The sequence below is a fragment of the Nymphaea colorata genome, chromosome 2 (genome assembly GCF_008831285.2).
Source record: "Nymphaea colorata isolate Beijing-Zhang1983 chromosome 2, ASM883128v2, whole genome shotgun sequence".
NCBI lineage: Eukaryota > Viridiplantae > Streptophyta > Magnoliopsida > Nymphaeales > Nymphaeaceae > Nymphaea > Nymphaea colorata.
Window position 1 is genome coordinate 18,072,875 of NC_045139.1, and position 108,439 is coordinate 18,181,313.

At 37.3% G+C, this 108,439-nt stretch overlaps 7 protein-coding genes and 1 non-coding gene across 10 annotated transcripts; 5 read left to right on the forward strand and 3 right to left on the reverse strand.

Moving 5' to 3' along the window:
• The first annotated feature begins 19,695 nt into the window (after positions 1-19,695).
• Positions 19,696-23,507, forward strand: LOC116248745 (zinc finger protein GAI-ASSOCIATED FACTOR 1-like). Its single transcript, XM_031621706.2, has 3 exons — positions 19,696-20,330; positions 20,537-20,933; positions 21,959-23,507. Exons 1-3 carry the CDS (start codon positions 20,171-20,173, stop codon positions 23,139-23,141), a joined length of 1,740 nt encoding a protein of 579 aa, XP_031477566.1. The 5' UTR covers positions 19,696-20,170; the 3' UTR covers positions 23,142-23,507.
• A 6,358-nt stretch (positions 23,508-29,865) lies between these two features.
• LOC116248739 (protein ACCUMULATION AND REPLICATION OF CHLOROPLASTS 3, chloroplastic-like) lies at positions 29,866-47,870 on the forward strand. 2 transcript variants are annotated; one of them, XM_031621700.2, is made up of 16 exons: positions 29,866-30,322; positions 31,502-31,557; positions 32,040-32,125; positions 33,338-33,472; positions 34,729-34,777; positions 37,495-37,607; positions 37,709-37,780; positions 37,978-38,091; positions 40,355-40,536; positions 41,016-41,309; positions 41,412-41,497; positions 41,688-42,034; positions 43,313-43,417; positions 43,574-43,711; positions 44,684-44,850; positions 47,414-47,870. In XM_031621700.2, the coding sequence occupies exons 1-16, from the start codon at positions 29,982-29,984 to the stop codon at positions 47,478-47,480; spliced, it is 2,352 nt and encodes a 783-aa protein (XP_031477560.1). In that variant the 5' UTR covers positions 29,866-29,981; the 3' UTR covers positions 47,481-47,870. The 2 variants fall into 2 exon arrangements, with proteins under 2 accessions (XP_031477560.1, XP_031477561.1); XM_031621701.2 differs by having other exon boundaries at positions 32,061-32,125.
• A 2,559-nt stretch (positions 47,871-50,429) lies between these two features.
• LOC116248679 (uncharacterized) lies at positions 50,430-53,624 on the reverse strand. Of its 2 annotated transcripts, XR_004171041.2 has the most exons (4): positions 53,286-53,624; positions 51,937-52,263; positions 50,932-50,989; positions 50,430-50,837 (listed from the first exon to the last, which is right to left on the reverse strand). XR_004171041.2 is itself a non-coding variant. In XM_031621606.2 (2 exons), the coding sequence occupies exons 1-2, from the start codon at positions 53,520-53,522 to the stop codon at positions 51,937-51,939; spliced, it is 564 nt and encodes a 187-aa protein (XP_031477466.1). In that variant the 5' UTR covers positions 53,523-53,623; the 3' UTR covers positions 51,020-51,936. The 2 variants fall into 2 exon arrangements, 1 of the variants encoding a protein (XP_031477466.1); XM_031621606.2 differs by lacking the exons at positions 50,430-50,837; positions 50,932-50,989 and having other exon boundaries at positions 51,020-52,263; positions 53,286-53,623.
• A 9,840-nt stretch (positions 53,625-63,464) lies between these two features.
• Positions 63,465-74,645, reverse strand: LOC116246913 (NADH dehydrogenase [ubiquinone] 1 beta subcomplex subunit 7). The gene is made up of 2 exons (XM_031618829.2): positions 74,220-74,645; positions 63,465-63,810 (listed from the first exon to the last, which is right to left on the reverse strand). Exon 1 carries the CDS (start codon positions 74,545-74,547, stop codon positions 74,236-74,238), a length of 312 nt encoding a protein of 103 aa, XP_031474689.1. The 5' UTR covers positions 74,548-74,645; the 3' UTR covers positions 63,465-63,810; positions 74,220-74,235.
• Positions 63,842-68,045, forward strand: LOC126409849 (uncharacterized). Its single transcript, XM_050076436.1, has 2 exons — positions 63,842-67,238; positions 67,529-68,045. Exons 1-2 carry the CDS (start codon positions 66,062-66,064, stop codon positions 67,564-67,566), a joined length of 1,215 nt encoding a protein of 404 aa, XP_049932393.1. The 5' UTR covers positions 63,842-66,061; the 3' UTR covers positions 67,567-68,045.
• Positions 74,646-75,894: 1,249 nt separating the features above from the next.
• LOC116246765 (protein SET DOMAIN GROUP 40) lies at positions 75,895-89,106 on the forward strand. The gene is made up of 6 exons (XM_031618628.2): positions 75,895-76,114; positions 76,294-76,444; positions 87,153-87,284; positions 87,480-87,620; positions 87,725-87,937; positions 88,327-89,106. Exons 1-6 carry the CDS (start codon positions 75,978-75,980, stop codon positions 88,963-88,965), a joined length of 1,413 nt encoding a protein of 470 aa, XP_031474488.1. The 5' UTR covers positions 75,895-75,977; the 3' UTR covers positions 88,966-89,106.
• Positions 89,107-92,420: 3,314 nt separating this feature from the next.
• LOC116249424 (small nucleolar RNA Z103) lies at positions 92,421-92,515 on the reverse strand. Its single transcript, XR_004171189.1, has one exon. It is a non-coding gene; the product is annotated as a small nucleolar RNA Z103 (small nucleolar RNA).
• Positions 92,516-95,539: 3,024 nt separating this feature from the next.
• LOC116248903 (sucrose synthase 7-like) lies at positions 95,540-101,951 on the forward strand. Its single transcript, XM_031621931.2, has 17 exons — positions 95,540-95,714; positions 96,165-96,297; positions 96,386-96,540; positions 96,829-97,021; positions 97,115-97,233; positions 97,325-97,541; positions 97,642-97,737; positions 97,822-97,998; positions 98,086-98,202; positions 98,616-98,782; positions 98,879-99,103; positions 99,186-99,507; positions 99,626-99,870; positions 100,140-100,278; positions 100,676-100,755; positions 101,576-101,602; positions 101,697-101,951. The coding sequence occupies exons 1-17, from the start codon at positions 95,614-95,616 to the stop codon at positions 101,725-101,727; spliced, it is 2,544 nt and encodes an 847-aa protein (XP_031477791.1). The 5' UTR covers positions 95,540-95,613; the 3' UTR covers positions 101,728-101,951.
• The last annotated feature ends 6,488 nt before the right edge of the window (positions 101,952-108,439 follow it).

Here is a 108,439-nt window from a genome sequence, read left to right on the forward strand (position 1 = left end):
ACCACTTTAAGACGTAACAGCTTGATGAGAAAGAGTTTCACAGTGAGGAATTTGCTCTACTATGTATTCCAACAGGTTATCGAACATACAAATTACTTGAGATCAAAATATGGTTCATAATACAAACTTTGACGCTTTGCTACCAAGATGGGGAAAACCCACAATTTCCTCCATGAAAAAGTTATTGTTGTTTTCAAGAGTCTAATTAACTGGTTAAGCCAAAAAGGGGCATGGTTATTGAACACTTGATCAACCTCCTTATGATAACCTGAAGCTCCCCACAGTGAATGGAGCTCTCAGCAGCAACACAAACAAGTAGCTGCATGCGAGATTCTGATGCTTTCGTCTCGATCGGGTACATTCGGGTAGAATGCACGCATAGCAAATGAGAGCATATATACGGTTCTTTATGAAAGCCGAAATGACATGATTGAGCTTAAGCTTGTTTATCTTCGCAAAACTAAAACTAATCTTGGTTTTCTTTGATGTAATTCACAAATAAACGTTCTCAATCTCTAGTCTAATTCAGTTTTAGAACAAGTATCAGATAGCAAGAGTCAGTAATCCACATAGTTAGATCGTCCTCACTCATAATTAGTAGATCGATCATCATGACCAAATGCTAGCCAAGCATGATCTCCATTAACTTGGAGCGCTTGGTTTATGCAGATGTATAATAATTCCAAGGGTCTCAATTTTGAAACCAATTCAAACAATCTAGCTGCGAACAGATCTTATTAATAATTATATTCTCCAAGTTGCATCAAATCATTTTTTGAGTGGGTGTATGCTCTCTGCTAGCTCACCCTCACGAGTCTTGACTCTTAATTTAATCGTGTTGCTTCCTTTTTTATTCAAATGCAAGTGCAGAGTCCATTGCGGCACTCCTTTTAGATGCATGCATTATTTTTGAGCCTTTGAATAACCTACTTATATGTCACCATCTCACACTATTCTTAATTTTTTTTATAGTCACATTCATGTGACTCAAATCTAATTCTTTGCTGAATTCCGGAATGCTAGCTGTACGTGACGTATAAGCAACAAAATGATTGAAAAGATGTGAAAAGCAAGTGCCTTTCTTTTTCTTTTTCATAGCCGACTATGACAATTAACGAAAATCTATCAAATGGCTCGAAGTTGATGCCAAGGATATTAACCTAGCGCGTTAAAAAGCAGAAAATAATTATTTTTCAAAGTTAAAATCCTCCTTTACTTAAAGGCGAAAAATACCATCTTCGATCGAGTACATATGAGCCAGTCAAAAGTTCATTCTTCCACAAAGTTTCCTCCTCTTTGCCAATATATAGTTATATTAATTATAAATTTTATTTGACCAGACTTCGTAGCTGCATTTCACTACTTTAAATTTAATACAAGTAATATGAGACCCTAAAACTAGGGCATCCTTTATATTATTTGGTGGGTCCTCGGCAATCAGCAGTCGTCGTAACCCTAAAAGTTGCTCGAAGACGTAGTATTATCGGCATGGGCGGCAGGAAAATGAAGAAGAGATTAGGGCAGACGCAACGGATGAGTAAAATATTCGATCGGCCAAGATATTCAAACCGGTTAAAGAAGAAAAAGGAGAAAGAAGAGTCGAGCTAAACTGAATGTCTTCTTGCAGAATTTCATTTAACTTTCCGTGGACCATGTGTTTGATTTATCATGTTGATGATCGTGAGTAATGATCAGTTAGATCTAATGGCAAAGCCAGGAAGGATATTTTGGCTGATAGGCACTCAGGTCTATCATCTATGTGCGCGCGCGCCTTGTGTAATTTTTAAGTCATCACAATGCCTGCACCAGCTTGCATGCTTCCTTGCCACTGTTAGTTCCGCGGATTGCCCTAAGAAATGGGATGCATGCATGCGTTAGTGTGGTGCAAGCTGTTTGTTTCTGGTTTTAGAGTTCCCTTTTTCTGGTTAATCTGCAATCTCAAGCCGTTCTAGACCATGGGTAGATGAGGAAAGGGGGAGACTTTGGCTGTGAAAGAGATAGAGAGAGAGAGAGAGAGAGAGAGAGAAAAGGGGAGATGTTTGGTTGCTTTCCTTATCATATCCTCGATTCATTATTTTGTTAAAATTCTGAGACTTTGGCAGGGAACCCCAAAATTTCTTTTCGGAGATAGAACGGCTACGGGTTGGAATAAGTCTCGAGTGGAAAAAAAAGAGATGGCTTGTCCAAATGAGCTTGAGATGTGACCAAAAACAAAATCTTGGCTGCATTGACTTCATTAATTGGAATATACATTCCCTGACTTTGGCAACCGGAAAGACTACTTCAGTAGGAGCATAGAAACGTACCGACCTCAATTCGTTAATGGGTGCTTTTCTATGCAATCTTTGAAATAATGGGGCAAAAGATGAACGTTTTCAAACTATGGCCGACCTTTCCAATTGATATTGGGACATGGACAATGATATGAGCTTAAATTTTAAATTTGTAGGGAGTCTTTTGACATTGGAAACAACATATAAGTGTTTTATGAATGTATCTTAATTTTGAGATAGATTGATTGATAGTGCGCTGTTCAAATGTTTCATTAATCTTCCCCAATTTTAGGGAACACTCGCACCAATATTTCTAATAGCAAACAGCCCCTAAAGGATGGAGGACTAATAGTGCGTTATTTTGTTGATGATTTTTTTGTCCTTGCCCAAAAGGATGAGTATTCTAATAGTAATGAGATGATGAAGAATTTTTGCTTGATCTTGATCTTGCTCGTTGCACCTTTTTTCTTAGCGCAATTGCATTCTAGAAGTTTTATCTTTTGGCTTTTCTTTGAGAATTTTAGGCTTAATTAACGTTGTGATTTTCCTGATCGAGAAGGCAGGATTGTATTCTTATGATCACCCTTTGGACCATTGAATTTGTTTTTCCTTGTGAGATCTTATTTGTATAAATAGACTAATTCTAGAAGAGATGAGATTCCTCGGTTAATTTGGAGCACTGAAACCACATCCTTTCAGCTAAATTTTGAAACAGAAAAAATAAAGTGTTCGATTTTAGGGCGCAAATTGCCCAATTTTTTCCTATTTACGTTTAATCAGATCATCGAACAATCTATATCATCATAATCATTTCTGTCTTTGTACCGACTCTCAAAAAACCTCGCATCACATGCACATATGTATACATATAAAAAATTAGGAAGGCAATGGATCGTATTCAGATCTGATATCAAACGAAATCATCACAAAAAATTAAAGACTGATGAGGGAAAAAAATTAAACCCAGATTAAAGAATCGGATCATATTCAGATCTAAGAAATGGTGTCCGATCACGTTTAGATCTGACTTCATGAGTTTCAAATAGTTTACTTGTTGAATTTGGATTCGTTTTCTGTTTACAAATAAAATATTTTATATCCAATATCCATATATTTGGAATGTGCGGTCTTCACATTATCACAATGTGGTTTGGATTTGGTTGTATATTAAAAGTTGGATTTGGCTTTGGATGTGAAAACAAAAATTGGATTCAGATCTTGTGAATTTAAAACTCAGATTCGGATATGGTATCGACGAGTCTGTGAACATCCAATTATATAAGTTGGACACGTAACTTATGGTAAATGGTATGCATGTAGATATACATTGTCCTCCCTAATGAAAACGAATTCATGTGGTCGATTAGGCAATTAAACACCAATAATGTATACCTTTTAAATAGTGAGGTTTTCATGCTTCTGAACCCCCTAATTTTTCTTTGCTGCTGAGACATCTTAGATATAGTTTTTTTTTCTTCTTCTTTTTCGGGCAGTTCGAAGGTGAACATCAAATGAAACAGACCCATTATTATTATTATTATTATTATTATTATTATTATTATTATTATTATTATTATTACTATTACTATTACTATCACTATTACTATTACTATTAGAAGAAGCAAGACCCCATGGAATCACCCATTTAGCTAAAGCGATAATAGGCATACTCTTTTCCGTCTCAAGGGGCATAGTATTGCTGGTCGAAATGGGGTGTGTAGACGACCCATTTTTGTTTTGATTCCAGTGAGTGCTACTGCTACTCCTTTAAACTGCAAAGGTGGGGGTGATTCGTTAAGTTGAATGCAACCTACTACTACTCATCTATGGCATATGTCATGGTGCAACCCAAATCTTAAAGACAAAGGGAATGAGGAGGGCGTTAATGCTTCATTTTAAGGAAGTGGGGTTGTCAACCTCCTACTCAGCTGAAAGGACGCTCTTTTCAAGGAAAAAAATAATGAAGCTTAGTTTCTTTTTGCTTAAGCCAACATAATCGGGTGCACAACATTCCATCTCGAGTATGACACAAGTGAAGAAAATGGCATTCTTCTTTTAGATTTGACAGACTCACAAGACTGTGTATGTTTGTGTGTTGGGTACAAATGACATGGAGGTAGTATCTCATTCTCTGCATTCAGACGACATGGATGTAACAGATTGGTTTGCATAGACTTTAAAAAAGAACCAGTGAAAAGAAAGGTTTGTGCTATTTTAATGTATGTTCTTAGAACATAGTTTCAAGTTTTTGTTTCAATCATATGATTAAGTTCAATATTTAATTGATAAAGCTAAAAAAACATTTTTATTAGCAGTATATTTGTTAAAATTAAAGCATAATATTTTTAATTAATGTCTACTCAAAAGATGTTAATGTTCTTATTTTGATACACCCTCAAATTGGTCAGCTTAGTAGAAGGAAAATGATCACTATTGGGCACCCAAGCTTTGAAGGGTGTACTGTAACTGGTCAGATTGATGGGCTAATAAAAGTCCAGTTGTTGGTTTGATTTCTATCCGCACTTCTCTTCTGAGCTGCAAATGGTAGATGTGTAACATTCAGTTGATGGATGTATCATTCCCCGCCTAAGTCCCTTAGCATTTTGGATGCTAAGAGCAAGGGGAAAATGGGATGAGTTTCAGCCTCTTTGAAATATATGTCCCCTATGCACTATGAGGCGTGCAGTCAGCATCTCAGCCCCATTTGTAGCTTGGGCAAGTTAAATCAAGATGTACTTTTGTGGGGAGGGTGGTTCATTCTAACCTCTAAGAATTTTCTCATTGTTCCCTGTTCGTAGATTTCTAAAAAGAAAAAAGAGTTGCCCAATATGAAACTTAAAAAAAACAAAAAATTAATGAAAAGAACAAACTGGTGAAAGATCTCCTGATTGATTGCAATCACATTAACTTCAATTCGAAGATAAGAAACATTATGAAACAAAGTGTAGAATTTTTCTTTTTTCCTTTCTTTCTTTCCCCTTATAACTTTCTATGGAAGGCATTTTATAGTTAAAAAAGGCGGGCAACCGGAATGCGTGGATCTAGACGTAGAAGGTTCTTCAGTCTTCAGTGCTTCATTCCTTAAATATTTATAATACATCTCTTTCTTGATCTTTCAAGTTTAAATGAATTGTACAATCAGTCAAATCACGAGACTTGAACTCACTCGATTAAGCTCGAGCTTAACTAAAAACTCAAGCTTATAAATGAATCAAGTTCATGTTACATCGAATAAAGTCAAGTAAGCTTGTTTAATCTTTCTTGTTTTTTTTACCGATATTGTTCGCAAGAAAACATTGAAATTAAGAACCTTCACCATTCGGCGATCCTCATGTTTCCAGACCTCATACTCTATATAATTAATTTACTCCTACTGTTCGAAACTTGGAGTTGCTTGTTTGGCTGTTCTGTCTCAATGGGAGGTTCTATTTTTGGGACAAAGGTTCCCGTCTTCCTATCCTTCTCCCCGACCAGTCACATGGTGGCGCCATTTCATGGGCTCCACAGCAGCATGTGATCGGTGAGGAATATTTAGAAGATGAGAGGCAGGAGCTGAACCATACATGGGGATATTAATGCTGCTACCGTTTGAGGGTCCATGAGAAAAGTTCGAACCGACTGAACAGTTTGCAAGAGAAGTTTTCATGATATTAAAAATGGTTTACCCGATTGAACCTACCTACATTATTACGTGCATATGTACTCATGTTAGCAGCAGGTAGACAAGTTATTTGAAGGGACAAGATTCTTAAATACTGAAACTTAATGCTCATAGGAATCAAACTGCCAACAGGTTGACTCATACGACTGCTTGACCAGATATGCTAAGCCCTTTGAGATGCAGCTATGCGAAGGTGCAGCAGCTGCAGCTGCTTGCGATGAGCCACTGATTTTCCACCGAGTCATGCAGCCCCATTTATATGGGCTGTCGGTAGGCGGATCCAAGCTCTTACAACTGTACTTCGTTTCAGCTGAAAAATAAAATTGATCAATTTTCACAGAAATGAACCAATTGCAAGTGTCAACGTTACGAAATTTAAGTTTCAAACTTTTGACTTAGTTTTCTTACTTTTGACTAAAGTTCAAGATTTGCAAACCTACTAACCATGGACCATAATGAGCTGATCTCCTCAAGTGTTAGGGTCATATCAATGTCGGAGAATTGTGGAGCTTGATACCATTCTGATAATCATCTCTTGTTTGATACAGTTTTCGTTTCAAGCTCCTACGGCAACTACTCCTTGTGATGTAAAAAGAAGCGCATAATTGTAAGTTAAAGCATAGCGGAAGAATTACTCTCAAACACAAACGCATACCTTGTATCTTGAGAAGATATGAGGAAAATGTGGGAGTTTCTACTCTTAGTGGGTTAGTAAAATGAAATACTTATCCTACTCACCCAAAAAAGACCTAATTACTGCTATATAAATAACAAGAACGGATGTGCAGAGCCGCTTGAATGCAAGCGTGCGCACCATGGAGATTGAGAATGAAGAATGCAGACTGTAGAATGGGAGTTGAAAGTGGCACTTAAAGAAGAGAAAATGCCGGCCGGCAAGTGGGGTCGGATGAAGGAATTGCAGGAGGGAAGGTGTTAGGTGTCTAATTGGTACTTTGTCAGAGGCAAAAGATTGCACCGTATTGCATGGACGGTGCCTCACCTGCCATTTTCTGGACCCACCTCTCTGCTGCAGCAAGATCACGACAAATCCATTGATGGAAACGACTCGCAGATATTTTTTTCCCGTGATGAATATTGCTTGCTTGATGTATAATTACATGTATATGTATACATAACCAGTACTCGCATGCCTAAAGTCCACCTGCGTGTTATAGCCATGTTCAAATTTTGAATAGTAATATCATGATGGCATTGAAAAATGTTAAGCTTAGTAATAAGGATGCCATTATCCATTATGGAGAGAGATCAGGGTGCTCTTTGGTTTATGAACTAATTTCTTGTGGCAATTTATGTTTAAAACGATTGATTTGATGATATTGAAAAGTTTTGATCATGTGATTAAAGTTTGTGCACGTCATTCACTTTTAAATTTAATTTGTTCGGTTCATGAGAATCGAAACTCGCAGCGAATATACAAATATAATCCACTTTAACATGTGAAAGTAGTGCACATTGGACATTATTCAAGGGCCCGGGGGCGTTAAGTATTATGTTTTAAAGTCCGAATGATATCCATCAAGCTATAGTAATTAAATATACAAATATCTTAACCTTTGTGCCGTTTTGCCACTAGAATCGCTTGACAGTGGTGTATTTTGATGGATGTAAAATTTTATATAAATCTAATATCAACGCCATTGGATATCATGGTCAGTTTACTTGTATATAATGAGCAAAAATGTAAATAATATGTAAATAAGCAAATTAATGACGTCAAGGCACTAAGCAGCCACCAAACCTGTAAAGATTTGCGTAGGTCTGTATTTGGACATTTGTCTACACAAGCGTGTATATACGCCGGTCATAATATAAACTAATCATATTTGTATGAAATATTTACTTTCTTTTAGCATATTAAAGTGGAAGCTAACCTACAATTTTAATTTGTGTACTATTCCCTACCTCAAGGTTCATGAATAAAGTGCCTATGACGTGCACGCACGCGCGCACACACACACACATATAACGTTGATTGTAAGTTTCCCGAATGTTCAGATTTACCCTAGCTAGCTAGCTAGATAGGTGAATCTAGGCATTGGATTTTTATGCAAATGGATGGACTAAGTGAAACTCTACCTTTTTGGTTTTAATGATAAGGATTTTTTTTTATCACAAAGAGTTTTAGTTCGACTTGGTCTTTGCTTCCAAAAGTGTCACTGGTTATGAAAAGAACATGTCATCATACGGTCGATCATGATACAGACACTTTGTATCTCGGTCAAAGGTCGGCTAGCTGCCGATCCTTCCTTCTTTCAAATTTTCTTTTCCTTTTACCCATGACCTCCCACTGAACCAATATGTGACTCCAAAATTAGGGTTTCAAACACCTCAGATCCATGGATCCCCGGCATGAATATCACATCCAAAGTTGATCGAGTCAAAAACACATCTAATACAGCCAGAAACGATAAAATCTTCTTTAAGAGATCCGCAATTTGCAGCTCTACTAAAAAATAATGCTAGAAAAATACTCAATTCGGGTCCTAAGTTCGACCGAAGATACCTCAAAGAAATTGAAGCCCCTTTCCCTTTTTCTTTTGCCCCTAGGGTCTAGTGTGGCATCGGTCTTAAGTTGAGGACTTAAATTAAACTTGAAGGCCCTAAGGCTAACTCTTGAGCAATATTATAGCAAAACCTCGTGACTCCCATGTGCCTATTTTTTTTTTGTAGATTTTACCAGCTTCAAGTTGGTATTTTTTAGGTATTTTTTACATTATATACATGTATAGAAGGAATCAAATGTACTAGATGTTGAATGTAATCGGATTATGAAAAAATTAAAAACGTGTTGCTAAAAGCACCATAAACCATTATTAAATATTTCATGAACTGTTGTCATACTACAGACCATCGCAATGTTGTTGCTTGCGGCGGCTGTTTTTAGGGCACGCAAACACGCGCACACCTCTCTCTCTCTTCCTCTTGGAACTGTCAGAAGTAAGGAGAAAAGGATAAAAAAAAAAGGGACTAAAAATACCCATATAGCTATATTGTTGAGTAAGAAACATATCTGACAGTACCCGTGCTTTTGCTTAAAATGAGGTCTAGTACAATAAAATATAGAAATTCACTTAAAATTATCACGTAATGTAAGAAACAAATGCGACCAATGATCTTTCCACATATTCTATGAAAATGATAGAGGGGCATCGTTATTGACTTTACAGTTTTTACACGTCTTAGAATGTAGACGCAACTAGTCCAAAATTGCAGGCTGATCATCGCCTCGTGGACTAGATCCTTTCATTTTTAGACAATAGAATTTGACAGTTATCTACGCCAACATTATGTGGACAGGCAACTAGATCTATTGTACTAATTTATTCAAAGCAATAAATTATACTATCCAAGTCTATAAGATCCACTAGTTCGTTAATATATATTTTTTAGTATAGTACAAAGAATATTATGTGGGCAGTCGATCAGTATGTCAGATGGCTATTACGTTTAAACTCATGTGCTTATCTTAAATAAAGTTTCTAACTGCGAAAATGAGGAAATCTCCATGAGTTCTTTAAATCGTCATATTCAATTCACAAGACTAGAAACTTTCATCCAAAACTTAAGTAGACATAACAGTTATATGGGCCTAAATATTTTTTGTTAATTTTCCCTTTTCCCCCTCATGCTTGGAGGAGAGCACCAAAGTGTTGTAGATAAGAAGCCATGCATATTATATCCTATTCTAGTGGTACTCTTTCTAAGAAAAGGCCCCTGGTTCACTGCTTCTAGCATGCCCGTCAGCAAGTGTATATTATCACGGCAGATGCAACTTGTGACAGAAGATGCATGCTTGAGCATTGAACTGTGTTACATCCTTCAAATCGGAGGCTTTGAATACGAATGAACAAATTGTCTATTATTCGGTTGTTCCACCTAATTCGAGATTTTGAAACTAAATAAAGTATTCTCTTGGAGCATTAGTTTTTTTATAATAGATCTTCTGGTGTTGAAAGGATGGATGAAAATGAAGATTCTTGTCTACGAATGAACAAATTGCTGTTTAACTAAGCTATTACAAATGGATTGGTAACTTTTGTATTTGCGAACTAACCTGAAAAAGTTGAGAAAGTTGTTGCTAATTGAGGAACCCGTACCCCATTTCTCGATCTTGGTAGTACATAGTTATCCCCCGCCTGCATCTGCTCATGAATGGATAAGTTGTTAGGTCTGGATCCCGTGAAATATTTGTTCATCAATTAAAGTGATTCTTATATATATATATATATATATATATATATAATGAAATATGTAAAGTAGGTTAATCCAAGCCCCAAGGCAAGCCAAAATCTTGAAAGCATAAGGATATAACGTTGGGGGTTTTACATGGAATGATGTTTCCCCTAACTTCCCTTCCTTAGTTCGCTGGTCTGTAAACCGCTAGAAGTTTGTCAAGGGACGTACCTGGCAATATATCTTCTCTAAGGTGTATCCGTGTTTCTGCAAATCTCAAAAGCCGGAAAGTGCAGGAAACTTAACGGAAATGGGTCGATGAAACTGAGCACAAAAAGGAAAAGGTAAAGGAAGGGAACAAAAGACCATGAGATAAGATGAACATGGTCACACTGGTAAACCATTCTTATTATGGGACTGGTTTTTTCAGGTTTCCTCCCTTGTTTAGGATCTACCAATCAAGTGGTGATAAATTTGTAGAGTTTGTATGAGTGTGTGTGTGTGTGTATATATATATATTGATTGGTAGAAGCCAGACCAAGGTCAGAGACAAAAAAGCAGAACCTTTAAATATAATATTTAAAGTTTTTTTTTTTAAATCTAACCATACCAATATGATCTAATAGGTTGATGCACAATATATATTAAGTTGATCATTTTTTAAGTTTTGATAGTGTTTTGTAATAAGCAAAAATGAATGACTCTAATAACATCAACATTCAAAGCATGTTTTCTATCAAAATAGTTTTTATAATATATATTAGGATGTTTATATTTTACCTAAAATAATTTCTTTAACAAAAAAATTAAAACGTCTGGTTTTTATCCCTAATCTAAGTGTCTTCTGATTTTTACCAATATACATGTGTGTGTGTGTGTGTTCATTTGTTGATTCATTTATAAATAAAGGTTTTGACTATTTAGGTAAAGTATTATTCCTAATGAAATGTAACCAAGTGCCCCAAGAATACTAGGTATTAGCACATCTAGACAGTGGGTGCGATCGAGTTCTTTGTTAAATATTCAAAAAGACCGATCCACCATTGTTTTAAAGTTTTTGTGTCTCTCCCTTCTAAAATCCTCCTCTCAAAAAAAGCATAGCTGGTCGAACAAGTGGGCCCATGAAAACTAGAGCAACCATAAGTTCATCTAGTCTCAATGCAGCTTTAAACATTATGGCAGGAGGAAGGAGGGGGGCCTTTGGCCCCTTTTTCAGGCGGTGGAGTCCCTTCCGTCGCCGAAAAGAGGCCTTCCAAGTTTTATCACAAGAGGGCTTAGGGGTTGGACCCATGCCAGCACAGACAGACTTCATCGTGTCTGGTGGTCTTGTCTTTTCTAAGAAGATTCCCACAACAAAGGTAAAAAAATTTGGGAATACTTATATACATATAAAGAGGATGCCATGTTTTTTAACTTTTTCGAAAAAACTCCTTTTGAATTAAAGTTTCAATTTTCAACAGAAGACTTCATGAACTCTCAACACAAGCCCTAAGACCATAAGAAAAGAGTGCGTACGACGAAGGCACAAATTTGTTTAGACTATAACAACGATCCCAAAGGTTTGACGCAAAGAGTACAAATTTGTGGAGCACTACTTTTTTTCCCATCTGTGGAATTTCACCGAGCTCGTAACTTGTAATTTGGATTCAAAGCAATTAACCTTTGGTATATACGATTGGATGCGATCTAGCTCGGTCGCTTGGTCACCTTCTCCATCATCAAGAATGCATCATTCCTTCTCTTCCACCGTCCGGCTCATGAGTCTTACGTACACATTCATTGCAGTGGTGATAGTAAGGGCGACGCATTCTCTAGTACATGGACATTCCTTCATGGTTTCTTCCAACCAGCTACAATCCCGCTGACCACTTACAGCAGTACTGAAAAAAGGTACAGGTTTTTGCACCAACATCATTAAAGAACCATATCTTTGACAGCCTAAGACAAGGTTCAACAGGCTGCTGATTTTATATATATATATATATATATATATATATATATATATATATATATATATAGAGAGAGAGAGAGAGAGAGAGAGAGAGAGAGTATATGACCTAACATATCTAGTGGTCCTGCTTAGAAAAATTTTCTAGCTTGACTCATGCTCCAACATTTCCAATAACAAAAAAAAAATTGTATGAATAGTATCGTTTAGTCTTACAACGGAGGCTTGCCATCCATGTGATGGAGGTACATGAGCCATCATTCTATGAATGATTCAATGCGAAAAGGAAAATACGTTAAAGAGAAACACTTTAGGAATATCAGGAATACTTGATCAGACTCACTGCGCATTACTTTGCTGAGATACCCAATTAATTTGCTAATCAATATAACCTCCTCTCTCATGGGTAGCGCTATCCTGAACCATCTTAAATTTTCTTTGAATTCACTCCTTGATTTTCTGTGTGTAAAGTAACTAAGGTTTGGAAATGGGACGAACTGATCTCTTGGTTTTATTTATGTCTATCCTGTACAGAAGTCATATTTTTGTTCAATGATGAGAGATCTGCATGTTATATATGATAATATATAAGCTTTGATCAGCTAACTCAGCTTCTACCTGCTCGATGGTTAAATGCTATTAAACATACTTTTGATATAAATATATTACAGTACTCTGTGCGCTGATGTTATTTGCTTGCAAAATCAAATGAAGTTCACATCACATCTTTGACAGAACGCATTTATTGTGTGAGATTATTCTGTTACTCAAATTTATGATGCCCACCAATTTTAAGTCAAACCTGTATTATTTATTATAAACAATGAGTCAACTACAACTCCGCTCATTTATTTATTTCATATCTTATTGCCATCGTCAACCTCACCTTGGTCCATCACAAGAATGCTCGAATACCCTTCAGCTAATTCATTAATCTCCCATGTAGACTCTCACATGGTTGAGCCAAGTGTCTCAGTTGACTTGACCACAAAGAGTCATCTCAGTGGTTTCAGTCCGTGCAAATTTAATTTGAATTTCCCCTAAAGGGAACTCTTTATAACAGTTCTTGCGAAGTAGAATACACTGAACTCATATAAAATAATATATACTCTGTGTTTTTACATGGGGAAGTGTGAAGTTCATAAATGAGGATACAACCAAAGAACTAAAGTTGTTGCTTGGATCGATGTTCTAAATTGGGCAGCTACTAAGATGAAAATTGGTTTAAAAAGTGAAAAAAAAAAAAAAGAGATTTCCAAGTTGGTCCAATAGACAAGAAAAATGTGAAGGCAAGAGAAGACAAAAATGTTTTCTTGTTGGATGCCTTTGTTTCTATATGAATATAATTTAGGATGTTATTTGGTATCATATAGGGGATGTGATGAGTAGGTGATTGAAAAGAATCAGGAGCATCTTGGAAGGCTTCCCTTTTCTTTCTTTACCAAACATACCTACTGGGACAGGCAGGTTAACTAGCCTGATTATGGGTTTAATTACTTGTGCCTGGATATGGAACAGCAATGCATTAGAGATCTGATCTTAATTGGATTCGAGATGCTTGAAATTGACAAAATCTTCAAACCAGATCTGGACCACGTATGTGCAGCGAATAATCTCTACCAAGCAATGAAATGCAACCATGTGTCGCATGGTGATAGGTCCTACCGACCCCGGGGACGTGGAAACTTGATTTGAAATAGGAGAAGCTAGTATTAATCAACTTGAGTCGAGAAATAAGTCTTTTTTAACTTCATTCGCCGACCAGAAACAGCAGATTATTGTCTGAAGATTACGTTGACTAATTGTGATTTATTTTTGTTTGGTTACCGAAGGTTGGGATATGAAAAGTAAGGCCACAATGTGTGTCTGTTGATCGCATATGAATGTCCAACCTATGAGAGGAATAACTTAGAACAGCTACTTATGGTGAAGGCAAAAAATATAGTCCGCTATTATCCAAATGAAAGTTCCAAAATTTTATGTAGTGCGAGTGAAAAATAATAATATTTACTTTTCAAATCAGTATAAATATGCAAATATTTGACTAAAATTATTCCCCGATGAAAATATTACCGCATACGTTCTTTGCTAACGTCTTACAAGGAATCCAAAACATGCATCCACACCCTAAATAAGAAAACGTCCGCCCTAAATACAAGAAGGGCTAATTGGAACAACACAGCAATTCATGCCTTCATCTTGCTTGCTCTATATATATAAAAGGATGAGTTTGGTTATCTAGAGTTATCAAATTATTTAATTAATGATGTTCATTAGCAAATGAATGGTTGAAAGAAAAACAAGAAAAAAATATGTAAATTAATATTGGATAATAAAAATATCCAACACCTTTTTCTCCTTATTTTTCTCTTAACAGTCTATCATGTTGACTTAAACGGTACATAATAGATGATTGGACGACTCTAAAAAACTAGAGTCACAATTCAACATATATATATATATATATATATACATTTGGTGTATCGCCGATGACTCTCTTTAAGCTCCATTTTTATAAACTCTTCATGTGTCACCGATGACACCTATTAGCATGTCGTGAAGGGTTTATAGGATATTAAAATATAAAATATTAAAGGTTTTAAATATATGTGGATATTGAACTAGGTACCGGATGGGTATAAAGTTGGTGATCTGGTATGACCAAATAATTAAGTGGGCTAAACTTGGGTGACCAACAAGCACTTGGGACCAGCCTAAACCCGATTTTGTGGAGCCTTGAGCTGGCCCGGACTGATACCTCTTTTGTGTGTGTATGTGCATGTATACTGTCCTAAGGGGACATTTAGAATATTATCAGGTTGATAAAACCAAAAGAAAACGAAAAAAAACAAGGAGCAAAGCTGCACTCACATGTGACCAGTTATCTTTTACCAATGCTATTCAAAACGATCCTGTTCGTCATCTCGAGCCAGCTAGAGAACAAAGTATAAGCTGGCCCTTAACCATTACTTTTTTAAGCACCCCCACGGTCACTCGTATAAGAGCCTGACTTTCTTAATTTGTCGTAAACCCCAAGTATTCATTTTTAATTTCAATGTCGAAAGTAGTACATCACAGACTGCAACAAGCTGAATCCTTTCCAGAATCACATTGACGGGTGCAGCCATCATGTCGCGTATCATATCGCCGGCGAGATCTCTAACTAGTTCTTCCCAAGTAATATATTGGTCCGTTCATTCAAATATCTTTTCCTGGTCTTAGAACGGCCAATCGTTTTAAATGCTTCCATCTAATATGATGAAGGAGAAATGTTTAACTAATAAACAAGGTGCAATAGCAATATAATTGAATGATGTGAGGGAAGGGAAAAGAACAGGAAAGAGGAGACCGGAACCCGTGAAGGTGGTGGACCCCGGAGGACCACCACCGGCAGCAGCCGCAGCCGGTGCCACCAGCAACACCACCACGTCAACTTCAACCCCTCCCCCCCTTCTCACTCTCAGCCCATCCATCCTCCCCTCCGCAGCAGCGTGGGGACGACATGCGCCACAACAGAAAAACGCGTAGACTCTCTCCGGCCGGATTCACACCCCTCGCTCCACTCCAATCATTTGGGGCGCTTCCGTCATTTCCTCCCAGCCGGACTTCACGAGTTACCGTCCTAACGCGTCGTCGCCAAACGAAGGATGCGAAAGGAGCAAGGCCTCAATGACGAATTTGCCCTCCACCACCCCCGCCCACGTGACTCGTCCCTACTCGAAGCGGATCCAAACTCCCAAACCCATACTGCATGGTATAGTTAACGCGAACTTATCGGCCATTCAGAAAAAAAGAATTGTGTAGATGAAATTTGTGAGGAAACAAATGATATATTGCCGTTATAAAAACATTATGGAGGCGAAAACTTTTAAGATCCGAAAAGGATGGGGGTCCAAATCCAAGCTGGGGCAGCTGAAAGCGACAAAAGGTATTGCAACAGATTCGACCCATTTGCAACTGTCAATACTTCGCATTTTTATACAAATGAAAGTGCCATAGTTTGGAACGATAACCACATATTCTGCTTCTGCGAAGGCGATATTTTAATCCGCAGAATTTTAACCGATATCCTGTTTTGTCATGGCGTTGCCGATCCAACTGGGCAGCTCGGGGAACCACACAGAGGGAACAATATAATAATGGGGTCTCATGGGAATTTTTCTGAGAGAGGACAGGATTGTCATTTTCTGAATTATTCTTTCACGTGTGGGGCAGAGAGAGAGATGAGAATGTGTACAGATAATGGTGCATGTGACCATCCAACATTCAAATATGAACAATTGGGATTAATTATGGTGGATCTCTGTGTACTGCTGCTGCTGTTACTGCTGCTGCTGCTTCCTCCTCCTCATATCAACGGAGTTGTGAGTTGAGTTGAAAAGAGAGAGGGGGAGGAGGACAGGCGTGTCGTTGGTGGGGGACGCCTATCATTTCATCCGCGTATCTTGATGGCTAGAGGACAAATGCTGTTAGTTCAAGTACTGCAAATTTTTGTATGCTTTTCCATGCACCTGTGCATGTTCATGTTGTTGATGATGACGATAAATATTGGCCCCGACTGAGAGGATGCTAAATAGTAAAAGCAATGCCCACATTTTTACTCTACCTCCATGCATCAGAATAGTTTCTCTTCTCTCAGCCAATTACAGTTGTTCTGCTGTGAACATGAGAACGAGAGAGACAGAGAGTGTTTTTTTTTTTTGTTTATCTCAATTGATTCTTATTTTCTCGATAACACGAAAAGAATGAACAAACGGAACATATACATGTGGAGAAAGAGAGATAAAAATGTATATTGTCTTTGGAGCTTCTTCCACGCGCACAACCAGGGAGTATGGATCACTTGAACAGAAATGTTTATAAGATATAACATGATAGAGAATATGGGTCTGCATGATTCTGTGATGGACAACTATTTAAGAGGCACTGCATCTTATGTTCCTCGCACTCATGTCACATCAAAATTTAGGGAACACCATGCAATATTTTCCTTCTCCCTTAACACACACATATATATGTATAAGATTTGTAGATTTCTCCGATCGGATTTGTATAGAGAAATCCGCCGACCTCTCATGTCTGACCCCATTACGTTGGGTGGTGTGTTTAATCATATTTGCCTAATATATTATAGTAAATATGTTTTGTATCATAGCATTATCTTAGAATTTTAATAGTTTACATAATGATGTGATCGGACCTCCACTATTATGTGCCATCAATTAAGTGTATTCCAGCAAAGATCGACCATCCTTTGATCCCGGAAAAATGATCGAGACTTGCATCGCAGCACTACATCTGGCAAAAGGATTCCATGCTGTTGGACATGACATAGAAAGATACATAACTAAATTTAATGTGCATTTCTGGATTGGCAGTTCTAAGATGAATCAAGTAATACATGAGCAGCAGTCTGCTCAAGAAAGAACCCATATTCCGCTCTATGTCCGAGCCTGTCCTGGGACTAATTTGTCTTCCGGCCGTACGTATTCTGCAATTAAACTTTACTTTTTTATGTTCACTTCTTATCCCATACATATTTTCAGCATAAACATGTGTTACATATTTACATCAATAACATGTATTCTATGCACTTTAATAATGTGGTTAATTTGGTTTTAATGTTGCATGTGTTCTATATTCGATTGCCATTACAGGGTGCATTTTCTGAGAGTAAGCTGCCAATTGCTTTCACATGTATTCGGATATCCAATTAAATGTTTCTCGATTATAATTTCATTTATCGTTTTGGGTTCCCCTTTGGTTTTGGGTTGGTTCGGCTTGATATCTTAAGCTAGGCTTGATCCCAATGGAAATCGAATTCCGACAACAATTCATGAATTTGTGCATTAATTTCGAAAAAAACTGGCACCAACCTTAATGCATCATCTTCAGTTTCGGCTAGATCATCTACCTAGTCGGATCTCACGCCGGTTCCAACTCTGCAGATTCGATCCATTCTCACCCCAAATCCGAACATTGAATACCATGACTAATATTTAACAAAAAATGAAAGCATAAGCAAGAGTAAGTCTTGGCCAGGGTGTGCATAAAATGCTTCACAAAAGGGTTGATAAGAAAGACAACTAACATGCATAGCGCGTGCAGACTTATATGTGGACGACCTCAAGATTACAAAACTTGGGAGGAAAATTAAAGGAAAAACCTCACAAGTTTCCTTTAACTAGCCATTAGAATTACGTCAATGATGGCGACTATCGGCCCCGAAGATAAGTCGTTCCATTCCATGGCGGCCGCCTAGCGTCAATCGTAAATTCCAGAACCAGCAATCCCTTCTTGGTCGGCTATTAACATTATTGACCTTCAACAGACCAGTTGATATTGGAATATGAAATAAAGTAAGTTTTCTCTCTCTCAATCTCAACCTCTCTCTTTCCGTTGACACATCCCAACACTACCTGCTACCAACAAAGTTTATCTATGGTTGGAATTCATATCTAAAGTTTTCTTTTTGTAAAACTAATCATTGGGATGTAACGTTGGGAATGTACAAATCACATGAATTAAGAATTGGTTCTTTGTTTTTGCGTAAAGGTTTTACGTATTAGTTTTTCTGAGAGAGAGTTTGTCAAGTTTTGCGATTTATAATTACAGCAATATTATTCGAATGAAGCAATCCCCCCTCGTCCCGGCCCCTGAAATGCGTAAGAAACTGATGTCACCCTTCATCCTACCTTTTTGCGGACGCCCTCCCCCTCATGACGTCTCTACCTTTGGCTGCTTCACTCCACCTGCGTTACGTGGGGGTTGAACACTTCCATGACTCATCTCTCTCTCTCTCTCTCTCTCTCTCTCTCTCTCTCTCTTTCAGATTCAGAGTCTTTGCCTTTTAACAGTTCGTGACGTTAGGCTATTATTCTTCCGTCTCCAATTCAGTTCCATTTGTTTCATAAAGAGAGAGCCACACCCCATCTTCACTGCTTTAGTATTTACGCACAATAAGACAAGAGCTCGAATATGAGCTCTGGTTATATAACTGGTTCTTCTGTTCTCGAATTACATTATGCAGATGGATCCGTGTAGCCTTGCTGCTGTTGTTTATTTCCTTTCTTCTTTAGTATGATTAAATGCCTTCGGTGTCCATCTTTGGACTATATGTTTTCATTAATTAATTGAATGATCGTTTGGTTGCTTTCAGCGATCCATTCTTGCTTCACTTACGGAGAGCAGGATCATGTAAATTGCATTCTAGCTGGTATATATTTTGATTACTTATTAAATCTTCACTGAACTCACCATATAGATCACACATGTGAGGTTCATTTTGATGAAAACAACTTGGAATAGTAAGATCCAAGAGGAGGTACGAAGATAGGGATGATGATAGTGATGACAAAATCCAGCTTGGCAATGTTAATTCATGCAAAAACAAAGAAAAAGATTGCAGGTATTCTTCTTTTACGTTTAGGGTAAGATGGTCTCTCTTTCTCTCTCTCTCTCTCTCTCTCATATATATATATATATATATATATATATATACATAATATCGATACATATATAAGGTGGCCCCATTCCATGAAATTGATAACGACAGAGGAGGCTGCGTGAGGGGAGCCTGACGGGAGACATCTTTCAATTAATAGTTCTTTTGTATTTTTATTGTGTTTGGATAACTGAAGTAAAATCGAGGGAGCTGTAAAAAGAAATAGAGCTAGCAGACCGAGTTTGGTGAGGGACTGAAAGCGCTCTAAAGTTAAGGGAAGGCGAAGGAGCAGCAGCAGCAGCAATCAGAAGGGCAGATCTACCTCTACTGGATATGCTGTCCTCCGCTCCATGCATGGGAGAAGAAACTCGTTCACATGCCTTTCTCCTTTTCTTCTCTTCCATCCTTTCATCTCAGAGAAGCAAGGAGTTCCTGTCTTTCTGTGTTCAATGACATCAAAAGCTGAAATGGTGTAAGAAAAAGATACCCATCAATCAGTACTTGAATTTCTTTCAACTTTTTCCTCTTCCAGAAGAAAGTTCACCTCCTTTTTCACGATTTGAGAAGATTTCACGGTACTAATATAAGGTGGCAAGAGATTTCTCCTTATAATCTACTTGGCTTTGTTATCGACGAAGAAGCAAAAGAAGATGGCTGCTCTTCCTTCTACAAAGATATCGTTTGGAATCATAGAACCAGAAGAGGACTGTGGAGGCTCCTGTCAGGGCGACATCAAGCAACCAACATCAACCACAACTGCCTCCACAAGCAACCCGCAAAAGAAGAGAAGGAATCTCCCTGGAACACCAAGCAAGTATCTATATGAAGTCATTATTCACACACACACACTCACATGTCACAGCAGCGTTGTTATTGGTTTTAGTTTATTACTTTAATTATCAAGTTCTAATTTGCAGAAACAAAAGAAAGCATGGGGATTCTACGCCCCCAAAACTGAAGCAAGTTCTCGCCTTTCCCTTTTCTTCTTATTTATTACTGCTGCTGTTAATTGACAGATCCAGATGCAGAAGTGATTGCACTCTCACCCAAGACACTGATGGCCACAAACAGGTTCATCTGCGAGGTATGCAACAAAGGATTTCAGAGGGAACAGAACTTACAACTCCACAGGAGAGGCCACAACCTCCCATGGAAGCTGAAGCAGAAATCAAATAAGGAAGTCAAGAAGAAGGTTTACCTTTGTCCAGAGCCCACATGCGTCCACCATGATCCGTCAAGAGCCCTAGGTGATCTCACAGGCATCAAGAAACACTATTGCAGAAAGCATGGCGAGAAGAAGTGGAAGTGCGAGAAGTGCTCCAAAAAATATGCAGTTCAGTCTGATTGGAAGGCCCACTCGAAGATTTGCGGTACAAGGGAGTATAGATGCGATTGCGGAACCTTATTTTCAAGGTAAACCTAATATATAGGCTACCAATCAAATGTTGAACAACTATAATATCATTAGATTAGATGTGTGGCATTATTTGGTGGAATTATTTGTTGTGCTGGTTGAGATCTGCAGGAAATTTAGCTTGACTTTTCTTTTATGATTTTCTGCTTTCTCCAAATAGATTCTGATCTACATACAAGAAAACATCGAACAATATCAGATTTTCCTACTGGCAGGGATGGAAACCGACCAAGGGTGTAACTTCAAAATAATTTTTCCATTACCAAAAATTTTCTGTTTCCACGTGATTGTTTTTTCGTTCTGAATTGTATGCAGAGTTCATGGATTTTTTGGGACAAAAAAATTCTTTTTCCTCCCCATCCTTGGAGATGACGCCATTGACAGTCTTTTCGTGTTCACGTGTTGCCTAGTTCCATGAGCTGGTTGGCCCGGCCTGAACACGCTAGTGGTGCTGCAGGTGCCACTTTGATGAAAAACTTTTGGAGTTTGAACATTAAGCTCAAAAATATCTTCTGCTTCTCGTTCAGATTTGTACAGTCTATTTCGGTTGGCCTACGCGTTGTTTTCAAATGGGGGAAATGGGTCTTGTTTGGAATTGCTCTATGTAATAGATGAATTTCCCTTTCGGAGGAAAGCAATTAAAAAAAAAACATTATTGAAAAGCATTTTTTTACAGATTGGACGGGGAATTTTTTTTGTTCAGAGGGTCAGTTTTCTGTTCAATTAATGCCTCTTAGAAGGGAGTCTTGTTTTCTCCGTCTAACTGTCCTAGTTGTAGCATTGGCAGATTCGTAGGAGCGTTTCTTGTTTATAGGAGATCTTGGTTTTCCTTTTCTCCTCTTTTTGTGCTTTCTGAAAGGAAGCATTTATTGGTTTTAGGATTTTGTACTACAAACTGCTCGTGAAGGAGTTCCTGAGCACACACTTACAAAGAGGCAGTCCTTGAGCGAACAATAACTCCCTTGTACTCTAGGACAAAATCTTTAATTGTTTTTTCTTTTAACTTGTTCTTACTTTGCTGCAGGCGTGACAGCTTCATCACCCATAGAGCATTCTGCGATGCATTAGCCCAAGAAAGCGCTAGACTCCCCAGTGGGTTGCATCTATATAACACCCACAGGCCTCCTTCTGGTATGCTTAGGATGCAAGGAGGAGGAGGAGGAGGGCCACAATTTGATCATCTGATTACCCCATCAAATTCTTCCCTCAGATCACTGCCATCTTTTTTTCCTTCTGGCCTCGATCAGAATTTCTCAGAAGGTTCCCAAGCCCTTAGTGCTTATCCTGGGTTGACACAGATTCCTGCTCTTCCTAGCAATGATAACAGTAACAACAATCCTGCAGCCACTCTTTTCAACTTAGGCTTCTTATCAAATGGCAGCATCAGCAACAAAAATGATGGGAACAACAACACCCATCTTGGCCCTTCAGGCTTGTCCATCCATTCTCAGCTCAACAACAATATTTTGAGTGATCATATGAGTGAGAGCGTCTCTTCTCTCTATAGCTCCCACATGCATAATGAAGCGGTTCTGCCTCATATGTCTGCCACTGCTTTGCTCCACAAGGCTGCTCAAATTGGTGCAACTGCAACTGGTTTGAACAATGAAAGCATGTTGGGAGGAGGATTCGGCGGTTCTACTGCAAATACTACTGGCTTCTTTGGGCACGAGCAGAGACCTTCATCATCTTCTTCGTCTTTCCCAGCCAACAACCCTTCAAGCTTCCCAGTCACGAACCTCGACCATATGAGAACCAACCTTAATAGCAGCTGTCAAGAGAGCCATGTCCAGGACATTATGAACTCCCTAGATAGTGGTGGTTCTGCTCTTTATGGAGGGTCCAGAATTGCAGACGAACATAAGATACGGGGTGCTTTCGGTAGTAATCTGATCAGACCCCGAAGCCGCGAGAACAGCGGCGATCTGGGCGCCTTCGCTTTCAACAACAGCATGAATTTGGAAAGCGGGAACATGATGATGAACAATTTGGAAGCAATTGAGGACAAGCTCCACCCGACTGCGGCTTCAAATATGAGAATGGGAGGGTCTGACAGGCTAACCAGGGACTTCTTGGGGGTTGGAGGGATGAATAGAGGCTTTGTGGGAGGAGGGTTTTCTCAGAGAGACCACCATCATGAACAGAACGTGACTTTCGGAACAATGGATTTGGAAATGAAGGCTTACAATGAAGGGTACCTGCACTAAGGGACGTCCAATTATGAGCCTCTCAGGGCCAATAGAGAATATGATAAGGTATGTGATCAGATAGGATTTGAAGTTCATCGTTTTGGTAGTTGGTAGCTGGAACCAGATAGCAAACATGGTTTGCTTCATACTGGTAAGCTCAATCTTGCTTGGTATCGATAGATTTTGTCTATACCTATCTATATAGTAAGTGTTTGGCCAGTTAAAAAAACATTAACAGTGACATATTTTAACGATAGATCGATGTCAAAAGTGCCATTTCATGAACGAGATGCACTGGTTCTCTTTTATTTTGTCTTCTCTTATGCTGTTACTATTTCTTTATCCAGACCCGGAGTAAAAGAAAAATAAGTTTATTACTTTTCATTCTTGGATCTGCATGTGCATACAGCCCCTAGTCCGTTTACGCGTTCTGCCTGTGCAAAAAGCGCAACCCTTTTGCTATTGTGTCCATTTTATCATATTTGTCTTTGCGCGTGAACGTGTGAAAGTACGCGAAAGAGAGAGAGAGAGAGAGTATATTCCTAAATGTGCACGAACATTTTATAAACATTTAAAAAGGGTTGCGTAATTTCAACCACATTTTGGAGATGAATTAGCATAACTTTCATGATTGTTATCGTTAACGTGGACATTGATCTTATAGCAACAATTTTCAAGTTTTTATTGCAAAAAAGCTGATCCTTTTAGGTTTTAACGTATATGGACATCCATCCAAATGATTTTTCTCATTGAGAAAGGAAAAGGTGTGCAAATGCATATATCAACTTTGCCTAAACAACTCAATGAAATTCATATATATATATATATATATATATATATATATATATATATATATATATATATATATATATATATATATATATATATATATATATATATATATATATATATATATATATATATATGACAACGCGGTTTTCTATGAGATGAAAGTGAGATTGTCCTGTCGTCTTCTACGTAGAGGCGGCTTGTAGCTTTAGTTTGTGATTCCCTGGATAAATTGTCTCTTGTTGCTATATCATAAAAAGCCATAGGCTTCGTTTAATTTGTTGACATTACTTGGTCATGTAAAGTCCTCCATTTTGTGTCCTTTCATTTCACTGCAGGATTCTGCATGAGCATTCCTTCTATCACGTCATCAATTTCAATTTAGTCAACTATTTATTAACTAAATTATATTGCACCAAATCACTCTTGAAGTTTCTTGGAATGTTTTGTCTATCTAGCCCAGGAAATCTAGTGTACTTAGCCTAATTAGAGCCAAATTAAACTTGTAATTTTTCTACATATTATTATATTATATATTTTTTAATATATTTGTTGTGTCTTCCGCATCCATCGCCACTTTGTTACTCTTGATTTTCTGCTGTTTAGTGCACTCAACCGGTTTTGTTGTACATCGATCGATCGGTTTGTGATTAGGTTTCTTTGCAAAACCAACTTAATTGACTACTGTAATATATTTGATTGCAGGCACTTTAAGAATGACATGGTTTCTTAAAAATGTTGGACCTCCTTTTAGTTTGTTTGTGTTTCTGATGCATATGTGGTTTATATGAATGTACTGCATGTGTTTTTTATGAATGCAATGCGTGGTGCCATTGTCATCAAGGAAAATTAAACTTTAAATGCTTTTGGTCGTTAAAAACCTTAGAAAAACTCCGCATCATATATAGTATAAAAAATGAATGAAATATGGTTAAAAATTTATAAAATATGTACCATTCAAAAGTTAAAGTAGAATTTATAAGGATTATGGAACTCTAGATAAAAACTTCCTTTATCAGGTTGATGTTGTAATAACGAGCAAATTTTAAGCTCTCAAGCACTACATATGTTTTTAGGAAACTAATAACTCTGGAACTGCGGTTTGATTATTCACTAAACATGACTTTACATAAAAGAGCCCAGGGACAATGTGTCTTAGGATATAGAAGATTCGATTGGCGTTATTTCCTACTTGCCTAACGACTATAAATCTAATACTACCACTTAGATTTCAAAAGAATCAAAACGTAAATTTCCTCAATCGTCTTTGGTTGATTGGACGTAGGAAGTTTAATCGATGTAGAAAATTTTAGAAAATTGGAACGAAATCTCCTTCTCTCTCTCTCTCTCTCTCTCTCTCTCTCTCTCTCTCTCTCTCTCTCTCTCTCTCGCGTACGTATAATTTGTTCAAAAAGAACGTAAGCTGCCCTTTCGACTGGTATAATGCCAATATTTTCAAGGACATTAAGTCGTTAAATTCTCTCTCTCTCTCGTCATATATAAGTTGTATTTTATTGTAAATTTTACTTATCTCTTCATAGACGTAAAATCTGATCCCCCAAACAGACAATGAAACATTTGCCACATATATATAATTTTGATTTCTACAATGTAAAACAAAACCTCATTTGTCTTCACTAATCCACTCAGGCCACTTATTGCATGCATTCTAATAGCGGATAGGTCCAAACATGGCAGTCTGAATCTAGCTAATCACCAACATTTGCCTAATGAAACCCCAATTTACTATATCTCAGCATATGTCAGCTGCACATTGATGATCATGAGCTCGTGTCAAATCATTATCGAATTCTCGAAGCTATTTATTTTTAGGATGGTAGCATTAGTTTTAGCGTAGCCCTCTCCAATATTACTTTTGAAATACAGTTCACCCATCTGCTATTTTCAGAGAAGCTTGATAATGTACCGAATAGATCACATTAGATGCCTTATGTTTTCATGATTATGCAAATAAATAGATGGCAAGTTATAAAAGAAACCAAGTTTTTTATCATGACTGTGTGGATGGTGGTCGATTGGCTTCTCAATTACAAAATACTTTAGACATCTCATATGTTGTATTATTTACTTGAAAAAAGCATTTCCTTATTAAGATGTTGGTCATATACGTTATTACTGTGCATTTACTAAATGACATATTTGGTTTTGAATCATTTTGGTGAGAAAAATTGAAGATTCCATCCTTAAGTGTGGTATGATCCTCTCAACTTTTCTGGAATTGTAAGAAAGATTTAAACTGCGTTTTACTCTATGTAAGTTTGGTAAAGTTGTCCAGGTTTATGCTTTTAAGTTCACCCAATTTGATTTAGTCGAGGGCCTCATGCACACACAAACATGCACATATATATATGGGTTTTTGATCGTGGATCCACCATGGGCAAGCTCTAGAGGGAAGCCACATGGTAGTTACCCACACCAACCTCACAAAGTTAATTTAATAGTATATTGATATTTTTGATATATTTGATTGTTATACATATAAGTTCTCCCAAACAAATTAAACATATTGAAAGAGTGGCTCCACCAGAAAAAAATTCTGATTCCGCTAATGGCATCCTGCATTCAAACAAGCTTAAGAAAGAGTGGCAACTACCTCTTTTCCTAAGGTAGTGGGCATGCAAACATGCATAGTGCATGAAAAATGTAAACAAATACCCTAAAACTAAAAACGAGTGAGGTGAGAAAGAGAAGAGATTGAAATCGTGTTGTGCTTTCTTGCTTTTGTTTTCTCAAACCGCAAAGTGGATGGGTTAACATATGATATATCCATGTGTAAGTATCATTTCCTCTCTCTCTCTCTCTCTCTCTCTCTCTCTCTATATATATATATATATATATATATATATATAAGAGATTAAAATCCTCCAGCCATCCAGACCTCCATTCAATCACAGCCGCGCTAAGCCGCATGGTGTGATTAAACATACCATTTGATGCATTTAACAGTGTACTTGAGAAGCCAAAGATTTTTTTACGTCCATATATCTATATATATATATATATACACACACATACACAGACGCAGACACACACATATAGACCAAAAGAGAGATTTATGAGACTATAACCTTGCATGGAGGTCTAATGGCTGTTCCTCCTCAAATTTTTGTGTTTCCTTTGTCAAACCGTAAAAATTTATTCTTCACAACTTATTTTGTTAGACATGTATCGTGGATAGTGTTTTCTGTCTATTTACACGGTTTCCGGAACATGAAACCATCCGTTTCCGCATATAAAAACATGCATTGGAACCGAACAGGTAGTTTGATTGGAAGGGGAAACCGTGGAACGTCGCGTATGAAGGCTGTCTTCCTGCGCATATACATTTGGGCTTGGTGTGAATACGCTAATAAACCTACCAGCTCTGACACACTGTATTTTACTCAATGCTGGTGCTTGATTCAAGTTGAATATTCACCAAGGTTGAACACATCGAAGTGGCGCCAAGCCAAAGTTATCTCACATGCATGTTGAAAGCTGAACACAAACCATGCATCCATCCATCCACGAGTGGCAAGGTTGTCCAGAACATCTCTTAATTATGTCCACAATATAAATGCCATGCGTATCATAATCTGTAAACGTACACAACATATATAACATGCATAAAACTATACTTAATATATTTGACACTAGCACTTTTTGCAAACACAAGCATATATACTTGGCAGCATTGAAAATGTAAAACTGCCTCGTGGAACCAGTTTCCTTTTCTTCTTTTTGTAGATTAAACCTCATGGGATGCGACGCACGATAGAAAGAGATCGGTAGCTCTACGATTCCGACGGAGATGTGGCTTATTCTCATGTGATGCATCGCAACGTCTATACAACGACATTCCTTGCCAATGCTTTTATCGTCTTAAACTTTTAAATAAATCAGGGGCATATGAAGTTGTCAACTGTACACATCTAAGGAGATTGATACAATGAAGAGGGTGACAGCTGAAAAGTCGATCAGTTTTTATTTTGAATTTTTATGTATCAGCTCTTTATGCTATAAAAAAAGGTGACATTAATATGCTAATTGAAACATAACAGGATCTTAAAACACCGAAACCAGCCCTGAACCTTGAGGGGATATGAAAAAGACAAAGAGCAGTAAGAAGATTAGCATCTCGGCCACCCAGAATTGTAAACTGCATCATCTAAGGCATGCTGCAAATTACAAAGTTAAAAGTTTATCGTATACATGCTACCAATTACAAATAGATAATCCAAATTCAAGTTCCACGACTTTTTTCGTATTAATTTGGCTATTTAGGGATTTAAGAAGAGGAAAAGGCAAATGATATAATGCCAAATAATTTCTGTGTTAGGTACTCTAGCTTCTTTGCATGGTTTGAAACTTTAACGAGCCTAATGCCAATGTTTTACACAATGGCGGCGCATGCTGTGGCTCTTAATTAATTCTTTATTAACGTGAACAAAATCTTTTTGGATGATAAACAAAGACTAAGAAGATGAACGGATGAATCTATCAATTTTATAGAAAGAGAAGCTGACAACTCTAAGTGGTCGCCCAACAGCCAATTGCATGCCTTTTAAATCACCCACATTGCGCTGCTCCTTCCATCTCATTGAAGGTTAATGGTTTTGAGGGAAAGGGAGAAAGGAATAGAAAGTTGGTTACCTACATCTTCCTTCTTCTCCACTTACTCTTTCCTTCTTTCTTCTCATACATCTTCCTTCTTGCCTGGTCAAGTTCGGTGGAATAAAGAAGAACGAAGATGGAGTGATGGACATGAAATTTGAGAAGGGGAGAGTGAAAAGGAGCGTAAGCGGCTTCGATGAGAAACTATAAAAAGAAAGGATGGACATGGAGAACTTTTTCACAAAAGGCACCTGACTTTTGGCATATTAACACAAACACGTCCTGTTTTTCAAAGGCTTACAAAAATGAAACTGCAAAATGACTGGTTACAGCTTAGAAAGCCTTATAAATAAGAAGTAAGTTATGTGTTCTGAATTAAGAATGAACAAAATGCTCCCACTAAGTCGGGAAAAATGGTGGCCCCAAAAAAAAAAAAGTTCCAATAAAAATACCAAAATACCCCTCTCGTGAAATGAAATGGTGGTTAACCACCTAAACGCGAAAGAGGCCCAAAGGTCTATCTAATTTCAAACAGTAAGATGGGCCTACAACGAAAGGCAGGCCTATTTTGGTAAATTCATTATTTCAAACGAATAGTTAACAAAAACGTACCTAAATTTTGGGGTATTTTCATAAACACGCTGCATATTTACAAAAGATACATATTCGTGTACGATGAACAATTCGAAGTGAATTTTGGTAGGAACACACGTTTTCTTTCGAAGTGTACGTAAAGTAAAATCTGTAATAGAATGTGTTTAGTAAAAAGGCTCTCTTGGATCACGTAATTGACTGTAAAACTTCCAATGTGTTACGTTATATATATTAGATTATACCATTTTTTAGGCCTAACCAAATTTAGATTAACTAAAATCAAACATAGATTTAGAATTGGATGACAAACTTTATTCGTTTTGGATTCAAATTTTCGGATTCACGCTATTAGACCTGAAGTCTGCAATCAAGTGGAGTAAAACGGATTCAAATTGGTTTAGTTTTTTAAATCTGAACCCAATTTTTGTGTAAGTTTTTTAATTTAATTTGAAACCAATTTTAGTGGGAGCTGCTTGGGTCAGTAAAAAAAATATTTTGATCTTCTGTAAAAAACCCTTTCCAATTTCCATTTTTGTCATTGAGGGAGGTTCTTCTTTCTAATACTTCAGCCATCCAATTAATATGAGAGCTCATATTAAAAAAGAAAATAACTGACCCACATTTGAAATTTTGGCGAAAACTTTGCTCCAAAAATGAAATTAGCCTTTTACTTTTTCATTCCAGACTTGTCCTCGCTTTAAAAACGAACAGAAAGATTAATATCACCCGATAACGAAAGCGGGAAACGGCGGCTGTTCCCTCCCTTTCCGAGTCTTGGACCTCCCGCCCTCGTCTTTCCCACGAACGCCATCCGCCGGAGATGGTGACACTGACCACTCTGCTCTAACAGGCCGGATCCAAATGGAGCTCCTCCTCATCTGGAACGGCTGTCCTATTACCTCTATTTGTGGCCTTCCTCACCGAAAACTTGCTCTCGCCGGAGACTCCCTCTTCTCGAGACGAATTCGCCGGAAAGGTTCCACTCTTGGCTCTGCCTTTCCTTCGATTCCGACCCAACCAGTCAGCCGCTATAGGAGGAAAAGCATCTTCGCTAGCGAACAATCAGCAGCGAGCGTTGAGGGATTAGGGAAAGACGGAGATGCTGTCCTCGTCGAAGTTGTTGGGATCGGAAGCAGGAAGGACGCTCTTCTTGATTTCTGTTTGGAGTCTCCGTTCTTTGATTCGACTTCCGTGAGATTCTGGTGCGTCATTCATCCGATTTTTATTTTCTTTCTCGGGGTTTCGCCTCGCAGTTTCAGATGCAAATTGGGCTTGTTCAGTTCGGTTCTTGCTGCGACCCACGATTCATTTCATGAACTACATTTCTTCGTTGGTGCCCATTTCTTTTTATGTATCTTGGATTTGGGTTTGTTATTCTTTCGAGTCTGACTTTGTCTTCGATTTTCTCGCTTATGTCGTTGGAGATTCAAATTGGCATTGTCTGTGCAGTACTTCTTTTACATTGATAAGTTTAGTTGTAGATTTAGTTACATAAGAATCTTGCACTGTTTGTTCAAAATTTTGCCAATGTAGGTGGTAAAATTTTGAATTTCGAAAAAATCCAACGTCCTTTAGATTTTCTGGAATATTTTCTGTTTGTAGGATGATATTTATTGGCTTACTTGCGGGAGCTTTAGATGGATGAATGACGCAAACAGGAATATGTCCTATACCTCACTTTAGCAGGAGCTGCATTTGGTTTGTTATCCTGCGAACGTCGCATAAAGTCTGACGTGCCAGTGGGATATAGAATATATGATTACAGCGTAGGAAGGCGCTTATGGAACATGACGCTTGGAGAAGGGAAGCATGCTTGTGTTAATGGAAATTGTGCTCTGACTGCCACAAAATCGTTATATTGCCTCTTAAAGCTTTCCTCGCTGCACATTTCTTTCTGGATTCTGCGGCGCTCCTTATTTCCTTCCTATCTATTCCAGTTAGAATTTGGATGTTTTCTAAATGTGCCTGCTTCCTAGACCATGACTTTCTTTAAGCACTCGCTAAATTAATTTCTGTACCTGATTCTCTTTCTTCAACTATAAAATATCTTCTCCGATATCTTTGAAATGCTGAATTTTCTGCTGACATCTATAGTTTGTTATTTCGTTGTTGATAACAGGATAAACTTGATGAAGATTTTTGTAGTTCTTGACTTCTTGTACAACTATTATTGCAGAACCAACATTGCTTTCTGCATTAAAAAATTGAGATGATTTGTTATATGTTATACTACATTACATGCTAAGCAGTTGTAAGCACTCACATTGCCACTTTTTAAATTGACAATGTGCAGAACCTGGAAATGGTTTTAGGTCTTTCGTTAAAAGAAGAAAAACCTAAAATTCTTTCAAATGTGAAGCTCATACACTACTTTCTTGCAGGACCATGCATATGGAGTCAGGGAAGGTGGAGTTACATCAGAAAAGTATTGGAAAAGGTCTTTCACTTTTGCCTGCTAAAACTTTGGCTAAAGGATGTTATGCCATAGAGGATGAACAAACTTGAATTCTAAAAATGTATGAACTACTCTCAGAGAAATTATAAAATGACCATTGTACTGAAAAGAGGTTGGATTTGGTATACAGTATACTCAATCAAATCGAACTCCTTTCCGACTTCTTCATGTTGGCGAAGACTAGTAACATCCCAACAAGGCTATGGCCACTAACATGAAGAAAGATGCACCCAAATGGTTATATCCGATCTTTATACAATTATACTCTGTCTATTAATGAGAAATATTAATAGTAGAAATATCAGTAAGCATTTTTGTTTTCTTTCTTTTTGACAAACTCTGTCTACAGCTGCAGAGGACTTAAATTTTCTTCTTAGTGGTACTAATATAGGCATCAAGTCTTTCAGTTCCTTGTATTTGCTATGCACTATATACATGCTTGTCTAACACAATGCTACTGACAGTTTGTGATTTTTTTTCACTAGGTTTGGTGCAAGTCAGTGGTGAACATCTTCTATCAACCAGAATAAGCTCCAGAGCTCTCATTCTTGTTTGTACATTCCGTTCCTTTTCTTAATTGGGATGTGAACATTTTATTTTTGTTGTCATGCCTGGATCATTGCAAAGCAGCTATTGGCCTTCTAGTTTCTTGGTGTCTTATCTCTTACATCTATTCATGTCTACTTGCCAACTCAAATAGTGATTTATGCAGTTGAGAAAATTGATTACTCCTAAAGTCAGCTGGTGATTTGGAGTTCAATCGCTTCCATTTATTTTTGTTTTCCCTTTTCTATTTTAGGTCTATCTTGCATTGTTTAGGTGTCTTGAAACTAAGTAGGAAAGGAGGAATGAAAAGAGTGGTGTTGTATGGTCTGACGTTTATTTGTAACTAGAATCTCATGTATATAGAGCATATCATCATGAGCTGAGGTTACTCCTCCATTTACATGGGAACAGCTGCTAATAGATCTCTAGGGATTGGTTTGACTGTTCAGAACCAAGAAAATTTCAAAAAATGTGTACAACTAAATTTGTTCTCTCTATGTATGGGCTTCACTGCATGAACAAGCTTAGGGGAGGTTTTCCAGAAAGCAACCTCCATAATTACAGAGTTTGATTGAAAAAGTGCAATTTGGAAGAGAAGATCAGCCTTAAGCTTGCACGTAAAACTTGAAAATAAAGGTGGAAAGAAAAAGAACAAAGCTTCCAAATGATGTCAGAGAGTTTTGCGAAAATTGCAAATACTCTGACCTTATTCTAGTATTTTGCTAGATAAGAAACAACCTTTTTTTTAATGCAGATATACTAGTTCTACATCAAATCCATCTTAATTCTTGCTTCAAATAAATTGGACCCCTTGCAGCCAAATATGACATGCTTCTTTCTACTTGTTGAGATGCTTTCTATATGAACATCTTAATTGGAAAATGCATGAAAAGCTTAAATGAAGAGCTTTTGATTTCTGAAATTTCTTTTGAGTAATGAAGTTGATGAATTAATTACATATGCTTGCTGTATTATCTCATTTATGGCATATACAGCATGCCAACTTACTACAGTATTTTGAGAATACATACTATATATATATATATATATAGTAACCCTGGACCTTGGTGGTGGGGGAAAGGGAGCCTCGTCTTCTCATGCCATTGGAACTTTGTTGCTTGAACGAATTATGTAGAACTGCACACATGCCCATGCATATTACTGTCCTTTGATTCACAATGAATTCATTACCTTACTGTTTCTTATTGTTGTGTAGGTAGCTAGTTCTGGATATGGTTCAGATATTCATTCTATGATTTCACTTCTTAACTCAATAAAGTCACTTAATTTCATAGTGATGGGTATCATTTTGAAACCATTCAGCTTTGAAGGGAAAAGACGTCAGTCTGAGGTAGGATCACTACTGGTTTCATTGGCTTGACTATTTAATATTTCATTTTCCTGCTTTTGGACCTTCTCTGAAAGGCTTAAGTGTCATATGCCTTGTGCCTATTTGTGCTTCCTTGACAATGTCACACTGACACAGATTTCAGTGGGTGTGTGGGGCACTGTCTAAAAAATTGAGTTGTGCAGGTAATCTGTGTGTCGGTCCAGTGCATAATTCATCACATGGCCAATTTCTTCCAGCGCTCTATATTTTACATCTACTTACTCAGTAAGAGTAGTTCTGGACATACATGATATTTGAAAGTTATATCAATACCATCATTCACTATTGCCAATGGGAATAAGGTTAAAGTCAATCATGGGAGCATCAATATTGTAGCAAATTAAACTACATTAACAGTTAAACGATATGATACAATATTCTTCAACCTCAAATCAAGAAGAACTGCATTACTGAAAGTTTTTAATATAAAACCTAAAAAGCAAAACAAGATTTAAAGCTACAAAAAGAATCATCCCTCATCAGAAGGATTTTTAAACCATCAAGTAACTAAAAGGGAGAATACTTATGTTTAAAATGTTAAGAAATATATTTTAAGGAAAATCTCACATCAAATATCGTGATAACACCTTGATATATGATTTCTTTTATAATATTTTCAATTTCAATTATTATGACTTATGAGAAAGCTTCCATTGGACAAAATGCCCCAACATTCTAACATTTTCTGATAATATCATATTTATTTTCATCAATTTAAGTATGTACGGAAGTAACTGGTTACTTTCCATTATATTTATGAGCAGATGATCTAATTTAATGCAATCATCAGTGGGTTGCCACTCACACTAACTGAAAAAGCTGGAAATTGTGTACTAGAGGCTTCTAAACTTTAGCACTGCCTATTTTGCCGTTCTATATGCTCCACTGCAAATGGTGCTACTAAAATTTTGTTTAAAGATTTGTTAGGAGTCTTATCTTTCCATCTTTCTGTATTGCAATAGAAGCTTGTGATAACATCAAGAGCAAACATGATGCACGGTTAAGAACTTAAGATACACGTAAATACTTATTTTCATTGAAATTTATTTTACTTTCACAAACTGGATCTCATTCTTTGTTATGATATTTGTCAGTTTTCTTTCATCTAAAGAATCTATGTTTATGAAAAACTTCAATTAGACAGTGTTGTATTTATTAAATTTACGATGTCAATTTGTGGGCTTTTGCTTCTTGTTTTTAACTCCAATAAGCTGCAGGTAGAAGATTTGGTCGAAAAGCTTCGTGACCACACAAATCTTTGTGTTGGTAAGTGAATGCGAAAGATAGTTTCCTTTGGTTATAAAACTATTTAATGCTGTTTCTTTTATTCGAAAAATAGTAAATTTCTTTGGTGATAAAACTATTTCATGTTGTTTCTTTTATTTGAGAAACATTTGGTTCGTTTACTGTCAACTTCATGGATCGGCTTAGGTTTGGGTTGGATCTTGGCTACCATCTTCAACATAATCAGGTTTGGAGTTGGGTTCAAACTTGGATTTGATTTTCTGAAAGTGTTGTCACAAAAAACGTGCACAGGTATTATACGGTGAGAAATTTCTCGGGTATAATATGGCAAAGTTGTATAGCTCGGGAATAAAACGGAAAAATCTCGGCAAATTTTAAAAATATTTAAAACATTTAATAAATGCTGAAAATTATAAAAAAATAAAAAATAATAAAAATACGAAAAAACGCATATTATTTCTGGCATTTTTTTAAAAAAGACGCGTTTTTTTCATGTTTTATATGGCTGACCTTGGCATATTATACGCATTTTTTTTCCAATAGGACGCTTTTTCTGTAACAGCGTTTGAAACCATACCCAGTCCAAATAACTTAGTGTTCTGGCTTGAACATGTAAACAGGGATGGGCGTCTGTCAGGTTTCTAGGCTCAGGTTCAGAGTTTGGACAAAAACTGTGAACCATACTCAGATCCAATAACTAGTTAGTCTTATTTTTCTTTACCAGGCCTATATATGTTTAGCTAGTAGGTGGATATCTGGGATTCTGGTTAACCTGATTTATGAGCATCCCTAGCCTGGGTAAATATCTGCTGTCATGATGGCAAATTTGTCCCATGAATTGTGAGAAATGACGTTGACGCCTGTTCTGTCAAGGAAATGTTGCATACATTGATGCTAGTTAATTTTCTAGATCCCGTCTTTTGGTTCAATATACCTCCCTAGTTTGGTGGATCTCCTGATCTGCACATGTGCAACTTCAGTATTTCATGCTTGGGGATTCTTTTATCTTTAAAATGTTAGTATACGATATTGAAGGGTTTTGTAATTCATTCAATCCATTCTACAAGGCTTTAAGCATTTGATCGTTCTATTTTGCCTGGATAATATGCACTTTAATCACCAGTGAAACCTTTCATCTCAAAATTTTCTTATCGGCCAATGAGTCTGCCTGGCTGCTGTGAAGGTTTGTGCTATATTACCATTTGTTGCCATTGAAGTTTGGATTTTAGGTTGTCATTTCACTTTTAGAACGATATCAATGTTGTAGTAGGCATATCGTAACACATATTGGTTGCGCCGGCCTATATGCCGTATGATAACGTATCGTAACTATAGCATAGTGTATCATAAAATTAAATTTTTAATTGATAAAAAAATTTTAAAAATTGAAAAAAATAGGAAAAATATTTTTCCATATACAAAACCAATCACACATAAAGAACATTCATGATTCATTATTCATAAGTCATAATATATCAACAACACATTCAAAAATAAGAAATGAGAAATTATGAATAACGTAATAAGTATCCATAAAGTTTCAACTTTAAGCTTTGTGAAGAATGACTGCCAGCAACCCTTCCTCGTTGTTGACTTCAATTCCTGCAAGAGCCTCTGCATCAATGAGACCGTCGACACTGCAAGCTCCTGCGATAGCGTCAACGCTGCTGCTGGAAGCTTACAACATCTTGGGTCCACGCCTTGACCTCCAATAACCCCAATATCCCCATCTACCCCTTCTTTGAAGAGGACAAGCGGAACTTTGATGTCGATGGGTTGAATGTTCCTTCTGTATAGCAAAAGTAGACGAAGAGACCTTTGAGACCCAATATCCCTGTCTGCCCCTGACTGGGTGATAGCTCCTTCTGCACAGTGGAAGAAGACAGAGAGAGCAAAGTGCGGCGAATAGATGAAGAAGAGAGAGAGAGAGAGAGAGAGAGAGAAAGAGAGAGAGAGAGTAAAGTGCATGCAAGCCCTAACAAACAAAAAAAAAAATTAGAGTTTTAATCGCACCCCTCGTAGGTGGATTAAAATCCATGGAAAGGAATCCCAAATTTGCATAAAAATTTTGGGATTCCGTTCCTACGTTTGTTGGCATTAAGGAGTTCTTCTAAAACATGGATTGGGTTCCCACCTAAACAGTGGAATTCATGCATGACAAACATGCCCTTATATATGTTTGGAAAGCGAGAGGAAGAGACTATTATGAGAAGAAGCACTAAAGCCCCTTTTTTCATTTTGTTCCCGTAGCGTACGATATGGGTGATACAATTACGATACAGGGATGTATCTTGGGCATATCATATAGGTTTTTCAATCCTATATGATACAGCTCGTATCGTGCGATCAGATAATACTGAATGATATAATAAACCGTTGTATTACAGAAGCTTTCATATGCTTTCATTTTGACTCTAAACTGCATGCATTATAATTAAGATTCTAGGAGGCTTCTAAGTCAATCAACAGCCTTCTTTTCTTTCTCCGGTCTTACTATATCTGCTAGCCCATATTATGGATTGTGTTGCATTATCTAATTCAAGTGGCAATTCAACTAAATGGTCATGAAAGGATTTTGGTGGTTAATTTTAAAGATTATGATCTTTAGGCTCCGTTTCGTTGCTGGCACAAAATCCATGGTCAATGTGCCATTTGTGTGTCAAAAACACTCATTGTCACTATTATTTGATGATCTTTAAGAAAATAATAAATTGCTGACACTGAGCATGAACTAGCAGTGGTTGAAACTGATGCTCTACTTAAACGAGAAGCAGTTACACTTGCAGAGGCCATGGTCAGTGCAAATAATGCTATACTGATGGCTATCATGACTACTTCTATTATCTTTATGGTAAGCTCTTATTACTTAAAGGCCTTCTGGTTTCTCTTTTGATATCCTCCTTCAATTCTTTACATGAATCTCATTAATGAACATATTGGTCACCTTCTCAGGATAGTAAGCCAAAGTTTCTTCTTTCATCACAAGATAGTTTCAGAGAGCTCAAATATCCGGAACTCCTGGATGTGAGTTTCCTTTGCGCTTTCAAGTATGAATAACTTACTGTATATAGTTAGCTACGAATATCAACTAGGCTTTTATGGTTGCATTATGAATCCCAGAACAGGGATGGACTGCCTGTTCCTTTTCTAAACTGGCATTGATATTCTGAAAGGTTGTTATCTAACTATTTAAGACAAATAAACTTTTCTGAAATGGTCAGCTCTTGGAAGTCTATGGAGAAGCAAAAGTTGGTTATGGAGCTGGTTATGACATCAAAACAACAATTGAACGTGCCATCCTGGAATGTGATTTTCTTAAAGACGGAGTTATCCAGGTACAAGATTGTCATGATGAATAGGTATACTGTTTCAGTTATTTTACATAGTCACAACTCTTTTATGACTGGATCAGCAAGGGATGTCGAGGGCTAGTTGATTTTAGTATTTACAGTCTGATATTTTCTGATATTGTGCATGCTTTTATAAATCAGATGCCACTTCAATAATTCTTGCCAAACTTTAAGCTGTATAAGCTGGTATCTTCTTCCTGCACACAAAAGTCTCTGTTCTATGCAATAGGAATCAGGGTTGGACACATGTTAATCATGCTATTCTTGTAGCTACCCTAATATTTTGAGATTTCCTTTCTTGCAAGGAAAATTGAAAGCTTAGGCCTTGTCCTGGACACACTCAAACCACATTGACATAAAACTTTATTGAATATCAAATCAGAGTGTATACATCGAAAGAAGTTCAATAAGTTCTAGGCATGAAAAGATCAGTCTGAAACAATATTTAGTTTCATTAGGACCTGAATATTGGGTGCCACCAAATCCACTTAATGAGCCACTGTGCTCCTCACTAACAACCTTGTGGTACCCTATGTTGTTAAGGCCTCGCCTAGGAGTGGACTAAGTGTGAGTCCACACCCATTGCCTAAGTCCACCACTTAGCTGACGGGAACATGCCTAGTCCATGGGAAAGTGAAGTCACCTTCCGTTTCAATTAAGATTTCTTGATTCATGTACTTTATTTTGCATTGATTATTATGTTGATTATGCTGTTGTAGGTATACTGTTATATGTATATACTGTTAGTCACTTAGTTTGTTATATAGTATTGTGATACCTCATACCTGTTATATGTATACATTAGTATGGTTATGTTGCATACTTATTCTGTATAGTTATATGTATTGTTAATTTGTTATACCTGTTACAAACTTATATGTATATACTATTATGTTAAATTGTATTGTAGTGCAATTTGTTATCCCTGTTATATGTATTTTAATACGTGTTATATGTATATACTGTTAGCCTATTATTTAATATGTAGTATTGTGATACCTGTAACCTGTTATATGTACATAAGTATATTGTTTTACCACCATTATGCTTGGACCTAAGGTCCAAATGCATCAAAGTGAGTTGTGATTGCCCCGTCCATATAGGAGTTGATAACAGTCCCATGTCAAAGACCTTAGAAATCTTTTGACGTCTATATGCTTGTATTTCATACCATTGGTAGTCATCGATCATGGTCTTTTTGGGTTGTGAATCAAGCTGGTTCTGGGGCGGCATAGGATTCATTACACTGGCAAGTTGAGTCAGTTTTGGCCCGTCATAAGAATTCCTGTCATATTCATTGATTTATATAAATCATCATTTTGTTTTGATAATTGTGGAGATTTAATAGTTAATGAGTTAAGTATTTTGCTAAACTGCTTCTCACTCGATCCCTTTGCTGTTTGTTGTTTCTGAGATGGAGATTGAATTGCATTTGTTGCTTATTTTAAGACCCTGATGTTTTTGAATTTTGTAGTAAATAGATCACATGTTTTTGGAGTTATCGGCAATTCAATTTTAAGTTGCAACTAGATTGCCATTTTGCTGTACTTAGAAAATTTTATAATGTGATACCTCCTATTCCCAACTATGGTGTTATTTGGTCTTGGAGGCACATTCATTTATCATGAAGGTATATTTGATGTTTACAATGGAGCTTTTTCCCCAAAAGTTTTTGCTGCTGCCTTTTCTTGAGACCTTGAACTCATCATTTTGCAGGGCTTTTGGGTACCACCTAGACTTCATATTCTGGCCTTTGAGCTTGATCATTGTCACAAATGTTGTTGAGTTTTTATTAGCAAGTTTTTTCTTGGGTATTAAACGAAAAGCTTGTCTTTTGCTGGAAAAGTTTGGGAAAATAATGTAAAAAAAATATCAAATTTGAATTTTCCAAAATATTTATTAAAATACTAAAATAAGCATCAAAGAATTAATTTCTACCAAAAACTTTTTTTTTCTGAAAGATGGAAAAGAATAAAAACATGAAATGTTTTCACTTTGGCAATTTTTTCTAAATATCATGATATTTCCCTTTTCTTGTTTGCCTTTATTTTTCCTTTTCTTTTGCATTTTTTGGGAAAAACTGGTGATATTCATGACAGTGAGTTTGATATGGCACCCGGGAAGTACGACTGCAACTTATGCATCCTTGTCATCATAACTCTGGAACCGAAACTGTAATTGCTTAATCTGACTATTATTTTACATGCTAGTTCATATCCATACCAATCTAATGCAGCCTGTTCCACAGGAGCTGGATGGGATAATCATCTGCACTATTGCAAGTGCTGCACATTTGGGCAAAAATGATATGCATGCTTTTATGAAAATCTTCCGCCAGACATCCCGATGCTCAACAGAAATCCTATTTTCCTATATCCTTGAATCTAATCTGGATCCTGGACTTCTTCTAACAACTATTATCATTCCCAAGTAAGTCTTGTCTCATATTATGCAAATTCAACAAGGTGAATTTCCAGTCATCAGGGTTTATCTGGTTTGGCCCCAAGTAGGTCAGCGATTGAGGGTCATCATCATTAGCACCATCATCATTGTTATTCTTGTTCTTATTTTGAAGCTTAACATAATCTCCTGTGCATTTAAGGAGTATGTTGCCTTCAACAAAGTCAAAAATAAAAGCAAGTTCCCCATATGTCTCTAGACTCTCTACAGACTTCTCATATTGTATTTTATGATATTAGTGCCAAATCTTCATAAGAAAAACTTCTTGTGGGAATAATCATTGGTAATAAGTAAAGCTAATAAGTTTAATGATTGTGCCTGGTGTAATACTTGTATAACTTAATCAATGTTGCATTATGTTTTGAGAGCATTATCTTTTCTGGATTTTGCATTCCCTGTGAACTGGTTACAGCAAGTCCTTGACATTGGTGATACTGCCTTTTAACCAGTTCTGTGAAGCAGGAGCCGCCAAAAGAGAGTTTCTGGTCCAATTTGGCTCACCACATTCCCTTCCTCTTCCCTTTTCTTGGAAAAACAACTCCTCTGCAGCCTGGAGACTATCCATCAGCTCAGATAATTGAAAAAACAAGTCCTTCAGAAGAGGTCTCTGGTCCAGCAAATGGGATGACAGATTTGCAAAGATTGAAGTATGAGAGTTCTATGAATGTCTGTGGTGAATATAACATCTCCTACTGTGATGAACCTTCCATGGAAGAAAATTCTGATGAAATATTTCCTTTAAGGTTTTTTTATCTTTTTACATTTTCATGTATGTTATTTAATTTGTTCATGAAGCACACAAATTTGTTAAGAGTTCTGACCTTTGGAATGCACTATAATTGTAGTAAATCAGACGATCCAAAAGCTGAAAGTAGGATCAGTTATTCACAGTCTGATATCGATCATCATCACATTGATTGTCATCTAGAAGGTAATGATCTGGTCTATACTTGTAGTTATCTGACAATCTACAGAGTGATTTCTCTATGACCTTGTCATGCATCCTCAGGCATGAAATTATCAAATGACAAACAACAGGGAAATGGAACTTCAATAATTATTGAACTTTAGTTTCTATTGAAGAATTTGCTTTTAAGGGGACTAACCTAATTTTTTGGCAGGACAACCAGATGCTCAGGTATGGGACAAGAAATGTCAAACCACTCGTAAAGATGGTCCTTTTGTTGATCATGTGACCACCTACTCTCTTCCAGTTGGTGTAAAGCAGTTTAAAAAGTCTTTTGATGATACTCAGCTTTATCACCCTTCCATGGAGCATAAAACATCATACCCCATGGGAGAGGAACTTTTACAATCTCGTAGCAAGAGATCTTGGGATGCATTAGCTGATGCAGGGATTCAGGCTGTAGTGGAAGCTTACAACTCAGCGTCATCCCTTTTAAATAATAAATATGACAATGGTTCTGGGAAGCAAGGTTCTCTCTCTTTACGTGCATCTTATATGCTGGTATGTGCTTCAGTTCTGCAAAGGCGGGCTTTGTTTCATTAAATTTAAGGTTTAGTATTTTCTTTGGAAAAGAAAGTTCAGAATTATTATTTTCATGATGTGGATTATCATCTTCTGAGCTCCAACAGCTTGCATGTCTGTCTGGTCTGCTGATCTAGTTTTGCCTTTAAAATTTGTTTCTGTATGATATTTAAGATCTTGCGTTGCAGCTTTACCAGACTCATATTCTTGAGATAGTTTAGGATCACACCAAGCTCAAATCAAGCAGCAGTGGTTAAGCTTGGTGTTCAAATTATCTCACCCCTAAACCATGACTGATCTACTTGATATGCCATCCCATAAGTGAAATTTGCTTTTTGACCTCTTTTCTGTAAGTTTTATTTGCTTATCCTCAAGCCCAAAAGAAAACTTGAGCAGGCCATTCTGAGTTTTAGGTCTTAGTACTGCAGGATCAGGAGGTAACATGATAACACCTTACATGTGGCAAAAGCAGGTTGTCCGTCCTGGTACCTTTCCACTAGAAATTGTTTGAGATTCTTAGAAAGCTCAGTTTCTTGTTTATGAACTGAGCCATAATATGGAAAACTCTTGTTAACATGGACAGTTAAACTGAAACACAATAAAAAAACAATCTACTGAAGATACTAAAAAAGAGATGCCTAGACTTGCCTTATTTGATAAACGAAGACACCCTTGGCAAATGCTTTTGCTGTTTTTCATTTTTTTATAAATCCAAAAATTTCACATCCCAATATGAAATAAAGGTTTCTCGATTACCTCTCTTAGTTGTTGTTCTCTCTGGAAGACCAGCACCATAGGACTGGATCACTTTGATGTTATCACATATTAATATCTGCAGGAAGTGGACTGCCTTTCAGTTAAAACAGTCAAAGCAATTCCATCAAATACATAAACATAAGGCAGTTCATAAACATAAGGTAGTTCTTTCACAGTACCAATTATTGATTTTTTTTATCTGCAAGTTAGTATGTGAAACTGCAGTTAATAATTCAACATATGGTTCATGCAAAAAAAGGGTTTAAAAAGAATATTTGTATATGGAACATACTGGGGATTTACCCCATGTGTATACCAAGCTGCCCTTTTGTGCATCTACTGATGGAATCCAAGTATCGGTAATTTTATATATATATTTTGAAGTTTACACCGCAGAAGCACATTATTTGTTTCTCTTGGAACAGTCTATTGTAATAAGCATGATCCAAATTTTGAACACTGTAGATAGACTTTTAGAGGTTCTTTTCCTTTTCGGTCCAGGAAGCAGAAAGAGATTCAAAGAAAAAATGGTCTCCTACTATGGAGATGAAATATAGAGGAGGAATATACAAAGGACGCTGTAAAGGAGGTTTTCCTGAAGGAAAGGTACATTGATGCTGCAAAGTACACAACCAAAAGCAGGAGTTTTCTGAACTAATAGAAAACTGTGGACTCTTGTGTTACAATTCAGTTGTGCCTTTTTTGTAAATTTTACCCTAGTTCACTTTTATATTGCTTATGTTTTATGCATTTATGCCCCAGGGTCGATTAATGTATGCTGATGGTAGTTTTTATGATGGTTTGTGGCATCATGGTAAGAAATCAGGCTTGGGCTCATTTTACTATATAAATGGTGATGTATTTCAAGGCTCATGGAGGGATGATCTCATGCATGGTAAGGTATGTTAAGTTGAACTTACTATCTTACCAAGAATTTGGAATCTGTTTCATCTTTGGTACACACTACATATTTTATGAAGTCTGATAATTGGCATTGGTTGTATCTTGCATTAGCTGCACTTACATATCATCATTTTTGTTATTATTTCTATACGTTGCATGGACACCAACACAAAGTCTGGGTGTCATGGCTGGTCTTTAAAAATTAAACTCTTGGTCATGGTTATACAAATAATCGTCCAATTGGATGGCTCACATATTACCACTTCAAAAGCAACTTTTCAGATAGATGGATAACAACTGGCCGTTTTCTCTATAAAGTTACTTTTATGTGGCAGCTTTTAAGCCATCTGATGATTCTTACATCTGATGGTGTGTATGCATCTGTGCACATACATGTGTGTGTGTGTGTGTATGTATTTCAGAGAAAGAGAGAGAGAGAGAGAGAGAGGGAGAGTGAGTAGGTCTGTCCAGTCATGTATTTTCACAAATCCTTTTTAAAAAGCTAACCATGTAGCTATTTCTTTGATGCCTAAAACTATGGCATTCAACATCAAGACTTATTTTTGGACATATGAGTTTTATAAGCTAACAAAATTCTCACCATTAATAATTGAACTTTTATATAAAATCTTTGTTGTACTTACAAATATATTGAGAAAAGCACATGCACATAGTTGATTTTACAGGAGCGCACATGCACATAGTTGATTTTACAAGAGTGCAGATGCATACAGTTGATTTTACAAGAGCATGAATTGAACCAAACGTTTGATTGGAATTTCCAGTCAAATGTGGCGACTGGTGTGTGTGTGTGTGTATGTGTCTATATATATATATATATATATATATATATATATATAGAGAGAGAGAGAGAGAGAGTATTTGTGCTTTATTCAATTCATGATTCTTTCTTTGTCATAGCACTATTTTTTCTCGTTGTAAGGGAAGAGGGACTGTTTTATCGTACAGGGTTGGTTTTACTTTCATACTGGAGATAGATGGTTTGCAAACTTTTGGAAGGGCAAAGCAAATGGTGAAGGACGATTCTATTCAAAAGATGGAAGTATCTATTTTTGTAATTTTGAAGATGGCTGGAGGCATGGACAGAGCATTCACATCGATGTTGATGGAACAAGGTAAACAAAATGTTCAGGAGTAGTTATTTATGCAATTTTTAGATTCTCGATGCATGATTATGCTGGATTTTTGCTGTCTGTTTTTTTGCACATTGTTGACTTTCAGAGATAATTTTGTTGTTCAAGTGGGATCATGTTCTCATTGCCACTTTAATTCACACGAATTCTGATTAACAAAAAAAAAAACTAGAAAAAGAAAAAGTTGATGTGTTATTTCAACTATTGAGCCGCTGCTTTAATCCACATTCTTGTCTTTTTGTTGCATGGTCTCTATTCCAATCTATGGTTTTGGTAATTTTATTTCCTGTTTTTGTGGTGTTTATTGTCTCTTAGTGTTCTTGTGCACACAAGCCTAGCCCTTTTTTTGTGACAACCAAATGAAAAAGTCCAACTTTATATGAGAAAGGCGTCCAGCCAGGTTCTTTTCCACCCCCTTTCTCTCATTCTCTAGCCTACTGAGAAAAGTCTCTCACCTTCACTTTTTTCCTTTTTTCCTCTATGAAACTGTTCTCTTGAACCTCGGATTAGTGGATCCTAAGGGTGGTAACTCGAAAATTAGTCTAAAATAGGACTGGTTTTACTTATATATTATATATAAAATGGGATGGTGTCAATTGTCTGAATCACAGCCCTTAATGATAAAGATGCTTAAAGCCAATAAGAGGGAGGGGGGGTGGTGGGTGGGGGTCCTTCCCTTTTTTTTTTTCTTTTGAGGAAAAAGGTAGGGACATAATGCCGCGTTTTTTTGGTAAGTTTCTTGTTTGATTTTTCTATTATCATTTTCTCAAGAAAATTTTGGAATTTAGGAAATAAAAGAAGTGGATAATAGAAAATTGATGAATTTATGAGTTTATTACTCATTTTGTTACGACAATGTTGATAATCAGCATAAGAGTTTTTAGGATTGTAGAAGAAACAATGTATAAAGAATATGCACTTAAAATAAATAAGGGGAATTTTTCCCCATAAAAGGTAAGATTCTGATATTTCTGGACATTGTCATTCGGAGTTATTTTGGCAATAAAAATCAATGTTGTAAAAAGCGTATCGTAAGTCGTATCGGTCTAGCTTTAAAATATGCTGTATCATAAAATATCGTAACCTTATCGTTTTTTTTTTAATAAATCAGAAAAAATAGGGAAAAAATCGAAAAAATCATTAAAAAATCGATGAAAATCAAGAATAATATGTTTTTCATAAAAAACATGTTTTACATAATGACAAACTTATTATTGCTATAAAGTTACGGTTCATCATTCGTAAACATCAAAATTCATAACAATATCAATCTAGAAAGCACAACAAGTCAACAATTACATAACATATATCATAATTTCATAACCATAGATTCATAAGTCATAAGGTCCACAAGTCTATGCGATACCACATCAAAAAGCAAGTTTGAAATATTATATATTACATCACAAGATGATAATTAAATTGTGAAAATGTTCAATGTCAATACATATAAAATAAAAGCACTCTCGATTATCATTGATAATCTTCATCATATTCATTCTCATCTCCATCTCCATCTTCTTCTTCATTTTCATGATTTAAAAAAACCTCTTCCCTCTCAATGAGAATAAGCCACCCATGCACAAATCCATAGTTTAATCGATGATTTCATGGCGAAAATCAACGATTTCATGGTGGAAATCGATGATTTTCCTCCAAAGCGGCACAATCTTTAGGTTAAAAATGAAGAAGGGGCGGGTTTTTATGAAGAAAACTCGAAAAAGGGGGGTTCGGGCCCCCCTTTTTTGAAATCAGCCCGTATCGAATGTATCGTATTATACAAGTACGGTATACCCCTATTTACGATATGGAGGGTGTATCGTATCGTATTTTCCATACGATACGTATCGTACAATACGGCCCTGTATCGTACAATACGTACAACACTGATAAAAACATTTTCTTCAAAATATCACTGACATTGGTAACTATGGCACATACTATGTGGTTTCCTTTTTTCTCCTGTGGCATGGGATTGTGAAAGTGCATAACCGCGTGGTTTGGGATTGTGAAAGTGCATAACCGCGTGGTTCATTCTTTTATTACTACTGCTTCTACCTGTAAACCACCAACACATTGCGTGATACCTTTGATAATACAAGAGTTAATATATGTCAAATGGAAACAAAGAAATGTAGTGGAGCACTCACTTGTTGATTAAGGATTTTGTTTTAATTTTATTTGAAGGTTATATTCACTTTCTTTTTTCTTTTGCGCATATATGTCTTTGCAGTGCATAAAATGGTCGTCTCTCTCTCTCTCTCTCTCTCTCCACGTGTTAGTGAAGGATGTGGGTGACGGTGAACATGTACATATTGGAACGCTCCGGAAGGTTGCTTAAAAAATTTTGAAAAAAAGTTGGAATTGCTTATCTGAATTTATTGCCAATAAGAAAATGTAAATGGTTACCTAGCTCAGTAATTTTTGGTAATAACTAATGATGTTTGAGTATCTTCCTTCATAGCATGACTAATATTTGTCCCCTGTTAAATAATGATCCATTTCATATCTATCTACTAAGATAGCTTCCTTGATAATTTTGCAGGTGGATGGAGATCTGGGATGCAGGTGTCCTTGTGAGCAGGGAGCTGTTGGACTCGGCGACAAGTTAGAGTTCCCGATTCTCAAAAACGTCGAAGTTCATGTAAGACTCCACCATGTAGATGATTGCAATAGAGAAGTTTCGGTTGGCGCCGATCATAGGTGAATCACTGGAAGTACGTGGAGTTACACGTAGCAAACGTGTAACGTGACTAGCTTGATATAAGAGTTGCGGTTTCATTAATGACCGAGTAATCTCGAGTCAGGGCATTCACAGTTCGGCTATTAAAGGCATCTATATTTCTACATAGCCTGTAAAATTTTGCTGTAATCAGTCTGTATTATATGAAGGCGTTGGGTAACCTCTCTCGTTCGCACACATCGTTTTGGAGGCTTTCCTTATTAAAGCCATCTCTCTGTAACGACCGTCTAAGCATATTATCACTCACGATTGAGGTTTACAGAGAGCAGCAATCCGTTCTGTAATTATGTTTGCAAAACGTTCGGCTTTCCTTATCCGAAAGAGTTCCGCTCGTCTGATGGGGGTGATTGTTGAACGCCATCAACTTGATAGTCTTTTGAATTTTAAAACTGGAAATATCCAGCGCGCAGCCAACCTCAGTTTTTATCACACTCCATGATTCAAGCCTCCAGACAGCTCATTTTCATTCTTATGTGCGGATTTCATGGGCGTTCTGTGCTGATAGCGAGAGCAATTGTCGTTTGCGCCTGTTGCTTTTGTTTCTCCCGCTTCTTTCCTTATATCAAGCAAGTATATTCATTTTCCTTTTCCAAATGAATCCGAAGGGAATACTTGCACCTGAATTTTTTTAAGAGTAGTAAATCCCCCTTCGTGATGTCTCTCTAGCGAAGAAATAAAGTTCAAGGAGTGCTGCCGAAACGAGCCTGCGGACGGAGGCCTCCAGCCTTTATTAAATGAAGAATTGTACAAAAGAAGTACCTCTGTGCAAAGGAGAACAGGGGAAGCCCAAAAGGATAGGCCAGCAAGCCAGACCACTTGGAATCCAGCTCCCTCTGGGACACTGGACTAGTTAGCACCTGGAGTTAATAACCTCAGCCAATTTCAGAGAGTTAACATGTCATTGTCAGATTTATGAAGAGAAGCAATATACCCATCTACACAAACTTGCCAAATTTTCTCCCTAGTTATATTGAACAGTTTTCGTGACCCTTTGTGAACCCTTTCATTCCTTGTACACCATAATCTCCAGATGATGGTGCGGGAAGGAGATCCGCCAAAAGCAAATCATCCATACCACCTTGAAGCTATATGCATACCATTCCCTCGAAGCGAAAGCGGCAGGCCTGAACATCCTCCAATTGAGATGGAATTTGCAAAGGATATGGCTCCAAACTAATTTAGAGCAGTGGCAAGAGAAGAAGAGATGGCCCTGAGTTTCCTGTTCTCCACTACATAGAGCACAATTGTTCAGTGGTTTCAACGTACTGGGTGAACGAATTTTCACCTGCCCGTACGCCGTCGTTCACGGAAGTTAACAATGTGCTGACTCTACGACAGTCATGTCCCGATGCCTGCCCTACAGTACTATTCTCCGACCCTTCCGGTGGCGCTTTTATCTATGCATTCTCCATACAACGTTTTACGAAAAAGATACCTAAAGTGGAATCATGAAAATGTGCTCGCGTTCCGAAATTTTGACTGGCACTAGAAAAAGGCTTCCTTTGGCTTGGGCAAGTTTCGCGTGAATTAGCAGTTAACGTTGCTTGTTCTATTGCAGATCAAGTCTCCGAGAGGTATATCTTGTCGTCATCAACTGGCTGGATTGATCTGCGGTTATATGTCACTTCTTCCTCAGCCTTCTAAGAAAAATTGCTTGTCGGGGTAAACCTCTGAGAGGATGGACAGAAAAAGTTTCTGATGCAGCCTCCGATGGATTTCCGGCTCCGGCCATGCTCAGTCTACCCAACCTTAGGGGCCAGGATAGAACTACTGGCTCTCTGCAACCGGTAGCTAAAGCAAACCTAGATTCCTGAGTAGACCATGCATGAAGAAAAAGCAAACAGATTGACCATCTCGAACTTGGTTCAAAGGGAACATTTATGGATTTGGGATGAGATTTTTCGCTCCCTCTCATGCTTCTTCTGCATATAATTTCCCGATAATTTTACTGAAAGTAAAGAAAGGAGACAAAGCTTATGAGATAGTGTGAACTTTAACTTTTTCTCCTTTTCAATCCGTGACTTTAGAACAAGAAAAAGCGACGTCTTTTTTTCTGAAAGTTCGATCATGCTACGGGGCCAGGCAAGAGTTCTTTGGTCTTTGTGAATTTGGGTCTAATTTATATTTGCTTCTACTGAGGAAAAAGAAAACTACATATACAAATTAACAGATATAATGCCGAACCATTTGAGTACGACAAATGTTAACATACAACACCAGAAAACGTCATCTCTCCTGTGCGTTAAATTTATGTTCATAGTGTAATGTAAACAGTAACTAAAAGATACAGCAAATTTCGTAACGGAAAGAAAAAAAAAAGGCTCCTCAAGATTCACATTTTGAAGAGGGCTAGTTGAGTTCACCTTCCCGTTTCCCTATATATATATTTTTTGACAACTGTACATTTTTCAATGTCTTGAAAAGAAGCGAAACAACAGAGAAATTTCTGTTTTCTGATGTCTCATTTCGTTCCTGATTCTTGGCTGGATTTCCAAGCGAACTGTGTAGTGTGTAGACATTTTAAATACATCCAGCAGCAAACAATCGGGAGCAACTTTTATTTCAGGGAGGAAAAAGTGTGTGTGTGTGTGTGTGTATATATATATATACACACACACACACACACACTTTTTCCTCCCTGGAATAAAAGTAGCATTAAGTAATAAAATAGTGTACGTGAATTGGGAAAAATCCAGAACCATTCATCTGGACCAAGAAAATGAATAAGCTGCTTTTGCCGTGGAGTTAATGTGAAGTGCACTTGTGTTTTGTCCCTGGAGATGAATATGCTTCAGATGAAAATCCGGTTCACATCATTCAGTTGATAAGAGCTTGTCCATCAATATATCAAATAAACCAATATAATAACAACATCTTCTATGGAAGAAAATTAGGTGAGCAAGAAGAGCATAGACTAAGTTGCTACCTTATAGAGATGTACAAGGTCTGGATTCTGGTTGAGTATAACAATTACCACATCCATTGGGTGCAGAATGGATTTCTTGGCCAAGATGCTTACGTTTTGAGTTTCATGAAGATAGGTGGCCTGGATCTGTCAAATACGGCTACAAGCACGATCAGCCTACTTATTAGATTATTAGTTGGAGGTGATCTTCTCTAGAAATCATTGAAGGTGGATTTGGATTAGACGTCCAGTACCATCTGATCCATTGGCATCAGCAGTTGTTCCATATCCTAATAAATAATACTTTTCCAAGGCCTCTCCCTGAATGAATAGGAAGACAGGTTTTCAGTGCCAGTGGGTGTGCAGCAACTGAATCTTGCATCGAAATCTGTTAAGGACAGGCTAATTTCCTTACCTCCAAAGACAACAGCAGCTGGCGGTATGCACTGCTTGTTTGTGGGAAACGAAATCTGCTGGAAAATCCCATCATAATTTTATTAGTCCCTCTCATGCACCAGGAGAAAGATTGTACTGCAAACATGCTAAAGGAAGAAGAGTGGTGAACAAAGACAACATCAGGCAATAAGATGGTCGGGCCTGTCTGTTCCGGTACTGCGGATACATAGGATGCCTCTGTTTCTTGTTTTGAAGGCACTTTCTTGTGTGTTCTATGCTTCTCACCTTGGTGTCCTACATGAAGCATAATATTTTGTTCCTAAAACAGGTGCTCTCATCTAACAATCGAACAATCTCTAAGGGGATGTTTGACAATTAGAAAACTACCACAATGTGTTATGTGTCCCTCTTAGTATTTCAAAGATTGGTGCAGATTTTGTAAAACAATAGAACGTTCCATGGTATGAATTTGCCCAAGACAGATTCATACATATTCATAGTATTTCACGAATCTGCCCTAATCATATGACACTAAGTTAATGTTTCTGTTGTCATATATATATAATGAGCATCCCACAAAGTTTAAATGGACCAATAAATTTGCTTATCGCTATTCACTAGCATCGAAGTCTTAGAGATACCCAAAATTGATCTGTATATACCAAAGCTGTGGCACCCCAGATTTACTCAATCAAATGTGAACAAGATGTGCTTCCCTTGTGATCGACCTTCGAGGGCCGGTAAAATTTCTGCACCCGCTTGTCCATTTCAGCTCCCAACTTTGCAATCACCGCTCTTTAACTTATTTCGTCAGATTAACTTTCCAATGCACCAACAATATCGGAAACAATAATATTCGATGCTAAAAAAGTACTTCCTCCAGAGCACAACTCAGATAGAATCTATATCGTAAAGTTGTACGCATGGTAGAAAGATTAAGAAGCAATGTGAACTCCATCTACAATAAGGGCACATGGGTAACAAGGATTTCCTACAAATACGTAGAAACTGTTAATATACCAACCTATTCTTGTTCAACAGAGGAACCATACATCGCAATGCTGAGATCCAAATTTATACTGCTATTCTCCATACAAGGCACGAGGCTTTCCGCAAAGTTTACCCTCGAATAACATGAAACAGTTTCACTTGTCTCGCTGTTTGTGCAAGTGTGACCCTTCCACAGGCACCTTCTCTTCCCCGCAGTATTCAGAGATAAAGATAGCGTGCAATCCGTTTCTTCCCTTTTCCACTGTTGAGGTGAAGATGGAGAGCACACTTGCGCCTGCTCATCTTCCTCAAGCTTCCTTTTACTGGAAACCATATGATCTGGAGTTGTGCCTGTAGGATGCTGATTAATCATACACAGAGTATCAGCGAGATGGACAAATATAGCAAAATTTGGTTCTCCAAAAATTAAATTCTTAGACTTGCTGATAAAGTTCTCTATATATGTATAAACAACATTCTGCAATTATTGGCAGTTATGATGTTTCATAATATCAGTTTTCTTTTATTTTAAACAAGGATGCTATTTGTCACTGTTAAACGTCAGTGGAAAACTTTTCTATGGATTTATTTATGTTACCTACTTACAGGATACATTGCCTCTATCTTTATTGTTTATTTAATGATTTTCCATGAGCGCCTTGGGAGATTTATCATTATTTCCAAATCTGGGATTTGTAGGCAAGACTCGACTCCTAACAGAGATTATGCGGAGAGAGATGAACATGTACAGCCGGCGAGGCTGTTGAACTCTCTTGATTTTTCAGGTTTGAAGATATCAAGCCCAACCCCTTAGGCCTTAGCCAGGTGGAAGCAGTTTAATGTTGGCACTCAGGTCAATAGCTGATCATCATGTTTCCCCGCGCGTGCATCAACCCTAATGGATTCTCGTGAAAGGAAAGATATGCATAAGATCCATCAAGGGCCAAGCCACTACCTTCTTTGTTAATGTTTCTAGGATATTTCCATTAAATCTATTATTGCCGCATTGGTAAAGCAATGATAACCCATCTAATAAAGTTGAAGTGTTGTGAAACGAATGCAGTAATTCGCACATATTTCAAGCTTAAAATGAAAAGTCCGTATAGAGACAGATAATTAAATGCAGTGCTCAAGAAATGGTCTAAAAGTTGCAGAGCAGCAGAGATAGTCATTATAAAACTGATCAATGCCTCAAAGGTCTAATATACGATTAGACTGAACAGTGGCAACGACAACACACACAGACACCGCTACGGGAGTTTAAAAATACTAAACTCAACGTGTTTTGGAAATGCCCGTTAAAAAGAAACGGAGCACATAACTTCCACTAGTAGCAAAACACGAAATTATTCAAGAGAGAGAGAGACTGAGGGGAGGGGAGACCTGGATATCAGATGGGCAATCTGAAAATCCTACTGCAATGAATCCGACTGTGCCAGTATCTGCTGCTGCCTGCTGCCATCTGAAACCATTTATTCCCTGTTGATGCCTCAAGCCCTGAAGATAATCATCAAAAGGGTACGAGCAAGAAGAGACTGCATCTTTTCCTCCTCCTTTGCTATCATGCTGTGGTGGACAAACCGGACCTTCAACGTAGATATCTGGACGAGTCTCTGCCATATTCGTTGCCTGCCTGCTTTTTGCAGTGAGGGAAAAGAAAAACCATGCACCCCAGAAAGTTTCAGGCAGAAAGTCTAGAAAGGAAGGAAAGGTGAAAAGAGGAGGAGGGGAAAACTGAGGGAGGATGCTTTTAAGGCTTAGGAAAGTGAATGGAACCTTTTCCAAAACAGGAGAGGCTTATGATACATCAAAGATTGAGAATTCAACTCCACTGTGGTGGGTCTTGTCTCTCTGGTTGTCGATGAAAAGATAATATTGGCACCATCATTACTGGCACACCTTCGACTATCATCACCGCGGTCATGCCCCACATCATGACGTGGTGTCCTCGTATGCGATGGATGGGCAGCTATTTTTGAAAGAACTGAGCACGCACAAATGAAAAAAAAAAAAAAAAAGACCAAGTGAGAGAAAGAAAGTGAACTCACTTTTCTCAATATATATATATATATATATATATATAGATAGATAAAGAAAGAAAGAGAGAGAGGGAGAGAGAGAGGCATAAATTCAATTATCCATCAATCCTAAAGGAACATATGCATAGACATTTAAGCAACAATGAAAAGGAAAATGATATTTTAAATGCAAATTTATTGCAGGGGGTCTCAAGAGAGCTGAAATTTTCACACATGCATACCTTCTCCTTTCAAGACAGTCTTCTTGCTTCGGTACATCTGATTTGAAGTGGAGAAAGAAAAATCTTCCGTTTACTGTTTTGCAAAAGTAAAACAAGCATAAACAACCAAAGGATTGAACTGAGGAAAACCTGCAAGTGGCTCTTAACGTGGGAAATGGTAAGCCCTCTCACATCCATTAGCTGCAGCACAAGCTTTGGTGTGGCTTCTACATCACCACAACACACAAAAAAAAAAAGGAAGTTTTTAAACAATGAAATGCAGTCAGAGAAAAGTGATCTACAATCATATTCCTCTACCATTTCTGTCACAGGATCTAATCTCTTGTAAGAACAAACTCTACAGATTACTGGAGAAATGGAGTGCTCAGAGAGAGGGAGAGAGAAGCGCTTCTTACTATTTTGTCCTCCCAATCTTTCGATGGCATGAACAAAACAATGGTGGAGGTCTGGAGTCCATCTCAACCTGGGAACTTTCGATCTGATGTACTGCCTCACAGTCCCGTTCCTCCCGCATGCACCCATCTGCTCCTTTCTTGGTTGGCTTGATTCAAAGAACCCCAAGCACTATCAACGGTTTATCCTGAACACTCCGAGAGATCTCAACTCCCTCTGTTAAGTACACAAAGAAGCATATGGAATGCGGAAAGAAAGCTACATCCAAAGTCGACGTTCTTCTCTGCCGTCACCTACCACCTGAGGTCAACTTGTCAAGTGCATAAAAACCTCTGAATTTGCACTTCTTGAAGCCTTCAACCTTTTGCAGCACCTGTCCATCAGTCACACTTCACATGCTGTGGAACGTGCCAATTTCTTTTCTCTCTCTGTCACTCAACTCTCAGCAGCCATTGTAATCATCATAGTTATACAGGGAAGCATTAATACTTTTAGAGAATAATAATTACATGCAACAAAAATTGCTTGGTCAAGGACGCATAATTCCCGCTGCCTTTCAGGAGAGCGAGGGAAAGAGAATCAATGCCCTCCAAAAATGACAGAATTTACGATGGCGGTACTTTTACTTGTTGTGCACTCTTGAAAGAGAATCCTACTGGACTGTTGCATTTTCTAACCTCCCCTTCTTTTCTTCATTCAGGTTCCTCCACCTTCTTTTGAAGTTTCTCCCGCGTACCTTCATGTTTAGAATGGGATCCGTTGAGCTCCTTGTATGGAAGAATATCATCTATACCATGCATCTCGGGCTCTGGTGGCTAAACATCTCTCTCTGCCTCTCAGAGATCTCAATGGGAGAGAGTTTTCAAGACAAATAGCAACGGATGTTTGAGATGAGTTGATTTGTCACATGCAATATGAAACTCAAACACATGAAAAATCGCAGTTCATTCTCTCAGTTTGTCTTGGAACCTTATTATATATTGCCTCAAATTCTATATGTTGGTGTGCGAGATGGCATCATTACTCTCAAACGAAAGGTTCTCGTTTATGCAAATAGTGGAAAGGAACAATGGAAAAAGACTTGTCACCTTGGACATTGGACAACAAACAAAGCGTTATTGAAGGTAGTGGTAATCGCAAATTTTCACCAATCCCTTTCACAACAGTGTCTTACAAATATACATATATATAGATGTTGGGAGAGAGGAACAGAGAGATTGGTGGGCTGGTCAAATTTATGTTTTAACAGTTCTTTCGCTGATATTCACCTGTTTTTTGCAGTGATTCTAATAGGGAGGAGGAGGTCAGGGAGCCTAGTATCCATTTTGTCTGCTAGAGAAGCCAACAGCAGAAAGAAAGAGGAGGAGTCCTCAGCTTAGGCCTTTTCAGAAGAAGGCATTTATGGTTGACATGACAGAAAAACCTTTCTCTCTCCTCTGGTAAGTGGAGAAGAAAAAGGAATGGACCGAATGCCAGTGAATTGTCTGCTGCTAATCCCACGCCCGTACTACATAAACAGTATAGGTTAAATCAGAACCAGCAACATTCTCGGCCTGGGGAGACAGCCCCTCCTGTTTATTCCTTTTCTATTTCTTTAATTCCTTCGTGTCGCCATACAAATGATCAACGGTTGGGGAGACGTCCAAATCTGGCTGCCTGCATGCTTAATTAGTCTCATGCACAGCAGAAATCTTGTGCCGCTTTGGTGATCAGTGAGAAAGATCATCTGACGAGAACTTTCAAGAATCACTTGATTCCTTGAAATTCGTGCAACGTTGGAATTCTTGGATGCTCGAATTCATGACTCACTGTAGAGCGTCGTGTCTACAAACGAGAACGAGATGAGCAGCTCCTAGCCGGTGGAGAGATACTGAACAGTTTATGGTCTACTCTACCCACCTCTCCTATTTTCAACCCTATGGAGGCGCTCGTTTGAAAAAAGGAAAGTTACCAGTCTACACACGCTACCCTCGTCTCCTATTTTCATGTCTAATATTGAGGAAGGAACTAACTTGCTTGAATTTGGACGTCGTTTTGAATGTATAAATGCAATAGTCGATCTAAACAATCAACATTTGTTGGATTAATTCCATAAAGAAAGTCTTTATCGGATTTTTCAACCACATACTTGAATGTTCTTACTGCACTTGCGCCATTGGAATTGAATTAGTACCAAATATCGTTCCATAATCACATACCCACCGGCCGGTAAGTGGATTTTCCCATACATTTTGGTGCTTGTTCCCATCAAATTTGAAAAACTGGCTTTATATATTTGGGTAATACGACTAAAACACATTTTTTTTGTCAAGAAGGTGACTGGGGAGAATGTCAATGCATAAACATTAGGAATGCTTGTGAGATGCATGAAAAAAAGCTGGTTGAATGTAATAACCCAAAAGCTGGGTGGTTTTTGGTAATAACTTTTTGTCCTTTCCCGCAGTGGGTCCAGGTGCCTGTTCCAGTTGGTCGTACTAGCTTCAGCAGGCCGGTAGGCTCGGCCGAGCCCATGACTTTGACTGGGCCCTTCCCCGCGTACGTCTTGACTGACCAAGACCCATGAACGTTGACTGATCAGTTGACTAAACATGGAAGACTTAGCCCGGCAACTCAATCTGACTTTGAACTTGACTTTGTCTTTTGCCATATCAATTGTGGTTTGAGACTGATTAGCACTGTACTGTGCAAAAGATTTGTTCAATAGTTTTTGACCAATTCACAAACGATGTACCGTGCCGCTTTGGTTCACAAAGCAATTTTTATCATTGATAATTACTTATTTTCTTTGTTAAGATCAACATTAAGGTTATGTTTAGATGACACTAAACAATGTTTTTTGACAACCTAGTTTTTCAGCCCCTTCCCTTCTTAAAACATACTTTATATATTTGGGTGACAACATCCTATAAATTACGTGGAAGGGAAGGCAGGTTACCCACTTCCTTTTGAAAACAAATAATTTTGTCTAATCACAAGCCCAATTTTGTCACCCAAACACATCTTAAACATCATACTGAGCATTTACTAGTATCATCAAACATGCTCTAATTGTTTATAGTCATTTCCTTAATGTCGAGGCTTATGTATTCAGAATTTGAACAAGTAAAACGAGAAATGGATGGGTGGGTGTTATCTTGTAGATGCAAGACATTTGAGAAAAACTGCGTGCAGGAATTATGTTGAATTTCTGATATTTTCCATCATCTCTTTCCTCTTCCGTCTTTGAATTGGGCAGTCAAAATATGAGACTTCAGTTCGTACGAGTAACGAGATCCCCTAAACTATATGCATGCCTAAAAAACCCACTTGGTAAAACCTCAAAATCTAACTGGAATAACTTCGCGGGACCTCATTTTTCATTTTTTTTTATTTTTAACAGCAGCAGTTACTAACAAACCGACTGCTCTTCAGTAGGCAAGTAGCTCTTAGATTTCAAAGGAGTATTTCAACTACTTCGGTCCACCCCTGGACCAAGTCAAGAGATCAAGGAGTCCTTCCAACTTTTTTAAGTTGCTATCTATGCAAAGTAATGTTTAGTTCCTTGATAAGTGCTTGGAGGGGCATAGCATATTTGGTTGGCATGGCAACACATCTTAAATAAATGCTATTTTTTTGAACGGTAAGTAGTGGTATGTACTACATTCAAGTTGAAAGCATATGTCATAAGATCTTCGAAAGTACTGAAGTACCGCTCCCAACCAGCAATTCAATTTTGTTGCTAAGTAGTTTGAGTTTTCTGGCTATATTGTCTTGGCCAACTTTTCAGCCCAAAAAATGGGTTTGAAGAATCGCCAGAGAATTTAGAAACTATAAAATAAATAACCAACGAAGTGCACATTTAAAAGCTTCTCACAAAGAACACGAATGATTTGAAGGAAACGCTAATAAGGAAAGAATATTATTAGAAAATCATAAAAAGGAACTTTCAGAGGAAAAAAGGAAATTAAACATCAACTCCCAAAATCCTTGTGGTTAGATATCAAGAGAATCGGAGGGATCGTGCGGCTGCCGCCAATCAGCTTCAGTCCGGCTGTTAACGGCGATATGGCCGTTCTCTGCCGATCCCTATAAGGATTTGCATCGCCCCCTCCTCATCATGTCCCCCTAAAACCCCCCAAGATGAAAAAAACCAGTCAGTAGTCGTCCAGAGACGATGATCCTCTACGGCACGACGGGAAGCGAGAGCTTGAGATGGACGGATGGGAACGGTTCGTTCGGGAATATACGTGGGGGATGGGGAAAATGACAGGCAAATCAAGGGGATGATGAGAGGAGGAGTAGAAAAACTATAACGAGCAAAATTCCACCGCGGTCAAAGAAAGGGAATGATGGGAATAACTGCGAAGGCAAGGGAAAGGCAACAATGATGACGGCGAAGAAAAGGAAGATGGTCGTCATCATCATCGCCACCAGCAGAACTACAGCCACCGAGGACGCCGGTAGTTGGACGTTGCCGTCTGCCACATGCAAAAATATTTAATAAATATGAGAGAGAGAGAGAGAGAGAGAAAAAGAAAAGTTGAAGGAATTTTCAGCAAATCGATCGGCTTCGGGCAGTGGGCTGTAGGCGGCAGCAGGTCTGAATGAACAGGAGAGAGACAGAAGAGATGGCTTCCGGTTGCATTAATGAAGGACGTCCGTCGACAGCGTCTAGTCGTTGTATGGGTGACTGAGTTTCGAGGATCCGTCGCCGGTGCAATCACGTAGACTACGTGAAGGGGTTGCATTGACAGTAATCATAATCCATCTACAAACCCTTCTCCCTCTCTCTCTCTCGGTTGTGGCGTCCCCGTCTTGTTTTGTCAAGCCTGACAACATTCTCTAAATTCTGGAAATACAGATCTACATCCTGTAACAGTGCATGCGATTGCTTCGAGCCTTTTCCTTTGGACCTGCAGTTGCATGAAGAAGATCGCACTTTGTGCAGCTGACCTTCAGTTTACGTCATTGCCTTGCCCATATCACAAACTCGGCCACCACCCGTTTGGCCGTCAGCTTAAGCATATCTTTGTTAATGTGAACGGTACAATGAAGCTTGTAATCTATGCCCGATTAAGTTTTTGAACAATAAAAGCTTCTTGAATGAGTCTTCTTTTAAAAGTTCATTTTTATGTAACTGCGTCTTTGCGACTTTTCTAAGATCAAAATAAAAGTTCATCAAGGGAGCGTTAATTTGGATGACTGCTCAAAACCAAGTTTTGAAGGTTAAAACTTTATTTTATTACTTCCAAAATACCTTTAAGTTTTTGTCTTGTCATCCAAAGGTGCAAACTAGATTTTTTAAAAACTGAGTTTTTAAATAGGTTTCTACAAACTTTGGTTTTTACAAAACCAAGTTTTTCTTATGATGTCACTGAAACACCTCTTGAAAGTCACAATGCAGCCAGTGAAATTTTTACTTTTCATAAATCCATCAAATAAGCTGTGAACCTGAAATTTTGAAAACTGGTAGCTGGAAGTTTATTCAACATTACCTTTTATTGATTAGACTATATTTTCATCATTCTACCTAACAGTTTTTTTTAATTTCTTGTGAAGACAACTAAACATTTGATCTTATTTGACAGTTCCATGAAAACTGTGGTCTTCATTTTAAGAAGTTAAAAAATTTTGAAGATAATGGGCAGAGAGAGGAGGTCTGAAAAGGACAACATTTGTGCATATTCTTTATTGTTTTCCCAGAAACCAGAATAGTCTTTAACGATTTAATATTTGTTTATAAAATTATGAGGTTACAATTTGCCCTGCAACTTTTCTTGGGGAAAGAGTATTATCGTGATATCTATAAGCATTCATTAGGATTATGTTTTAATTGGGCAAACTTTAATTATTTGAAACTTGAAAGCAAAAATGAGGATCTTCTTTGTGCCTTGAACTTGGAAAACAAATAATGGATTTACTTTTTTGTGCTCTAGTGGGGGATGACCCCCACTATATTTTCTTCCCAAATAATTTATTCAGGCATGCCTCAAGCTTTGCTTTTTGTCATTTTCCAAAACCCAGACAAGTAATAAGATGCTCATTTGGCTCACTATGAATATCGGAAAAGGTACGTAATTATCGTATAAGACTTTAAACACATAAAAAATGAAAAAATAAGGGATATAATAAGTTGGATTTAAGAGCAACTGAGAGTAGTCTGTTGTTGTACATTAACTTGTAGCAAATTCATAGTTTTTTATTTTTTATTTTTTCTAAGATTACTTGGGGGAAATCACTTTATGTATAAACCCCTCAAGGGCATATACCCTTATACCTTCATATATATTCCTGCCAAAAAACACATGAAGCTCACATAAAATTAAAAGTTTCGAGAAAAAGAAAAGTGACCTAATTCAGGTTTTTAAGCAAATAATGGCTTCTATGAAGAAAGCACCCCCAGGTTCCATTAATACCAAATATGCAGTTTCCTACAACAACTGACAGGATGAAATGATGAGACATGATGTGCTTGATTCCCCCTAAAATAGAAGATATAATGCTCTGAGTACCACCTGCTGCAGAAAGCATATTGCTACGCCTTTTGAAAACTAACTCGAGGTTATGTCAAGTCCTCTTCATACCTTTGACGCTGAACTCAAAAATATTTTCATTTCTCGATAAAGATCATGTCATTCCAAGCATGTGAATATCTTCTTTTCTCTTTGAAAAATCTGTCTCTTTTGGATTTTCTCACACCACCCGGTTGGTCGTATCATTTGCCAAGAAGAGAGCTTGTTTTCCATGAGACAATTTTCCTACGAACCACTGTATCTTGTTTGCTGCATGCGGAGCACAGAGCTTCATCTCAGATTTGTCCTGGGGAGAAAAGTTTTTCTCGCTTCTCTTCGTGCCGAAATGTCTTTTTTCAAATATGGAATTGAGTCTTCCTGCTTTTGTTCTTTCTTTATGTGAGAAAAAGTGATGAGATTTTCAAGCGTGGTGGTTTCTGTTTGGGAAACTTTGAATGCATGGTTTGAGTGACCTGCTTTGCCACAATCTTGACCTTATTTCCATAGGAAAATGGGCAGAAAGAAACTGCCTTTTTGGACCCGTCTCCCTATTAAAACCCTTTCCTGCGAAAGCTTTGCTTGCTTGCTTTTGGCCTTCAAAATTTCCTAGCGGCGTACCTACAAATGAAATCTTCTCACTTAAATTTCTGAAGCTTATAAACGATTTTGGAAATTGGTGAGTCTTTATTTTCAGAAGAAGTTTGCGGACAAGTGATGATTCCGGACGTGTTTTTCCAGCATCGATTTCCAAGAAAAAAGAGGCTTCATGCAGCTTCATAGACACAGCTTATGTATTAGCCACCTATTGCTCATTAATCTGGCAGTGAGAAGGCCACCTCCATGTTACTGACGGTATTTTTGTTGAACAAATCCAAACAAAAACTTTAGTAAAACCCTTCTAGTGTGCACCCAACCACCTAAGTTGTCAGCCAATAGCTTTAGATTATGTTGAATGAGCAGGAAAAGTACTTCATTCTATCGCCAACAACAGAGCCGAAGCCTGCACAATTTCTTCATTAGTCCAAGGTATCAAGCTTGCTTTCAGTGCCTTGGGATGATATCCTCCTCTATGCTTTGAGTTATGGCCTACTCCATTTTAAACAAACATCCACAAATATATCTACAAATTAAACTAGCATTATCCATCAATTTCTTTATGCAGATCCAACCATCGTTTCCAATTAGGGCTTTATTTTGAGCAGTGCTGAAACGCTTGCGCCAAAACTTTCACAAGTTTGAGTAAAAGCTTTTTTCCTTCTATTAAACGAAAAGGATTATATTTTCTTCTAGACAAAAAATGAGCTGTTCACAAAAACATAGATTTCATCTCACATAACAATAATTTTAGTATCCAATGAACCTACCCCAATCTTTTGGACAGATTCATAAGACGTGTCTCTAATGCTAAACAACCCCTCAAGAGGTAACTGTTGAAAGGTCACAAAGGTTTTGTACAAGAAAGTGCCACCCATTTTTTGCTGCATGCAATCAAAACACAGCATTTTATTTTGAGTTCACTACAAAAGATTATGCCTTCGACGTTGTTACTCTATCGCATTTACAAACTTCACTTGCAGCTCGAGCACTTGAAGCAAGATGTTGAAACCGTCAAGGCACATATTTTTTTCTTTCTGTCACCAAGGGCACATCCTAATGACCTTGAGTGGGTAGTCAGGATGCTGCATCTCAGAATTGGATCCAAGACGGGGGGTTGTCTCAGACATCCTCTCGTGTCGCACAACTAGAGGTGCCGCAAAAAATCAGTATATTTTTAGGATAAATGAGACGAAGCATCTCGAGATGTTACGTCCTATTTACTTTTGAAATGAAGCCTCATTGTCCAGCCGTTCAAACACACTTCAAGTAAACTTTATCCAGGGAAAAAGACATAAAATATCTTTAATTCCATCATCGAAAGCCTCTTTTCTCTTCCATAATTGCAATTAAGTACAGACGCATAAAGAGCTTCATGAAGCATTGTAATGCAGCAGAGTGATATCATCCCATCCAAACTATTGAAAAAGAACAGATATTCCACTGGTAAATCTTGTCTAAAGAAAATGGTCTAAATAGCAATACTAGAAATCTGACATGTCACATGGCAAACACAGGCTCAGTTAAGTCATCAATTTCTTCAAGTTCACCATTAACGTAAAACCAAATATGTTTTGCATGCATAAAGCTATTATGTTTATTTTGATAACTTTTCGGTCCAAAAAAGTCGAAACGATTTCCCCCGTCCAAGCACATTTGTTCAATGTGATTTTACACAATTGGCTATGCAGGCACAGATATTTTCACCAGAGACCATTCAGGATCTTATCCATCTAGACTTTCTGCGCCCAAGTGGAAGCTAACCTAGCTCCACTAAAAAAATTCAGAGTGCAGTTTAGAAATTGTGTGCAATTACAACCGCACTGATTTGAACAATCACAGAAATTAACTATTGCAATTGGAAGTATCAATCACCTATAGGTGATAGCAGTGCCAGTCAAATTTATTAAGTGCAACATCAAAAAGAGGAAATTTGCATTACATGTTGCAAGGACCAATTTATGAAAATTCAGGTGGCTGTGAACTGCAGAAAGTAAGCAACTGAATCGAAAAGTGAAAAGCCAAGTAGCAGACTGTTTTCTACGACAAAAGGAGGGATTCAGCGATAATGAATTGGACAATTCTGTCATACATTCTAAAATGGACCTTTCAAGTCTTGAGGCAAGCAACAAAGAAGATGAAGGTAGACAATCTCAAACCTGACAGCCACCTGAAAAGGGGGAAAAGAAAAATGTCTCATTAGTAAAATACCAAAAAAAATTTCAATTGAATCAGTAGAAGGGAAAGAGCTCACGTATTAAGGAAGAACAAGCCTTTGCATTGAGATTTACGAATGAAGAAGAAAACAAAAGCCATAAGTGACAACAAGAATTTCTTACTGCAGATCTCATATGCTCTGTGGTTACTAACCAAATAGCAACCAACAATTTCACAGAATCTAATTGCAACTTAGTGCCTAAGAAATGCAAACCAAACACTAAAAGCACCACCTCCTGAATCCAAACCTGCATTCTAGCTTAGCAAATACAAAAACCCCTAGGAAAGATTAAATCTATAAACAAGGACATAAATCTATACTAAGTGACACTAATACAATGAATTAGTCCATAATTGGGTTGCAATCGTACTTTTAGCAGCCTCCAAAAGAAAGGGATAACGAAATGCCTGTTTTTCCTGAAAATTATAGAGAAGTTGCAAAGTCAATGACTATCCACGCTCTGACTCGTACATTGGTCAATTACACAAGAGGCCTCAAAGCATCACAAACTCACGAGAGCCTAACTTCAAGTGATAACCTAATTAAACAAGGAAAACTAATCCCACTAAGCCTCTAAGGTATATTAACTTTTGCCAAAAAAAAAAAAATCATGATCATGGCGCTCAGAGTTTGTTTCCAATTAAATAACGGGTACTGCAGAAGTAATTATTTGTACATATATACATGAAAGATTACCAAACCTTGAGAAGGTTGATGCTTTCTTAACCCCTGCATCTCAATCAACCCCTCATTTCCAAGTTTAACTAGTGCCGATCTACTATGTCCTCTGACACCTTACCAACTTTGACCCTTCATTAAATCATATTTTACTTTCATCCAAAAATCCAAACAGCATGATTTGCTTGTGGTACAAAAACATTTTGGCAGATTCATAAGTACATGCATACAACTAGATCAAAAGATAGGGTACTAAGCATCGGCTACCTAGAAATGTAAATCAGCTTCAGCACTAGAACTTGGTCCAAACTTAAGAATAAGCATGACGCTAACAAGGCAGGAGTAGATTGGGCCATTGATTACAGGCATGTGCTCGTTTCTCTATTTTTTTCTGGTGATTGCATTAAACCACTTTGAAGATCCTACAAACTGAGGTCAGGGTCAGGGTAAACACTGCCACCCTAGGCAATATTTCTCATTGGAGACTTCTAGCCTAGGTCCTCAAAAATAGTAATTTGCCTGAACCATATGTGTATCCACAAGTGGGAACATATTCCAAGAAGTTTGCACGTTCAGTTAAACCATTTGTCTCCCATTCACTCCCACTGATATGCCTGAAAGCAACTGCTTACAGCTGCAGAGGACAAATTCGTTTGGTCAATGATAATATAACAGAGCCTATCATGTATACCTGCATCCTTCTAGAAGACGCAATCAATAACCGAATATCCAACTTCTATGGTAACTTCTAAGTACTCAAAATAACATGTAACTGCCTTCATAAAAGAACCACTATTAATTTCCTGAGACTGATAACTTTACCTACGCAGTTAATAGAAATAACAGGCTGGTCTCCTGAATATTGTTAGGAAATAAGATATCTTGTTGATATCATAGCTAGATTAGGTTTTACATTTTTTACATTTTATTTTCATTTTTATGTATTTTATTATTTCTTTTATTTTTCTTTTTCTTTTCTTTTATTTTCCTTTTCTTTTTCTTTTCTTTTTCTTTTCTTTTATTTTTCCTTTTCTTTTTCTTTTTGTTTCCCCTTTGTTCTAGCCGTTGGGAGTTCCAACGGCTCCTTTATGAGCCGTTGGAACCTCCAACGGCTAGAACAGCCCTCTCTTCCTTCTCTCCTTCACTCTAATTGGTTATATATATTCTTGGGCTGCCTCTTGTACAAAGTATGCTGTTTTACACAGCCATTTGATATTCATTCAATAAGATTGATATATTTCAAGTGGCCTTAGTGCCTTTTCCTATCATATTCTTCTTTAGTGACTATTATAGTCACATTTATATGGTATCAGAGCCATTGGGCTGCATGTTGGAAAGCTTTTATAAGCTGTTTTTTGCTGTTTATGCTACTGGACTGTTGAAGAAAATTTTCAGACGAGGCCATTGTTGCTGATCAACATTTCTTGAAGACCTTATTATTGCTGCTCACCAACTGTTTGGTGAAATTTCTACGAGGACTTCCTCTTTGTTTCTCTTGGAGATTGTTACTTAAAATCTTGCTCTTATGGAGGACTCCAAAGTCTTGATCGAAGGAGGAAGTTATCATGCTCCGTACAAGCTTGATGGAACCAACTACACTCTATGGGCAAAATGCTTGGAGATGCATATCAAAGGGAAATATTTATGGGGTTTCATAAGAGGTACGTCTACCCCTCCTTCTCTCAAGTTGACCAAAATTGAAAATGGAGTTGAGAAAGACTTGAATGTAGAAGAGAGAAAAAATGCCATGGATGAATACTATAAAAAATTAGATGATTGGGAGGCCAAAAACTCTAGAATTAAAGAATGGATTTACGGAAGTATAGAACCTAGAATTGCCCAAAATCTCATGTATTATGAAAGAGCAAGTGAAGTTTGGGAATATCTCAAGGGAATGTTTACCCAAAAAGATATGGCCCGTAAATATCTCTTGATTCAAAAAGCCCAAAGTATCAAGCAATGTGAGAATAATGTTAGAGATTATTTTATGGAAATCTCTAGTGTATGGAATGAGTTAGATCAACTTACTCCCAAACTAGGATTGGATTGTAAATGTCATGAGATTAGAAGAGAAGAAATCGATGAGTTTAGGTTTTTTCAATTTCTTCAAGGTCTACGACCCGAATTTGAACAAATTAGGTCAGCCCTACTTTCTTTAGCCTCTCCTCCACCCATTCATGAACTTCTTACGAAGTTAAGCGGTGAAGAAACTAGAATGAAATTATCCAAAGAATTAGATAGTGTTCTTATTTCCAAACAAGAAGAAAAAGTTTTAGCCGCCTCTAAACCCGGGAACAACATCAAATCTTTTAGACCTCCTCACTTTAAAAATCAAAATAGAGGGGAATTTAAGGTTGTTTGCCACTTTTGTCATGAACCGAGTCACATTAGACCTAGTTGTCCAAAGTTGAATAACAATGAAGGACAACCACGAAACTATGGAGGAAATCTTTTCAAAGGAGGAGCTTCATATCCTCAAGGAGGGCAACACAACCGTGGAAGTGTAACTTCATATTCACAAGGTGGGCAATACAATAATAGACAATTTGACCAAAGGAGGGTTGCAAATGTTGCAAATGAAGGATGTGATCTCTCTTCAATCTCCACAACGTTGAATCACATCATGTCGGTGCTTCAACCTATGATCAAAGAGTCGAATCCCGGAGCACTAGCAACAACGGCATCTACCTCCAACACTCCCGGTATGTTTTCTTGGCTTTTAGATTCCGGTGCATCTTTTCATATGACACCAAATATATCATCTTTGACCAATTTTGAACAAGCAAGAAAAGAATCTAATGTAGTTACTGCCGATGGAACATCTTTGAATGTTAAAGGGATCGGGGATTTTGAAAAAGAATTTGGAAAACAAAAGTTCTTTGTTCCAAAAGTTAGTTATGTCCCTAGACTTAATCTTAACTTACTTTCTGTATCTCAAATTTCAGATCTTGGTTTTGACATCGTTTTCTCATCAAATAAATGTTTGGTGCAGGATCACCAAACCGGGAGATTGATTGGGGAAGGTTTTAGAAAAGGGGACCTTTACTACATGGACAATTTATGCATCCCCAAGGAAAAGTTTTGTCACTATGTGAAAAATGTAGACATTAATGTTTGGCATCAAAGATTAGGTCATCCAAACATTAGAAAATTGTCTATGATGAGTCCTACCAAGGACGTTTGTATTGAGAATTTCAAATGTAATGATTGTATACATGGAAAAATGAAATCCTTATCTTTTGGACAAAGAAGCTTCTTTTCCTCTTTTCCCTTTGAACTTGTTCATTCCGATGTGTGGGGGCCCTCTCCTATCATGTCAAAAGGAGGGCTATCATATTATGTGATATTTGTTGATGATTTCACTAGATATTGTTGGATATATTTCTTAAGATACAAATCGGAGGTTTTTGAGATGTTCAAAAATTTTCACAACTTAGTACAAACACAGTTTAATGCTAAATTAAAAATCCTAAGGACTGATTCTGGAGGCGAATACATTTCAAATGAGTTCAAAAGATATTTAGAAAACTATGGAATAGTCCATCAAAAATCTTGTCCAAGAACACCTCAACAAAATAGACTTTCTGAAAGAAAACATAGGCACATAATTGAAACAACTAGAACTCTTCTTATTGCCAAAAATGTGCCTAAAAACTTTTGGGCCGAAACAGCCCTAGCATCTGTATATCTCATCAATAGAATGCCTTCAAAAGCTTTAAATAATACAACCCCTTTTGAAAAATTATTCAAATATGAACCTGATTTGAAAAGGCTTCGTGTTTTTTGTTGCAAATGTTTTGTTCTTAATGACAAGGCTGATAAACTAAGTTCAAAGGTTATTGAGTGTGTTTTTATTGGTTATTCTGAAACACAAAAAGGCTACAAATGTTATGATCCAGTCAAAGACAAGATCATAGTTTCAAGAAATGTAAAGTTTTGTGAAGACGAAAATGGATTCAAAATTTGTGAAAAATCACAACACAACAATGATTATTCCTTTTTATTTAAGTATCTTTCTCAATGTGATGATGAAATGCATGATGTTGATGATAGTAACACTGATGATAACGATAACGGAGTAACCAAGGATATAATCACATATCATAGAAGAAACCGGCAACAAGATGTTGATGAAGGAGAACATCATGAGACTATTGATCTCCAACCAACTCCACAAAGTGAAGAAAACCTTAGAAGATCTATTAGAAATGTAAGACAACCCAATAGGTTTGTGTCATATGAAACTTTCACCCCAACTCATAGAGCTAGAATTAATGTCATTCACTCTCACTTTAAACCTTCTACTTTTAATGAAGCCTCTAAATATATTGAATGGAAGAATGCCATGATAGAAGAATTAGATGCCTTGAGAAAAGCCCAAACTTGGGAAATACAAGACCTACCTATAGAAAAAAAGACTATTAGATGCAAGTGGGTTTACAAGGTGAAGACTAGAAGTGACGGATCTTTAGAAAGATATAAAGTCAGGCTTGTTGCCAAAGGTTACACTCAAGAATATGGTATTAACTATGAGGAAACCTTTGCTCCTGTAGCTAGAATGACTACTGTTAGGACCCTTATTGCTTTAGCATCTATTAAAAACTGGAATATCTACCAAATGGACGTTAAAAATGCATTTTTAAATGAAGATCTTATGGAAGAAGTTTACATGGAAGTACCACCAGGGTTGTCAGTTCCTCAAGGAAAAGTTCTTAGACTTAATAAGGCTCTTTATGGCCTCAAACAAGCTCCTAAAGCTTGGTTTGACCGTTTCTATTCTGTTATTTCTGATTATGGATTTCATTCATGTTTAACTGACACTGCCTTGTTTGTTAAGAATACTAATGCAGGTATCATAATCCTCCTACTGTATGTTGATGACATAATCATTACAGGTAGTGATAAGGAAAGTATTAGAGAATGTAAAAAATTGTTACAAAGAACTTTTGAAATGAAAGATTTAGGTTTTCTAACGTATTTCTTGGGTATTGAGGTTGCATATTCTACTAGAGGATATTTTTTATCACAAACTAAGTTTGCTGCAGAGATCATTGCTAAATCAGGCATAACAGATGATAAGGTCATAGAAACTCCTGAAGCAGTAGGAAACAAAATGAAGATTGATGATGGAGTTCCACTTACAAATCCCACTCCTTACCGACAACTTGTGGGTTCCTTAATGTATCTTAGCATCACTCGGCCTGACATTGCTCATGCAGTTCATACTGTGAGTCAATTCCAACATGCTCCATCAACCGTTCATATGGGAGCTGTTCTTCGTATCATTAGATATATCAAGGGAACAATAAATAAGGGAGTATTTATGTCTTCCTCTTCCCCTTTAAACTTGATTGCTTATACTGATGCTGATTGGGGAGGAGATCCAAATGATAAACACTCAACTACTGGTTTTTGTGTTTTTTTAGGAGAATCACTCATCTCATGGAAGTGCAAGAAACAACAGAAAGTCTCTTTATCCTCTACTGAAGCTGAATATCGAGCCATGGCTTCTACAACTATGGAAATTGTGTGGCTTCGTCAAATGCTTTTTGATATGGGAACAAGAATAGAAGAACCTATTGATTTGTGCTGCGATAACAAGAGTTCTATCTACATTGCCAAGAATCAAACATTTCATGAACGAACAAAGCATATAGAGATGGATTGTCACTATGTTCGTGAAGAATTTTTGAACAAGACAATCAAACTTCCATATGTCTCCTCCGAGTTCCAGCTGGCTGATTTCTTCACGAAACCTCTATGTTCTCCCAGATTCAACTTTCTTTTAGATAAACTTTCGGTGTTAGCACCGTAAGTTTAAGGGGGGGTGTTAGGAAATAAGATATCTTGTTGATATCATAGCTAGATTAGGTTTTACATTTTTTACATTTTATTTTCATTTTTATGTATTTTATTATTTCTTTTATTTTTCTTTTTCTTTTCTTTTATTTTCCTTTTCTTTTTCTTTTCTTTTTCTTTTCTTTTATTTTTCCTTTTCTTTTTCTTTTTGTTTCCCCTTTGTTCTAGCCGTTGGGAGTTCCAACGGCTCCTTTATGAGCCGTTGGAACCTCCAACGGCTAGAACAGCCCTCTCTTCCTTCTCTCCTTCACTCTAATTGGTTATATATATTCTTGGGCTGCCTCTTGTACAAAGTATGCTGTTTTACACAGCCATTTGACATTCATTCAATAAGATTGATATATTTCAAGTGGCCTTAGTGCCTTTTCCTATCATATTCTTCTTTAGTGACTATTATAGTCACATTTATATAACAGGCTGGTCTCCTGAATATATCTACTTCTCTTGACCTAGGACACTCTGTTCAGCAGTAACAAACCATGATTTCCATGTTTTCTAATGGATAAATTCATTTCCGTAAATATATTTGAAAATAGCATCCAACACTTTCCCTTCCAGAATATATCATACCTTTCTTCATCAAACTTTATATTTCATAGGACACAAAAACCTCAAAGAGTTGTGGTTGCTAATTCCATTTCATATCCACATAAACTTTGTATAGTAACTAAAAGTAATGAAGTAAATCCCCCTTACATGGAACTATCGAACTGGTTAGGGTCCTCATACATGTTAATGTACAACAGCGTGAGATAAGTAACTGCAAACTCGGGTTTGTGCAGAACCAAGCATGACAGTTAGCTAATTTGCGGTTACAGAATGCATAAATGGTCAGTTAGCGTGATTAAGAAAACATATATTATGATCTAAATGTACCCACAGGATCCAGTTTGTTGACTAGCCATACATTTCTTAAGCAAGATAACACAAATGGGGGATATGGTTCTTAGAACTGTGCAAATGATATGAGCAATACAAGGCAATAGAAACTAAAAAGGAACAAAGCAAAAACAAAGGAAGAAGAACAAATTAAAAAAGTGGTAAAAAGGGATAGATAGAAGTTCCATATGTTTGCTGGCATAAAATCTGAAACTTTAAGCTAGGTATGCTAGATAAGGTGAGAAAAAAAGGGAAAAGCAAAGAAGAAAGAAAAAATAAGGAAAGAAGGGAAAGGAAAGATTCTGAAAAAGATATGTTTGCTGGCATAAAATCTGAAACTTTAGGCTAGGTGTGCTAGACAAGGTGAAAAAAAAGAAGGAAAAAGCAAAGAAGAAAGAAAAAATAAGGAAAATAGGGAAAGGAAAGATTCTGAAAAAGATAGTGTATCATCCTTGAATACCATTTTGACTTTGTTCTTATAATACAATAGAGTTATGAATGCGGAAGAGGAAGGACAAGGAGAATGGCGCTACTGTCTCGATTTCCGTTACCCATGTTCACATTGGTCCTTCTTCCAACTCAACCTCTGTCCCGACTTGTGTCTCCACAGCTTCCTTTTCTGTGCTTATCAATGGAGAACCGGGAGACCTCTTCTTTAGCACTTCGCTTGACTCCATCACATCATGTCACGCAATTCAAAGTTGTGAATTCCCTTCCTTCAAAGTTGTGGGGCAGAAGAGAGACTGCAGTTTTCTGAATAGGACTTCATCTCATTGGGAGCACCACCTTGTGACATTTATAATGGACGAGTCACTTATTCAGGATTTGCAGCCCTAGCGGCTAGCGCACAACCTAATTCTATTTACATGCCACAATTACTTGTGTTATATTTATATACTGGCAGTTTGCTTGAAAGTTCATGACTTTATCATGGATTTTCAAAAGTGAATGCAACCCCCAGAAAATATGAAGCTCTCAAAATATGGTTATTTTGAAAATATCGCAACTTCATCACTTAATGTAACATTAGCATAAACGTCCATATATCTCTCAAAGTATTTTTAATTTCTGCCTTAAAATTTATCAGCAATCTCAAAAAATTTCAGAGAGTTTTCTGTAATCAAAGATTTCCCATACAAAGGGCACCTAATCAGATAATCTTCAGTATGATGTGCAGCGCTGTACTCACCCAATGCTGAACTCTCATAATGTCTTTTTCTGGTAAACTTTTGATTTATATAGATTTTATCTTCAAAAGTTTTATATATATATAATTTCTGGACTTCTCTGACTGGGTTTGCATCATGTGGTCATGGTTGGACGGAGCTCCGGATGGCCGGAGGATTTCAGCTCCTTTTTCACACGCACACACACATATATTTGACATGTTCTGTTTACTAGATTATCTCATGACCATCCAACAAGACATTGTTTACCTCTATCTGTCTCAGTTTCATGAATTTCTGAGCAGTTTGGTGTCGCCATTTTGGGTATTGGGATTATGATGACGATGCCGACAACTGAGCATAGTTATTTATCAAATAAAACATTTTAAACACATATATCAGAAGTTTTCTACATGTGGTGCAAGCACGCAAGTGTGTATACCATCATATGACAATATGCTTTAGGATCAGCATGCCATTCGAACCCATCTCTGACATGAGCAGACTTACTGGGTTTTAACAAGTCTAGAACAACCTCCAATCGGTAAATATAGTTGTACCCGGAGATCTTAACTCTCTTTCCTTTTGTACAATTGTATCGACAGTTGAAAAAGGTTGTCTAGGAGGCATAGTTTGTCGAAGAACATAGTAGAACTTTACCCTCTTAAGCCTTCAGATGCTTTTTTTTTTTTCCACACTTGATTCCATTTCCTGTTTAAATTTCCATTGTTTGAACTTTGAAGGACTGACAACAGTCACAAGCTTATATATTCTGTTCCAAAAGGCCCTATTAATTAACAGCACCATACTCAAAAACACAAGTAGTACCCTCAAACCGTAAATTACATTCCCGTCTCTGATCGACAACTGACCATGTATCCTTCTAAAACTAAAAGTTCAAAACTTGCAAATACAGCTAATGGCTTCATACATCTTCAATCCTATTGATAGTAAAACCAAACCATAGGGTTGGTACAATAAGAGTGTATCATCCCACGGGTAGAAATAAATAACCTCGTAATAGTTTTATATAAAAGAAATTAGGAGTGTGTATGTCTATGTGCATTTGTACGTGTATGTGCATGTACATATAGGCCAGACTAGGTACCTGCGTTAGCTTTTGCACAGATCGCTATAAGAAACCAAGAGAAACAGATTTAATCCACTCTTCTTGCCTTTCATTAACCAGCAGTTTGTTAATGCACCTACTGACGTGGCCCAGGTGAAGAACTGAGTCACATCACATCAGTATTGCTATGCTCTCGATCCACAAAATGCAGAGTCATCCCACTATCAAAGATAATTTGTCTTCTAATGCAAGATGAAACTAAGCACCGAACTTGTGCTAAAACTAATCTTCATGCTGCTCTAATACATGTCCAATGTACAAATAAAATTTAAGGAGAAAATAAGAGCAGATTCTGTAAACAATGAGACTTGTTTATTTTCACATCCTATTGACGGTTCATCTGCTAACGACACGAAGAAAAACCTAATCAAACATGGAAACAGACCGAATAACTTTTCACAGAGACCAAAAATCATAGCCGAAGAGGATTTCAACCGTTTATGATTTCTCACATTTTCTATGTAATGTTTAAGTACAAAAACTAAAGAGACGCCTCACAAACAAGGCTTCCTAGGAATCAATACAATTAAGAATTAAAAGTTGGGGGATTGCAATCTTCAAGAGGAAGACTGAAAGAAAAATATAATCAATTGGGAATTGGACATGCAAAATTATCTCCAGAAGGAAAGGAAATAAAAACAAAACCCAACCTTGAAGCAGACCAATTCAAGCGTTGGCCGTTTTGGGGATCAAGGGGATGGGTTGCTTCTGCTGTTGCTGTTGCTCCTTGAGCCTCTTCTCCTCCTCTCGGATCTTCTGCATCTGCATGACCCTCTCCATGACGAGCTCATATTCGCACTTCTCGTAGCGATGGCGCTCGGACTCACACTTCCAGGGGAGGTAAAATTCCTTGACCCTGCACTTATTGAGGGGGATAAGGAGGTGGGCGCATTGATCCCTGTAAGGGATGGGCACCTTCGCGTCCATCATTTCCTGCTGCGTTGCGATCATCTTCTTCGACGACCCCTCCACCTCCATTACTCTTCACAGGAGCCCCTCTCTCTCTTTCTCTTTCTCCCTCTCTCTCTCGCGTAATCGGAAGGCCGAGGCCTGAAGTCGGGCCTGTGGCTTGATTTCGGTTCGGATTAAAACCAAGAGTCAACTTCGGTCGACCTCGGTCTGGCAGACCCATTCACTGGTTTATCATAAGGACAGTCCATGTTTAAGTGCTGCCTCTCTTGCACTTCTCCTAACTGAGTTTCTTCTGGAACTTTTCTCATTTTTCAAATTTATACGTATAAAAGTATAGATAAAATGACTACGACTTCGAGAGTACTTCACCGAGGTAGCATTTGGAAGACATCATAAGAAAGCAAAGCTTTGTAAAAATATGTTTTTGTTAAATTGATTGTTTAATCATTTTCTGAAAGTTGGCTTGTGTGTGTGGGTGATATTTCCAAAACGATGTCTTCTATGGAAAACATGAGACGGGGAGAATCAAGTTACACACTTCCAGTTTTGTCAAGATTGATTTTTTCATAAATACAGTTTTGACTGCAACCCAAGCAAACCTTAAAATGGTGTTTCGGAAACAAAATGGTGAAAACACCATTTGAAGATGTCATCCAAACACTGTTTAAGCTTTTCAACCCTAGTAGTTTTTCACTTTGGCGTTAAAAGACTTGATTTTGAGGTGATGCTAAGTATGAACGACTTACAAGGAACAGTTACGAGGCATGTGATTGTGTTTAATCTTGTAACATAATGATGGTTTTTCCTTATTATAAAGTTTCATTTTCTTGAAAGTTTTGCCAGAACGTCAGTCGCCACATCTAGAAATTTGTGGCAATCCGTTATGGTTGTATTGTTAAGGCATCATAGCTCACGCTTTGACTCAATTGGGGCTGTGAAAGTGCGCTTGTATTCGTTCGAAAGGCTCCAACTATCAGCATTTAGTTCGTTTCTTTTATGCAGAGTTGAGCAGAGGATGAATAAAAGTTGCTCATAATATCATGCTTGCAAGTTTTAAGCATGTAATGTAACATATATTATGGGTGTACCATACGTATAGGCTTTAAGTTCTTTATACATGTTATATATGTTTTGGAGGCATGCCCAATTACAGTAATTAAGCAGCCAAGCAAGTTGGTCGAAGATAATCGTAGTTTGCGTGCTTGGTCTTGAGTTTTGTCTTGTGAAGCGTGTCTACCAAGTACATGAAAGTTCGGCCATGGTTTTCACATTTGAGACTTTAATTTTTTTTAGCTCTACTTAATTTAATCGATTTTTTTTACATGTTTTTATCAGGATCTGACGACTTTAGACTTTGGATCTTTACTAGTCGATTACAAGAAAGAGTTTCATCCTTTGGGCAGATTTTGCCCATACCATTATCAACAGTATATTAGACCTTTCATTTCCCTCCTCCTGTCCGACCATCCCGGGCTCTCGATGTTCTTGGGCTTAAAATGGGAGATCAAGAACTCGCCGAGTTCTTGAGATGGGGAGCGATGGTTGGCATCTCCGACGCTCCTCCAGGCTTCCCTCCCTGTTCTTCATGCTTGGGACACACTCTTTGCATTTCCAATTTCCCTGACGCAGGCGGGTATGCTTTCTAAACTCGCTTTGTTCTTATATAGGCGCCCTTCTTCTATCCCAATTAACCCAAGGGTCAAATTTAAAAGTTTGTAAAGATTAGCAGACGCCGGTTTTTCAACATGGTTGTCTTCATGTTATCTGTTTCTTTGGGTAATTTCGGTTAATGTCATGTTGGTGTCTTTTTAGGAGAGGTCTTGCTGCTGCTCGTGAGTTGAGGAAGGGTGAAACAATTCTGAAAGTTCCACGGAGAGCCTTGATGTGCAGAGATAGTGTACTGGAGGGTGATAAATGCCTAGCAGCAAGTGTTGAACGATATCCTCATCTTTCTCCAACGCAGGTGGTGATTATTCTCACCTTCTTCTCGTTAAACTAATGTTCATCATTTCTGTTTCTTTTAATATGTTATTTGCTTGCTCAGTTCTTGATTCGTGTCTTGTATTCTGCTATATACCATAGATCTGCGTCGATCATATTGAATATGCTTGAGCAACTGAGTTTTGTAAATGGTTAACATGTTTCATCAACATCTGAGAGATGCAAAAGTTCGTCTGTGTCATGCAAGCAACAAAACTCACTTCACGGATACGAGCAATGCCTGTGACTACTCTATTGCCTGTTCCATTAATGGGAATGGAGTATCACACTCAATCTGGGTAGGGACTAGGGAGTAAGGGAGGATAATTTTGCGAGCTTTTACTGCATCGTGTGTGAGCAATCAATCTTAAATGTCGAGTTAATGCTGATTTCTTGGGTGCAGGACAATGGTCAGATCCTGATTCCCAAATATGGGGCAGGACATGATGAATCTCATAATGTTTTACTTTCACTGGCCGTTGATATCATTTCTTAAAAGGTTTCTTCTTACTTGCAGTAGATTATCATTTATGATTTTCATATGCTGGCTGAACTGAGTTATTGTTTCTACAATAATGTCAATTTTCAACAATCCTTGTAGGTGCTAAAGTTTAGCATTGTGGCTACATTTATATCGCTTACGTGGATGTTATTGAGTTTTTACATGCAAAGGATAATGGTTGGAGGACCTGAAATCTCTTGATAGTTAGAGACTGTCATCAATATCTTGGGAATTCTGAGACACCAATAGTGAGGATTCAAATTATTGTGCTGAAATGTGATAGAGCCCTTTATATTGCTTGCATAGTAAGCATCTGAGCTAGTAAAAAGCTCTAAGTTGCCTACTGGTGGTTTGAAAGCAGTAAGAAAAAATTGTCATTCAGGTTACTAGTAAGTTTTGAACTCACAGGAGGGCACTAAGCGATATAATTAATTTCATATCTCTTGGATGTAAATGATTTTTTCACTTATGTGATGGGCAATGATAATCTCATGAGGTGGTACTTGGCAGTTGTTGTTGCCTTTTTCATTAGAAAATTTGAGCTCGGTTATTGGTGCATATTATGTCATACGAGTACTACTAAAATCAATGTTGTAAAAAGCGTATCGTAAGCCGTATCAGTCTAGCTTTAAGATACGTTGTATCGTAAAATATCGTAATGTATCGTATCTGTATTGTATTTAAAAAAGAAAAAAGAAAAGAATATGAAAAAAATCAGTAAAAATCAAGAATAATATGTTCTTCATGAAAAACATGTTTTACAGAATGACAGACTTATTATTGCTATAAAGTTGCGGTTCATAATTCATAAACATCGGTTCATAATTCATAAACATCAAAATTCATAACAATATCAATCTAGAAAGCACAACAAGGACATAATATAACATAACGTATATCATAATTTCATAACCATAGATTTATAAGTCATAAGTTCCGTAAGTCTATGAGATAACACATCAAAAAACAAGTTTTAAATGTTATGTATTACATCACAAGATGATCATGGAATTGTGAAAATGTTCAATGTCGATACATATAAAATGAAAACACTCTCAACTCTCATTCATAATCTTCATCATCTTCATTCTCATCCTCATCTCCATCTTCTTCTTTATCTTCATCTTCATGAATTTAAAGATCCTCACCAACATATCCAGTAGACTCTCCTTCATCAGCAATTTTTGATGCTTCAGCTTCAGGGTTGAAGCATTGAAGATCATCATCATTAAATATTGTAGTTGCTTCTTCCTCAATTCATGGTCCTAGATCTTCAAAGTTTTCTAAGTTGATAGGATCAAACTAAGATGTGTGCTTTCTTGCTGATGTTTTTTGTAATTGTCTATGTTAAATAAGAGAAAACTTGTTAATAGATAATTATATATAAACATATTATAAAACAAATGTAAATATTAAGCTGTGTTACCTTTGTTTCAACCTCATATTATATCGAACAAAGACAAAGTCATTCAACCTTTTATGTTCGAGCCTATTCATTTTCTTGCTATGGATATGTTGGAAAACACTCTAATTCCTTTCACATCCACTATCACTACATGTCTGGTTGAGGACTTTAATTGCAAAAAGTCTTAGGTTTGGACAATCATGCCTAAACCTATTCCACCACAAATCTAAACAAAAATAAAACAAATCTCATGTAAAAAAGTTAAAACAATAAAAAAGAGTCAAAGGTAACAAATGCAAAATAAATTAAAAGTTTTTATGTATATACCAAGATGTTTTTATGTATTAAAAGTTGAACGACGGAGCTTATTCCCATGTCTCCTACACAATTATCATATAGATCCAACCATTGTGTACAACATCTTGTGCTCTACAATCTTTCATAACACTTTAGCACAATCTAACAAACCATGTGTGACTTCTCTATCTTTTTTAAATGTAGTAGAAAATCTAAGTGCAGGATTTAGACAGTAAGCTGCTGCATGAAGAGGTTGATGAACCTGTCCAGTCCACCTTTTATCTATAATCTTTCATATGGGCATATATAATTTTTTCTTCTCTTTCAAGTTGTTTCGAATTGCTTCTTTTGCTTTATCTATAACCTCATATAAGTACCCTATGAAAGGCCTATCCTCGCAGTCAGCTAACTTGAAAATTTTAACTAATGGAACACAAAACTTCAATAGCTTCACACATGATTCTCAAAATTCGTTATTAAATATAATATCCACAACTAAAGAAGATTTTCTTTTAGGAGCACGTGGATATGTAGCCCATTCTTTTCTAGAGAACATCTGCCTCAACAGAGTTCTTTGTTTCACTATACTCTACACAGTCAATGCATTTATGACAAATTTAGTTTGTGCAGGTCGTATTATTTCAACTCCTTTTTGTAAATTTTCTCATCAAACTCAATACATATGTATGATTATAGATAAATTTTGTAATCTCTTGACATTGGTCAACAACTGATTTCATAGCACACATCTCAATAAGATCTTGAAGCATTAGATTAACACAATCAACGGCACATGAACTCCAATAAAATGTTCTATACACTTTTGAAATAACATATCCCATGCATCTCTATAATTTGCAGCATTATTTGTAATAAGTTGTTACATTGTTTGCAGATCCAACCTCTTGTACGATATTATCAAAAATATTGAACAAAAACTCAGCAGTCTTAGGAACATCAAACAACTCAAGAGATTTCAAGAACATTGTACCTTTAGGGCAATAAACAAGAAAATTCACAAATGTTCTTGACCATGTATCAGTCCATCCATTTGACGTAATGGAGCAACCTGTTTCCTTCCAGCTTAATTTCAACTGATCGCAATGTTCCACTACTTCTTTCATTGTAGCTTCAAGAATTTTGCCCCTCAATTGATGCTATGGTGACATTTTGAATTTGGGGCCTATAGAAACAATTGCATCTATCATGGCCTGGAACTGAAAAGAATTAGCTGCATTAAAGGGAATACATGCATCATACAACCATTTCCCTACCATTAGTTGTGCCGGATGTAACATATCTTTGGATGTCATAGCAGTACAAATTTGGGTCTGGCAACCTGAGCTAATATAAGAAGAGAAAAAATTCCTAATAGAACCAACACCAGACCTACCACTAGAAACTCTACCATTAGGTTGATGACCACGCCTATTATCTGGTGCACCTATTCTCTTCCTTCCAGATGGGCCAGATCGACCTCCTTCATACATGATTCCTTTCCCTTTACCTCTTGAGCTCTCCACGTCTGTTCTTAAACTGATGTCATATTCATCATGTTCAACGTTTTCATCAGCCTCTTCTTCTTCTTTATCTTCCCAAGGCTCATTATAGCCTTCATCCTCTTCCATTTGTTTTTGTACCTTCTTTTGATGTAAAACATTAAGTATATCTAAACATTGCTAACGCGTAAATGGAGGCAAAGGTTTGTCTGATCTTCCAACGCATGGAGCTAATGCGAAATGGTGTTTCATTCTAATAATCCCTGCTGAAAATGTGTTCTCTCTCACAAAAGCTACATTTGATTCTTAATTGGTCATTCTCCTTCACCCTTTCGCACCACTACCATGTGGGATTAGACGATGCCATATCTTCACACAAACAAAAACCTATGGTAAACTTAACAAAAAACAATCGAAATCTTTCAAACTACGGTAAAAATATATGAATGTATGGTAAAAACAAGAATTTCATACCTTATGGAGAAGAAATAAAAAAAACCCCTTTCCTCCCAACGTTGAATCAGCCACCCCTGCATAAATCCACAGTTTAATCGAGATTTCACGATGAAAATTGATGATTTCACGGTGAAAATCGATTGTTTCCCTCCAAGGTGGCACAATCTCTAGGGTTAGAAATGAAGAAGGGGCGGGTTTTTAAAAAGGAAATGTGAAAAAGGGGGGTCGGGACTCCCTTTTTCGAAATCAACCTGTATCGTGCAATACGGAGCCTATCACACTGTATCATATGGTACGGTGTTTGTATCACACGATGCATGCTTTACAAGCACAATGCACCACCTGTTTACGATACAGGTGATGTAAGACGATACGATAAGTACGTACAACACTGACTAAAATAGCGTAGTACTCATTGAAAACCAGGCACAAACTTGGAGATAAAAATACTTCAAGAGATACACTCTTGAAGATTCCGGTTGCTTTAATAAGACACACAAACCAAACCTCAAACTAGAGGAGAAATAAACTTATATTGATCTCAAATGGTTACACAAGAACATGCCTAAAAGCCCCAACTAAACAAGAGAGCAGCTACACTATTTATAGAGGAGAATACACAAGGAGGAGAAAGATCTAGTCATTGGATTAGTTCCAATGGCTAGAAATCTAGTCGTTGGGACTAGTCCTCCTGTAGTCAATAGGTTAAAAATAAAATGGTAAAAGCAGAAATCAGAAAATACAGAATAAGAAAAATACATAAAGAAAGGAAAAATTACATAAACAACCTAAGTACCCTAATATTAGGTATTTGTCTATATATATATATATATATATATATATATATATATATATATATATATATATATATATATATATAGATCGGGATACATACATTCTAACACCCCCTTTCAAACTTACGGTGTAATGACCGAAAGTTTGCCAAGAAGAAATTGAAACCTAGCAGCAGCAAGAGCCTTGGTAAAAAATCTCTTAGTTGATATTCAGATGGAACATAGGAGAGATCAATGTTTTTCTGAAGAAACTCTTCACGAACATAATGACAGTCCATCTATATATGCTTTGTACTTTCATGAAATGTGTGATTACTAGCAATATAAATTGCATTCTTGTTGTCACAACAAAGCTTGACAGGATCCGCGAGATGAATTCCCATATCTTTCAATAAACTTTTGAGCCACAAAGTTTTCATTGTTGTAGATATCATAGCTCGATATTCAACTTCAGTTGATGATAGAGACACCTTGTTTTGTTTTTTGCATCGCCAGAAAATTAATGAATTACCTAAAAACACACAAAAACCAGTGATGGAGTGCCTATTATTGGGATCTTCACCACAATCAGCATTTGTATAAGCAACTAATTCTAATGTAGAAGAAGAAGACAAGAAAATTCCTTTGTTGATTGTGTTCTTCACATAATGCACAATTCGCATTGTCGCTCCCATGTGTATTGAAGTGAGTCTTTGTTAGATTTGACTTATAACATGAACCACATGAGCAATATCTGGTCTGGTGATAGAGAAATAAGAGAGAACACCAATAATTGGTTGAAAAGGAGTAGGGTTCTCTAATATCTCTCAATCATCAATCTTCATTTTTACTCCTAAAGCTTCTGGAGTGTCTGCAATTTTGATGTCTGAAATACATGCTCTGTATATAAATTCACTAGCAAATTTCATTTGTGAAAACAAATAGCCTCTTTTGCTATAGGCAACTTCAATTCCAAGGAAATATATTAGTCTTCCTAAATCAGTCGTTGGAAAGCAATCATTAAAAAATTATTTGATCTCTATGATTCCTTTGTCATCATTGCCAGTAATTACCATATCATCAACATACAACAACAAAACAATTATACATACAGAAACACAAACATGGCAGTGTCTGAATAGCAAGATTGAAAACCTTGATCAAATATAACACTACTAAATTTTGTCAAACCAAGCCTTGAGAGCTTGTTTTAAACCATAAAGAGCTTTCTTAAGTCGTAACACTTTGTCCTGAAGTAGGTCAAGACCAGGAAGGGCGCTCATGAAAACTTCTTCATTTAACTTGCCATTTAGAAAAACATTTTTAACATCCATTTGAAAAATGGACCATTGTTTAGTTGAAGCAATGGTAATACGAGTTCTAACAGAGGTCATACGAGCAAGTAGAACAAAAGTTTCTTCATAAATCAATTCCATATTCTTGGGCATAGTCCTTAGCGACATGTCTAGCCTTATATCTTCTTAATATCTCATCACTTCTAGTTTCGACTTTATAGATCCATCTACATCTATGGTCTTTTTTCCTATAGTTAGAGAAACAAATTTCCAAGTCTCATTACTTTCGAGGGCTTTAAGCTCATGATTCATGGCTTCAATCCAATTTGGATCTTCCTTAGCCTCAAGGCAAGATGAAGGCTCATGAAAAGAATGATGTGCCATACGACAAGCTTGATATTTAAGAGAAAAAGACTCGTATGAAATAAATCTTTAGGGAGGCCTAATATGCCTTTGGGACCTTCTAGGATTGGATTGATTAGTTTCTTGAGTTGCATGACTTCTTCTTCTATAAACAATAATATCTCTTGGAGGATCGATATTCGTAGAACTACCTTCTTCAATTTTTTCAACTTGTTTCTCATCATTGGAATCATCATCATCATCAAAATCAATCCGTAGAAAAGCATAATTTTCTAGTTGGTTGGGCTCACTTTTAAAACCATCTTCATCTTCTAAAAAGATCACATTTCTAGTAACATAGACTTTATCTCTTTCAATATCATAACATCTATAACCCTTTTGTGTTTCCGAGTATCCAATGAACACACAAGTAATAGCTTTTGAGGAAAGTTTATCATCTTTGTTACTTAAAACAAAACATTTACACCCAAAAAGTTTAAATTTATTGTAATTTGGCTTAATATGTATAATTTTTCAAATGGAGAAATATGTTTCAAAATTTTGGTAGGCATTCTATTAATCAAGTAGGTTGATGTCAAAACAGCTTCAGCCCAAAAATTTTTAGGAATATTTTTTAGATAAAATAAGTGCTCTTGTAGTTTCAATAATGTGCCTATGTTGTCCTTCAGTCACTCCATTTTGTTGTGGAGTCTTTGGGCAAGATTTTTGATGTACGATGCCTTTATCTTTTAGAAATTATTCAAATTCATTTGAAGTAAATTCTCTTCTCGAATCACTTCTAAGGATTTTAATGTTGGTGTCAAATTGGGTTTTAATCATGTTATAGAAATTCTTGAAGTTTGCAAATACCTCCAATTGGTGTTTGAGAAAGTAAACCCAAGTATGTTTAGAGAAATCATCAATGAAGATCACATAATACAATAATCCTCCTTTAGACATAATAGGAATGGGTCCCTACACATCCAAATACATCAATTCAAAAGGCATTTGGGCAACAAAATTTCTATTATCAAAAGGTAAGGCCTTCATTTTTGCCTTGATACAATCATTACAACAAAAAATTTTTTGACATTGTTTTTCCAAGAAGGAAAGATGAGACATTTTCTCTGAATTTGAATGTCCAAGTCTTTGGTGCCAAGTTTGGATATCACATTCTTTGACAGTATTGCATGAGGGTCTTGAAAGGTCCAAAAATTCAATGTAGTAGAGATTGTTTGTTTTAAAACCTTCTCCAATAGTCTTCTTGGATAAATGGTCCTGTATCAAGCATTTATATTGTGAGAAAACTATATCAAAATGAAGGTCAGTTATTTGTGAAACGGACAATAAATTCAAGTTCAATTTAAGAATACATCTTACTTGAGGTACTTTTAAAATTTTGGATTCAAATGTTTGATCAAGATTTCCAATAAAGTCAATTTCAAAAGGAGTTCCATCAGCCGTTTTCACAAAGGAATATACATCATTTTCAATGCATTCGGTGAGAAGGGATCCATAAGGAGTCATATGTAAAGATGCACCTGAATCTATAATCCAAAAAGACTTACTTGAAGAAGTAGACGCAATGATAGCTCCCAATGTTGAAGGTGTGCCTCTTTCCTTAAGCAAAGGTTGAATGACTTCAACGAGTTTTGGTTGGAGAGCGCTTATGAGTTGATCAAGTTGAAAGAAACTTGATTCTTTCTTTTCTTCTTGGATGGGAGCATCCACATTACTCCTCTTGTCAAAAATTCTTAGCTTTGGACATTTGGGTTTCATATGTCATTTTTCTTGATGATGATAACAAATAATTCTCCTTCTTCCTCCTTTATTTGTTCGGTTGAAATGTGGAGGTTAGTAAGGCTTTAAGTAGGCCCCGGCCTAGATGTAACAAGAACATTGTTTGTTTTTTCTCTATCAAGGCAAAGTCAATTCTCTTCCATTTGAAGTTCAGCAATAGTTTCATTCATAGATGGTGTTTTAGAGCGGTGAATCAAGGAAGTTTTCACACCATCAAATTCGGGTCTTAGACCAATGACAAACTTATAATTTATCACGTTGGATTTGCTTCTCCCTAAGAATAATATCTTGTACATCAACCCAATGTGGTGCAAAAATGCTCAACTCATCATACAATTGATCCATTTCAGCCACATAGTCTTTAATGAATCTATCTCTTTGTTGGAGGTTGTGAATCTTGAGTTGGATATTGTGCATATAAGCAACATCTCTTGTTATATGAGTTTTCTTTAGGTGTTCCCATGTCTCTTGGGCAAATTTAATTTTGCAATTTGCCCACTAGTAGCATTGTCAACACAAGTTACTATCCATGTGATAATCTTGTGATGACCTACATTCTATTTTTCCCACTTCTTATTGTACTCAGCCACAATTTTTTCTTTTTCCATTCCATCTAATTCCACAGCCCTTCCATCAACAACTTTAGTCAAAACTAATTGAGGTTTAATTTTTGTCTCATCAACTAGTCCCCAAAGGCTTTTACTACGAATGAATTGCTTCATAGTTCTAGGCTTCTAGCCCATTGGATATAGTTTGTTGATGAAAGTTTAGGAAATGAAAGAGAGGAAACTTTGTCATCCATTAAGCACGTTCAACAAAGATAATCTACTTATAATTTTTAGAGAAGCTTGCTGCCACGTGAAGAGAAAAAGATCTTAGCAACAATAGGAAAACAGCCACAAGCACAGCAGCCAAGGGCTAGCAAGAAAGCAGCACCTTTTGTGCAAAACCGCAGCCAACACTTTCGTCGAACAGTTGGTGTACTTCACAGCTCCAAAAAGCAGCACAAACTGATTCTTCAAGATTTGAAAATCAACAAATCGAAGAGCCAAACCACGGCTCTGATACCATAAAAACCAAGCACAAACTTGGAGATAAAAATACTTCAAGAGATACACTCTTGAAGATTCCAGCTGCTTCAATAAGTCACACAAACCAAACCTCAAACTAGAGGAGAAATAGACATATATTGATCTCAAATGGATACACAAGAACAAACCTAAAAGCCCCAACTAAACAAGAGAGCAGCTACACTATTTATAGAGGAGAATACACAAGGAGGAGACAGATCTAGTCTAGTTCCAACGGCTAGAAATCTAGCCGTTGGGACTAGTCCTCCTCTAGTCAATAGGTTAAAAATAAAAGGGTAAAAGCAGAAATCAGAAAATACAGAATAAGAAAAATACATAAAGAAAGGAAAAATTACATAAACAACCTAAATACCCTAATATATATATATATATAAAGCGGGATACATACATTCTAACACTCATGTCCAGCGAGTACGACACTGGTACGGGTATCGGTATGGCCTAGGACACGTGTCAGACATTGGTCAACACTTACCGGGTATGGCCGATGCAAAGTATGACCATATCTATCCAGTTTTGTACGAGTCCTTTTCTATCCTGAAATTAGGGCTTTTTTTTACCACCTATATCTTGTGTGCTTTTGTCTTTTAAATTTATATGCTATACCCTGCTGCATATTGCATATTGTGTTGTTAAAGAACATAGCATGATAGCAATTGGTATTATGATCTATAAGACTGTAATACCAATTGCTATCATGAATAAACTTTAAATTCTTATATATATATATATATATATAAGAATTTAAAGTTTATTCATGATATATATCTATGTAACTCTGTACCCAAGCTTTTTGAAAATACTCCGTACTGGTACCGCTACCAGCACCCCTACCCGTGCCCATGTGACGTAGGGTGCATACAAGTCTTGTAACCTTGCTATGCATACAAGTCTTTGTTTGGGTATAACACAATAAGTATTTTTCCTGGTATAATATGGCAAAGTTGAAAATTTTGGCAAGTTTTTAAAAGTTAAAAATTTTAAAATAAAATGTGAAAATAAGAATCTGGTAATTAAAAAAAGTAAAAAAACATGAAAAGAACATAAAAAGGAAAAAACATAAATAAAATGCAAAAAAATGTGAATAATATGCGCTTTTCTTCATTTTGGCATTATATGTGTTTTTTTCCTTTTCTTTGGCTGATTAACATTTTTTGCGTTTTTGCAAATAAGATGTGTTTCTTGTGACAATAGTTCAATGACAGTATTCTGCAATTGAATTCTGCTGTAGGTGTTAGCTGTATGTTTACTGTCCGAGGTATGTAAAGGGAGAGACTCACAGTGGTACCCGTATTTGATCCAGCTGCCCCGCTCTTATGACCTCTTAGTAAACTTCGGTCAGTTTGAGGTGCAGGCATTTCAGGTTAGGTTTTACATGGCTGTATGAATTTTTTTCAACTTATTTTTCCCTTCTTTCTTTCCAATGAATCCTTACATATTAGTGGTTGCATTCATGTCCTCCTATGAAAGCATGGAGGATTATCCTCTTTAATTTGCTTACACTTATTAAATTGATGTTTATGGTGGCAGAAAATTTATCATCTTTATCTGTTGTTAGGTTGATGATGCTATCTATGCTTCAAAGCAAGCAGTCTCAAAGGTCCAATATGACTGGAAAGAAGCCAAAAGGCTCATGGAAGACATCAGTCTAAGGCCTCAATTTTTGACGTTCAGATCATGGCTTTGGGCTTTTGCTACTGTGAGTCGGTGACTCCTCCCATTTAGATACGGCAATTAACCTTTTTATGTTGCCATTTTGTACTAGCTCATCCTTGATAACTCTTTGTTATATTGTCTTGAAAGATTTCCTCTCGGACACTGCATATACCATGGGACAAAGCAGGATGTCTATGCCCTGTGGGTGATCTTTTCAATTATGAAGCGCCTGGAATAGATGCACCAACCTTGGACAATGAAGTGAATGAGGATTTCAATAGATTAACCGATGGTGGGTGTGAAGAAGATAGAAATGCATATTGCTTCTATGCAAGGCAAAGTTATAGTCGAGGAGAGCAGGTATATGCTGAATTCTACTTGACTTTCATGTACCTATATATAGTAGTCTAAAGAATTTGTTTAGGTCTTAAACCTTTCCAGTATAAGGGAAACTTCTACTAGGGTGATTTTTCTGAATGTCACACAGAATGGTAGAGTATCTCTTGCTATAGATACTCTGTATCAAATTCCTCATGCTGCCTTTCAGTTTTTTGGTGCATTATACATTGGTTGAAAGGATTCTTGCGGTGTTATGAATGATAATTATTGCTGATAAACCATAACAGGGTTTTATTTAGCTGTTTCGTTTAGAAGTTTCAATAGTTCAAAGTCAGTTTCTTGATCCAGTGCTGTGAACCAGATGAGTTCCTGAAGCAACTCAATGTAACTTGTGAACTGTAATCTTGCAGGTTCTCTTGCGTTATGGGACATACAGCAATCTTGAACTCCTGGAACATTATGGATTTCTGTTGAAGCACAATCCAAATGATAAAGTGTTGATTCAATATCAGAGTGGAAAACTATCATGGACAAGGGAGGCTCTTCATATTCAATCAGATGGCAAACCATCATTTGCATTGCTTTGTGCTATGCGGTTGTCCATCATCCCTCCAAATCAGAGGAAGGCAGTTGGGCATCTTGCCCATGCTGGACTCATGCTGTCTGTAGTTAATGAGATTGCTGTGATGAAGAGTTTGTCGAAGCTATGTGAGGATCTTCTGTCCAAACTGCCTTCATCAATGGAGGAAGACTGCTTATTACTGGAAGCAGTAGAAAATATTCATAGTGATTTTTTGTATAGTCATCTGCATTCTAATAAGGACATGGTTGTCACCGATCAACTGAATGCATTCTTACAGACGCATGATTTAAAAAAGGAACACATACTTGAGCTTCCCTGGCCCAAGAGAGCGGAAAGGTCACTGGGAAGATGGAAACTTGCAGTTCAATGGAGATTAGGCTATAAAAAAATTCTCCATAGTTGTATAAGACATTGCTCTGAAACGATTGAACATCTTGTTTCAGACATCAATGAACCCGCTACATGACGAGTGTCATCTGGTTGTATTTGATTCACAAAGTACTGCAAGTCTAGTGCAAAGTTTTAGGAAGGATGAAAAGATTCAGTGGCCGGTAGCGTGTTTGACTGTAAGAAGTTCTTGCCAATGCATCCTCCCCTTTCTCTTTTATGAGAACTATTTTTCCTTCTTCCTTCTTTTTCAGAGGTTAGCTCTTCCGAGAACCACGCAAAACCCCTTCTGTATACGCCCTTTGATTGCAGAAAAAGAGCAATGCTCATAAGAGTTGAACAATGGTGTTCAATGACAGCCACGCCTGCCCCACTGCACCAAAATTTTTTATCTAAAAAAGTTCCTTTCAACCTTTCTTTCCTCTGCTGCCGTTGGATCTTGTCCCCTATTATCTTAAGATCTCGTTAACCTTTTGTGAAGCAGGCTGAAGAATTGCATTTACCAACCACCAAAAGCCACCGCACTTAGAGTCACATAGAAGCGTCTGAAATGAAGCTCTTGCTTCTAAAATGAAGCTCTGCCACATGGGTACTTGGACATGAACGCACGTTGTGTAGGCTCCGTTCTTTGTTTGGAAAACTTTGGTATTAAAGAGTAATATATCCTTTTCTATCAAAGAAAATAGTTTGTTCTGCATTTTATATCCAATGAATCTTTCAAACATCATCAAAAAATTATACCATAGCAAAATAACTTCGTGGACATGTTACCACAATTGCATGTCCCTGGGAATTAATTGTAACGACCATGTAATATTATTATAAGTGAGGCATTTCAATCCATTATCGTGGTCTGTAGTTCCAAGACTATACAGGAAAATTGACCAAAAATATGTATCTAGCATGCTTGGAGGCATATTCATTTGGCGTGGTATATTTTCACAGGCAAAGTGTGCTGTACAATTTGTAGATTGCCTGGCAAATAACTTTGATATCTGGAAGCACATCATCAACATTGTGGAGGAGCTAACTACACTGTACTGGAGGTGCTATCCGAATGTACTGAAAGTAATTTGTAGATTACCTAGCAAAATCTTTTCGAACATCTACAAAAGCAGAAGCACATCGTCAACATTGTGGAGGAGCTAACTTATACTGTACTAAAGGTGTTATCCGTATGTGCTGAAACTAATGTAGAAGCTCCTGTCAGTTCATTACTAGCGCAAATGGTACATCTGCGCATGTGGAAAGAGGGAGTCTTATTCATGATTTTGTGTTTTAAACAAATTCATGTTTAAGCTGGTGGATGCCCTTATTTTCATGCTTGTTAAAAAAATATCACGAAATGGTTTGTTCCAAGTATCATGTTTATGGATTACGGATCACAAATTCTTCCAAAGACAAGTCTAAACTAACAATTATGAGGGTTGTACAAAACAAATAACAATGAGGAAGTTGCAAGACATTTAAAATCATCATGTTCTGGTTTTAAAGAACATAGCCAGGGTGGGGCCTAGTGGGCAGGCACTCTCCGTTTTAATCTCTGCGTGCTAAAATGGAGGCCCCATATGTAAATAGTGCATAGTAGAAGGCCTACCTAAAAACACCAAAGCAACCCTGGACCTTAAGAGGATGAAAGAGGGAGAAATGTGGGGGGTGGCATGAAAAAAAAACATTCATAATCACCCTATGTTTCTTAAAACAAGAAGACTGTGTTTTCAGAACATATGTTCCAAGAATACATTGTTCTAATCAAATGTTCTCTTGTTGTTGATTAAGGTTTGTTGTTCTTTAAATATGAAATTGACATTGGATTTCTTATCATGATTTCATTCTTAAAATTTTTGCACCATTGATAATAAAACATACTATGGTTTCCCTACTCAATAACCATTTTACACTGAAAACTTTCACCAGGTGACATTCAGTTGTCAAGGTTTACAATTTAAAATCAACAAAAATGAACATATGAATTGGCAACATTATGTGAAACGCTCATTAAGAAACAAGCGGAAAATGCACAAGATAAACAAAAATGACGCATATGTTTTAAAAGGAGAAAGAAATCATATCTTCGTTCTATTGTAATATTTGCTTCACATCTTTTACCGACTATTTGAGGTCATTGTCTGGCTGCTGTGGCATCGGATTTATTGAGTTTACCCGAAATCTTTCGATCGCCATATATTTTTGTGTCGATTCAGGGGAATTACTTTCATTCAAGGTACCTAGAGTGGTTTGCAATCAAGTCCTGTGAAATTTCTTGCTGATTTCACTTAAAAATTTCAACTCTTAAGTTGCTTTTCTCTGTAGTTGAAGAAATGACGCCGGCGACGGTTTCAAGTTTTGCCGGCGTAATTCTTATTGATTCTTGGTGGTTTAATACTTGCTAATCAGTGTATATCGATTTTGCATCGACTTCCTTCTAAAACGGAAGATCTACGAGCGGCTTCTGCAAGATGTTTTAGAAGACGATAGTGGGGAAGAGAGTTGGGAAAGACGCCGCCGTCGCCGGTTTGGGCACTGTTTGGGGGTAGGATTTTTTTTTTAAAAAAAAAATTAGTTTTCCACAAAGGGTTAAATCCGTGAATTAGTTATATATTTTAGTGTGAATTTTACAAAAAAATTAAGGACGTATTTGTGATCATACAAAGTCAAGAGTCTGCTATTAGCCAAACGTTGGGAGGACCAATGTAAATTTTCATTTGTTTTCTTCGTTCTAGTACGCTTGTGTAACTTGTAGCATTAATTCAAATCTACAGATGAGAAATGTGTGAAGTAGTCACCAAAACGTAACCAATGGAGTCCTGTGGTTGATACTTGTAAGACTTAAAAACGGACGTATTCAACCATGAAATAAAACCTCAATTTCTTGTCCATATTTTCTGAAGATTTGGCGTCTCGTATGATTCATTCGTTTAATTTTGTGATACTTGATTCCCATTTGTCTGACAAAATCCCATTTGCCCCAAAAATTTAATTGTTTTCCTTTGTGAAAAAGGGAGAAATTTATCCGCCGTCTCACAGCCAGGGTTAAGAAATAGAGAATGTCATATATTCGAAGCATGGAAAAGAAGAAACTGAATTTAGATTGTGAAGAGGAAATTCAACTACCATCAGAAGAATGGGAAAACAAAAAAAAAAGAATCCTTTCAGAAAAAAAAATGAACATATGAAATCACAAAGGTATCTGCTTTTGAAAGAACAAAAAAGACGGAGGACCCATGATTACTAGGGCGACTCCTTTCTAGGTTCTTGAATGAAACAATCGCATGCTCCTACTCCCTCTCCATCTCCTATCAGTGATAATACATTCCGTATAAGTGCTCAAAGAAAGCAATTATGAAATGAAAGGTTTCCTAGAAACCTCCCGGGTAAAATTTATCGCTCCAGGACAAGAAAAACAAAAAGACCGAGAAAACTGAATTAGAAAACGAGATAATGTTTCTAGAAACGGATTGAAAAGCTAGTCCATCAACTAAAACTCAAACAAATCCCTTTAAACCACCACCAAAGAATATAGAAAACTAAAGTGTGGATCAGAAACCTGGCTTATATCTCCCGAAGGAGAAGAGATAGCACAGTTTGAATCATAGTCGATCATTTGGGGAAAGTCTCCTCATTTCCACACACAGCCAACAACCATTAACACGACCACAAAAAATACATCTCCCAGCGCCATCCCACAAAGAGAGAGGGGAGAGAGAGAGAGATAGAGAGAGAACAGAAAACATCTTGCGACGGTGCACCAGAGTCCGTGCTTCCCTCCCTCGGTCGTCAGAGAAAGAGAGAGAGAAGAGATCTCCTTTACGCAAAGAGCCATTAGACTATTGCATAGGAAAGAAACCCAACAACAAAAAACCCTAAAACCCAAAAAGAGGGAGAGAGAGATGGAGAGGTGTCTCCTTATGCGAAGATACATTAGACTATCGCATAGGAAAGAAACCACAGCAAAACCTCTGAAAGCAAACAGGAAAGAAAGAAAGAGAGAGAGAGAGATGATTTGGACGTGGAGGAGGGTAAAGGCCGACCGCTTAAATAGGCGAGCTCCCAGAAACCCTAGACTTCCCGCATTACGATCCGACGGGCACTATCGTTCCACGTGGCAACGACCACTGGCCTTCTGATCCGTGCGTTGCGTGGGGGAGGCCGCCTTCAGCCCTTTCCTTTTCTGTCAAAACTTCCATTTCAGTCCTCCACCTTTCCGCCATAATCTTGAAAACCGGGCTTCATATTTCACAATTTTGTAAACCCCACCTATCTTTTGCGAATAACTGCCAGGTCGACTGGTCGAGGCTCCGTCAGTTATATTGCGAAATATGGAGTTTCAAACTGTTCCGCCTTGTCTTTTTTTGAAAAGAAAGGTATGACCATCCCTGTTTTCTGATTCAAATTGAGTATTTACACTAAATTAAAATAACAAAACGACGACGATAAAGTAGGCTGCTGGCTCCTACCCCATAGTTATAAATAAATGTCAAACTTAGGCATAAGGTAAGGCTGGGGTGGGTTGGTTCAACGCTCTACAAGGTTGAGCCCGGATTGGCCCAAAGTTTTTATCCAAAGTTTTTATCAGCGGCCTAAGCTCAGCCCGTTTAGTTATCCGGCAAGGTCTGACTATCAATTTTATAATCGTCGGGTACTTGGTTTAATGTTCATCCATATTTGAAATCCTTAATGTTTCATCTTTTAACATTTTCAAAACCCTTAACAACGTGCCAAGAGTTTGTAATGATGTGTGATACATGAACAGTTTCTAAACCAAACATGAAAAATTTTTAAGAGAATCATCAACCATGCACAAAAATTTTTAAGTGAGCCGATTGCTAGATGTGCCAAGGCATATATATATATATATATATATATATATATATATATATATATATATATATATATATATATAATATAATATAATATAATATAATATAATATAAAATATAAAACTTAGACCTGGCCGGGGTCCATGGAGCCTTCTAAGCTAAGAATAGGAGCAGAGAATAAGATTCAACCTTCCAGCTTTCCAGCAACGTATAATAAAATGGGGAGTATAAAAGCAACTACATTTAGTATTCAAAACTTTGTAAGAAATGAAACCGTTGCCTTTGATCTCGTGAAAGGGCTTCTTGCTTTTTCAATAGAACGTTATTTGGACGTTCGATTTTTAACAATTACCATAACTGATCTGTCTCCTCTTTTCTCCTGACCAAGAGAAGAGAACATGCATACATATTATCATATAGGTTTAATAGATATCTCCATGATGATAAAAAACGACACTGTAATTTACAATTTTTGCAATTATATAACGGGTTTTCCTTCCAGTTCAAGATGAATATCTTTATACTTAGGGTTAGTGATTGTAGTAACTATATATACTAATAGATTTTTTTCTCACATTTTTGATCTAATTATTTTTCCAACATCAATAGATGAGTCCCCATTCACATTCTCTGAAAAATACTTTCAAATGTTAGATATTTCCAAATAGTAGTTGGTAAATACCAGAGTTAGAGACAAAAAATAGACCTCTTGATTTGTGTTAAAAAAAATACTTGTAAATAAAATGTAAAAACCTTAATATGTTCATAAGCACTAGTTTAATATAAACCATATTTTAGTTCAAATTATTTTTGTAAAAAAATTGGTTTTTTACCATAAAAAACCTGATGATATAATAACAATTAATTCTTTGACTATAAAAAATGGCTAATTCCTCTACCAAATCACTCCTAAGTCCTAAGTTCATATTCGTAAGGTTAAATTTTAAAAATTACTTTAATAATTATCTTTTCAAGGTCTGGTTTTTGTCTCTTATTTAATTAGTGGCCGGGTATTTACCATTTTTTTTCTCTCACTTTCTCCCTCTCTCTCTATATATATGTATAGAAAGAGAGAGAAGAGGGTTTGACAGAGAAATGCTCCTGAGGCCCTGATTAGATGGACATCCGGATAGCCGGACGATTTTTATGCATATATAATAATTGTTGATTGATGAATATGTTTCCTCAAATATTTGGGCGCCATAAGATCAAATAATAAAACGTGGGTGGCAGCATAAGCTTTCTGGGACCTGTTATTTTCAGGTGAAAGTTCACTTTTCCGGTGCCGGTGTATTTTCCCGACTTCTCATTTCGGTAGAATTGGGAGCAGTGGTTCCGCCTTTCAGGCCTTCTAGGCTTCTACCGATCACCGGGGCACGATCCTTGGCAAGATTTTTTTAAACAGAAACACTGTCGACCAACATAAAAGGTGGTCTCAGAGAACCTCCCTCCCTCTCTCTCTTACGAAGACTGTGTCATCGGACTGCAGCAAGAACTTACAAGAATTGAAGACCGACATTTTCCATTTCATTTAAATAAGCAAAATTGAGAACTTAAGGACAGAATTGAAGTTTGCTCCAGTAAAGGAGTAAGAATCTCTCCCATTTAAAAATGCTTTGCTTGTCCCTCGATCTCTTTCCATGGTGGAATGTGCTTTATCCTTCACGTAGGATGTCTCTATTCGTCAAAACAGCTTGGAAAATTCTTGCTTCGATGCTAAAATAACTTGCCAAAAGGGAAATCAATGCCAGTAGGCAAAATCTGTATCAAGAGAAGGCCGTCTTCTCTATAAATGACGAAGAGCTTGGCAACACGATGCCATCGTTCCCTCCAACACCCACCAACTTCATAGTTCTTTTTCTATTAGCTTCGGCTTTTTAGCTCTTCGCTTTCTCTCCTTTGTTCTGATGGCGAGAGCACCATCTTTCAAAAGATTGGATAGCATTACAGATGGAATGCCAGAATTTCTGAGGGAAACTAGGCACCATATGAGAAAATGCTTTTCCAGGTATCTGATTCCCCTTCTAATTACTTTTGTCAATAAATATCTGTGTGTGGGAAGATGAATAGGAAAATCTGAGGGAAGGAAAAAATATGTTCCCTTTTTTATCGATTAAAGCAATGAAAATTATGCTAGGAACTTTTTTTATAACGGCTGTTCTTCATGGCAAACGTTAGTCCATCTTCAGGTTCTTGACATAACATAATGTACAAGAACGGAACAGAGGAGGAAAACTTTCCATTTTCCTTCTACTTGTCTCCTCACACAAGCCTAAAGAACATTTTTCCTGTTCTCACAAGCAAAAAAATTGTTCTCAGATAGTTTTCTTTTCTATTCCAAGAATGACCAATAAACTATATTATATATATATATATATATATATATATATATCGATCGAGAGAGAGAGAGAGAGAGAGCGAGAGAGATGCTGAATTATGTTTTTGCCGGATTTAAAAGTTACGTAGGAAAGGGAAAGAGAGTCCTGAAGCCTGATGTTCTCATGGAGGAGTTCGAGAAATCTATAGATGACAAGCCAAAGAGGGCAGAGCTTCTTGAGGGATTCCTCGGTTATGTAGTGAACGCCACCAAGGTAAACCTACCATTTCCATGACATTTTATAATGCACTGCATTGGATTTTCCTTCCGTCATCAGTTCATGAATACCTACAAAAATGCAGGAGGCAATCGCCATTCCGCCAATTATTGCATTTGCAGTCAGACCAGCTCCAGGAATCTGGGAGTTCCTCAAAGTGAACGCTAATGATCTGGAATCTGAAGGGATCTCTGCTTCCGAGTACCTGAAATTCAAGGAACTCGTATTCGACGAGGAATGGTACATACCCTTCATTAAGTCAAATTTGCTTTAAAGGACCTTCAATATTCTTGTTCACTTACATCTTTAGTGCAAGATCTTGCTGTTCTGATAGCTACCCATCTTGGTAAAGCTTCTTTACGTTCGAGCATGCAGCAAAAATTGAGAAAACTCAGTAGTGCTGTCTATTACTGTTTATTACAGTTCATGCTCGCTATAGAATGCACAGGCTACTTTCTCATTGTTTCTAAATGCTTGATGTGCCTTTTATTACGAGAGAACTAAGCGCTTGCTGCCATTTTTCTGCAGGGCCAAGGATGAGAATTCCCTAGAACTAGATTTCGGGGCTTTTGACTCTTCGCTTCCCAAAATTAGTCTGCCTTCTTCAATTGGAAATGGTGCACAATTTATCTCCAGATATTTGTCTTCAAAACTCACTAAGGATTCCTCTACATCAAAGCAATTGCTGGAGTTCCTTCGCACGTACCAGTATAAAGGAGAAGTAAGATTAATGCATGGGAAAAAAAGGGCCTTTGAACAGCTTATTCTCCAGTACCGCTTTTATTGATCCCTTGTTTACACTCTTGTATTTCAGAATCTTATGATTGATCGGAGTGTCGATACTGTGCAAAAGCTTCAATCTTCTCTTCTCATGGCTGAAGTTTTCCTTTCTTCAGTTCCTAAAGACACCATCCACTACCGGTTCCAGGACAGGTAGTTAACAACATGAAAATAGATCAAATCTTTCTGCATATTTGAAGCCTTGAAAGTCTCATTGTTTGATGTCTGCACATTGTGATTGCAGGCTCGAGAAATGGGGATTGCTGAAAGGTTGGGGAAGCACCGCTGAACGCGCAAAAGAGACAATCCACTTGCTCTCTGAAGTGCTTCAAGCACCTGATCCGGTATCTGTGGAGAAGTTTCTCGGCAGCATTCCTACCGTATTCAACATTGTGATCTTCTCGCCCCATGGTTACTTTGGCCAAGCCGACGTTTTGGGCCTGCCAGATACTGGTGGTCAGGTAGGACGAATTGCATGCAAGTTATGAACATCAGAAGTTCGAGTCCAAGTCACCTGACTTTCTGCTGCCATTGTCCATTTTTCTCGTTGTTTGGAAACAGATTGTTTATATTTTAGATCAAGTTCGGGCCTTCGAGGAAGAGCTGCTTACTAGGATTAAGGAGCAAGGGTTGGATATCGAACCTAAAATACTTGTGGTAAGGAAATTTGCTGAAGGCCTCATAGAGTGTCTTAAAGATTGTACCAGAAGTAATGCTTCTCTTGGCACCCGGAATTCTCAGGTAACGAGACTGATACCAGAAGCGAAGGGAACCAAGTGCAACCAGGAAATGGAGAAAATTCTCAACACTAGATACTCAAATATCCTCCGGGTTCCTTTCAGACATCCAAATGGGGTTGTTTTACGCCAGTGGGTCTCACGTTTTGATGTGTACCCATACCTTGAAAGATTTGCCAAGGTATATCAAACAGCAAGTATAATGGGTAAAATTTCAGAATTCGTTTCCACTTTCAGAGTTAGTAACTCAGTTTTCTTGAGATGTTAGGATGCTGCTGATAGAATTATAGGAGAAATGGGTGGAAAACCTGATCTGATTATTGGAAATTACACTGATGGGAACCTGGTGGCATCTCTTATGGCCAGCAGACTTGGAGTTACCCAGGTAAAGCTCTGCACCGCGAGGTCTCATGGTTCATGATACTGTTCAGCATATATATCTTACTTTTAGCCATCTCATTTGATATTTCCTCGGAAAGCAAGGCCAAGGGAACTCTAGTTTCATCCTCTCCTCAGACCACATCTAGTTAATTTGGCAATTTTCTTGCAAAGTTTGCAGATAATCTTTTACTTGATTGGAAATTGCATGCCAATGACTCTCCTTAACTAGTTGCCTTGCAAAATTCACTGCAAAATGACGTGATTCGTAGTAAAGGTTGATTGCCGGATAATGATGTGCAAATACATATTGCAGTTGCACGCTTTCATTGACTAGTAATTGAATGCTGATGCATTGCAATTCTGAGATACCCAGCTCATGAAATAACAACCAATTCTGATCTGCACCTGTCTTATCAGGCAACCATAGCACATGCTCTGGAGAAAACCAAGTATGAAGATTCAGATGCTAAATGGAAACAACTTGAAGCCAAATATCACTTCTCTTGTCAGTTTACCGCTGATATTTTCTCCATGAACATGACAGATTTCATCATCACAAGCACATTCCAAGAAATTGCAGGGAGGTTAGTGCTCTTTGTTGGTCAATTGAACGTTTATGTTTTTTTATCAAGGCACGTCCTAAGAGAATGCTGACAAAATGAACATGGGTTTCCATGCAGTGAAAATCGGCCAGGACAATACGAAAGTCATGCTGCATATACCATGCCCGGCCTTTATCGAGTGGTCTCGGGTATCAATGTATTTGATCCCAAATTTAATATTGCATCCCCAGGTGCTGATATGTCTGTTTACTTCCCATACACTGAGAAACAGAAAAGGTTAACAAACTTCCATCCAGCGATTCAAGAATTGCTCTTCAGCAGGGAGGAAAACGACGAGCATATGTAAGTTTAGAACCAAGATAAATTTTTTTATTTCTGCTATGATGTACAATGTCTCATAGCACTCTACCATGTATCCAAGCAGAGGGTTTCTTGAAGACACAAAAAAGCCAATTATCTTCTCGATGGCAAGACTTGACACAGTGAAGAACATCACTGGACTGACCGAGTGGTATGGAAAGAACAGAAGGCTAAGGAACCTTGTCAACCTTGTTGTTGTTGCTGGCTTTTTTGATCCGGCCAAATCAAAAGACAGAGAGGAAATTAGTGAAATAAAGAAAATGCATTCTATCATTGAAAAATACCAACTGAAAGGCCAAATCAGATGGATAGCAGCACAAAATGATCGCTACAGGAATGGTGAACTGTATCGCTGCATTGCTGATACCAAGGGAGCATTTATTCAGGTCTGGCACTAATCCACCCACCCTCACCCTTCTCTCTCTATTTATGTATATGCGTGTGCATGTGTGTGTATTTGTGTATTGCTGTTCTATAGCTCACTTAGCCTGTTCTCTGTACCAGCCTGCTCTGTATGAAGCTTTTGGACTGACAGTGATTGAAGCAATGACTTGTGGACTACCAACATTTGCGACAAACCAAGGTGGACCTGCTGAAATCATAGTGGATGGAGTTTCAGGATTTCACATTGATCCAAACCATGGAGATGAATCTAGCAACAAAATTGCAGATTTCTTTGAGAAGTGCAAGCAAGACAACCAACATTGGACAAAGTACTCAGCTGCAGGACTCCAGAGAATTCACGAATGGTACTACTTCCCTGCTCAAAGCATTAGGATACAAATTCATTTTGGAGCTAGGCCTTGTGACATCTGAGAGGGAAGATGCAACTCAAGGGTAACATGACTAAGTTCTGTCAAACACCCTATATTGCTGAATCCAGGGATACTGGCACCTGAACTTTGGTCAAAAGTTATCTGGGTTTCAACTAGTTGGATGACCTCTCTCTCTCTCTCTCTGAATAAAAAGTGGCAAATTCTCCTTGAAATATTTTCATTCCATTTCTTTCCTGATGCAGCTACACGTGGAAGATCTATGCAAGCAAGGTAATTAACATGGGTGCTATCTACAACTTCTGGAGGCAGCTCCAAAGTGGAAACAAGCATGCCAAGCAAAGATACTTGCAGATGTTCTACAATCTCCAATTCAAGACCTTGGTAAGCATTAGGACCTTGTCTCATGAATGCGCTTCATTTGTTTATCAAGGGGAAAAAAGGAAAAAAATAAAAAAAAAGGAAACATGTAGCTATCATGATTGATACAAGCTCAGTTGACATCTTTGTGGATTCGTAAACATGCACTCTTGAGTTGATGGCCATCCAGGAAGGTTGGCGGTTTCGGCACCACTGATTAGTAGTGGTCTAAGGAGGCGTCCGGTAACAGGAATCTTACGTTCTTTGAACGTAGTGTTCTATTGATACATTCATCGAAGTTCCAAAGAATACAACATTCCTGTTCCCAAATGCACCCCTAAAGAATCAAACTCAGAAAATTTTCATGGAATAATTCAACAAAAAGTTCAGATGGCAATAATTTATCTTGGTTCTTACGCAGGCAAGGACAGTCCCCATACCAGAGGAGGAGCCCAAAAAGCCAGAATCAACTGCCATCATAAAAGTCAAACCAGCACCAAGGCCAGTATTTTGTCCCTTCACAATTCACATGACAACACAGACACACACAAACTGTTCCTTCTAGCACTGCCTGGTGAAGGATGTAGCAGATACCATTTTCTTAGCCTTTTTGGCAACACGGTTAGATCCAGATGAACTAAAGCAGTAATGCACTGGGGCACTTCAACCAAGAGATGGACGAAGTATCCTCAGGTTCCAGATTTACGTTCGACAATAGAGAAGCCAAAATATCCACTTTCTTAGTACACCTCAACATTTTCAAACTTCTACTTGCAGAGGAGCAATTAAATGGATGAATCGCCATAAATCTTTTAAAGTTAAAAAGTTACGTCAACATAGAAACAACAAAGCCTTTTGTTCTATGAAGTTGGAAGCTTTCATCCTGTTATAATTATTCTTATTTTTACTTAGATATTTACCCAATTACACCCACTGAAGAGTGTAATTTTAAAAAAATCTCTGTTTTTTTCTCTACATATTTATATACTTAAACACAAAAGCACACATGGCAGAACTGTTCTTCTGTCACATTTGCATGTTAATTTCCTTTTTTCTCTTTTTCTTTCACCTCATTGTCATCTAAACATGAAAACATGGTGAAAAGAGAATATATGAACTAGGAATTACTTAAGAAATTAGAGAACTTCAAAAGCTTCCCATTTTTAAACCAAAATAATATTTACCAAATAAGGTGAGACAGGTTACTGATTTACCTGCACATCACCACGACGGTTCTCAAGGGCACATTCTGCACTTTTTTGTCAATTGCCTAGAAGGTCAAGTGGAGGAGCTAACAAATTTCCTTTGATTGATTCAACAGCAAACGTGCTTCGACCAGATTTCAGAGGTACGAAAGCAGTGTGGTTTTCTTTCAAATTTTGAGATGTCAAAAATTAACAAATAGCTCCCATAAAGTTGGTCCTGACAATAATTCATGGCAGGTTCCTGACCAAGTGCATTGATCGAGCATAGACAAGACACTAGGAAATGAAGAGATGGCAATGCAGCATGCGTCGATGCCTTTACAAAAGCTCATTCATTCAGCAAGAAATAATTTTGATGCATTGGATTTGTATTATGATGATTGTTCTCAGTGGTCTTGTCAATAAAATAAAAATGTACCTACATCAGAACTAGATGTGGGAACAAAAGCAATACATAAGATAAAGTGAAAGCAGCTACTTGTCAAGAAAGAGTGCCCTGAATCCTCCTCCAAATAACACACAAAAACCATTAGACATGTAAATGTTGAGCATAGTCACGAAAAGGTCTCAGCAAGAAAACATCGCACTCTTCATTCTCCTTGACATCAGGAAGATGATTTAGTAGAGTCTGCAACATGGGTGCTACCACCTTGTGAACCTGAACCATTTGCACTCCCAACACTATATATATATATATATAACAGAAAAGAAAAAACTAGACTACTTCATGATGCCCAGCACATCTCAAGTTAATATAGCCTTTCAACTTCTGATTATATATTTTGCTAAGCTAACCATACAAATAAATTATGCCCAAAACATAAAGAACTGTTTCATACATAGTCATGATAGATTGGACTTTATAAGCATCTAAGTTTTAGCTACCTGACCTATCAGCTTACAGAAGTCAATTCATACATTATAAATTATGAAGAATATATATTGATGACTAGGCTTCTCCAATGTTGTAAAAAAAGGCGTCAGGAACCATATCGGCTGATACGTATCATTATGTATTGGCCCATTTCACCCTATTTTCAATTTTATGAATTTAAACATTAATCTAATTAAAAATATAAAAACCCATATCGGCCTTTTACCAACTACTGATACTCTCATACGGCGATGTTGATAACATGGGGTTTCTTGATTTCTAGAATCCAACTATACGGTTAGGCTTGTTGATGCGCCTATATGCATGTGATAAGAAGTCCAAAGCAGCAGGATCCAAATTACAAGAAAAAGGAAACAAGAACTAAATAGGAAAATCAGAAGGGCAGACAAGTTCATAAGCTCCTCAAGCTTATTAGAAACTAACAAACTTGTCGTGAACCGACCCGGCTAAACCACCCAAAGGAGATTACTGTGAGTTGCTACTCCAATTCACTGAAGAAATGACTCAAGAGACTGATAACAAAGGCAAACTCATGAAGCGCAAAATAGTGAAATACACATTAAGCGTTCCGAAGAACAGAAGAATGCCTCCAAAAGCATATTCAGATAGAAGATATGCCCTTCTTTACCATAGATACAAGCGTACAAGAAATCATGGTGTACACTAAATGGCTACATAAACACGTGCATAATGAACAAAGGAAAATCACCAAAATCAACACGTGCATCTCCATATGCAGAAAGAAGCCGAGACCCTGGTAAGAGGACTCATTGATTGAAGAACCCGAAACCTGGTAAGAGGACTCTACAGAAAGAAGAAAAAGAAAAATAAAAAGAAGAAGAAAGCACAAACCCAGGCCTGGCACAAGAAATAACAGCAAAAGAATAAACCGTGATGATTCCACATCAATCAACAAACTCAATCACCACGACCAAGTAACAGAAATCCAATAAAGAAATGCCGTCTGCTCTAGGATCTTGTACTGCCAAACAGAGCAGGAAAAGCGAGAGAAAAGATAAAGAGGTGCAAAGGGGAGAAAGAGATTTCAAAGCCTAGCAACCAGCGAACACATTAAACGAGAGGCAGAATCTACACTATGATGAAATAAATAGTTACATATCGTGTTCTAAATTTGTTGGATCAAACGAAAGTTAGATGAATGGAATGCAGGGGAATGAACATGAATAAAACTGTGTTTGTCGTCTTTATGCAAGGACATACCTCCAAAGTTCTGGAACACGGGGTGCCGCTTTAGAATGTCAGGTACGTCGCAGGAACGACAACAGAACGTCCTCTTCAGGTTGCCTACAACAGGGGGTTTGCAAACACACTCTCCCTCTCTTCCACTTGCATCCTTTGACGCTACGCTCTCGCATCAAGGCTGGGTACTGGGTAGCAGCAGGAGAGGCCGTATTTCCTCGTGCAAAGCAGGCAAGCACATTTTCTTACCCTAGTTCATGGATTCCCTCGTTCCCGTTCTCACTCTTCATCACTTACGTTCGTTTTGCATCATCTCCTAAAGGAAAATGAGCGCATCCATGGTGGTGGTCAGGTCACGGGAGCCACTTAAGCCCAAGATAAAACACACACACACACAGAGAATGGTCAAAGCATGCAATCTGCATTAAGCGCGACAAGATATCAACAGTCCGAGAGAGTGGGATGGGAGGGTACCCTCTTGATTCGACGCAAAGAAGTTGGTGAGGACAGAGCGAACAACTGAAGGCCCTATCGGCATAATTCGTCTTGTAGATTCTTCAACAATGCGGCTGAATGAAAAAATTGCCTCCGAGTGGCTTGCTTCAATGTAGGAACTGAATAATAATGCATGTATTTGATGAGTTTTAATTCTTTTCTTGGATTCCTAGTAGTAGATTTTACTTGAAATTTCTGAGGACTTTGTGTTTGCAGATAGAGATGATTATCCATGGTGAATATACTCAAATGCAATTACATGCCTTTGGCAATATAGTTGTTAACTGTGGAATTCCTTGTTTTCACAAACTCTGATCAAATTTCAGATAAAAAAAAGTGAATTTTCACTTCCCCCATCGACTTTCCATTGTGTCCTCTCTAAGGTGAAAAGGGCAAAGGCAAGAGCACTTGGGCCATAGTGACGAGCAAGTTTTTAGGCAAAATGTCATATTTCTCTCCTACGATATCTATAAACTCTCGTTATAGATATCAGCAACTCATTTACGTAAAACAAATATTTGAATCATGAAATTATCAGTATATGTTTTCACGAATAACTGTGGCCAAAAAATTAAATCTTCATGTATAATGCTGACGATGAACTGCAGAAATCAATAATGCTTGTCTATTTACAAGGCTACATTGTATGACAAACTATGTATTATATTATATTTCACTAATTATCAATTCTTACCTTTTTCCAGACCCATTACTCTTTTCATTAAGAAACTAAAATGGCATTTCCCTTTCCCTAAACTCCGGTGAAAGATTCCTCCTCTTGAAATTCCAGTAAAGGTCTTCACCAAGAACTTCTGAATAGTGATGAAAAATATTCCCCATGTATGTGCATGTGTCGGCTACAGGACGTATTATGTATATAATATGACGTATTATGTATATAATATACATATTCCCTGGCTGCATAATATATGTTATGATTGGATATAAAGATGGATCTTGTAAGGTGCATAAACAGTAACTATATGGATGGGGGGCCTACATTCCTAGCTAGCTTATTCTTTAAAGCATGGCCACACACACACGAAAAAGGCATGGCCTAACATATAACATAAATAATGTAGGGACATCAATATATTCCATTTTGATCGGACATCAAAAGGGAACCGTCCCGAAAAAAAATAAATATGGGATTAAGAAATCAAATCAGTTTTAGATTTAACAAATGACATCTGATTAAATTCAAATATATATAAATATCTGATCAGATTTAGATCAAGTTTAGTTTTAAACAAATATTTTATATCCAGCACTCATACATTTCAATTAGATTCGGTTCAAAATTCAGTTTTGGATTCAGATGTGCATGTAAAAATCAGATTTAGATTGGTTTTGGATTGTGAAATGAGATTTCAGATTCAGGTACAGTTTTTTTTTTCATTTGTATTCGAACCCAAATTTGAATATGAACATGTAAATATCCAAAAAGCAGATACTGATACAAAAATTATCAATTAACATCCCTAGACAAATGCATGCATCTACTTTGTAAAAAGTTAAAGGAAAACACGGTTGGGCTTAGTTTGCATAGACTCGGCTGATAATTAAGAGTTAGAAATCACTCGAACGAACGATATTGACTAATTTTGTCTTCCAAGAGATACGTGAATTAAGTGGAAAACATCACAACAAAGTTCTTGAGATTTTGGTCGTTTCATGTAAAGCTGTCAAGAAAAGAGTTACACACATAAAGTTCATGAATTTTCATATATGCAATGGTATATAGAGAAGTAAAGAAGAAAATTGAATAAGATTGTAAAGGAAATATTAAGGAACTTCATACACGCCATCTTCTTTGAACCATTCGAAGTACTTCAACAAATAACCGTTGCAAAACTTTGAAGGCAAATTTTGCTTGCCATTCTTCCATGTCTATCAAACGCTAACCTTGGTTTATTACAAGTTTTTTAATCATTTAAGCTTATATATTAAAAAAAGGTCCTTGTTCTTACATGCCAAGCAGCCCTTGTAAAGATCATATATGGAAAATGAATTCTTAATTACCTTGTCACTGTTGTTCTTTATCTATCCTAAAAATGTAATGACATAGGGCTTTTCCTACATTGGGCACTCGCCAGGGTTGATCTGACGAGATGGTTACATACATTTAGGTGCACCATGCATAGCCTCAAGTGCACAAGTGGTCTTCTGACCCACTTTCAAGATGGTGTTAGCCCACTTTTAAAGACAAGTGTCATGCTTACAGGCCTATACACATAACCCCACCTTTGCTCGATTTGCGATCAACCTGTCATTACCTCCAAATTGGACATAGTGCCCTTGTGGGTAGCATCGAGTGGGGGTTCATAAGAAATGCCGGGACTTATCGAAAGACTTATCGAAAAGGATAAAAAGGGAGGAGATACCCTGAAGAGGGCAATGTCTTAACTTGCAGAAAGAAAAATGATCTTTCGAACTTTCTTCGCCCTTAATGGCAGATTGTGTCTATGAACAGCCACCAACCGACAGGCTCCATGGCCATTGACATGTGGAAGATCTCCTCCATCATCTTCCAAGATCCATGCAGTAAACGAAGATGCGGCAGCTCCATAAAATAAGCCCATGCACGAAAACTTAATTTCGTGAAATACAAGGGGGCGTTTGAGAAAAGAGGAAAATGGAAATGTAAGACAAAGTTGGGCTTCATGCCTGCACAAGAATATAACTTTTCTGTTATTTTTTTAATAAAAAGGCATGAAACCAAAAATTACCGACTAGTCCCTTTTGTCTTTACCTGATCCCCCTTTGATTAACGTGTGGCCAGCCTCGCTTTGGGAAAAAGCCGCCCTCTTTCGACCTGTAAAAAAGGAAAAAATAATTGGGGGCCTTGTAAATTACGGGTTAATTGAGGGGGGGAGGGAATTTTGTCATGGCTTTCTTTTCTTCGAGTTGTTTTTCTCACTGTAACAATTACGTGGGAAAAGATGGGAAAAGAAAAAGAAGGATTCAAAAAGAAAAGCGACCAAATCTCGTCGTGTTTCTCTTCCCGATGAAGACTCTGCCTTTATCACGAGAAGGCGTCCTCTTTATGTTTTTTTCTTCTGCCCATCGTCGGCGATCTCCCTTTGAAGATAATCGGCTTCTGCTTGTGGACCAATTCACATATGCAAACTTTTTTAACAGCTTTGAGATCTTAATCAGGGATTAGTTGTCATTACTTTGTTGGCACAGAGTCTGTCTTAATTTATTGGCATTTGATCAGATCCGAATCTTGAATGTGAGTACCATTAATGAAGCCTTTAACGATCTTAATAGCATCATCGCTGCAAAATCAGTTTATATCTGTGAATGAAAAAGATAAATATAACTTTTAATGGATGCCATTTATATTAATGCTCTTACTGCTTAAAAATTCATGACGTTTTTGGGTGCAATCGTCTATAGTTATTGATTCATATTAACTTATTCAGATTTCTCTCTCTCTCTTTCTCTCCAAGCATGTTCACTGGAGGTCTTCACATCAGGCATGTGGAGCTGAACACTTGACCGAGTTAGCTGTCACTGTCAGGATGTGTGAGAGTCGTAGTCTGCAGCTTTCAATGCGAGGGTGTATGCATGCACCCATGCATGCGTGCCGAACGAGCGAGCGAGAGAGAGAGAGAGAGAGTTCTAATGACAGCACTTTAGCGTGTGTTTCTTTAGAGTGTTAGTTGCAGAATTGGCAACAGAAATAAGTATTTGTTTAAGAGAAAAAGAAGAAGGAAGAAGAAGAAGAAAGAAAAAAAGAAAGAGAAAGAAAGTGTAGCCTGGAGAGCAAACAAAGAGTGGGCATTCAACATCATCACTGCCATCATTGAGCTTCGTTTCCATCTATAAAAATTAAAAAGCCATCGTGCTAAGTTATAAAAGGGAAGCTCCAAAAACCAGAAAAAAACTGCTGGTTGAGTTTAGCAGCCATGGCAATTGGGTCCCGCAAAAAAATTCGCCAACTCTGAAGGACTACACTCTCCTGCTACTCATCTATCTCTTCCAACTAGCAATCTCCAGTCTGACCTCACATGGGGAGAGAGAGAGAGAGGAAGAGAACTTTTGCATACCAAAGTCTCTTTCACATTACGTAGTAAACTCTGCTATAAATCTGATATGAAGCGTGATGTTGCCCTTTTTCTTTATCCACCCCAACCTCCCCAGAAGAAAATTTTAAACAAAATTAAAGGAAAAGATATCATAAAATAACAACAGCCACCTTTAAGATTTACATCCGATCTATACAAACCTTTCCTTTTAACAGGCCACCTCGTGCCTGCTGCAGTTCCTACCTTCTTCAACTTTGGCTGGACAAATAGATCTCTTCAAAAGTAGACACATATTACCTTCATTTTATCGTCCTTCAAGTACTTCAACTTCCAGACATGGCTGGAATTATATATAT

What these genes read in the sequence shown, in the direction of transcription:
- LOC116248679 (XM_031621606.2), bottom strand. Translation starts at nt 53,522, where the DNA reads ATGGCAGAGACTCGTCCAGATATCTACGTTGAAGGTCCGGTTTGTCCA. An exon ending in ATTGCCCATCTGATATCCAG is followed by an intron (nt 52,264 to 53,285) that starts GTCTCCCCTCCC and finishes ATGATTAATCAG; the next exon opens with CATCCTACAGGCACAACTCC.
- LOC116246765 (XM_031618628.2), top strand. Translation starts at nt 75,978, where the DNA reads ATGGGAGATCAAGAACTCGCCGAGTTCTTGAGATGGGGAGCGATGGTT. An exon ending in AATTTCCCTGACGCAGGCGG is followed by an intron (nt 76,115 to 76,293) that starts GTATGCTTTCTA and finishes GTGTCTTTTTAG; the next exon opens with GAGAGGTCTTGCTGCTGCTC. An exon ending in CTCATCTTTCTCCAACGCAG is followed by an intron (nt 76,445 to 87,152) that starts GTGGTGATTATT and finishes ATTCTGCTGTAG; the next exon opens with GTGTTAGCTGTATGTTTACT.
- LOC116246913 (XM_031618829.2), bottom strand. Translation starts at nt 74,547, where the DNA reads ATGGAGGTGGAGGGGTCGTCGAAGAAGATGATCGCAACGCAGCAGGAA.
- LOC116248745 (XM_031621706.2), top strand. Translation starts at nt 20,171, where the DNA reads ATGGCTGCTCTTCCTTCTACAAAGATATCGTTTGGAATCATAGAACCA. An exon ending in GAATCTCCCTGGAACACCAA is followed by an intron (nt 20,331 to 20,536) that starts GCAAGTATCTAT and finishes GTTAATTGACAG; the next exon opens with ATCCAGATGCAGAAGTGATT. An exon ending in TGCGGAACCTTATTTTCAAG is followed by an intron (nt 20,934 to 21,958) that starts GTAAACCTAATA and finishes ACTTTGCTGCAG; the next exon opens with GCGTGACAGCTTCATCACCC.
- LOC116248739 (XM_031621700.2), top strand. Translation starts at nt 29,982, where the DNA reads ATGGAGCTCCTCCTCATCTGGAACGGCTGTCCTATTACCTCTATTTGT. An exon ending in GAGGTTTTCCTGAAGGAAAG is followed by an intron (nt 43,418 to 43,573) that starts GTACATTGATGC and finishes TTTATGCCCCAG; the next exon opens with GGTCGATTAATGTATGCTGA. An exon ending in ATCGATGTTGATGGAACAAG is followed by an intron (nt 44,851 to 47,413) that starts GTAAACAAAATG and finishes ATAATTTTGCAG; the next exon opens with GTGGATGGAGATCTGGGATG.
- LOC116248903 (XM_031621931.2), top strand. Translation starts at nt 95,614, where the DNA reads ATGGCGAGAGCACCATCTTTCAAAAGATTGGATAGCATTACAGATGGA. An exon ending in ATGTAGTGAACGCCACCAAG is followed by an intron (nt 96,298 to 96,385) that starts GTAAACCTACCA and finishes ACAAAAATGCAG; the next exon opens with GAGGCAATCGCCATTCCGCC. An exon ending in CTCGTATTCGACGAGGAATG is followed by an intron (nt 96,541 to 96,828) that starts GTACATACCCTT and finishes ATTTTTCTGCAG; the next exon opens with GGCCAAGGATGAGAATTCCC.
- LOC126409849 (XM_050076436.1), top strand. Translation starts at nt 66,062, where the DNA reads ATGGAGGACTCCAAAGTCTTGATCGAAGGAGGAAGTTATCATGCTCCG. An exon ending in ATCTACCTCCAACACTCCCG is followed by an intron (nt 67,239 to 67,528) that starts GTATGTTTTCTT and finishes TGTTTGGTGCAG; the next exon opens with GATCACCAAACCGGGAGATT.